General features: G+C 34.5%; 17 protein-coding genes and 1 long non-coding RNA gene across 31 annotated transcripts in view; 4 read left to right on the forward strand and 14 right to left on the reverse strand.

Moving 5' to 3' along the window:
• Nucleotides 1–316: 316 nt before the first annotated feature.
• On the reverse strand, nt 317–3,850 carry LOC133704644 (uncharacterized). The gene is made up of 5 exons (XM_062129533.1): nt 3,587–3,850; nt 3,337–3,495; nt 3,168–3,248; nt 754–877; nt 317–661 (listed from the first exon to the last, which is right to left on the reverse strand). Exons 1-5 carry the CDS (start codon nt 3,733–3,735, stop codon nt 614–616), a joined length of 561 nt encoding a protein of 186 aa, XP_061985517.1. The 5' UTR covers nt 3,736–3,850; the 3' UTR covers nt 317–613.
• Nucleotides 3,851–10,872: 7,022 nt separating this feature from the next.
• LOC133706018 (xyloglucan O-acetyltransferase 1) lies at nt 10,873–12,858 on the forward strand. Of its 2 annotated transcripts, none has more exons than XM_062131514.1 (2): nt 10,873–11,341; nt 11,440–12,858. In XM_062131514.1, exons 1-2 carry the CDS (start codon nt 11,119–11,121, stop codon nt 12,528–12,530), a joined length of 1,314 nt encoding a protein of 437 aa, XP_061987498.1. In that variant the 5' UTR covers nt 10,873–11,118; the 3' UTR covers nt 12,531–12,858. The 2 variants fall into 2 exon arrangements, with proteins under 2 accessions (XP_061987498.1, XP_061987499.1); XM_062131515.1 differs by having other exon boundaries at nt 10,877–11,314.
• Nucleotides 12,859–16,503: 3,645 nt separating this feature from the next.
• On the forward strand, nt 16,504–21,882 carry LOC133706080 (GCN5-related N-acetyltransferase 5, chloroplastic-like). Of its 5 annotated transcripts, none has more exons than XM_062131608.1 (4): nt 16,504–17,303; nt 18,175–18,302; nt 18,420–18,480; nt 18,688–18,935. In XM_062131608.1, the coding sequence occupies exons 1-3, from the start codon at nt 16,600–16,602 to the stop codon at nt 18,464–18,466; spliced, it is 879 nt and encodes a 292-aa protein (XP_061987592.1). In that variant the 5' UTR covers nt 16,504–16,599; the 3' UTR covers nt 18,467–18,480; nt 18,688–18,935. The 5 variants fall into 5 exon arrangements, 2 of the variants coding, with proteins under 2 accessions (XP_061987592.1, XP_061987591.1); XR_009844432.1 differs by adding an exon at nt 21,530–21,882 and having other exon boundaries at nt 16,507–17,303; nt 18,175–18,480; nt 18,688–18,819; XR_009844433.1 differs by adding an exon at nt 21,545–21,882 and having other exon boundaries at nt 16,507–17,303; nt 18,175–18,480; nt 18,688–18,819.
• Nucleotides 18,527–22,760, reverse strand: LOC133706079 (probable serine/threonine-protein kinase PBL28). 3 transcript variants are annotated; one of them, XM_062131605.1, is made up of 8 exons: nt 22,298–22,759; nt 21,997–22,184; nt 21,511–21,709; nt 21,272–21,432; nt 21,007–21,111; nt 19,714–19,836; nt 19,568–19,606; nt 18,527–18,824 (listed from the first exon to the last, which is right to left on the reverse strand). In XM_062131605.1, the coding sequence occupies exons 1-8, from the start codon at nt 22,365–22,367 to the stop codon at nt 18,723–18,725; spliced, it is 987 nt and encodes a 328-aa protein (XP_061987589.1). In that variant the 5' UTR covers nt 22,368–22,759; the 3' UTR covers nt 18,527–18,722. The 3 variants fall into 3 exon arrangements, with proteins under 3 accessions (XP_061987589.1, XP_061987590.1, XP_061987588.1); XM_062131604.1 differs by lacking the exon at nt 18,527–18,824 and having other exon boundaries at nt 19,301–19,606; XM_062131606.1 differs by lacking the exons at nt 19,568–19,606; nt 19,714–19,836 and having other exon boundaries at nt 22,298–22,760.
• A 2,469-nt stretch (nt 22,761–25,229) lies between these two features.
• LOC133704582 (WAT1-related protein At3g28050-like) lies at nt 25,230–29,947 on the reverse strand. The gene is made up of 8 exons (XM_062129458.1): nt 29,622–29,947; nt 29,464–29,526; nt 29,259–29,372; nt 27,491–27,722; nt 27,241–27,399; nt 26,870–27,021; nt 26,528–26,708; nt 25,230–25,541 (listed from the first exon to the last, which is right to left on the reverse strand). The coding sequence occupies exons 1-7, from the start codon at nt 29,798–29,800 to the stop codon at nt 26,552–26,554; spliced, it is 1,056 nt and encodes a 351-aa protein (XP_061985442.1). The 5' UTR covers nt 29,801–29,947; the 3' UTR covers nt 25,230–25,541; nt 26,528–26,551.
• Nucleotides 29,948–33,694: 3,747 nt separating this feature from the next.
• On the reverse strand, nt 33,695–35,023 carry LOC133704795 (probable long-chain-alcohol O-fatty-acyltransferase 5). Its single transcript, XM_062129789.1, has one exon. The coding sequence runs from the start codon at nt 34,845–34,847 to the stop codon at nt 33,801–33,803; it is 1,047 nt and encodes a 348-aa protein (XP_061985773.1). The 5' UTR covers nt 34,848–35,023; the 3' UTR covers nt 33,695–33,800.
• A 1,305-nt stretch (nt 35,024–36,328) lies between these two features.
• On the reverse strand, nt 36,329–46,776 carry LOC133705886 (threonine--tRNA ligase, mitochondrial 1-like). The gene is made up of 20 exons (XM_062131311.1): nt 46,505–46,776; nt 46,190–46,427; nt 46,044–46,103; nt 44,054–44,143; nt 43,233–43,307; nt 42,989–43,117; nt 42,803–42,892; nt 41,840–41,928; nt 41,658–41,754; nt 41,491–41,577; nt 41,028–41,112; nt 40,654–40,748; nt 40,296–40,328; nt 40,120–40,206; nt 39,609–39,701; nt 38,313–38,405; nt 37,994–38,215; nt 37,363–37,434; nt 37,102–37,173; nt 36,329–36,748 (listed from the first exon to the last, which is right to left on the reverse strand). Exons 1-20 carry the CDS (start codon nt 46,747–46,749, stop codon nt 36,653–36,655), a joined length of 2,148 nt encoding a protein of 715 aa, XP_061987295.1. The 5' UTR covers nt 46,750–46,776; the 3' UTR covers nt 36,329–36,652.
• An 853-nt stretch (nt 46,777–47,629) lies between these two features.
• LOC133705888 (ATP-dependent Clp protease adapter protein CLPS2, chloroplastic-like) lies at nt 47,630–50,516 on the reverse strand. The gene is made up of 4 exons (XM_062131312.1): nt 50,062–50,516; nt 49,581–49,679; nt 49,054–49,163; nt 47,630–48,039 (listed from the first exon to the last, which is right to left on the reverse strand). The coding sequence occupies exons 1-4, from the start codon at nt 50,306–50,308 to the stop codon at nt 47,959–47,961; spliced, it is 537 nt and encodes a 178-aa protein (XP_061987296.1). The 5' UTR covers nt 50,309–50,516; the 3' UTR covers nt 47,630–47,958.
• A 5,268-nt stretch (nt 50,517–55,784) lies between these two features.
• LOC133704058 (uncharacterized) lies at nt 55,785–59,401 on the forward strand. 5 transcript variants are annotated; one of them, XR_009843986.1, is made up of 4 exons: nt 55,785–55,960; nt 56,078–56,442; nt 56,839–58,725; nt 58,937–59,401. XR_009843986.1 is itself a non-coding variant. In XM_062128794.1 (3 exons), exons 2-3 carry the CDS (start codon nt 56,089–56,091, stop codon nt 57,268–57,270), a joined length of 786 nt encoding a protein of 261 aa, XP_061984778.1. In that variant the 5' UTR covers nt 55,785–55,960; nt 56,078–56,088; the 3' UTR covers nt 57,271–59,401. The 5 variants fall into 5 exon arrangements, 1 of the variants encoding a protein (XP_061984778.1); XR_009843987.1 differs by having other exon boundaries at nt 56,839–58,538; XR_009843988.1 differs by having other exon boundaries at nt 56,839–57,389; nt 58,979–59,401.
• A 259-nt stretch (nt 59,402–59,660) lies between these two features.
• LOC133704057 (gibberellin 2-beta-dioxygenase 6-like) lies at nt 59,661–62,155 on the reverse strand. Its single transcript, XM_062128793.1, has 3 exons — nt 61,361–62,155; nt 60,589–60,910; nt 59,661–60,239 (listed from the first exon to the last, which is right to left on the reverse strand). The coding sequence occupies exons 1-3, from the start codon at nt 61,852–61,854 to the stop codon at nt 60,006–60,008; spliced, it is 1,050 nt and encodes a 349-aa protein (XP_061984777.1). The 5' UTR covers nt 61,855–62,155; the 3' UTR covers nt 59,661–60,005.
• Nucleotides 62,156–70,334: 8,179 nt separating this feature from the next.
• LOC133705637 (uncharacterized) lies at nt 70,335–78,188 on the reverse strand. Of its 2 annotated transcripts, none has more exons than XM_062130953.1 (9): nt 77,583–78,188; nt 76,822–77,410; nt 76,399–76,498; nt 75,821–75,877; nt 75,152–75,269; nt 73,468–73,547; nt 71,829–71,890; nt 71,623–71,719; nt 70,335–70,884 (listed from the first exon to the last, which is right to left on the reverse strand). In XM_062130953.1, the coding sequence occupies exons 2-9, from the start codon at nt 77,202–77,204 to the stop codon at nt 70,828–70,830; spliced, it is 954 nt and encodes a 317-aa protein (XP_061986937.1). In that variant the 5' UTR covers nt 77,205–77,410; nt 77,583–78,188; the 3' UTR covers nt 70,335–70,827. The 2 variants fall into 2 exon arrangements, with proteins under 2 accessions (XP_061986937.1, XP_061986936.1); XM_062130952.1 differs by having other exon boundaries at nt 76,822–77,312; nt 77,583–78,187.
• A 3,352-nt stretch (nt 78,189–81,540) lies between these two features.
• Nucleotides 81,541–86,900, reverse strand: LOC133704529 (uncharacterized). Its single transcript, XM_062129377.1, has 5 exons — nt 86,612–86,900; nt 83,133–83,231; nt 82,932–83,028; nt 82,239–82,413; nt 81,541–82,002 (listed from the first exon to the last, which is right to left on the reverse strand). The coding sequence occupies exons 1-5, from the start codon at nt 86,630–86,632 to the stop codon at nt 81,942–81,944; spliced, it is 453 nt and encodes a 150-aa protein (XP_061985361.1). The 5' UTR covers nt 86,633–86,900; the 3' UTR covers nt 81,541–81,941.
• Nucleotides 86,901–88,706: 1,806 nt separating this feature from the next.
• On the reverse strand, nt 88,707–95,054 carry LOC133704233 (inactive leucine-rich repeat receptor-like serine/threonine-protein kinase At1g60630). Its single transcript, XM_062129011.1, has 2 exons — nt 92,219–95,054; nt 88,707–89,754 (listed from the first exon to the last, which is right to left on the reverse strand). The coding sequence occupies exons 1-2, from the start codon at nt 93,540–93,542 to the stop codon at nt 89,096–89,098; spliced, it is 1,983 nt and encodes a 660-aa protein (XP_061984995.1). The 5' UTR covers nt 93,543–95,054; the 3' UTR covers nt 88,707–89,095.
• A 1,407-nt stretch (nt 95,055–96,461) lies between these two features.
• On the reverse strand, nt 96,462–102,822 carry LOC133704441 (uncharacterized). The gene is made up of 6 exons (XM_062129264.1): nt 101,531–102,822; nt 98,865–98,920; nt 98,548–98,778; nt 97,492–97,783; nt 97,019–97,215; nt 96,462–96,859 (listed from the first exon to the last, which is right to left on the reverse strand). Exons 1-6 carry the CDS (start codon nt 102,602–102,604, stop codon nt 96,706–96,708), a joined length of 2,004 nt encoding a protein of 667 aa, XP_061985248.1. The 5' UTR covers nt 102,605–102,822; the 3' UTR covers nt 96,462–96,705.
• Nucleotides 102,823–110,323: 7,501 nt separating this feature from the next.
• LOC133704092 (uncharacterized) lies at nt 110,324–111,205 on the reverse strand. The gene is made up of 2 exons (XR_009843991.1): nt 110,787–111,205; nt 110,324–110,690 (listed from the first exon to the last, which is right to left on the reverse strand). It is a non-coding gene; the product is annotated as an uncharacterized LOC133704092 (long non-coding RNA).
• A 4,182-nt stretch (nt 111,206–115,387) lies between these two features.
• On the forward strand, nt 115,388–119,153 carry LOC133704585 (phytosulfokine receptor 1). The gene has a single exon (XM_062129460.1). It carries the CDS (start codon nt 115,770–115,772, stop codon nt 118,845–118,847), a length of 3,078 nt encoding a protein of 1,025 aa, XP_061985444.1. The 5' UTR covers nt 115,388–115,769; the 3' UTR covers nt 118,848–119,153.
• Nucleotides 119,154–124,487: 5,334 nt separating this feature from the next.
• LOC133705631 (aldo-keto reductase family 4 member C10-like) lies at nt 124,488–132,140 on the reverse strand. 2 transcript variants are annotated; one of them, XM_062130939.1, is made up of 3 exons: nt 131,014–132,134; nt 129,229–129,480; nt 124,488–124,909 (listed from the first exon to the last, which is right to left on the reverse strand). In XM_062130939.1, the coding sequence occupies exons 1-3, from the start codon at nt 131,578–131,580 to the stop codon at nt 124,649–124,651; spliced, it is 1,080 nt and encodes a 359-aa protein (XP_061986923.1). In that variant the 5' UTR covers nt 131,581–132,134; the 3' UTR covers nt 124,488–124,648. The 2 variants fall into 2 exon arrangements, with proteins under 2 accessions (XP_061986923.1, XP_061986924.1); XM_062130940.1 differs by lacking the exon at nt 124,488–124,909 and adding an exon at nt 125,825–125,983 and having other exon boundaries at nt 131,014–132,140.
• A 3,766-nt stretch (nt 132,141–135,906) lies between these two features.
• LOC133704043 (inositol oxygenase 1) overlaps nt 135,907–139,671 on the reverse strand; it is a 4,511-nt gene continuing 746 nt past the window's right edge. Inside the window, exons 3-10 of the mRNA XM_062128770.1 lie at nt 137,810–137,891; nt 137,440–137,644; nt 137,229–137,341; nt 136,982–137,104; nt 136,724–136,793; nt 136,555–136,633; nt 136,370–136,451; nt 135,907–136,169 (exon numbers count right to left, since the gene is read on the reverse strand). Coding sequence (XP_061984754.1) covers nt 136,143–136,169; nt 136,370–136,451; nt 136,555–136,633; nt 136,724–136,793; nt 136,982–137,104; nt 137,229–137,341; nt 137,440–137,644; nt 137,810–137,891 — 781 coding nt within the window. The 3' untranslated portion in view covers nt 135,907–136,142. The remainder of the gene's footprint in view (nt 136,170–136,369; nt 136,452–136,554; nt 136,634–136,723; nt 136,794–136,981; nt 137,105–137,228; nt 137,342–137,439; nt 137,645–137,809; nt 137,892–139,671) is intronic.

Here is a 139,671-nt window from a genome sequence, read left to right on the forward strand (position 1 = left end):
AATTAGCCTAGGTTTAACAAGAATGCTCTCTACCAATCACGTTCTACTTTCTTAACAGACAAGGAATCCCGTTAAATAACCTGATTGAGACAGGTCTCCACTCTACATAATTGTAGATAGAAACTACTACAAAGAAAGCACTGGGCCGTCTTTCTTTCAACCTAATAATAAAATATTAGACGCCCGATCACCACACCTTAAAAACAAATTTACAGGTAAAACTATATGGTAGTAGCTCGATAATGACGACTGTGAAGAAAATGACTGAGTATTCAGTGATAGTTGGCAGCAGACTTATTTCACACACAGCTGAGGATATTGCAGCATGCACTTAACTTTTATTGCTAAAGAAACCGGGATAACTTACCCATGCTTTACCGCAGAACACCTGATAATGATACAATTAAATTGCCAGTTGGAGCACAGTGAAAGAATTGCTACAAGTTAATTTCTAGGTGAAAACTAAAATTCCCTTATCAATAAAATTAGAATCGTCTTAGCTTATGGAATTATGCTTTTCCCAGAGATGGCTGTACCGCTGTCCGGTGGGTACCCGTAATAATCCATTCCACAAGGTGCTTCCCAGGCAGTCGTGGGATGAGAAGTAAAATCTTCACCGACTTGCACCGCGAGCTTGCAACCTCTTCCTCTCGAGCTCGAGCTGCAAAGGGGCATACATGAACAAATCATTTTCTTTTTCTACTCAAATATCTCAAAATAACACAAAATTTCGTGCCCTGTTCAGTGTCTTACCACTTTCTTCACCCGGTCATTAGCAGCAGGAGTTCCTCCACTGACACATTCAGCTAGGTATGGACTACCAACACGCACTTCATTCATAACAACTATGACTGTTTTGTCCCAGCGAACTGGAAGCCTGGTTATATATACATTGACACCACTCGCAAAATTAGTCACTTCATGTGATCTAATTACAATTTGCATAAAAATATATAATATTGCAACTTGACAATAATTCATAGCCAAAATTTAAATGACACAACAAGACAAAGGCAATGAAGAATCTCTCATAAGCTTATTCAATCAAGAATACGTGTCAATACACGCACAAGCAAAAACAAAAGAATCAGCATATTGTCCATGCACGCAAGAATGTGGAAGTCAAATGGTAGTTTACAGGTGCACAGCAAATGTTACTATATGCATGCTGTTGCTTACGTCCAAAAACCTGTGAAGTCACTGCAACAACAGCAATGCCTGAATCCCAAAACGTATAGATATGTTAACCAAGGAAATTTATAGTGAAAAGGAATATGCTGCCTGGCATGAGAAGTTACAGTTAATGTCAGCGGTAATTCATTATTGGCTCTCTAAAATGCTCACTCATAGATCCAGGAATAGTCCATGGCTGACATCACAGTCTCCAAATCTAGCACATCCATATTATTAAGTTCATATAATAAATAAGAGTCCACAGGTATAAACAAATAAATCACTCAAGAAAAACATGCAGCTGGTCCAAATCAGTAGTGAATCCAGTAGCGATCCACAGAGCAGGAGGGATAAAGTGAGAGGAATCAATCATCTTTCATAGCACAGACAACTCTGATTCATGGGCAACAGTAATCAGCTAAACAGGTGGGACAACGAGGCAAAAGTCTTTACATGGATTCCTTACCTCAGCTAAACATAAACAGCATATCATCTGAATGAATATAAGAATAAAAGACTAATTAAAACAAAAGTGTTATAATTTCTTAATTCCAGTCAAAATCCCTAATCTGTCACATCTTCTAGCAGTCAAATGCCCCTTTCTTCTTTCACAATTGCTTCCCCTTCAGTTTTCATATCAATTAATGACTTGTAACAATACAGGTTCATAATTCAAGCATGGTTCACCATTACTTAAACCAGTGGTTCCGTAGGATAGCTTATCCAACTTTTTAGCAGTCAATTTCATTTGATACAATCGAATTTTTTGGATAAAAGAAAAATTTGTGAGTGAAGAAAGGGAAGAATTATAACAAGGAGAAACATTTGATACCACAGAGCCAAACACTATAAACAAAACTAGCAATTAAGATGGACTGCATGTGAGGAGAACTCAAGCCAATATCATCCAGAGCTCTTTGATCTCTCTTATCACCATCTGAACTCCACATTGCACAAACAATGTCCCTAACTCGTACATAATTTTCAAATCTTTCTCTTCTAATTAACCAATCAAAGGAAATCCTAAATCCATTTTTAGCAGTTTTCCTAGAAATCCTGCAGTTTAATCTCTTTCAAAGCATCTATGCTTTGCTCCCGGACTTAGTTATCCTTCAACCATATTCAGACCCTAGGCAACTTACATATTTTGCATCAGTTCAAAGCCTCCACAATCCCAATATAGCAGATCCCAGCCATCTAAAAAATACATGAGTCAAATTTCTTTAGCCAGTCCCTATTCGAAAATCACTCAATTAATTCATAAGTGAGTAAAAACAACCATCCTCTGTCAATGCTGAATCAGTCCTATCACACCACTCCTTCAGTTCATTTGAGCTATCCAAGCACATCTCATCTTTTAGCATTTTCTGTTTCATATTATCGCCAGTAACCCTTGTTCAGCTCCAGCCTAGGTCATGCAGCATTGTGCCGTAGGCTACATCTCCCAATGCTCAACAATCAAATATCACTAACAATAATGCAAATTTCTAACCTTTCAGGCCCCTAAATATGCACTTTATTTCTCACCCTCAGATGTTTCCTTCTCTGTATCAAATAAAAGAATTCCGCTAAGAATAAACTATGTGCATCTATATAAACAACCTTGTCAAAGTCCAGTACATTAACGCTTCATCAATAACGAATCTATGGCAGCTTCAGAAAGCAAAAGCATACAAGGAGTCCAACAAAGAGCATTGCATGGAAAAACAATCTATAGCATAAATCAAGACTATCCGTGATAATTTCTACTAATATAACAATTAACAAGTAATAAGCTTTCTTACCAACTTACAAGTACGTATTCTATCATCATATTGCCAGAAGGACATCTACAATCTCTTACATATATGTTAAAACTCAAAAATCATTCCAGATTATAACGATTTGCGTGTGAGAAAAAACGTGAATTCAATGAAAAAGAAAAAAATTAGAAACAAAATACACTTGCTAGCAACAAGATATAACCCCAGAGGAATAAGAATAAGGGCACATACGTCTTAGACAAGGCATCAAAAATGCTCTGCGCCTCAGCAGTAACTCCCACTCCAATCCTCTCAGCATCTGCTTCTGCTTGCCTGCAAACCCAGTCCAATCAAGCGTTTCCCACAAAACTTGAAAGAGACAAGAACCACAAACCCCCAGATGGGTTACAATGAAAATCACCTTAAAGCCAGTTCCTCCCTGGCTTGAAGACTATGGAGATCAATATAACACTTCTTGATGTCAAGTGGGTCCTCAGCTTGAACCAGAAAAGAAAACTCCTTGATAAAATTTGCTTTCAAAAACCTTATGTTTCTCTTCGGCCCATGTTTCGGTCCCTCTTGTGAAACAAAAGAGTCAAGAAATCCCAAACAAAAAAACACAAAAGTACTGATATTTAAAAGAAATATAAAGAAAGATTAAGTTAAGGATATGAAGAACGAGAATGTTGGAGGGGCGGTCGAAAGTCATGACTTGTCCTTCGAATTCTTCGCCTAAGGTAGTTTTGATAGAGAGCAAGCAGCCCACCGCAAAGTCCTCGCTGCCGCTGCTGATGATGATGCTGCTACCTTCCGTGGCCATGCCTGCTGTCTATCGTTCCTGCTCTTGATTCAGCTTTGCTTGCTTTCGCCCGGCTTTTCTTTCTTTTTATTTTTTGGGGTTATGTTTGAGAGCTGGGATTCAGTGGGTTCGTATGGCCTGAAAGCCCCATTTATTGTGTGGGCTGGGTGTTCAATCCTGATTAATTAAATTAAGAGATGTTTTTGAAAAAACAATTTTATTTTTAATTTTATTTTTGATTTTTTGATATTTTTATATTGTTTTGATGTGTTGATGTTAAAAATAATATATATATATTAAAAAAAAAAACTTTAAAAAACAATTATTATTACAATACCAATTACACTCTTAATTTTAATTTTATCCCATTTTGTTTTCAGGCATCATAATTGGCAAGAAAAAATTGAAAATCCAGTCTCTTTCAACGTATTTTTTTAGTAAATATATAAAAAAAAATTAAAGAAAAAAATTAATATTCAAAATATTCGATTCAAAAACTAAAAAAATATATATCCAAATAAATCGGGGTTAATATATCAAATCCACGATTCAAACTATACCCTCTATTGAATTTATCATTTTTTTATTATTGTAACTATTTTTTGTTTAATTATACCTTGAATTTTTTATGTATAAATCAGGGTTAATATATCAAATCCACGATTCAAACTATACCCTCTATTGAATTTATCATTTTTTTATTATTGTAACTATTTTTTGTTTAATTATACCTTGAATTTTTTATGTATATCAAACAGCAATTTAAGAAAAAAAATATAGGAGTTGTTTGTGGGGCTAAAATAAAAAATAGCCTAATTTTTGAAACTTTTGAGAACAAAATAAGGGTTTTTTCATCGTGTTTAAAAACAAATCTTTTAAAAACAAAAAAATGATTGTGTGTTTTTTTAATTTCAAGAGGTTAAAAACACATTAAATTAAAAAAAAAACCAAGTGTTTGAGCCTTCCATTAGTTTGATTTATAAAAAAACATAGCTTGCGAGATAAGCTTATGAAAAAGGCTTGATTCATGAGACATGTCATTTCTCAAACAGTAGAGGGCTCACGACATATCATCGGCCTCTTTTTTAAAAATATTATTTTTAAAAAAATAAATTTGTAAACAACACATTATTCGTTGGTCTAGATTCGAGCAAGCCATAGTTGCTGAAAAATCAAACCCTATGTATTGTTTGCCCAAAAAGTTTGATTTTTCACTTATTTATTTTATCTAAAACACTTATAACACATCATAAATATCTTAAGAAAACTCATCAAGGCCTAAAAAAACCCAAAAAAATACAAAAACTGAAAATTAACCCTTAAAACAAAAATCTTGTCAGGTTTATATTTGTTTTCTTAAGAAATTTGAATGTAAAAAAAAACACATAAGTTAAACTTTTCTTGTTTAATGAAACATATTTATATAAAAATTAATTATTTTGATGGTTGAAATCAATGTTAACGGTGATTTTTATTATTATTATTATTACTAGAATTGAGTGACTTTCTTCTTCTTTTTTTAAAAAAATCATAAACTAAAAGGCAAGAAAAACAAAGTTTTGAAATGATTTAAAAGATAATTTTGACAGAAATCAAATAAAATATATATCAAATAAAAAATTATCTATACAAAACTAAAATTAAGAAATCTTGCCAGGCATGGGAGGATGAATTAGGCCGCAAATGTATTATATCCTTGGATTAGATATTGCACACGCGTAAAATTCCTAGTATCATATAAAATTTCAATCACCGAGAGAGTATTTAATTTTGATTAACTTGTAGACCGGTCTGTAAATATTTGTTTTCTTTAAATAAACAAAATATATGTAAAAGTCAAAATTACTGTGACAATCACATTGCCTATTCGCTAATTGTCTTTTCATAGTTCCTCTCCCCTTTTAGATTCGTATAAAATGAAATATTACTATAATTTGACATTAAAATTATCTATTATGATAGATTAGAGTTTCTTTTGACTCTTAATAAAAAAACACTTTTAAAACACATGCAAATTAGACATAATCTAAACAACGGATTAAAAAATGATATTGTTTAATATTTATTATTATACTTGAAATAAAAATAATTAAGTAGAAAATAAATAAAATTCAATTGATAATAAGAAAATACATCGAGGTCAAAATCAGTTGGGGCATGGAATTCGCGGTTCCCATGATCAAGCTCCCTTGTCTGAGGTCCCGTAGCTTTCACTGTACAATTTTTTAAGGATTTTTTTTTTAATTATCACAGTAATGAAAAATTTTACAGAATAATATTGTTTGAGATTTTTTAAATAAAATAATATATATTCATTTGATCACGTGTCATATTTTATAAAAAATAATATTTAGTAAATATCAACAATCAACTTAACAATAATTTTTTACAAGGACAGACTCATTCGTTTATTGTGTAAAGAAACCACAGTGAAATTTCTAGAATGTCATGTCGTTAGCCGTTATAACAATTCTTTTCTTTAATGATTACACGTGTTATCATTTTTTTTTTGTAATGTTCTAGACTTCTTGTACATGTTGTGGAGGCAGCATGTGACTCCATTAAAATAGCTTGATTTTTTGTTTTTTTAATTTACTGTAGGTGTTTGGACCAGTTTATACGCATCTCGATTAATCCTACGGGCTCTAAAGTTAACGACCATGTAAGTCTCCAGTGGCTATCATATGAGCAACCACAAGATTTGAACTTAAGACTACAGAAAAAATAAACTTTTTGGTCCTAAATTCTTATCATTGGACTACCACCTAGATAGTAGCTTGACTTTTAATCCATGCTGTTGATACAATAGATGCCTGCATTAGAACAGCTTCTACACCAAGCTTTGAAAAACCAGCAGCTGTTCAAATAAATGATAATTAATATTGAAATAGCAATTAAAAATCAAGATATCAACTAAAATTATATTTCTTAACCATGATATTAATTATTTATTACAATTTAGAAGTACAATATTTAATATACATCCCGATTTTGAACCATGACAGATAAAAAAAATATTATTTCATCATTTTTTTTTATTGCTGTGTCAATTCATTCATCTATTTTTAAAAAATTTAAAGCCAAACCGTCGTCTGGAAATGAACGACACCATCATTCACAGCCATTCACTTCATCTGACCATGAAAGGTGGGTGCAATATAATGGCCCCTTCAGCATCATTTCTCTTGCGACAGCTTAGCTGGCTTCCTTTTCTGTCTCGGCATGATGCATTGTTTGTCCAGTCCATTATTCAAGAACCAGCGCCTGGCTTGCTGCTATTCACAGCCTTGTAGGGGCATAACATTATAAAAACATTTATTCTTGTAGATTTCACTGTCTTGTAATCTCCCGCGTGATCTGTGTTCTGTGGAACAAATTATTAAAAGAAACTAAAAAGGCTCCTTTGTTCCTGCACACGTAGATTTATCCCACCTATAGAATGAAATAATTAAATGATGATTTTACTCCTAGAACCAAGCATAACTGGTCGTGGGAGCGGGCTACAATATTTTTTTTATTGTTTTTCACACAACACAACGACCAGCAGTATATTCTTAGAGTGGAAAATTAATCACCGACAGGCAGCGTTGTTTTTAACATTAAAATGATCACACTGTCCTTGAACTAAAATCATCTCTGCTTTGGGTTAAGGTTTTTCTTTTATTATTATTCTCCTATAGTTTTTTTTTTAATTATTAAGTTGATTAGAAATAATTTAGTTTTCACATATATATAAAATATTTATCAATTCAAAAAAGTCGTTAGTGCATGTCATTCACGCGAACGAATGTGGGTGCCCTCGCACTCTTTGGATGACGTGTACAACATCTTTCGGAAACTAAACTCAGGCTTTCACAGCAAGGTTTTAATCTTCACGGCGTCGCCTCCATTCCTGGGTAGCATGCATGGAAAAAAAATATCAAGTTTTGTTTTAACAACTGTTTCTTTTATTCTTTTTTTTTTATTTCTTCTCCTTGATTTCAGAGCCTTCCACTTCATATTTTTAAATCAATCATTCAAATATTTTTTTTTCATATTTGATCCATATTTTTTATTGTTTTTTTATATTTTAAATAATCCATAGATTTAGAATTTTCTTTCAACTTAACCCTCATTTGGTTTTTTTACCTTTCATGTTTGGTCTTTATTTTTTAATTAATTTTTCCAATCATTCTCCTAGTTGAATCTTTTTAATTGCATCCCCTAACATTTTATATCATTCTCTTAATTGAATTATTATTTTAATTCATTTTATTTTATATCAAATTTAATTCTTATTTGTTTTGTTTTTTATTCTTTTTTTATTGGAACTTTCTTTATCGGTTTCATCCATTAAAAAATTATTGATCGATTTTTTGTTAACCTTTTAGGTTATTGGTTTGAAAGATTAGACTAGTTTGGCTTAATTTTTTTCAGGTTATTTTTTATAATTGATTTTTTTTTTATGATTTTATCATTCTACGAGATTATCATGATCTTATTTGCCAAGTTACGAGTTTCGAGTGTTAATCCATATTAACCACGTCTAATATTTTTTTTAAAAAATATTTTGTTTTTGTTATTATCAAATTTTTTTATCGTAAAGTTTAACCCAATTATAGATTTTTTTTTTTAAAAAAACTGTAATGGCATAAACATTTTTTTTTCGCCAGTATAGTGAATTACTATTAATAATAGTGGGATTTGCTGCAATGCGAATATTGGCAAATATCGATAGTCACTAGCCATTTATCAACAATTTAATCTATACCGACATTTTATCCAACGTCAAAAATTCTAAAATCACTTGTAATTTAATGTTCATCACACACATAAGGGATTATTTTATCCATCATAGGTACAAAAGGACTCCACTGACCTAGCGATTTGAATTTTTTTGCTTGGCTAATTCAATCTATGATCAGGGATTGATTTTGAGTTGGGTTCCAATCAAATCAAAAGATGAAATTTTTTTGGGAAATAAACTTAACTGATTTGAAAACTAGTTCAAACCAAGTTGATTTGATTTTATCAGATTTAGATTTAGTTTTTGTTTTTGATTTTAACCGGAAGTTTTAATGTCTTAGTCATTTTTTACTATATTAGGCAGCAATAGGCATGCATTGCTAAAACAATAGGCATGCATTAAAGACCTTTTATTTTCTAAACAGCTAATAAAAATGAGAGTTTGAATAATCTAGAAATTTAGAAAAGAAAACGTCACATTTGAGATAAAAAAAAAAAAGCATTAACCAAGACTAATAACTAACAAATAAAGGCAACATAGTAAAATAGAAAAAAAAGGATCAAAACAGGGGAAATGGAGGTTATCGGGGTTTGGTGAAATTAGGTAAATTATTTTTTTATTTATATATTTTTTTAAGCGAGTATAACTTGCATTGAGTCTGGTTTGATTATCCAGTTTTAATTTCTAAAACTAAAACCAGACCAAACCAAGTTAATTTTATAGTTTTTAAATTAGTTTGATTGATTTTTTCTTTGTTTTTATTTTTTCAGTTAATTTATTTTAATTAATTTTCACTATTTTTTTTATTGGTTGTTTGGTGGTTAGGTTTTTTTAACACCCCTTCCTTGCTGCTACGTCAGTGAACCACGTGGACATTAGTTCAATCTCTGGAATATGTTGGCCTTTAAATCTTCTGTCCTTGCGCTGGATGCGACCAAACATAACATACAGGATGTCTAGATCGGATCTGATTCATGCATTCCCAGCCTAGCCAATGCAGCAATTGGCTGGAGAAAAATTGTTCTCTTTACTTTTGAATATTTCCCATGGCAAATTACTACTGGCAAGTGGCAACAGCACAGATAAATATTTACCAAAGAAGACCCACGACGAGAGGTCCACTCCCGTGAGCCACAGAAATAGATTCTCATCGTCTAGCTAGCGTTGTCTAATTAACAATACAGATCGTGAAAGCATCGTGGTATAGCAATACGCCTTAAAATTCATGGCAATTTGTCAAAGTGCGTGCGAGCTCCCTCCCTCCCTCCCATGCACAAAAGGTCAAAGAAGCAAAACACCAAATTATATTGCATTCTTTACTTGGCACTTGGCAGGCTCATAAAATTATTGAGGAAAAAACTAATATATGAGTGTGCAGAGAGCATTTGAAAAAAAGCTGGAGGGTGCATGCTTCAAGACATAATTGAAACCTAGCTCCCCCACTTGCCCTTCATAATCGTCTGACAGTCACACACACACACACATATATATCCCTGGAAAAATACGTGGAGAAGGTCATGTGGACATGGACGATTGGAGAGAAAACACAGTCACGTCAAATAAAGGTTTTTTTTTAACCTGTTTGTATTTCTTGCGATGCTGGATCTCGATATCACATGATGGCTATGATTTGCTTTAAAGTATAGGGGGTCAGGTCATATCACAATGCGGAGAAGCGATGCGATGCGATGCATTCTCTCCCGCGCATCATCGTTCTGCCCCTGAATATCAACTTAATATATACCATGCATAATTATAATTTGTTTTTATATTTTAAAATATTTTTGATAAGATTTATTTATTTTATTTTATTTAAATTAATATTTTTTCAAATAAAAAAATATTTAAAAAATCAACCATTACCTACCGTATTTTTAAACACCAATGCTCATGATTTTCGAGTAACGAATTGGTTCATTCATGCAATCTGTTTAGCATTTATGCTTTGGCTATTTCTTTTCTTGGGAAATAAAAATTGTTCTCTGGTCCAGCCAAAAAACGAGTTAAAAGAATAACTACTTTTAATTATTAAAATGTAACATTATTATAACACAAGTTAATGTTAATTTTATGTCATCTAATTAACTTATACTGTGCTTTTATTATTCTCTTACAATTTATGTGATTAAAAATATTAAAAAAAAACAGTTAGAAATTATTTTAGAATTAAACTAAATATTTCAACTCAAATTAAACTTGGAAATTTGAATCTAAAAGCTTTAAATAGACAAAATAAAAATAAACCCCATAAATTATACGAAGAATTGAAGAGGAGGGCACAGGGCATGTACCAATCGGCAAACAAATAGCCGTAAATACCCACAAGGTCCATAGATCAGGGAAAAAAAGGATAAAAATATATCATAATAACAAATACTATGACTACTAAAGAAAGGTAACAGGTAATATTCACAAGGAAAAAAAGAAAGAAAAAGAAAGGTGATACGGAGGAGTAACATATAGAGAGAGCACCACTTGTTCCAAGAGAGGATGAAGAAGAGAGATACAGCTTCGTAAAATTAGGTGGCCGAGCCATAATATAAATAGAAAAGGAGACGAGATTCTCGGCGTGACTTTGACTGCTCCATATCAGACCACCGCGGCATAATCTCTCTCTCTCTTCTTCTCCCTTGTCTCTCTACACTTGGCCAAACCATCTCTTCCCCCAGCATTTCAGAATGGGCAGCCCATTCAAAGACCACCACCACCACCACCACCCCTTCTCTCTCGCTAAGAAGGTTATTCCTTGGACCTTTTATGCTATGATCCCTTTAGTTCTCTTTCGCTTGTACTTTTACCCTTACCCCCTCCACAACATCACCACTCCCATTCCCACCTCCTCCTCCTCTGTTTCTTCTTCCACTCCTTTCGTAGGTACACTCATTTACTTGAAAATCAAAAGTAAACCACGAGTAATATTTCTTTAATTAAGAATTTATGAAAATCTTGCTTTACTCTTCTTCACTAACAATGGCTTTTCATTATGTTCTTTATTGCAGAAGAGGAAACTTCTTGTGACTACACCACTGGCAAATGGGTCCGTGATAAAAGAGGTCCTTTGTATAACGGCTCAGCCTGTGGTACAATCAAGGAAGGACAGAATTGCATCGCTCACGGCAGGCCCGACATGGGTTATCTCTACTGGAGATGGAAACCAAAGCATTGTAAGCTCCCAAGGTTTGAACCCAATACATTCCTCCAACTCCTTAGAAACAAACATTTAGCTTTTGTCGGTGACTCTATGGCTAGAAATCAATTGGAGTCACTTCTTTGCATGCTATCCTCTGCCTCTGCCCCTAATCTTGTTTATCGAGATGGTGAAGATAATAAGTTTCGTAGATGGTACTTTGAGTCTCATAATATCAACATCTCAGTTTACTGGTCACCATTTCTCGTGAAAGGTGTGCAAAAATCCAATACCGGTCCCAATCATAACCAGCTGTATTTGGACCACGTTGATGAGAGATGGGCTGCTGATATGAATGGAATTGACATGATTGTGTTATCAATTGGTCATTGGTTCTTACATCCTGCAGTGTATTATGAAGGCGATCAAGTACTGGGTTGTCATTACTGTCCTGGTCTTAATCACACTGAGATTGGATTTTATGATGTCTTGAGGAAGGCTATAAAAACCACACTTAAGGCTCTAATTGACAGGAAAGGGGCTAATAGCAATGGTATTAATGCATTCGTGACTACCTTTTCTCCTGCCCATTTCGAAGGTGACTGGGATAAGTTAGGTGCTTGTCCAAAAACCAAGCCTTATAAGGAGGGAGAGAAAGCACTTGAAGGAATGGATGCAGACATGAGACAGATTGAGGTTGAAGAAGTGGAAGCAGCAAAAATGAATTCTACACAGCTTGAAAAGTTCAGATTAGAGGCACTTGATGTTACCAGCTTGTCATTAATGAGGCCAGACGGTCACCCAGGTCCATATATGCATCCATTTCCTTTTGCCAATGGCGTTACTGAGCGCGTGCAAAATGATTGTGTGCACTGGTGCTTGCCTGGGCCTATAGATACTTGGAATGAGATATTGCTTGAGGTTATAAAGAAATGGGAGCATGAATCAAGAAGAGAAGAATGAGCCATGACAAGGTTACTGTGTAAGAATGTTAATTTCGATCTATCTGGGTGGTGGCTGGTTTCGACCGATCAAGAAGATGGGATAAACGGTGCCAACCATAATGATCTTTGTGGACTATACTTTGGTCTGGCTAAAATGTGTAGACGATGTCAACGTAAGAACATGGCCATGGTCCAAACAATTTGCAACCTTCCGCCGAGGAATTTGTTTGGGTGTGGGTTCGGATGCTGCCTAAACCCCTTTAATTTTAAATGTAAATTTCTTTTTATTTTATTTTTTCAAGAAACACTTCAATTATCTGCTTAATTAATTTTTTATATTTTACCCATTTCGTTGTAGAGTATGGAGATTTCTTAGAGTCAAAGAATTTACTTATTATTGGTATGGAATGGTTTCCATGATATAAAATTATGGTCTGTTTAGGTGAATTGAATTGATCAAAGCAAGAGGGAATGCTGGTTCAAGCAAGTTGCAGTACTGCAGATGCTGTTCAAAAACAGACTCCCTCGAACGTTTATTTGCTTACAACTGCGGCGGCATGCTCGCCGTCTCCCAAAAGTCAAATTGAAATATTATTATCCATAGCAATAAAATAAAATAAAATTGAAACTCTATTCTCTTTTGATCTTTGTGGGGTTCCATTTGTTTGAGCTCAAAAACCCTATGCAAGGGATCCGAAGTTTCTTCATGTGGCTTGTTCATGACGATGGAGACCTCATTATATCAATGAATTCTCAATCATATTCTTTATTTGCTTTGAGTCAACAAAACTATGAAGTGGTCACATGAAATCGCGTAGTTTTTATTTTTTATTCTCAATTGATTTTACAACAGAATGGGAAGTAATTGTACAGTAATCTCTAATATAATTTATATATAAATTGACTATTTATTTTTCTGAATTATTGATTTGACAACAAGTAATGTGATCTTATCATTTACCACGTCCTAGCATATTCTAAATCAAGAACGAATGACGTAGATTAGGTATATTTACAACTTATCAATCAAGAGGTCTTCTGCCCATGTTGATATGGTAGGTTCTACAAAACTGAAGATTCTTACTTATCCTCCGCAGTATATTCTATATTTAATTTAATACATGATGATATTATTATAAAGTTTATGTATTATAAATGAAAGTTTTAAATTTGTCGTCAAATTAGCTTCAAGTTCTTCGATGCAATAACTAATAAAAACCTCAAAGATCATTTGAATAATACAGGATCAACAATAAAAGATTATGGCCAAAAAAATTACCAGGAACCATGAAGACCGATCCTCGGCTACTAGCCCGGAGATCCTTAAATAAGCATGACAGACAGGAGTACGCGATGCTTAGACGATCCATTACACATTGATTGTTTTGTGCAGCACAGACAAAATCTGAGGACTAAAGCCCAAGATTACATCTTTGGTATGAACAATATGTCAACGAAGCCGCTGGTGAGCTTCCAGGATCAAAGAAATTGAGTGGAATCTGTAATAAAAGAACCAAAGGAACAGTATTGAAAACATTGTACCACCAAATTACTCTCCGTTCTCCTTTTCATTTAATAAAATTCATGAAACTGAAAATCAAAATATGAAACAACATGGTTATAAAATTGAAGAAAGCGAGCTTAATGTGAAGTCCACTGCTAACTGGACATCCATTGCAGGAGCTACAACTTATAACCCACAAAACATCACTTCCAGTGTCCATTCATACACAGAGATCTCTCGTGGAGAACCCAAGAGAGTGTTAGAGGAGATTGTGGAGGTTATAAAAAGAGAAGTGTGTGTGTGTGTGTGTATATAAAATAGGGTTTGTATTGTGAATGGTCTTTTTTAAATATTATTAGGAAATCATAAGGTTTCTTTTTCGGTAATTGAATTTTATTTGAAATTTAAATTAATAAAGCATAAAGATTCCAAACTCAAAAAATTAATTTACCCCTAAAATTAATAATACATCAACAAAATACAATAAAATAAATAGTAAAAGTGTCAAACTGAGTAATGGAGTAGCTATCCAGATAAATTGAATCTCTACTCAACTCAGTCTAACTCAATTAAATTCATAGTTTTCAAATCCGGTCCAGGAATTGACCTGGTCAAGGGATCGGGTCCCGAGTTTTATGGGTCAACCAGGAGAAATTAAAAAAAATTAAAAATTTCATATTTCATATGAAAAAATTAAAAAAAATTAATGTGAATATATGTTATATATATTGTAAATAATAAAGTTTAAAAGAATATTTTAAAAAGTTTTTTATCACACATTGAAAATATATTATGTTATACTTTTAAGTTGAAGTATTTAAACTAAAATTTTTTTTTATCCCATATTGAAAAAACATAATTTTTTCTTGTAAATATAAAGTATATTATGTAAGGGTTTCAAATAAAACAAATATTATGTTATTTTTTTAAGTTAAAATATTTAAACTAATTTTTTTTATTTTATATTAAAAAAATATAACTTTTTTACATTAAAAGTGAAAAAACTCTTCTATTTACTTTATTTCTTATTATTATAAACTGTAAAATAAACTTTATGTATTTATAATTTTTTTGAATAAAAAAACTAAAATAATTATTTTAATGGATTGAAATAAAAACGTAGTTTAGACTATTACTGTCTCTTCAATCTTGAATCTTCACTTCTTGTCTCTTCAAATCTCTTCAATCTTCTCGCCCCTCTCTCTTTCTATTTATCTGAAAAGAAAAAAAACCGCTCTCTTTATCAAATCTCACCTTCACTGGTGATTGCCATGTCCTCAGCAACCACTGCTCGATCACTTCCTCTCCTTGCCTTCATTTCCCTCCTTTTCCTCTCTCCCGCTCTTCCCCTGAGTCAGTAGTAACTTGCAGAGCTCATTATTTAAGTTTCACGTGTTTTGTTCCTGAGTTTAACTCACATCTGTTAATTTTTGTGGGATTTAAATGTTAGGTTGATTGGTGTTCATAGATTGAGTTTTGATTTCACAAATGGCAGTATATGTATTACAAATACTGGGTCTCGCCCGGGTTTCTCGGGTTTCTCCAGGTGGCCCGTGTTATGGGTCGACCTGCCGGGTAAATCAGGTCTTGCTAGTTTTTTGTATTTACCAGTTTTTCTCCAAACCCAAACCAATTTAGTTACCAAATTGATACACAAATCAAACCGGGTTTAATATTAAATTGATTAAAATCTCATCTAATTAAATTATTTATATTAGTAAAATATAATATGAATTATATGTAAATGCTACTTCTTTTTTTTAAATTACATATATTATTTTTTTGAATGCATAAAAAAGTGTGCACAATAATGACCACAAAGTCAACGATAGATTTTGTAAACAGAAACTCATGAGGGATATTACAAGTGGCAGGGACTTGAGTTAAAGATCAAAAGAAGCATTGGGCTCTAGGCTAATTTTAGTCGTTAAGTGAGCCACGTATTGTTTGAATTTTGTTGATAATTGTTTTTAAAATATACTAATTTTTTTAAAATTTATTTTTAGCAGAAAATAATTTTTTAAAACAAATTAAAATAAAAAAAATATTAAAAAAAACAGGATGCTATATATATATATATATATATATATATATATATATATATATATATAAAACACCACCTCAATCTCTTTCTTAAAAATTAATAACCGCAATTGATCTCGAACCTTTGTGCATTTGATCGATGGCAATGATGCTGCTTGCTTGCTGTAAGAAACCCACGGCTTATAATTTATGTGCATTTAGTAAAAAGTGTGACATGTTTTTTCTATAAATATTTTTAATTAAAAATATATAATTTTAGTTATTTTTTATATTTTTTATATTAATATATTAAAATCATGTAAAAGATACATAAAAAGATTAATTTAATATTTTTTATAAATAAAAAACAATTTAAAAAATAACTCATAACAAAAACAAATAATTTTTTAAATAAAGGAAATTAAAAAAATCTTCCTCGACTTTCTGGATTTGATCGAAGGCGATGATATTGCTTGTTGTTTATCTCATTAAAAAGAAAAAGAAAAAGAAATAAAGAACAGAACAGAACTGAACAAACTACCGTTCTTCTGTATATCTATCGATGGCTGCAGCAATCCCAGTCTCAGTTTCTCTCATTCTCTCCTCAGATTCACAACCATCCCAAAGACTGCCCGTAATTCTTTCACCTTCAAATATACAACACCCTTTCCTTTCTCTCCACAAATCTTTCAATTTCAGCTCTAGATTCCGTGTCTCCTCAAAATGTTCCTCTCCTTCTCCTTCATCCTCAGCGACGACATCAACAGAAACAGAAACATCAAGTGCTTCCACCACCTATTCATACCTTGAGGATACATATAAAACAGGGAGGTTCTTGAGCAATGAAGAGATTGAAAAGCTTAACGCACTTCAAAATTTCAGATATTATCAACAACTAGAAACTGGGTCTATGAGTGTTAGGCTTATGAAGCCAGAAGAAATGGATATAACTGTTAAATTGCTAGCAGAGTCATTTGTTGAGTCTATGTTGTTGCCTGTTGGTTATGTATCTTTGTTGAGGTACTTGGTGAAGCAGTACTTGATAGAAAGGAGAGCTGCAATGCCGCATGCCGTTACGCTTATTGGGTTTTATAAAGGGAAACAAGAGATGAATACTGGAGAAGAAAAGGAGGACCTCGAGGAGTTGGCAGGGACTGTGGAGGTTCGTTTTGACAAAAGGGGTGCTAATACTTCTCCTCCGACGCCCACCTCTCCAAAGAATGCTCCTTACATTTGCAACATGGCTGTTAAACAGTCACTTCGTAGGTAATTGATTTTTGCTTTTACTTTTTCTTTTTGTTTGGTGCTTAGAACTAGGAATTTGTAGTGAAAATATGGCAATTGTACTCTTACTTGGAAAATAGACATTTCTTGTTAATCTTTTGAATTTTGTCTCGTATTAATTTATGACTAATGGGAACCTTCCGTAAACATTAACTCTCAACCAACGACCGTTCTTTGTTCTGATTAGTTACAACTAAGTTTGAGAATGTGTGATTGTGAAACCACAGGATCACTGAAATCTTTCATGTACAAAAAATAACTTCAGGAAGGTTGATAACATGTCCATTCAAGTCTTCGTTATGGATTGGATTTTAAGCAGGCGAGGATTTATGAGGATAATTTAGAGATAGACATCTGGAATTCGAAAATCTTACTTGCATTCATGCCCGAATATGGTTTAGCTATTTCATCTTTTCTTTTTCTTGCGTTCTAGTTCTACCAGCACAAACACAACTTTTTAACGTGCTAACTAATTAAACAACACCAAAAGTTAGATCAAATTGATAGAGGATGATGCTTTAATATATTATAACATTACCCGTTGAGAGAATTAGAAGAGGATAACCTTTGTTACTTTAATATCACAAAGTGTAGTTTAAGATTTTTGGATTTATGTCTCCTTTGATAGGCGGTGCCTTGTTTTATGACTGCATGAATTTGCCGATGCCTTCATGACATTTCCATGATCCACACTTCTTCACAGTACAGTTTATTACAATTTTATATGTTTATTGGTAAATTAATTACCTGTGCATGATGACCCTAATCTACTAGACCAGTTTCAATACCTGCAGCTTCTAAGTACAGTGTGTGGAACTAGAGTGGTTTAATTTAATGCGCGTGGAACTTCCAGGAGGGGAATTGGTTGGAATCTTCTGAAAGCAAGTGAGGAACTTATTTCTCAGATGAGTAGTATGCGAGACGTGTACTTGCACTGCAGAATGATTGATTTGGCCCCCCTCAACATGTATACAAAAGCAGGTTACAATATTGTTAAAACCGATAGCATAAGGGTCCTATTGATGTTGCAGAGGCGCAAACATTTGATGTGCAAGAAACTTTCAGTCTTAAAAAATCCTTCCGAACTTGATATTTCAGGCTCTGATACGGAATTATCTTCACAATTGGATAGGTTGAAGTCATGACGTATGCTTCTGAGGTACATCAGACACTGTCTTGACTGGACACAATTTTTCACGCAGCTCCCCTGCATGTCAATTGCATTTGTTTATCATCTACTTCGTTTCTTTACTTTCTCATCAATCTCATGAACATCTTTGTTTTCAAGCCTTTTCTGCTTGTTGTTACTATATTTGAATTATTGTCCGCTGCACTATCCTTATTCAAGATTTGGATTCTGGTTCAGGTCCTTCAGGGTATAGTCTGGCCAGCTTGCGGTGATTATCCAATTTGGTTGATTTTGGCCAGGAATTCAATCCGATGGTCTGGCATCTCCTTGTAATTTATCATATTTACGGGGAAACCTATAGTGCTACAGGTAATCTGCATCAAACATATGAAAGGCAGAATGTTAATATGTTTAAGATTAAGCTGGGACATAAAGTTAAACAAGAAAAAAAAAGGAATCCAGTGCCTCTAAATTTGGTTATGAAATCTCATTGGAACCTGCCATATTACAACTTTTATCAGCTGAAGAATGTGTTCTCCATATTTCAACATGACATAATATACAAAAGTTGTCATTAAGTGGAAAAAATAATTAAAGCGAAATGTTGATGCTAAACACAACCAGATATACAAATAATGTTTCTTGCTGATTGAAGGTTCTCAGTTGTTTGCTCTCTACATTTTTATGGTTCAAGTTCTTTACCTTAAAACCATGTTTTTTGGTCCACCTTAAATTCTGCTGTAGTTGTTAAATTACCAGAATCCTTTCTCCAGAATGAATCATTTTCTTTGTTGTGCGCTTACACTTTTAAAATCATAGGTCTGTTACCTTCCAAGTTTTAGTAACCAAATGAAGCAAAAATAAAGGATCTTTATTGTTGATGTGACACTTTCAATGCTGACGAGCCATTGGGATTTTATTAGACCATTTTGAAAGCCATCATGCCCATGCCGATGGGTTTTGAATTTATATAAATAGTTGTCTGGAGTTCTTTCACACATTCGGCCATGGAGGGTCTCTCGCTGCTCTCAATGCGGATGCAGCGTGAAGCCAGGTTGGCAAACATGGCTATAGATTCCAATGTGTATGAACCCCGACTAAGCTCTGGATCAATTACCTTGCGTAGTTTCTTCCGATCATTCAAAATATGCCTAAGCTGAAACGTAAAGGATCATTTAATTAGTATTTCAGTTATGATCATGGCTAATCTTATCTTATCCTCGAAACTATAGCAGAAAATCTGTTGGGATGAATTTGTCGTACCTGTAGGACAAGGTTTTGATCACTCGGTCCCTGGTTTAAGTCCACTGCTCGACGTCCAGTTAAGAGCTCAAGAAGAACCACTCCAAATGCATAAACATCACTTTGTAAAGTGAGGTTCCCTGTCTGCCATTAAAAGAAACGGGCTAATCCTCAGATCCGACTTGCAAATCAAGCTAAGCAGCAAAAAGTACTATTCAGGACTGAAGATTGTTCTGCAATAGTTCTGACTTCATCTAAGGCGTAGACTCCAACTAATTAGGGATCGAGGATTTCAAGGCCTAGGTGCCTAACTAAGTTGAGTTAAGTTGATAATGAAGAAAGATGAGTTTTCATCGTACTTGGTTCAAAATCAAACTAGCTGTTGCTTGATGTTTGTCAGAGATTCTCAGATCCTTGCCCTGAAGGATAATTTGTTTTATCATGCTGCTTTTTATTGAAAATGTTCTGTTCAAGAGTAGAACTTGGGTGGTGATTAATGTGATTCTAGGCAGGCTGAGTTTAGAGAGTTTGTGGTGTAAACGTTCCTGAAAGAGAATCTGGAAAGAATCTTCAGCATTTGTGTATTTATTTGATAAACAAAATGTGAACATCAGAACATGCACTGTTTGGTCACAAACCCAAGAGTTTTATTATTGCAGGAAGCACTGTAATTGTCTTGGAGTTTGCACAACTGATAACTAGGTTTGTTTGACTTTGTAGTTTCAAATGAACCAGAAATAATGCCAAAGAAAGCTGTGAGGATAAATTTTAGTTTGTCTAAATGCATAGTTTAGCACAATATTTTTGGATAAAGATTACTTAGATCTGACAATTAATGCAAAGTTGTTGGAAATGCGGGTTCAAATTTCCTGCTTTCTTTATTAGTTGTAAGATATAAAGCGTATCTTCAACAGCTAACAAGTTCTGTAGAGTTGCTAATTTCGTTTGTTCCTTGCTTGTGTTTCTTGGGAGCTTTAGATTTTATTTGCAAGTAAGGCGGCACAACTCAAACTAGTCTATCCAAGAAGTGAGTAGTTAACTCTTAAGGCTAATTAGGTTCGTCTAGTTAGAACTCATAATTCCTTAGCTATCAAGAAACATTTCTTCCTAGTACATGCCTGTCTAATCACCATGCTTAAGTGAGGTTGCAAACTGGCCATGGCTAAATATGTTAAACAGGTATTATTGTGATGGCTAAACATGAGCCTTATATCTTTATTACGAGTTTATTCATGAAAATAAATAGAAATTGTTGTTAAACAACAGTAATCGCTGTTTAGACATGCAATCAAGAAATTAAATAAAAGTGCTTACTGATGTATACTCGGGATCAAAATACCCAAATGTTCCGAGAACTCTTGCAGTCACAAATGTCTCCTGGCCCTCCGGCATCAACTTCGCAAGACCAAAATCAGATATCTGTAAAGGATAGAGATACAAAGTTTAACTATATGCTTTCCATTGTGATATTTGTAAGTAATAATTTTTTTATCAGCAGTAATTATGAACCTCCCTGGTAATATGGGACATAAGCATTTGTGGGTTAGTTGAGATTATTAGAAAGACTCATAATTGTTACCTTTGCTTCAAAATTTTCATTTAGAAGAATGTTGGTGGACTTAAAATCTCTGTGGACAATTGGTATGCCAACAGAACTTGAATGTAGATAAGCAAGTCCCCTTGCTGCTCCGAGTGCCACTTTTAACCTCGAGGGCCAATCTACTTTTGCTTTTCCAAATCCTAGAATTCAGATGCAGATTACTAGATGTGCAATTAACAAGTGGGGAATGAGAATAGGATTTTGAGTGATAAACTGACCATTTAAATGATCCTGCAGATTCCCATTTTGCAGATATTCATACACCAGAAACCTGTGCTTCCCATCAGCACAATATCCAATCAAGGAAACCAGATTTGGGTGCTCGAGCCTGCTCAAGATGTCAACTTCTACACGGAACTCCCTTTCCCCTTCAGCTTCTTTGAATGCTGGCAGATCCATTTTCTTGATTGCTACAACCTTCAGATTACAGAAGAGAAGCAAGTTTGTATGTTTCTCTAAAACTGGATTTAACCCTTCTTTGTTTTGTTCTTTATATTATATAGGAACTAAATTTGCTGAAGGTTTCCAAGAGCTGGGAACTAAAACTGCATGCGTCAGCTATATATCTATTTGGGAAGTTCAGAATTTTAGCCCAAGTGTCATTACAGACTTTAATTTGAACGATCATGTTTGTGTTAAAAAACAACCACCATATCACAGGTTTTTTTTTCCGAGCATGATAAAATTCTGTTAGAAAGAAGTACCTCTCCTGACCGCAGGATGCCCCTATAAACTCGGCCAAATCCCCCTTTTCCAAGCAAATTTTTTTCACTCAAAGAGCACGTTGCCTCTTCCATCTCCTTGAGTGTGAAAACCGATGATCCATGGCTTCGCTTTATGGTTTGAGTTGCTTGATCTTCAAGTTGCCAAAACTCCACAGGTTTATAAACCCCTGGAAAGTGGGTGCACAAATTTTCAAAATATGAAACTGCTGTTTTTAAATTAGCAAAATTGGGTGAGAAATTTTGGAGGTTATCAAAAGAAGAAGAGAGTAGGAGGACGTACAAGGGTCCGAGTGATCTTGGGACTTGCTTCTCCGTCGCTTGTTCCATGCTGAGACTAATCCGAAAGGCATAATGGTCTTCCTTGGGTAAATTTAACCTCTGCTTAATTAAAGATTAATGCATCGAAGTGTATAATGGTAAACAGACAAGTAAATGGAGATGAAAATGCATGACAACCCAGGAAGTAGGACGTCACAGATGTACAATCCAGAGATTAATCCACTTCAGCTGACTTGAATTGAACTCTTATGTTTCTACAAAAAATTTACGACGAAAGTGGGGATAATTATAAAGTTTAGCTGCTAGAATGTGAGTCAATATTATTAGGAAAATCATCTGATGAGTGCGTATTGAGCAAGCGTAGGAAGAATAGGAGAATACTCAACCACAACATCCAACAACCTGGGTTTTTGGGGGAGAGATGTGCTCCAAGAAAAAGAAAAAAGTTGGGTATTGCCTACTTACCTTCTGATGATTTCGTGGACTTTAAAGTTGGGGTACAAGCAAAGAAGGGGTTGCTCATGTGGTGTTTTCGGCAAAATGTACCTTTGGATTAAGAAATAAGATTTAAAAATAACTTATTTTGGGAAAATACACATTATTACAGCAAGAGTAAGTTATGTATTTATCCTTACAGACTGATGAGGATTCCAACTCTGCCTTTACAGCTTAATAATTTTCAATGTTATCTCGTAGGAAAAATAAATTGAATATTATTTATTTTTGAGGGTTAAATACCTGATGCAATTTAATGACGAGCCCGCTTTTTCTATGATTTTTCTTCAGTGTGTGTGTGTGTGTGTGTGTGTTAAGAAAACGATGAAAAAAAAGTGATCTTTCAATTAGATTTCGTTAGCTCTTTAACCGTTATGGGGAATATTGAAACATATTAAAAAATTTTGGTATAAAATTGAAAAATATAACTATAGAGTAGAATTGGAATTTTGATGCATTTATATGAGCAAAATTGAAGTTTACCAAGACAAGCACATTGACCCATGCTACCAATTGTTTGTTTTTGCCATCGAAATGATTTTTTTATAAAATATTTTTATTTAAAATTAATTTTTTTATATTTTTTTATTCTTTTAAATGTTAAAAATTATTTTCATGCAAATGTGTAAGAACACTCTCTTACTTTTATTCTTTGATGTTTTTTTAAAATATTTTTAACTTGAAAAAATATTAGATTGATGTTTTGTTTTTTAATAATTTTGATATGCTAATATTAAAAATTAAATATTAAAAAAATTATTTTAATATATTTTTAAATAAAAAGTTATTTTGAAAAGCATCTTGCACCACAATTCTAAATATACATTAGAAAAATATCAATTTAATATTTTTTTAAGTAAAAAATTCTTTTGAAAAATATTAAAAAGCAGTAGCAAAACCTCTCCCAAACTTACAAAGTTGGATTTAGCAACATGACATTAAATATCATTTCTTTTTTTGGAAGCTTGGTGATCATATTGTTTTAGATTTTTAGATGGGGCTTCAATATATATTGGCCTCTGGAAGTAAAATCACACCAAATAGATTGCAGATATTAATGATCGCGGGAAGAGTTTAGGTAACCAAGATATTATTCACCAAAATAGTTTTTTTTTTTTTTTTATGAACCTAAAAGATTATTGCTCGTATATAAAATCTATCTGTTTTTACATCAGCCTTAAATCTCATTAATTATATTGTTTCTTGAAGCAACCTCGAGCCTATAGTTTTCTTTAGGGTAATCTATAGGGTTTTGGAAACTTTCAACATGACATCACATATTCTATGTGAGATTCTCGATTTGCTCGAGTCGTCGGGGATGAATAGGAAGGATTTATTTAATTGGGTTAAAATGTAAATATAAAACTATATGTTTTTGCGTTTTAAAAATATTTTTTTAAAAAAATAAAATTTTATTTATTTTAAATTAATTTTTATTTTTTTATGTTTTAAATCATTTTAATATGCTAATGTTAAAAATAATTTTTTAAAAATAATAAAAATATTTTTTAATACATTTCCAAGCAAAAAAACATTTTAAAAAACAACCACTACTATATTCTCAAACACCCCTATAATCGCTATCCGCTATACATCATATTAATAGACACACCCTCTTTCTTTTTTGAATCATAATATTTGAATGATGAACTTTTGACCAATAAATTAACTTAGAAGACTGCTAAAACACCTTGCAAACAAAGTTCCAAAAATCATTTCTTCGAATTTAAGTAAATTACAGAAATTTGTATTTTATCTTTTAGTTTTAAGCCTTGAAACTCTGAATTTTAGCGATGATTGGGGTTTAAAATTGATAATTTGGTATGAATGAATTCGTGGTAATAATTAATACATTTCATTTGTTTGTAGTCTCGCTACAAATAGTGTAAAAGATGAGGTCTGGATCTAAATAACCTATAGTTCACGTATAAGATTAATAGAAAAAAGAAAATATTAATAAAATCTCATTAGGAAATTAGTACGATTTTATCCATCAAAATCATTAATATACAGGGGAAAGGAGCACGGGCTGCGGTCATTTTGCAAAACATTGCTAATTTTGAGCGTGATAAATGGTTTAAAAACTCAGAATTTCAAGAAATCATGCTCATGTAGTAAAAAATAAAACGATCTCAAACATTACTACATTAGGTGAGAGCAACCTGTGGATCACGCGTGCAAATTCTGCCTTCGTGATATCTTACATATTTAATTATATTGGTGCTCATGGTATGGTCTCATACATTGTGGGTACTGGGGACGATGGTAGAAATTTTTTGTTTGGAAATGCATCAAAATAATATTTTTATTTTTTAAAATTTATCTTTGACAACAGTATATCAAAACGATTTAAAAACACAAAAAAACAAAACAAATTAAAAAAAATCAATTTTTTTTAAAAAGTATAATTGAACCGCGCTACCAAACACCCCAATAGGTGAGAGAACAATACATAATTGTTAATTAACAATCCAATAAATGTGGAGATTTTCAACAGATATTTCACGAGGATGAATTTCTTTCCCTTTTTAGGAAGTGAGCTTACCCTGTGCATTGCTGTTGGGTTCCGGCTCTACTCCTCCTCGACATTAATCATCCCACTGAAGGAGGGGCTGACCTTACTGAGCTCACGACCCAAGTGTCTAAATACATTGGTCATTCCACAAGCTGATATCTCTCATCTCTACATTATCAGAAACTGACGTGTTCATGCATTTAACATATTATTTTTTCTGGACTTCTTCCTCCTCCTGTTATAGACATATAAGAAACATGAGATGTTATCATGCGTAAATTCAAACACAGCTTTCACTCAATGACTTTGTACAGCTCATTATAAAAAGGAAGAAACAAAGAACAATACTAGAAAATGATACCGACACATTGACAGAAATGAAGAAAAATATTTTCTAATTATTTTATCAGTAAAAAATTGAATTTCTTCGAAACAGCGTTGTTTATAACATTGACTAATGATCAAACTTTAACAGTTAGTATCAAGGTCAAATTTGTCGACATGCCCTGATTTTCCCAAAAAATTATATTTTGAAAATACAATAGATCAAATTGAAAGATTTTGCGGTGCTTAGGGAATAACTAGCAGCATCCTGGTAATTATTTTTTGAGCTCATTTTAAAGAAAGAAACACACAAAGAAGAAAAAATATAAAATTCATGACCTACAGAAAATAATAAGAATATCTCCGCCTAGAATATCTCTATCCTAGTTGTATGTTTTTATTTTTTTAAAATAGACTCAAAGAATAACTAATACAATACAACTACTTACTCACTGATCACCCATAAAATTATCTATCAAATCGGTAGTCCAGGCCTTATTTTACCAAATCCATATTTTAGGGGTAAAATACGCCAATAAACCCCAGATCATATAAGGAATATTTTTGGCTGGTTCTACGCAAGCAGCTCCAATCCAAACCCAAACCTATTCCACATTAAGTAACCAGATGCTACTATACTGTGGTGCATGTGTTTTGGTACAATCCACAAACTCAGTTGAATAAGAAATAGGGTACGAATTAAGGATAAAAGAAGCCAGGTAATGAAATCCTGAACCACTCAATTTTCAAAATAATGCAAGGGCAGCTTTTAACATGGGTGCCTTCAATGTGCTTACAAGCAGGCTTGTGTCTCGATCAAATGTGGTGCGAGCGCTTGTTTTTTGTGTATGCATTCATGCATGGGTATGATTTGTAGGTAAAGAGAATTGAAATTACCTTTCTTTCATTTGCTGTACAAAACTACCATGTTTCTTCTGTATGGCTTTGCAGGAGCGGGACCTTTTGGCTGCTTGATTCAAAGCTCCTTACCCCATCATCCACTCCCACCTTTTCTTCTTTGGCTTTTCCCCACATCACCGAATAAAACCCGATGACAATCACAGTTGCACCGACCAAACTAAATATTTCAACTAGGATAGTAAATGATGTGTCCTTGTGTCTTCTCTTTATTATAGAGAGAGATAATATAACAAGGTAGGAATAGAACCAACTTGGCAGCATGATAAAATATCAAACCTATTACCACCTTCAAACAAAAATAGAAAAAAGAAAATATACCTTCCAAGATACAAAGTATCCCTTAAGCAGATGATACTAACAGCGGCTGCGATGACAATTCCCAAGGGCTTGAACATTGCAACAAAAACAGGTCCCGTCTTTTGCAGGCACCAAGTAGAAACGCCAACTTGGAATGCAGAGCCGAAAACTCCCTGCGTTACAACTTATTAAAGTTTTAAGTCACTATTTTCAAGTTAAAGAAAAACAGACATCATTCAGAGAAGCCAAGTAGGAATGAGAACCAAAATTGCTTACACAAATTCACAATATTAAAGCTTGCATTGGTAGGTGCAAAAGAGATTAAGCATGTAGATAGCAGATTATTATGTCTTTTTCTGCATGAAAAATATGAAGATTTTTCCACTGCTTACCGAATACACAACAGCAATCCATCTTACAGTAGGTTTTAAACTCCAAGCACCAGGGTCCCTCTCCATAAACAAACAAACTATTGTAGACAGAATGGTCACAGAGAAGCAGTAAAAAAAGACAACAATAAGCTCTGCTGGATATTTCTTAAGGATCAATGCCTGAAACATGAAGAACATTAGTTAGAAATTCTTTTTCTGTAACTGTTGAAACTAGTTTTCATTTTCCTTTGAGATTTTTAATAAACATTACCTGTATAATTAGCCATGCAGAAGCCATAACACAATCAACTGCAAGGAGCAGTCCTCCAAAAATCCAATTTTGCTGCTGCGAGAGAAGCTCATGAGGCAAGTTTGAAGTAGAGGGTGCCATCAGAAGTGGGGGGCCCTTATAGTAACAGACAATGAATGCCCCTGCAACCGATACTATTGTTCCCGTTGATTTAACTAAGGCACTGGAGCTCCTCCAGTCAAGTTTCTCCATCCTGAGACAACCAGTCAAATAGATTTACACCCATGTAATGTTTATGCTAATTTATTTCAATCCTATTTCCCAGTAGCATCTCCAGTCAGCAAAAATTTCGCTACTTGTCTTAATCAAGTATTTCAGCTCTATTAGAGAGCAGCACTTTTGTTTTGTTTTTATTTTCCTTTTGACAATAGAAATTCTGGACAAAATGGAAACAAATACAAAACAGCAAAAACATAAGGAAAGAAAAGAAAAGAAAATCAGATTCCAATGTCAAGGGAGAGCAATGGAGAGTTAAGCGACAACAGACAAGCTCCACCCTAATGGTTCTTTGCCAACATAAAAAGGAAATTAATTGTACAAGGATAAATTTCTGTCTAATTTTAATAACTTCATTCTTAGAGAATTTTTGTTGAGTGAAAGATGGAATAGAAGTTGTAAAATGGAAAACCCAACTGAAGTTGATATTTTCCATTGCCAACCTAAGAAAGCTGCTCTAACTTGTAGAAGCACTGGTTCCTCAAAAAAGGGCTTGCCATTATTTAGGAGAATACCCTAGAAAACAATGATTTTGCAAAAACCAATAAAAACCTTTGAAAAAACTCAGGCCATAATCTCATGCACAAAATGAAGTAAACTAGGTGAATCTCTCTGCTGAATCACTAATTAAAGTAAGATCCATAATAACCTGCAGGCTTCCTCCATGACACGATCTGAGTACCCTTCTTTACTAGCCCGACCATTAGTAAGTAGGTTGCAAGTTCCAACGATGTCTAAGAGAAAATCTCCCACTCCAGCTTTCTTGTGATGAAAAATCACAATGAATCTATAACCATCCAATATAAATAGGATCTGAGGGAAAACAATAAGGACCTGTCCTGGAAAGGGCCCCTCAGATGCAAGCTCCTAGTGTGTATTACTGGATCGAAAAAAGCTAGAACTGCTATTGTTGAGCCTAGAGCATATTTAAAGAAAAAGAGAAGAAAAAATCAGACGTAGTGATAATGATTCAAAAATTTCTTGTTCCAGCTTCCAAGCCCTACAACATGGCTATTGCTACTAATAGTATTCCTTCTACAGGTTTGTCAATAGCTCTTGAAAGACACGTTCTCCAAAAGTTCTCTAAGTGATTGAGGAATTTATCTTTCCCCAGCATTGTGTTCAAGGCTCAAAACAGGATTCTGATTACTCCAATATGACCTGGTCAGCCTTCTTGATAGGTTTTCCAAGTGACTGGAAATTAAATTTGAGCTGCTTTAACTTTTAACTAATCAGAAGTTGGATATCTTTGGATGCTGCCTGCCCCCAAAATCCGATAAGAATTTTTTTATCTACTAGCTATAAAAATCAACAGTATCAACATGCACGGACCTGACTTTTTTTCCATCTGAATTAAATATTTAAATGCCGTTAGTTTCATGAAATACCAGATAATATCATACTCACCGATAGAAAAGAAAGGAAATATGGACGTCAATTCTACTTTAAAAGTTCATCATAATTCATGGAAATCAAATTCAGTGAGTAAGCAAAATCAAGAGGAGAGGTTAACCTGAAAGCAACGGCAAGTATGAAAGTAAGACCAGGAATGAGGTTGAGCATGGCAGTGCCAAGTGTAGCAGAGCTCAAGTTAATCCCCGCATACCCAAATATCTGCGCCAACCAGCTGAACAAACATAGCAAATCATCCCAATCAAAACCAAATAAAGCAATAAAGATTCAATCAAACAAAATCAAAATAAATTAAAATCGCATACCCAAATAGACCAAGCAAGAAGAATCCACAGAGAATAGGGAAGGTGAGTGGAGGTCTCTCTGATCTGACAAATTATTTAATCAAGGAATTTGAAACCCAAGAAAGAGAAACAACTTTTATTTAATAATAGCGCATGGGATGCAATGAAAAGTAGAATACCTGTGAAGGAAGAAAGAACAAGGGAGAAGAATGAGGGAAGCGAGGGCATTGGAGTAAAGGACAAAGATGAAATTGGTCATGCCATCTGACATGGCTGCTTTGCTTAAAATCATTAGCCCAACTTGTGCACACTCTGCCATTACCATCCCCACGAATGGAACTGCTGCTTTCAAACCCATTTCCACTTAGCAGCAAGACAGCTGCAGCGATGTGCTCTTAATGAATGAAATCCATACTTTGAATCAATATTCAGACAAGTTTTTCGGACCTCATTGTCCCTATCACGAGGACCCCGTTTGGCATTTCGTTCCGTGTGGATAGATTTTGATTTTTTTATTTAAAATTAATTGTGTTGATATTAAAATAATTTTAAAAAATAAAAATATAATTTTTTAATATATTTATAAAAAACCACTTTATAAAACAATCATTGCAATATCCTCGTATCCTCAGACAACTTAGTTACTTAGTTCCAAAAGTTTTGATCCACTTCTCTAATTTGACATTGGTAGAGCAGGGAGGATCGAGACTAAACAGTTCTCGTGGCAACCCATTAGCTGATAGTACCAGGTGAGCTTGGCCTCACAGGTGGAGCCCCGAGTCAACTCGCTCTCTTAAGGTCTGTTCACCGATAACTTTTGTGCTTGTGGCCATTTTCTTCTCCTTTGGACCTTTTCTCTTAGTGGCCTGACACTGCATCAGCCATTCACGACGCCTCTTGAGGGAAAAAATAGAAAAGAAAATAAAAATCCCTAAGCGTGAGGTTTGAAGGATACGAAGAAGACCATAGTGAATGTTAGGGCAACACATTGCCCTTTAATGGCAATTATGAAGGGCTTTAATGGCATCAGCATATACCACTAAGATCCTTATCACCCTTTATACGATATAACTTTTTTTATATATATTCTCCCTAAAAACTATATATTACAGAGGCAAATAAAATAAACACGGGTAAAACTAAAAATAAATGCCTCTGAAATTTGATAAATCAAGGCATTTACAAATAGCATTAAATTTATGTTTATTGCGACTTTTCTAAATGCCACTTTACCTTGACTGTTAAAAAAAAAAACTGAAAGGATGGTGAATTCATTGTTTTCCTAGATATGTTTCATTGTAGACGAGAGGAAAGATTTTATTGTCTTGCCCTAAATATAAATAAAAAAGATTTATGTTAATAATCGTGTAATAAAGATATTTTGGTATTTTTAAATTAACCGAGGGCATAATAGGTATTTATCTTTTAGATTGCATAATAAATTGTCATATTGTTGGGTGTTATAAAGAAGTAGATTTGTATTTTTAATTATAAATGTACAGTAAAATAATCAATTTGCTTTTATATACCAAAAAATACTCTGATTGCAAAAGAAGGGTGTTCTTGTCTTATCCTTTTCACCTGCACAATCAAAATGCCTCCTTGCCCTAAGGGTTTAATTTCTTATGCCTTTGACTTTTGTTATTGCATATTTTTTTTGTTGTTGTTATGAGGTAAATTAAGGGTTAATTTTATCTTTTAATAAATTAAAAATATTTTAAAAAATTATTGGCGTGTGTTGGGATTGCTTTAATCGCTCTGTCATATTTAAACGACGCATGTGACTGATTTAAGCAACTAAAAATGCTATTATAAGGCGCATGTAGATTCGTTTTGGTGTCTTTTCATACAACCAAAAATACTATTCTAACCTCATTCATTTCTTCTTCTTTTTTAATGATTTTTTTTAATACCTTTTTTTATATGTTTTTTGTAAAGTAATTTCTATATATATGTTTTAGTTAGTTCCCCTTCTTTATGTTTTTTTTTTGCCTTATTTAACCTTTTTGAAATAGCAAATATTGTTGAGTTATATTGGGTGTTTTATTGTTTCTAAAGGTTAGTATTACTCATTTATAATGTTTTTCTGTTATATATTTTATATAGATTCAGTGTGTATTTTTTTATATTATTTTTAATATATTAAACCTTACATGGTGTTTTTTTCACTTACTTTATTTAATAAATTTTTGTATGTTAATTTCTATTATAAATTAATTTTAATTAATAAATTTATTAGATACAATCAGATAAGTTATCTGTACTGTAATATTAAATGTCTTAGTTTATATTAGTCTCTTAATTTTTTTTTAAATACATTTTATTTATCGTTCATGATTTTTGTTCCCGAAACAATTTTTCATAATATGTGTCAACATATTCTCCAATAAAAAATGACCATATTTGCCAATTCCACTCCCTGTTGAACAAATAGGCACCCGAAATAGAAGTGTGAGTGATCCTTGCATAGCATGTAAGAACAACCCAAAAACTGATTAACTTCAACAACTGGAACTGGAACTGGTATTTTTTTTATAAGAAAATAAATAGCATGCAGAAGCAAACGAATCACCTCTAAAATCAACAAAGACCCATTAAAATCAGTTTTCGTGTTAAAACCCACACATCAGATTTGCCTACAAAATAGTTAAAGGAACTAGAAAAACAACCCAAAAAAAAAAAACAATGTTTACCACCCAAATAAAACCCAAAACTCAAGTAAAAAAACAAGACTCCTACATTAATGTTCATGTGGGTAAGAAACGATCCCAGTTGCTCTTTTTTTTTTTTTTTTTTTTTGTTGTCTCAAGAGGCTCCGAACTTCTCTCTCCAAGCCCTCCTCTTGTCTTCCCTTTCTTTTTCCTTGTGTAAAAAAGAAAAAAAGAAAAAAAAACTATTATGGTGTCAGAAAGAAAGGAATGGAAAAGCCAAAGTAGGCTGAAGTAAGAACCCCAAAAAGGAGGCAAAAACCCTCCTGATGGCTACTAATACAATTGAGTCTTCTCATAATTAAATGGCAAAACAGTCACTACACTGTTAAAGTCCACACTAGACGGAGTCTATGCTCGCAGTACCGTGTCTACAGTAATTTCATCTCGGGTTTTTGATTTTTTTGTTAATTAGTCTATGATTCTCCAAGTTGAACATCAAATTTCACTGTATCTATAAATATTCGACATACTTTTGTTTTTTTGTGGCCGCCAACCTCCACGTGGACTTTAAAAATGCCTGTTCTCTGTGATCTAGAATATAAATAAAATAAGTCTGTGTATATATATCTATATATATATATATATCAACCGACCACCACGATAGTATTCCGTAATATTTTAATTTACAGTTGTGTTTAGTTTGATTTATTGAGGTCATTGGTAATGTTGTTGTCGGTGAAGTTCATCCATAATCATTACATATTATCATTTGATTAAAGAAAAAACATAGATGCTTCTCGTATAGGAGAAATCACTAAACAATGAAGCCATACCTCATCATCACATTATTCATTAAAATAAACAGTTTAATTCTCTCAAAAAACTAGTATAGTGATTTCACTCATACTGTTTACATAAATTAGTAAATACTTACACTGTTCACATGAATATGAATAATAAATTTTTTTTATTTTTTTAAAAATTTAGTTTAAGATAAATTAAATTTACTCGTACTGTCTCAATTTTATTCTTGATAATATTTTACCTAATTTTATTGTACGCTCAAAAAATCATGGAAACTGTAGTTCTTATCGAATGAATTTTGTACGTAATGAAATTGTAAATAATTTAATGGAACAATAAAAAATATTTTATATAAAGTATTATTTATTTCATGATATAATAGTAATAGTTAAATTTACAATATTTAAATTAAAAACCATCAATATATATATATATATATATATTATTTTATAACCTCAATTTTTTAACTAAACATATATTTTTTTAAATCAACCTTAATTAAAAGTATAAAACAATTTTTTTCAAATTATGATCACAACAGCGCTACCGTAATACCAAACACCCTGAAAATTAAGTGTTAGGGATGTAAGAAAACAGTTCCAATGTGAATGGTTTATTAGTAATTATCTTTTTAAATAATATAGATATTCAAAACTTGAGTATATTTCAATTAATTCTATAAAATTTAAAATTAGTAATTAATTAAATATAATGGTGGAGCTAAATAGGTAATAATAATAAAAAAAACAAAATATGATTTAAAAAAATAAATAACGAATGCTAGTGGAGCCCAATAATAGATGGAAGAAAAAATGAATGATCCTCTGCCACACTAATAAAGTTTCCCAGCACAAAAGTCGAAAGAGGTTAAATACAATTTTATGCAATGTAAGAAATACAGCATCAAATTAACTTTCCTATCCATTTTAGCCCCTCTTCTTTCACAAAGTGAAAAAACATCTTGCACTCCTCGATGGCATGTTCGTCGGCACCCGATCTAATTAGTGGCGGAAAGAATAGCCACATGGCTGTCATCATTACGAACCCCACCGTCAATGGCCCTGAAACCGCCCAATGCAGCTGCCATCTACCCCCAAACCACCTCTTCATAGCAAGCTCCACGACCAAGCACACCCCTTGCAGCACAAAGAACAGCGTGACTTCCCATGAAGGGCTTGCGCGTGTGACGCGGTAAAATAGGAGCTCGTGCATGAGACCGGAGACTAGGAAAGAAGCCGCCACTGCCGGGAGCGGGGCCCACTCACCTAGCAAGGATCCCAAAGAAGACCTCACGGGTTTGTATACGGTATGGCGCAGTAGGTTTGTTACCATGAGGTTCCACCTTCTGCCCCAGAAATCTTGCAAAGATGTTGACAAATAAGGCTCATTGGACGGTGGTTCTAGCTCCATGTGTAGTATGGCATGTACCGTAGCGTTGAATACACCAAAAATTATGTCCACCAACAAGTATACCATGCAACAGTATAGAGCAAGGACCAATTTTTGGTGAAACCTGCCCTTGTAATCATTCACGCCAACTGAGATGGTAAAAAGCAAGACTTTCGTCGCCAAATTCAGAGCTAATTTCGGTGGGTTTTGGGGTGTTTGAGAAGATGGGTACTTTTCATTTTGCTTTATTTTGATGGGAAGGAGAGCTTTAGAGATGAATTGAAGGAGGGAGTTGGATTGGTCACATGAAAGCGGACCGTGATCGAAGGCAAAGAGGGCAAGCTTGAAATTGGCTAACCAGGAGATGAACAAAGAGGCAATAGTATTTGGAAATAAGTAGGAGAAGAAGAGAGGAAGGGTTATGAAGAGGTAGAAAATGGGAAGGAGAGAGACAAGCCTAAGCTTACCTTTTGGGATCTTGGATGATATGAAATGACAGTAGATTAAAGATGCCAAAACTGAGAGAGATGCCTTGATCAAGTTCTTGATTTCCCCCTCCATTCTTGCCTGTTTGTGTGTTTTTCCGTTTTCAATAGCTTGTAATTTGTGTCTGCAAATGGCTTTTGATTTTGAGAATGTCACGATGACATATACCTCTTTGTTTTTTTATTGATCATTCACCTTGGACAGCCCCAGTCAATTTGGTGCGCTGCCGACGTTCTTTACCATCCTCACAAATCCTAAACTAGTATTATTTCCTTTCGGATACAAAGAATGTGATTCCCTTTTTCACTAAAAAATCAACGGTATTAGATTTTTTAACATATATATTATTATTAGCATATATTTAAAAGTACTTGACATTTCAATATAGCAATAATCTTTTGCATTTTGATATTCAAAATTTTAAAAATATTTTATTTTTTATAGATTTATCCTAACTTGATTTATAAGTTTTATGGGTTATTTAGATTGATTTATTTTTTTATATTTTTATTAATATTTTTTACTTGGATTTGACATGTTAGCTTGAGTTATTTTTTATTATTTTTTTTTAATTTAATTTTTTAATATTTAATTGATTAAAAATTTAAATTTATATCTTGTAGTTGGATTTTCTTAACTTTTATATCTTTTCTACTTTTTTTTTAAAATAAATAATTTAATTACTAAACAGTCATAATTGGTGTTCATAATATTTATTGGTAAGCCACCATTACTTTTATGAGCAAAGCAATAATGGATTTGAAAATATAAAGATCGCCTTTAGTTCTGGTGTGTGTTTATAACTGGTATGGTTTTTTGCTTATAAAATATTTATTAATTCTAAAGCCTCATTGGATGCATGACCAGGATAATTCTCAATATGTTATATTTATATTGTAATACTTGATACTTTTATTTTCATCATATAATAAGGCGACTCGGGATTTTTAAGATACAAAACTATCCCACCCGGATGTAATAAAAAATGAAAATTTTTTTTTTTTTTTGAAAATTTTCTACTTCTTTAATTTTTAAAAGAGCTATAATTTCTAGTATTAACATCATATGGAAAATGTTCTTTTAATAGCGCTATCCTTCTAAATAAATCAGTGCATTAGCTAATATCTGCTCTCATTGACCTAGACAACTACGTAGAATACCAATATATAGAGATCGGAGACGGGGTCCACAAGGCTTCAAGCTGGCTGTTCGAACTGCCATGCTTTTCACCATGGACGAGGTTGGTCTATCAACACCATAGAAGTACAGATAATGATTTCAATTTTCAAGCGCAAAACCAGTAATATGAAAGACCTGGGATGCAAATAAATCATGGCCCCTCTCACCATCACGAGGACCCATTAATGACGCAAAAAAGGAAAGCAAATTTCAAGCCAGCATCTCTGTCGCTTTTCCGTCTGCTGGTTGCTCGATGAGTACATCTGTAGAAAAAGACCAGCTTCCTACTTCTCAGTACTTGTCCAGTCTTCTCAATACTGAAAATATCTATGGATCCTAAAGATGCAACCATTGCCAGGTTGCTGGATAACTAGCTCTTACTAGAACACTGCTCATATGTTTTTATTCATTGAATAAAGACATGAAAGTTGGTGCGCATAGAAACAGACATGGAATTGAACATAAACCATCGTACGAGGAAAGCGAAAGCCTGGAGGAATTTTCCCTTTCTTCGACATCCACAATGTTTAAATTAGGGAACAATGGGGGTGGGGTGTACACACTCATACACACTAAAAGGATTCTCTATTCTTTTCCCTTTGATGGGAAATCAACCTAAGAAGCAGCTGTTGCTCAGAAGCAAAACGTATAGTCATAGTACAAGAACACTAGTAATAATCACTTTGAACATGTGTATCCACCTAACGGAAATCTGCAACTAATTCCTTGAAGAGTCCGAGTAGGCTCTCAATACTCATCACTGAATGGTCAGCGTTATCTCTCACCCGCACACTCACCTGGAAACAACACAGGACAACAACAATTATTTTTTTTATAGGAAAAGAGAAGAAAAAACAGTCCAAATATAGATCTTTTAGGAGAACACTGGGATATTTATTATAGTTTATGACAGTGGTTCCAAAATAAAAGAGGTTCCTAGAGCATAATCTCCAGATTCATGCTAGTATTTTGTGATTCCTGATTGAAAATAAGCTGATGATCTACATGGATTTGGAAATCCACAAAACTAATATTCACTTGTATCTAAGGCAAGTAAAATACTCAGCATCCCTATAAAAAGCAGCAGGTCACACTTGTTAAATCAAGCAATCATGTTTACTTAGTTCAATTAATAGAAAAACTGTATTACCTGTCCAGTTTTGGATTCCTCTTCGCCAACAACCAGAATATAATTGTACTGTGCCAACTGAGCTTCTCGTACCTGAACAAAAGGCTAAAAATTTACTAAAATCTAATCGTGTAGCATCCATAGTTGCAATAATAACAACTGAAAGACCACAATTGAGCCAATGCATGTCAACAGAATCCAGGAAGGGCATTCATAACAAAGAATATGTTATTGGTTTGGAGGATGCTAATTTGATGTCAAGGATGGAAGTTGCAAAAGCACCTTTTTCTGGATCTTTCTGTCGGTTGCGTCCACATCGACATAATAGCCAGCTTCATGAATCTGATCCCGCACCTATTAATTGTAACAAGAAAATGCATTGATTTGTGTTTGGTGCTATTAGGGTCCAAATATGATAAATAATACAATCAAAAAGCTATTTGCATTGCATCATTTCGCACCCAAAACTAGATCAATCCACAGCTAAAAAGGACTCTGTAATCCACTATCACTGCAAGGATGGAATTAGTGAGTCCCTTTCACAAACATTGCTCGATAATAAACTTGAAAACTATTGTGCCCTGACACGACTGGTTACACAACTGAAACTACCTCAACAAAAACATCCAAGCTGAGTTGCAATAGAAAAATATACAAGCAAAACTTAGATCATGTCATCATGTACAGAGTATATCTGATACAATAAAATAAATATTTGCCATCCATTTTGTGCATGAAACAAGGGGCTCAGGTGAGTATCATGTCAGTAAATGTAACAAGAAAACCCTGCATGCATTCCTATGCCAATCATAAGGTTAACGAAATTGTAAGGGAGAATTCAAGAGTGTTGACAAGCAAAATTTTATATGATACACTCCTCATCTAGGGGTTAAAAAGCATCCAGCAAACTAACCTGTAATGCATAAGACTGGGATTTCTCAGACACAGGGCAGACAATCGCTTGACGGGGACTAAGCCAGAAGGGCCACTTGCCTTTGTAATGCTCCAATAGTATAGCAAACATGCGCTCAACAGAACCTAGGATCGCTCTATGTATCATAACAGGTGCTTCACTTCTGGCTTCATCCTCAGCTGAATATTCCAACTTAAAACGATCTGGAAGCTGGAAGTCAAGCTGCAAACAGAGACGGACATTCATTTACTACATGAAAATTCTGCATTACTGTAAAAAAGCCAGAAAGCTAGAAAAAATAAATGTCAACAATCTGAACCTGCAACGTGGCACACTGAAATTTCCTCTTTAATGCATCAGATACACTGATATCTATCTTCGGTCCATAAAATGCACCATCGCCTTCATCAATCTGTAGAACATGAACCAAAATATCACATCAGAGTCAAAGCTAACAAAAGAAAAATGAAAATATGTAATAAGAAAAGAAACCAATTATTTTCTAGACACCTCAATTGGCTGAAATTTTCATAGGGATAGAAATGGAAATAGGAAATAAGAAAAACCAAAAGTCATCTATAAACCAAACCACTTTCTGTAGTTGACCACATTCTTTTAGACTTCAGAAAATTGGCATAACTTTCATATGATCCAAAGACTCACATCTAATCAACGAAGCCTAAGCACGGTTAAATATGCTGCACCTAACTTTCATATGATTCAAAGACTCAACCTAACTTTCATATGATTCAAAGACTCATCGAATTGACGAATTCTAGGCACAGTTAAATATGTTGCGATGGGTACAGCAACATACTCTAAACTCTACAAGGGAAACTAAAAGGCACTTTGAATATTAACAGCCTCTGGTGTGTTTTCATCAATTGGTAGATGAACTAAAGATACATTAAAAATTCTGAATAAAAAATTGGGAAAAGTACTAATACGTTGACTTTTGAAAGATAAATGATTATCAAGTTTTATGAAGCTTTTTGGACAAACAAGTTCACTTTTATAATTTATCTTAAAAGAAAATTCTTATTTGGTTATGATAGCTATATTACCCTCCATATTTAACAAAATTACAATTTGGAGTGCTTTTTTTTTCTTTTTCTTTGTTTTAGTTTGTTTAAACAAATTCTTATCACCATTTTTTAAATATTTTTTTCTCAATTGTAAAATAGTTTATTATTGTAACCAATTGTTATTATATTGATATAATTCTAAACCTCAGAAAAATTCAAATGTAATTATGATTATAAAAAAGAAATAATAAAATTCTTCATATTTGTAAATCTTAATTTTAAAAAGAAACAAGATCAATTATAATCTTATTTTTGAAATATATTGTCTGGATATTATGTGGAATATAACAAAATATGAACTTCTTTGAAAGAAAAACTTGATAAGTGAACTTGTTGGTCTTCAAAAAATATCATAGAACTTTTTGATATAAGTTTTCCAAGGAAATTAATTCTCTAGAAAATCTATAGTCGGCAGATTGCAGATGTCAGAGGCACGACAAACTGGCATGAAGAAGAATTTCAACTGCATATATGCAAATCTGCAACCAAGAATTCAAGCAAAGACCAGAAGTACCTAAGAATAACATTACCTTCCATGGCTTCCCAAACTCATCCAGTGCTTCTGTAAGAGCTTTCTCAGCTTCATCCCATGTTTCCAAGACTCCTAGGTATTTCTCTGGCCTCTATAATACAGACATCAGGAGGCACAAAATAAAAACCTTTTTTTTATTTTCTGGGAAGCAAGACACTGAAAATTCATCAATTTCTTCAAGAAAATGGGAAATGATAAACTTAATTTACAAAAATGTTTTCAAAAATAGCTGAAGAACAGAAAAATTGCATCAGTTCAAAATGGCTGAACCACAACTATCTAAACAAATTCAAAATATCTCCATCAATCTTAAATGCCTTGAACAAAGCTTGGCTTGGTCAAGGAATAAATCATGATATAAATCCACAAAGGTAAAGGCAAAATGATATTTTTTGAATATTAAGATTTTTTAAATTCAGGTTTCATTTAAGAACATACAAAATTTTATCTGAGTTGACAGGATCGTTTCCCTAAGCAATCAATTTGCAAAAAATTCAAGTTCATCATACCGTAGATAGCTTCAGCTCATAAGTGAATCCAAATTTTCCATAAGTATAGTCGATGAATTCTAAGACACCTCTGACTTCATCTTTTATCTGAAAAACAGAACACACCATTTCTATTAGGGTTAGGCAACAAAAAGACATTTAAGAGGTTAGTCAGGTGTCAATGTAACTTATATTACCTGGGATTTCCTGCAGAATATGTGAGCATCATCCTGTAGTAGAGAAATGCAAGACAAATGAGGGACAGAAGAGCAGATACAATGATAGCCATGTATTAAAAGCTACAGTGATGGATTGGAAAATAAATAAATAGATTACTAGTACATTGCCACAGCTAGCGATTGATCACATCAATATAGATGAGCTCTTGAACTTTGTGAAACTTCAACACCACATATGTGGTAAGAGTTCATTGCAGCTCTTAAAAGAATACGGATTAACTCAGAAACCTAAATTCATAACTTTTAAGTACAGAGCAGGCAGTGACGCCACCAGGGTTAAAAACCTAAAATAAGTTTTTTTTAACTAAATGCATACCTGCTGAAATCTTCGAACACGTGTTAGTCCAGTGAGCGCACCACTTGCTTCATTGCGATGCAAGGCCCCAAAATCAGCCAATCGAAGAGGAAGTTCTGGAAAACAAATCTAAACATTTAAGATAGGATGGCAGGAGTATGATGGACCCCACTCAAACATTCAAATCATTAGAGCTTTCCACAAACAGCAAGTGCATACTTATAATTAAATGCACATAATTTCCATACCCATGACACCAGAACACTCAAAAACACCTCAGCAATTCTGTTAAAAATAATTCAAGGGAAAAGAGTGCAAACAACCCCCACCTCAGCCCCCCTAAACAAACATAAAGATGATAAAAGTGGATAAAAATTCAAAGAAAATGAACTTACCTCTATATGAACGAACTCTATGTTGAAACATCAAACAGTGCCCAGGGCAATTCATTGGTTTCAGTCCAAATTCTTGATTTTCAATCTGCAGCACACAGAGTATCATCACGGCATTTTTTCTTAAATTCCAAGACGTAAAATAAGAATGCTCTCATCATTCAAAATGACATGCACTGCCTGTAGGTCCTTTGTAGTTCCGATCATTCAGAATTTTGCAAACATAACCCCTAGAAGAATTTTTTCACTTTACATAAATTTTTATGTGGTGCTTGTCAATCCATCAGCCTACCAAGCATGTTTTCACACCCCCCCCCCAAAAAAAAAAAAAATCAGTCACATGTATATCTGTGCTTATTTCCCATAATAACCCGTTATCCTCCAACTTCACACTGCAAATAACTTGCACCAATTGATCATCTAACTGTCCTGTTCATCAGAATTCAGAAAAATATATTTCACTCACCTCAAGCAGAAACATATTCTCCTTGTAATTGGCAGCATGACCAGATGTCTCCCAAAGTTTCATGTTATAAATATTTGGAGACTTAACCTGCCAAACTTGATAAATTTAGGTGCTCACTTTTAGACATTATATAATATAAGATCTAGACAAGCATTTATAACTTCAACCTCTTCATAACCTCTTTTTCTGTACTCATCTTTTATAAATTGCATTAGTTTGTTGTAAACCCGAGTTCCATGTGGAAGGAAAAACCAACTTCCTGGACTGAAACACACCAAAGAAGCAAAATCAGCATCATGGAAGGCAACAACCTATAGAGATGAGCAAAATACAAGAGCCCATATCACACCTCAGTGGATGACAAAAGAATAACTCCTGCTTAATACCCAGCAACCTGTGATCATACTTCTTTGCTTCTTCCAAGAACTGCTTATACTCCTGCACAAGAAATTAAAGTTTAGAAAAGAAATGGTGGCATCTTAAACCAAATAATATAATCACATTTCCCATTTTCATATCACTGGTTTAACCTCTCCAAATCAGAGAAAACTCATAGTTTTGCTAAAAGAGATTAAAGATTCTTATGGAAAATAAACTGTTTACATTGTCCAATCTGTGCCACGGAACCCGGTTACACGTTTCTTTTTACACAATGCTGTGGCGCCTTTTCCAGTTTAATAAGACAGTAAGCAGCCTCCCTCAACAGTACACCCTGAGCTATTGACTCAAGAACAACTTCTCTATGTCTTTGAATTTTTCTTGAGAGACACAAATCTAAGGCTTCAAAACAACAGTTCCCATTATGATTCGAAGTCCTTGTTGGTTTCATTGGTTTAACTAGATTAATGATAGTTTGTTTAAACCCAACATTCATAGGCAAATCTGCTGTAGCAATCACAATTTTTATTTTGCTTTTGCTTTTATGGCACACTGATAAGTGCACACCATATAATAATAAAGCAGCCTGTTTCGGTGTTTATGTGAAAAATTTAGTCAGGGTATACACAATAAAACATTTTTTCCAAGAGAAAAAAGTCAAGACAAAGATTTTTCTTTTCCCTTGTTTTTCTTTATTGGGACTTTTAACAACCAATATAGCAACCCTATGAATTAAAAATCTACCATGATATGAGTCATTATATGAGCCCATAACCCAGTTTGGACACCAAAACTGAAATCACACAAAATCATACACCATTTGAAAGCATTCAACACAACTAACTAAGGAACAGCACACAGTTGAATGTTGCAAAAGTCTCTGCAATTGAAAAGTAGAAATGCAGTTCAAAGGGCAGAGAGATGAAAAAGGGACCTGCAAACGTTTTTTATCCGGATAAGAAATTCCATACACTCTTTGTAAACTTTCACGATCTCTATTGCCTCTCCAATAAGCCGATGAAGCCTGCAATTACAAATTCAAAAGTAAAGCAGATTACATTTGATAAAGCAAATTGATTGTCTATGAAATAATGATTAAAAACACATGATAAAGTATCACCTTCAAACATGCAAGAGCTTTCACAAAGGAAGTATTAGGTATATGAGGCCCACGACACAAATCTACCAACGGGCCGCATCTGTATACAGTTATAGTTTTGTCTGCGGGCAGATCTTTGATTATTTCAACCTGATAATAACCAATTTTTGAAAAAAAAATGAGAAAGGTGGATTTCTTTTGTTTAGGAAGGGAAAAAAACCATTAAGACATTTTTGTTTCAGATAAAACTGATACTTAAACTTGCCTTAAAATTATTGTCTGAAAACATCTCGAGTGCCTGTTCCCGTGATACTTCAATGCGCTCAAAAGGTTGTTTCTCCTGAAATGCAAGAGTTATCAAATCAGTAAGCACAACTCAACTGCACCACTAAGAACATTGAGAACATGATGAAAAAGAGACATTGGTTAAAGTAACCATGCATCAAAAAGAATCCAACAAATTAGAAAATCATTATTAATCTTGTGTTTGTATGCATGTGATGCATTCCTAACAAATATACCAACTCAACCCATCCCCACTCGTTATAATTAGTTACATTCTATATATTTATTGCATGAATAGCAATTATCTGCATGCCCTTCCACATGTCAAATGTATCCAGCTCTCATATACAAATATTTAGAACAAGAAATGGTTATATACAGTACTCTCTATCATTACCAACTTGACATTTTAAATCATTTACCCTGTTAAGTCACTTCTTATATTCACAAAATTGCAAAACATACTAAAGATTGTCAACAAAAATAAGCAACACGTCAACCCCACCAGCCCTTGGTCATAATAATGAGCTATATTATATTTATTTATTGCATGAAAAGGAATTATCTGCATGCCCATCCACATGTCATACACAAACAGCTCTCATGGGAAGATGTTTAGAACAAGAAAAAAGAATCAGCTATATAACACTTTTATATAAACATATTTGCAAATCATACTCAAGATTATCTACAAAAATGAGCAATATAACTCTGCTAGACCAACAACAGTAAGCCTTCCTTTATATACTATAGAGCCAAAACAACAACACGGCGATGCTGACTTAAAGGATGAAACAATACCGCAACAGCTTTCAACGCAGCTGCATCAATCTTCTTGAAGTGATCATCATTCAATCCCAATTCACCATAGAATGCATCATAATAGAATCCCTGCAAGAAGAACATATGAATTTCAAATTGAAACTTAGATAGGGCTTCAAAAAGAAATGCAGCCATGGAAGCAAAGGGCATGATGAAAATGCAACATTTTTAAGCACTTAAAGCAGGAATTGAGTTGCTAATATTTTGTTGTTGGAGAGGGGGATTTATGTAACCATCCAGATAGTTTCCATTTAAAGGATAAAAATGACAGAAAATTCTGCTGAATGAACAGGAGCTCATACATTAAATGGTCAAAGAGATGACACAGTCCTGACAGAGCACCTAAAAGAAAAAGGGCCTCTGAAGAGCAATCATCAACAGGACAATATATGAAAAAAGTTCAGCTTCATTGAAAAAGAAACACAAATCTCTGTACCATAAAAATGGGGAATATCACAGAAATAAACTTTCAGATAATACTCGTCACACACGCGCGCACGTGTTGCTTACCCTGTTTGATAATTTAAACCAGGGTTAACACTAATTCTCTCCACCCCCTCCCCTTGGAATTTTGATCTGAATCATGTAATCCCGATCGTGGTACGTTAGCTTTCAGGAAAGTGAAAACTGGCAATTGCTTTCTTTATTATTAAACTTCATGATAGATTTACCAGTATTTTTGTTTAAATATAGCAGTAACATGTGAAACATATATAACCAAATAATCAGAGTTGAAGAAATAAATTATTAGTTGGAATCTAAAAAGTTGCATATTTAGGTTGGACTTTTCAATTGTTGCCCTTAAAAAAAGGAAAGAAGATGATTTTGTAAAGCTTCATGACTGAATAAAATCAAATTTTTTTGGGGGAAGAGATAATTTGTAAGCTATTTTCTAGAGCCAGGGATGGAAAATTTCTTTTTTGTAAGTTTTTGAGTACATGCACCAATATAAATACAATACTTCTATCTTTTGACTATACACGCATATATATGGAAGACCAGTATAAAAACAAATCACAGCCCAAAGTAGAGATCCCTCATACTGCCTTCCGGGGGATAGCAAACACAATACTGTACATCACATTCCAAGCAACATTTATTGAAACTCATATATTTTCTCTTGGAAGATTCTCAGCACACAAAACAACAATATAAAAAAAGTTTTCCTTACACTTACAACCATGAAATTCAGAATGAAAAAAATAAATAAAACCAAGACACACATTAATAGATATGAAAAATCTTTAAGGATAAAAGAAAATCCAAGAGAAACAATCTAACCTAACCAACCAGTACAAATTTTCATAACTCTTTGGTTGTTCCTTAATCTAGCAGGCTGAATAACTATCAGTGGAATTAGATGTACGTTAGTGGAAAATAAAGAGACGGTTCATAAACCAGTCTTAAGAGCAACAGTATTAAATCATACTATATAGGAATACAGGTTGAAAAACAAGAAGACGGTTGCAGAGACTTAAGCATGGGAACTAAGTCTTGTAAGTTAAATCATCTTTTGTCCACATCAAATAAAAGCCCTCGTCACTTTCTCATCTTAACTGACTGAGCAGGCTCCAAACTTGGATAAAACGTATGTTCCCACCAAAAGCCCTTGTATCTAGGAAAAAGATGCTTTCTTATGTTCATTTCAACACGATAAACAAGTAACAGTGGTACTTGGTTCCATAAACTGCACTGCTGGTATAGTGAGACTCATTATCAGATCTCTCGACAATTTTTGTGAGTTGTGATAGGAAATGATCTCACCAATAATTATTCACAACAGGTTACAAGAGGCAGACCTGATCAAGAAGAAGTCAACCAAGTTGGCAATCCCAGTAAAGTTTATTTTGATATTGCAAGAACAGACATTATGGAAATAAGTCACAATGAACCAGAAACCATAGCAAAAAGGTCAACAAATAGAGGAATATTTGAATTTCCACGTATGTAAAATATATAAACATCATACCTCTCCTCTAGTGGTACAGGGCCCTATGCAAAGCTTGCAACCATACTCCATCTCAAGAGCCTGAACCTCACAATGATTAAACCCGATATTAAAACTGAAGTAAAAAGATAGTAGTACATTGCCGCTAATCAAACCAGCACGAATACCTGGCCAAGAATGTGAGCACTGGAATGCCAAAAGGTGTCGCGTCCTTCGTCACTTTCAAAATTAAAAATCTTGAGCTCACAATCATCCTCTAAAGGCCTATTCATGTCCCACAACACTCCGTTGACTTGAGAGATCAACGCGTTCCCAGCCACACTCTTCCCAATCTCCTTTGCGATATCCATAGGAGACGATTCCCATCTTTTTCCTTCCTTCACTGTCCCGTCAGGCAAAGTAATCCTAAAACCAAAACGAAAATGAAAAAAAAATAGAATACAATTTTTTTTCAAGAGAATAGAGAAAAAATAGGGTTTTACTTGATGGAGTCGTGAGGGAGGGATTGGAGGCGGGAGAGTTGTTCAGATTGAATGGATTGGAAGAGCTGGATGCGTTTAGGGATTGCTATATTGAGATATTCTTCATCTCTTGCGTGAGACTTGGAGACAGCCATTGTCGTGGAAGAGGAGAAGGAGAGGAGACGGCGAGGAGGTATAGAAAGAAGGAGAGGAGAGGAGGATGAGAAACGGCGGAGAGGTGAGAGCAGCCGAGAACATATGCACATAGCACACAGAGACTGCGTGGGTTTTCCCCAAGAAAGTGGTTTTAAGGGCGTTTGGGCTATGGGTTTTCTGTACCTGGCGTCGGGATCGAAAAGTGGCCCATGAAATTACCCCCAAGAGAGTCCCGCTCTGGCCCGTTTTCTTTATAGGCTTTCTGTCGTTGTTGGGCTTAGCCTACAAGTCCCCTCAAATTGTCCTACATTAGACAAAACCCAGTCGTTAATCTACGCGTTTGGAGTTAGCTTTGTAAGGTCCTAGTTTTTTTGTTTTTCATTATCCAAAAAAATAGAGTCTGAGTCAGTGTTTTCTCATGGGGATTCTCCCGCCATCGATGAGGCAGTGTGAATGACTTGTCTTTTAAATTTGGATAATTCGGTCCTAGAGCCCGAGTCAACCTCGGCTGTGAAAGTTATTGCGTTAGGAATTCTAGAAATTGAATGCAGAGCTAGTCACTGAGTGAAAATGTTACTGGCAGTTTCTTTTTAGAGCATGATCAAGCTTACAAACACCAATAATAAAAAAAATCCCTTGTTATGAGATCTATGAAAACTAGCTATCAAGGACGGCTGGAGCATTTTCTTGGCCTCGCCCAGTAACGAGTCTTTGTTTCTTTAATCGATTGAAAATTGGTTAAAAAGATTAACCAAAATTTTACAGGATATCATGCAAAACATGTCAGGCAATTGCCATCACCAGCAGATAAAGTAGCAAGATTTAACGTGCTTGCCGATGCCCTAATAAATTTTAATCACGTACAGCTTGCTGCTAGTTGGGAGCACTATAATTGAAGGCACGAGTGACCTATTTTGAGTTTCAGCATACCAAACCTTAAAATTGCTAGCATACAAAGTGGTGGAGGGAAAAAAGGATGGCAAGAGGCCCTGGTGATGAATCGCACTGCAGAAGTCATCATACTAGTAATTTAACTACCAGTACATATTCTACAGCCAAAATGCATAATATTCTAAAGAACTATCGGTTCAAGTTTTGAAGACAGTGTATAATTAAGCTCTTCTAAAGAACTACCGGTACATATTCTGCAGCCACAAAGCATCTTCTATATTCAATATCAGCAACATAAAAATACTGATCCTGTGTCTGAAATGCCAAATCTCCTCTCCTTTCTTCTCAAAAAGAAAAAACTTCGTAAATTTCAAAATTGCCTTGACCTTAACTTTCATTTCGCATCCACTGCTTTATAACTGGCAGCTTTACACATTACTTGAATCTGGCTCAATCACTGATCGTAATCCACCACGTATCATCATCTGGGAATAAAACTCAGCATGTTCCTGCAAGCCAAATTCCAGATTTCAGATATTATTTGTCTTAGATAGCTTAACCTGGCAACTCATTCAATCATGGTTATCTAAATCCACCACCAACTTCAAGTAGGACAAAGGTGGTAAGGTGAGTGCTAAACATTTTATCCATTGTCATGTTAAAAGCAGCCATCAATATAACATTTCCACATCATAGCTGTACCAGCCAACTCTGTTGTCTTGTTAGGAAGCAATATGTGGCTTACTATAAAAGCAACAGTAATGATATTTCTTTCATCAAAATATTTTGTTAAAAGAAAAGGATATTACGTGCTGTGTGTGTGATTGTGTATGAGTGCTAATACATGGACGAACGTCTTTTAAATCACAATGCCATAACTTGGATGGTTACTTTCTCATTCCTTTGGGGGGTCATCTATGATTTTCTACAGCAGTTATCAAGTTATGGTAAGGTTTAAAGTGTGATTTGAGTAAAACAAAAACGCATATATGCTTTGTATCTCAACTAATGCACTTGGGGCCCATCATGTAACTCAACAATTGTGCTTAGCTACAAAAGCAATCACTCTGATACCAATTGTTGACTTGCATGATATGCTGCCAAATGAAAATAGCTCTTTATTCATAGTACAATAAACAAAGGACAGCTATGACAACCGTTCGGTGTGTGCTTCTGAATGACAATGGGGCCAGAGGCAATATTTTGCAACAATCTGCATGTTATAAAGGAGGTTATCATGCTGTTTATGCATATTTTGAAGTGAGATATTATCATGGCACCGCAATGACCCGCATTTTACAGCATGATACGATGCAGGGAGGTTTGGTTACTAAACGAGTTTTAAACATACTTACACTACATTAAGGTTTGATTGATTGGACAACACCTAGTCTTACCCTGACAATGCATATTTCTAGAATGACTATTATGCATCACCACGTAAACATTTAAGACATCATTCAAACAATTATGCAGAAGCAAGATCTTCATATAGCTTATATGATGCAGCGGAATAATTATACCTTAACTGTGACGATAACGACCGCTACACCATTTTCACGTGACTCGTGAAATAGTTTTCTAGCATCCTCAGGTGTGACTGATGGCACAGCTCGAGGTAATACCTTTGCAACTACACAGAAATGGCCACTCATAGCAGTAAGTACAGAAGTAAAAATGTGAAATACATATTTGACTTTTCCTATAATTTGCTCAGTTCGCAGAAAAAATGAAAGTAATCAGCAATGAATTGCCTTCTGATTTCTAGCTTGTTAACTTTCAAGAAGCTTTATATATGTTGCTTTACACTGATCAACGTTTGCAAATTTAGAACCCGAGAGCATGAAAATTTTATGCTTCCATCTACTTAAGTTGTTCAATTGAGTATTCAAATAGCCACTCGGCACACAGTAGAGTGGGATCCATTAAATTCCATAATGCTTGAGGCAACCAGAAGAAATCCATAAATTAGCCTTGATATACTTCTAGAGGGTATTCAATTCATCATTATTAGGATACATAAAAGGAGAAAGACGACTTAAACTCATACCTAAGCTTTCAGAATGGCGGCTATCATCAATTAGCAAGACTCTGTAACTATCTCCACTCCCAACACCTCTCTTATCCCTTAGTCGTCCGATATCCCCTCCTGTTTCGACAAAGAGGAATACAAGTAAGAAATCCAAAATCTAGCAATATAATCCACCGCAACTTTCACGGGTGCTAGCTATTAAAGGAATACTAGAAAAAACTGCTTCAAACCAAAAACGAAAAAAAGTACAAAGCAACAGTGTCAGCAAGAATGGAGAAGAAATCAAAACATTCTTATATAGACAAGAACAATAAAATCTAATGCTTCCTTTCCAATCAAACGAAGAGGGAGTAAACAACTGCTACTGGAAAATCCCGATAAAAGTGCATCATTCACAGGAGAGAGAAAAACCCGCCAAATCTTGTCAACAAATATTATCTCCTTTTATGCATTCCTTGTAATAAAACATGGGAACATAAAGAAAAGAAAAGATAGAGACCTTCGAGAACTTGAGAAGAAGGGTCGAACTGGGATTGATCAAAAGTGGGGCGTTCCAAGACGCCAGGACCTCCCTTGGTAAAGGAAGCCTTGACAGTGAGACCCGTAGACATGGTAATTGCTCTTTTTTGTGGGAAATTTGCCTTGAAGTTGCGAGTGAAAATTGAACCGTCAACGTTGTTGAACTGAACAGGCTGCTGGGTTTTAGAGGAAAACCATGTTGTTGATGCCGCTGTTAACACTGCCATTTTCTTTGTTCTGTTTGTTCTCCTATAAGGAAATCTTGTAGCTGTGCTAGAGAGTCTAAGGAAAGAAGACGAAGCAGATGGATCTGAATGGCTTTGGAGCTCTGTCTATGGCTATAATAAACCCTGGGTGGTTGTTTATCCACCGGCTACTATGGTAGAATTGTCTTTTACTGAGGAGATATTTGTCTGGCTGTGTATCTGTGGCTGGGCTCTTCCGCTATCGAATTATTACTCATCACTGTTGTTTGTTGTTCTTACTCTTATTATAATTATTATCTTTATTTTTTTAACTACTGCTACTACTATTTTTTCTTCCTCTTGTTTTAAATTTCTTATCCCTTAATCCCTTTTTTAAAATAAAAAAAAATTCAGCCACACACCGGGCGTTGAAAGGGAGTGGCTTGGATTCAAATTTCAATTTGGGCCGCATCTCCTGTGAGAATTTCTAGAGCCTTCCTTTTGTCGGTTCTTAGCAGATTTTAGACGGATAGATTCTTGTTGGCACCGAGATGGCCATCCCTTGTAACGGAGGTATTTGTGGTGTTAAAATGCTAGCAAAAATAATTTTAAATATTTTAATTCATCAGATTTTAAATTTATTTTTTAATAATTATAAGTTTGAATGCTTTTAAAGATACTGAGTTTTAAATTAATTTTAAAATTCATGAAATTAATTAACATACACATAAGCTGGTCTAGATATTCATATTAATAAAATAAAAAATACTAGTAAAAATCGGGTATTGTAGAGGCCTCCAAATAAATTGAGAAATTCAAGCTAGTTGACGTATAAAATTGAAAGAATGTTGAGCGATAATATACATAAAGTGAATGTCAACCATCTAGTAGGTGGTTCAGTGGTAAGAGCTTGAGATTTAAGAGTTTACTCCTCCTGTGATTTCATGTTCTAGCTTTGTAGTTGCTAATATAATGAATACTGGAGGCTTACATGGTCATTAACTTTATGGTCTGTGAAATTAGTCGAAGTGCGCACAAACAGACCCGACCACCTACATTAATAATTAAAAAAAAGTGATGTCGTACAGATATTGATGTCAAAAGGGATGTGCGAAGAAACAAAAACAGAGGGGGTTTTTACTAGGGGTGTTTACGGTTTGATTCGGTTCGGTTTAGACCCAAAAAACCAACCGAACCGAATTATAGTATTTTTCTAAAAAATTAACCGAACTGGACCGGAAACCGGTTCAAACCGAACTGGTCCGGTTCGGTTAAATCCGGTTTTTTTAGGAAAAAAGCGGGAAACCTAATCCCATCATATATGAGTTTTTTTTTTTTGTTAAATTGACTTAGCCTTTCATTAAATTAAGCTTTAAAATTTAAAGCAAACTGATGTTCAGCTTTTCCGCAGGGACTAGGAGATTGGATCTTAAAAATTTACAATGTTCAGCTGAAGAAACCAATCAAGCAGAGAGCAAACCACAGCTGAAGAACTCTCTCATAGATACCACAAAAACAAACCAAGAACCCCAGAAAAGCCTGCACAGTCAACACCAGTAACGGAAATAACAGAATCAAAGCCCATACCAGTAACATAATCAAAGCACATAGAAATGAGAAAACATTGAATTTATTACCAAGAATGGACAACCATAAAATCCCAAATTAACTTGAATGAAACAAGATTTTAACCAGATAACACAGAAATGAGAAAACAAGATTTTAACATAATCGAAGCATAAAAGTTTGAAACAGATGTTACAAGCACACAAAGGCCCGAATTAGCATGGGGATAAACTTTACCTTGCTGTTTTTTCTCTAATGAAGGAGCCCTCTTCTTCTGCTGCAAGTATAGAGGAGGAGGATCGCGACGCTTTGCGTAAAAGTAAAGAGAGAAGCCAACGAGATGGAGATGTGAGCTTTTGTTTGGCTAGAGAAGAGACAGATGCAAGAGGCAAAGTGGATGAAAGGGAAAGGAAGAAGAGAAAAATTGTCTCTGGTCTGGGTGGGGGCTTTGTGTTATGTTATTAGGGTTAGGTTAGAGAAGGAGATGCAGGAGGTAGAATGGATGAAAGGGAAAGGAAGAAGAGAAAAATTGTCTCTGGCAGCTTTGTGTTAAGTTATTAGGGTTAGGCTTTGTGCAGTATTTATACCTCCTTTATTTTATTGTTGTTTCGGTTCGGTTCACCGGTTTTGGTTTTAAAACCGAAACCGAACCGAACCGGAAAGATTTTTAGTTTTAATAATCGATTTTTTATCTCGGTTCGGTTTTTTTGATTAATTTTTCATCAATTTTTTTGGTTTTTTCGGTTACTCGATTTTTTTGAACACCTCTAGTTTTTCCTCACGGTGCTGGTAGCGTGGAAATTGTGAATGCATAGCTAGCTCTGTGCGCCACAGACTGAGACGAGGTAAAGGAAAAGGGGGGCCTTTTTTCCGTCGTTGTGGAAAGATGGCTTTTTAATTTTCTGATTTTGCTCCTTAAAAAAAAAAATTCATTTTCCAGCATAAAGCAAATACCGAGAATAAGTCAAAAAAATAGTTTTCAGTTAACTTTTAAATAGCATCGCCTCAAAGGAAAATAGTTCAGTCCCATGAAAAAAAGAGAGAATATTTCCCTTGGTTTTGTCGGTTCACATTGTTAGCCAAAACCATCATTTTCGCAATCACTGTCGTTGCTCTAGCTAGCATCATTGTTTCCATCATGACTAATCATCGTGTTGCTGCCATGGCATCACCGTTGCCCGCCTCTCACCAGTATCATTGCACTCCATCATCTTATTATCAATGCGACAGATCATCATTCCACCATAGTACCATACCTTCCGAGCACCACCATCACCCCAACGCCACTTCATCATGATATTTTTTTAAATTAATATAATCATTAAAAAAAATTGATAGAATAACAATATTTTAAAGAAATTTAGTGAAATAACACACTCTAACTTATCGCGCTACAGTTGTGATTAAATTTACACAGACTAAGCTTCTTCTTTACTTGTAATTCCAAAGAATTGAAGTACTCTCTGTTAGTGGAACTTTTTCTCTACTATCCATACCACTCATGAACAACTGTTTCCAGTCCGGCTCGTCAACTAGCGTAGTTTCTTGTTCCCGAGTTTGAACATTGAGATCATCCAACGAAGAAGGTGAATCTTTCTTAAAAACTTTTTCTTCGATTTCCAGGCCAGGAAGTTCCTCCATAGAATTGTCGAGGTTTGTAGTTTTATGGGGCTGGCTTGAATTTTGCCCATGTTCTTTTATTTCTTCCTCTTCTTACTGATTCTCAATGAAGTTCATATAACCATCAACAGCTAGCATTCATTTTTTCTTCTTATTCTTTTAGATTTGCTAACCAACTGACTTCTGCAGAAGTTTCCTTTCCTTTATGGGAAGAACATGAAGCCCGGAGCTCATGGCGTGGCTTCTGATTTTGTTGTTCCCTGAGACCATCATCTGGATTCAATGCACCTTCTGATCCCTTGAAATCTTCATGGGATTGACCTGAAACTTCGAGATGCTTTTCTATCTTCACATTATGCGGGTTATCGACGCTATCATTTAATCATCACGGTTGATAATTAATTTCAGAACCACAATAATAATTAAATATCATAATTAGTTTGTGACGGTTCAAATACACGATTTATACACACATACTAGTTACATAACTCGCGCGATGCCAAGTGTTAATTTATTTTACATAAAAAAATAAAAAAAATTAAGATCTAAAAATGTTAGGTATTTCTGTAAAGTTATATCCAAGAGTTTTGGGTTTGCCTGCAACGGCCTGACCCAGAAATAATATTTATAATATTAATAATAACATTAAATTTACATGGCCTAAGTTTAAGTGAGTTTGGCTGCAACATCAGACCCAAAAAAATATTTATAATATTAATAATAACATTAAACTTGCATGACCTAAGTTTAAGTGAGTTTGGATGCAACACTAAACCCAATAGTCTTGGATGTGGGTTTGGCTGTAAGATCATGTCATAAAAGTGTAATAATTAAATAGATTAATGAAAAAGAAAAAACAAAGAAAAAAAACCAGCAGGAAAAAAAAGCTAATGAAGAAGAAGAAAAAAATCTAAATTAATTGGGTTAACTCTTCAAACCAGGTTAACCCGTCAAATCTGAGATTCATATAATGAAAGTTTGATAACTAAATAGAAAAAAAAATTCGACGGGTTAACTGGGTTAAACCGTCAAATCAGGTTAACCCGTTAAGCCCGGGATACATGTCATAAAAGTCTGATAATTAAATAGAAAAAAATTTAACATCAACAAACTAAACTAAACGAAAAAAATTAATTAAAAAGAAAAAAAGCAAAGAAAAAAATTCAAGTTAACCCGTTAAATTCAGGATCTATGTCATGAAAATCTGATAACTAAATAAAAAAGAATTAACATTAACAAACTAAATTTAAAAAAATTATTAAAAAACACAAAAAAAAAAGCAAAAAAAACCATTAAGACATAGAAAACAGGAAAAAAATAAAAATAGAAAAAACCCAAAAAAAATTAAATAAAAAATAATTCAAAATATTTTAGTATATGCCATAGTGCTTTCCCGTATCTTTTAAAGTATTATATATATATATATATATAAGTTAAAAGCTTCTTACTACACCACATTTTTTGCTGCAGGGTTAATTCACTTTTTTTTTTAATTTATGTGAAAATTGCCAAATTCATCCTCCTCCATCATCATTTTCACAATCATTATCTTCACGGCAACATCATCATTGTCGTAACATCTTATCACCATCACTAGATATTAAAGTAACAACCATCATTTTATCAATATTGTCCTCATCTTCATCGCCATAGTAATCACCATCCTGCACCAACCACCGTTACACAACCACAAGACACCACCATAAATACCACTGACAGCTTCTTCAAGCAACTGTTCCCTGAAAATAAATGTTTTGGGTCTACCGTTGGAGAAAATTACACCACCAACAGGCAACAACCTCTCCTTCTCTTCGCCTACTTTTTTTTGCTTCTTTTTAATAATCCCATGTCTAGCTGCTAGATTTGATGTCTTTAAGAGTTTAAATAATCACGAATATGATTAAATATCATGATTTTGTTTGCTTTTCTCCTTGATCTTTGGGATTTGTTTTTTGATCTGTGTCGATGGCAGATTTGTCCAACGATCTATAGTGGAATATCGTAGAATAGCTCGACAATGATGTATGGGATTTCAAGTGATAAAGTTATCGGATAACGCATCGGAGATGGTTTCAGCCGCTGGCCGCAACATTGATTTCCATGTTAATGAGACCTGCCTTGTCGATTGATAAATGATAATAAAAGATTCCGAAGAATCAATATTTTAAATTATTTTGATGTAATAATATTAAAAATAAATTTTAAAAAATAAAATAATATTATTTTAATATATTTTTAAATAAAAAAAACTTAAAAAATAACCTGTAACACAATATTACGAGTTTAATTCCGAGGAATCAATTTCATTCACCCTTCGCTGGAGAATAGAGATAATCAAGTTACCCTTCATTTTAACTTTGCTTTGACCGAACCGAGGGCTTAAAGTGTAATTTCACTGTCCATTTGTAATAATCCAATTGAAAGAAGAGAGAACAGAAGGAAACGGGTGCAAAATTTCTCCAGTGGGGACATCATCTCTTATTTTCTGGGCAATCCATTAATCCACTGGTATGCGATTTTTCTGATCTGATCCCTTCGAATTATTATTTTTTGTGCGAATCAGAGATTATCAATCAAGCAATAGTTGGAAACTGGAATTTCTTTGTTTATTTTTTTTTTCTCTAGGGCTAAAGAATATGATAATGGTTGAGGAAAGTACACGGCGTCTACCTAATTGGATGCTAGGTGTAAGTGTAGCTGCTGATAATGATAATAATAATAAGAAGAACATTACCGACGAGCCTGAAGATGAAGAGGACGAGGCAAATTTGGCAAAGAATTCAAAATTCGAAGCCAAAAGGAGAAAGAGGAACCAAGTTAAAGACAATAAAGAGCTGGATGATGATACTGACAACGACGTAAACAAGAAAACAAGCAATCGGCCTGGGAGAAAGCGAAAAGCAAAAAGTAAGGCGGAGATCAAAGCTGAGTACGAGGAGGAGGAGGGGGAGGAGCTGACTGTTGAAGACTTAGTCAGCATTGCCGAGGAGGTGAGGTGATTTATTTAATTCTTAAGATGGATGTAATGCAATGTGGCGTATCATGTTTTACAAATAAAAGAAAGGTTGGAATTTTAGTTAAATGAAAGCCAACTCGGATGATAAACAGCACTGCGTGCATAGCACGATTTTCAATGCCAGCAGAGACTTGCGAATTGGAATTGCCTCACCATCATATTTATTCAAGAAACAAATTTGTTGTTGAGAGGTATATCATTTACGTTGCTGTACTTGAAAATTGAAATACACTCTTTTCACGGCTCAAGCAGTGCGTTTGGTGATTGATCCTAGGGTAGATTCGAAGTTTCTTACGAAATCATTTCTGTTTTGATTTATTTTCAACATTACTGTGTGGAAAAATCTCAAGATGGCGTGATCTATGTGCAGTATGTCAAAGCTGACGAGGATTCACGGAGAAAACAAACATCAGGCAGAGAATGTAAATTGCAAAGACAACTTCCAACAACAGCTTCTTCTAAGAATGATTTAGAAGAGTCTTTCATTGTTCTTGATGGCAAGCATTTATCAGCTAGTTGTGAAACCACTTCTTATGGTTCAACTATGAATTTAGTTAGCGAAGAAAGTCTCATTTCCTCAAGTAGGACAGGGGATCCTGCTCATGACATGTTGGATTTATTTTTGGGTCCCTTGCTTAAGAAGCCAATGGAGAAAGGGAAGAGGTCTGAATTTACTACAATGGATGTTGATTTTACCTTTGAGTTGAAAAAGAAAACTCGCAATGATTTTGGAGACGAAATGGTGCCCCCAATGAAGAAGAAGAGCAGTCTTAAAGACAAGGTATCCTTATTGCTTGACTGATTAAAGAGTCCAAAGCAGATATGTTGAGATGCTACTGTGATCCTCTCAATCTGGTTCCATCAAGCAAGCGATTTCCGGACACTTCCATCTCTTCTTCACTTCAGATGATATTTCCCTAGGTGTGTTTTTCTGATGACATTTTTTTTTTAAATTCAGTTATCAGAATGCTTTGACTGAAAATGGGAGAAACTACATAAGAATGACATATAACAGTTCCATCCGTGTTCTGTAAACTAACCTTTTACAAGGACTATACTTCCACTAGAGCTGGTACTTGGTCTTGTAGACTTGTTAAATAGTTGTCTTCAATACCATGCTTCAGCTGCAGAATTAGCTTTCTTTTTTCCTGTTAGAACACAACCCTTTTCAACATACTAATATGATTCGGCAGTAGTAACTTGCATTTATACCACCATCTTAGCAATCGAAGAGCTTTTTCATGCTCAATGAAGTTATTGTCTAATTTATATTGTTTTATGATCTGTAAGGATGCAATATGATTGTGATTAAATCTAGGGTTACCATGTTGTGATCCGAATATTTCTTCTCGGGCCTGTAAAAGAACACTGGATCAAAATTGTCTAGTAAAGTTCGTCATAAAACATTCCTGGGAATATGAGATTCCATGACAAACACAAGATTGCTTGCAATCTTAAATTCCAGGCTCCTGGGAACCCTACTTATATTGTACCAAATGCAACCTTTGATATATTGGTGTTGTTATCTTCTTTTGATTAATTATTAAATCCATGCTTAAACTTTATTGACTGAACATGGAAAGAAAATGCTGCTTTCATTCTGTGCATAAAAAGTAAGGTATCCTATGAAGTGCTTATTTGACAATGCTGGTATTGATACATTTATCTTTCTATGAATCTAGGCCCTGCTGATGCTTACAAACATGATCTTTACAAAAAAATTGACCATGTGCCGGTCTGAGTTTGTTGTGTTTAGTATACCAGTCATGTTTGTTTTGTGATTGTGGAACTCTTGGTTGTTAACTTGGCATGGCAAGATAGCTGAAAAATTACGCATGAATGTCAAGTTGACTGGTTACGATTAGCTTATAATCATTTACTTTGGTTGCACTTTTGGGATACCTATCTGAACCTGATTCATTTGTGCGCGTATCATTAGCACCTTGATATGTAGGTTACAGAACTATATATTTTATCTAATGTATTGTGTGCTTTGGGGAAACAATGAGAGATGGTGCATGCACAAGGGATCTCAATAGATAATAGATGGTGATTTGCCTGATTTTAGAGGTGAACAATTAATATATTGTTAATGTAACTGGCTATGATTTTTTCTTCTTTTGCTGATATTTTGTTGCTCGATTGACTTTCTATTGGATGCGAGGCCTAGTTCTTCATTTTCAGTTCAGTCTTGTTGTGGGTAGGCAGTTCTTTAGATGGTCTTTGTACTGATCTGATTTCTTCTTCCCTCTTTAAGGTTTGACTACAAAGCTTGCCCCTTATAAATTTGGAGTTCTTTTTGTGTGAGTGTGTGTGTGTGTGTGGGGGGGGGGGGGGGGGGTGTTAAGTGGTCGTTTGTAGATTAAGCTTAGAGACAAGGCTTTCTGAGGTTTATTCACCACAAAAGAAGTTAATGGCACCTAGTTGTAGCTTGATAATTTTCACCCAAAAGGCTATGTTTAATTCAGGTCTTCCTGATACATAAATAATAATGGGTGGCATGATTCAAGGAAAAGCATGGAGTTGGCCTGGAGCTAGGTTGGAGGAATTGATCTCTTACTTGTCATGCCTGCTGCTGAGAGAGAGAGAAAAAAAGGATGTCAGGAGTCAAGGACTTGCATGAAGTGGCCTTGCGCTGGGTAAGAATTTATCTTCTACACGTCATGACTGCTGAAGGTGTGGTGGCTTCCTGCTGAAGGTGCAACGCTGGCTGGTTTGTAAAGGCTATACGAAGATACTCCATTTTAGATTGGCAGAGCCTGAAACTCATTTTCTAGGTAAAAGTTTCCCACTGAAACAAATTGCTAGCTGAAGCATGTTCAAGACAATGCTATTACATGCGCAGCTCTTTCTGATTTCGGTCCTGTTTTGGTATTGCTGTGTGCAATCATGTGTTTTTTAAAAATTGAAATATATATTTTTTTAGCTTTAAATTTATTTATTTTTATGTTTTTGAATCGCTTTTACGTGTTAATGTTAAAAATAAATTTTAATAGAAAACAGGAAATATGAAAAAAGAAAAAAGGGCAACAGGACACATGATATCCATCTATTCTTCTTCGCATGTAGCCACATAATGCAGCAGTCTCTTCACATACAGGGTATAAATTCAACGACAAGATCATGCGTGTATATTTGGTGAAGAAATAGATTCAAAAGGTTAATAGAAATTGGTTCAGTCTGTAGGCGGGAGAGAGGACATCTCTAGGGAGGCTCTTTAATCCAATCAACAAAATTACTCATAGACCGGGCCGTTGATGGGCCATTTGGCTACATGATTTTGAACAATGGGCTATCGAACTATTTCTGAAACGGCAGACTTGAGTCTGTATGTCTCCCATAAACTGAAGGGTGGCAGATTTTCATTGGGCTTAACTACATCAATGCACATACTGGCGGAATCAGACTTGACTTCAACATGAATAATACATACATTTTATATATATATATATCATCTTCCTGCTTATCTATTCAGCTGCTTTGAATGCTGTGTTTTGATACCTAAAGGCTGAAGATTTTGTTAATGGATGGTATGTGTTAAAGTAGAAATCTTGGAAGGCCTATCTTACGGCCTGTTCTCTTGACGTCTTCTTGGACTTGGTTTCTGTACTCTCCGAAAGTGAATTTTCTGTATATAGAAGAAGGCTCTCTGCAACTGCCTATCAACGAGTCGTAAGAGGGGCATAGAAAGTAGGCGATTGAGTATCTCTCCTTCTCTCGATTTGCCGTGACTTTGTGCTCCACGCTCTTGTAGATATCATTGCTCCATGCCTGATATACACATTTACAGAGGACAAATCAACAATCAATTAAAAAAAAAATCAGATTCTTACTTTATAGTATTCTAGGAATTTAAATTCAATAACTAGGTTTGACTTGCCCAAGTCGGACAAAGATTAAATGCCAAAATACGATGTGCTGTCTGGTAGCTCAAGGATAGGGTTGATGCACAATTATAATAACAATATCAGAATATTATCGTTGTTCTGAGTCTTCGCGTCCACGTCCACGAACAAAAGCAGGCAATAAAGGATTTTTTAATTAGTTACTTGGGACACTTCGTCTAATTCTAGCTTGAAACGCAGGCTAATGAAAAATGAAAATAGAAATTTAATCTTACCTGGGAAAGATCTCCGATGTTGACTATAAGAGCATCTGGATTGGGTTTTACAGCCACCCATTTTGAATCTTTCAGGAGTTGTAGCCCTCCCACTTCATCTTGAGAGAGGATTGTTAGGTAATCGCTATCAGTGTGGGGCACTAAGCCAGAAATCTCTGATGATATTGGACAGGCTGGGTAACGATTCAACCTAAGAAAACAATTGCTTTCTTGACAAGTGCTCTCAAACACTCCTCTTGGGTGGCCTAAGTTTTCCGCTAGGACCCCAGCCAGTAACCTTGCTAGCTTTGACATTGCTGCTGCAAATTCCACCATCACTTCCCTGTTGATACAGATCATCAAATTGATTAGAGTCTAGCTACCATATAATAACACAGGCATCTTAGAAGAAAGGGTGACTTCAATGACTGTTTGGACGGCTTCTGAAGCTAATCAAGATATTTATATTTTTAGCGCCTGATCATGTTGTGGTTAGTTACAAAATATGTGGACTAGAACATGGTGCCTGGGGTTGTAACACTAAAGAGTATTATGAAGTTATTTTCCTGATCCCACGAGGAAAATAGTGCATGAAACTCCATTAGACTCAAGATTGAATTGAAATCTAGTGTTAAAGTTTTGGTGACTGTCTTTTGAAAAAAAAAAAAACGATGAAAGGAGCCAGTCAAGAACGTAGATTTTGCAAGTTAAGAGTTGTGCTGTTCAAGTTAATTTCTAGAGGCAAACTGGTGGAGAGAGACCAAATTGGAACATGGTGAAAACAGAGAAGCACCTTAAAGAGCTAAACTCCCCATAGCAAGCTTGCTCAAAAACTTTTGAGATAGGAATGTGGAAAGCTTCAGACCAGGAGAATTGCTTTGGACAAGTAGCTGTTGGAGTTCCCCATCTATAAGAGTTGTTCAAAACCCCACAGGTCACCTTTTTATCAAAAGGTGTTTGAAACAACTTCATTTGTTCCCTCCTCATATTCCGAACCAGCTCGGGGCTTATACCATGGTTCACTACTTGGAAGAATCCCCACTCCGACGAAGCTCTGCATATAGCGTCAGCACAAGCTAGCCGCACCTTTTCGTTGGTGCTACTTAGACAACTGAGGTCGATCAATGGGAGTTGGCAATATTCTTCCATGAGAACAATACCATCTGGGAGGTCACTGCGTTCGGGTGTAGGAATCTGAGGTGGGAGGCGTGAAATCTCTCCATAATGGTGAAGAAGAGGTGGGCTTGAATCAATCATACTTACTGGTTGGCTAGTAAGATCGTGCATGATAGGATTCAAAGATGGCAAGTGCTTTTATATAGATTTCAAGGGGGAGGGATTGATGAGGACAAGGAACACAAAGAGGAAATAACAAGAGGAGAGCTCCCGAATTGTGACAGTTGTCACAAGGGGAGGATTTTCACTCCGGAATTGTGAAAGACAGAGAGAGGGAGAGACCAAGTCTTAACAAAGATACAGTAAAAACAATGTTTGATGAACAGCCAGAAATGAGAAAGCTTAACAGCGGGAGTGGGAGATGACAATATGAACGGAAACCAAACCTACCTTGTCCCTCTCTCCCCCTCTCTCTCTCTCTTGACTTTGTGGAAAAATGTTTATTTAATTAATTTGCAGGGGCCTTTCCTGTTAGATTGCCGATGTTTTTCTTTTCCAATAGACCAAAAGGAGTGAAGGAAAACTATTCTTCATATACTTCGACCCTTTTGTTTTGTTTTGTTGTTTTTTTATGTACCTTTCCAAATTGTTCCTAAGTTTAAGTCCATTAGTAAAAGAAGAAACGCCAGAATTGTCTTAGAGTTGCATTCCCAACTCCTTTCCGATAAGGGGAGGAGAAAGGCTCATCAAATCTTTTTGCCCCAGCAAGTAGCTAGCAGAAGGAGCTAGCCTTGAATCCGCAGGTCTTGCATTGCACATGCCTCGCCTAGTTAGAAGCAATTGTCTGGCTCATCGAGCGTGTCGTCGTGTGTACAAGAAGTCGTCCATGACTCTCTCCCACACATGTTTGCATATAAGGGCGAGAGAGAGCTTCAAGTCTTACTTTACTGCCCAAAAGATTAAAAAAAAAAAAAAAAGGGACAAAATCTGTTTCCAGAGTCTTTACTTGGTTTCACATTTACTGGTTGAAACAGGATCATAGTTGTGAATAATGTATAATTTTATTTTATTTTTGTTCAAAAGTATTTTTTTTAAAAAAAAATTAAATTTTATTTATTTATTTTCTCTTTAAATTAATTTTATTTATTTTTATATTATTTTGATGGGTAAATGTTAAAAAAATATTATTTTAATATATTTTCTTAAAGAAAAACATTTTAAAAAATAAATCAAAACTGTACTTTCAAAAACCCCGCAGCTCGAGAATCAAAAAGATTCTCTAGTCTTGCCACTGTTTACGCTCTAACATGAGGCATGGCAATCGAAAAATCAAGGCAGGCAGAATTATTCAAAATACACCCACAAAAAAACAAAAAGCGGCAAAGCCAGCAGCCGAGAACTAAATTGGAATCAAGGACCATGTTGATTTGATTGTATGGCTGGCTGCTTCCCTCGCAAGTCTTTTTGTCAGCGCTATGTGTGTCTTTGTTAGTCGGCAATGCCAATAAAATTTTTATTATTACTCCGTCACTGTTTTTATCTAAAATTACCGACATATATATATATATATATATATATATATATTGCCATTGTTTTCGTTGCTAAACCATGAAATGTTTTTCATCAATATTTTTATTATTTTTCTTTAATTTGTTTTTAGTAGTGAATCTTATCATGCTATGAAAGGGACCCTAAATGTACCAAAACAACCTTGGAATTTAGGTCATTTATTTGAATATTTAAAAGTATTTTTTTTTATTTTAAAAAAATCTCTTCTGTCCTTGTTTCCGCCCCTCAATTAATTTCTTTTTCTTGTTCTATTTTTAACAAATTATATGCCTTAATGATACTTATCAGGTTTTTAAATTATCACTTATGAAAAGACTTCTTTATTAAAAAAAAATAGCTTGAAGTACTCAGATAAATAAAAATAAAGTTTTATGAGAGATTAAGTTCAATTAATCCAAAGCTCAAAGTGATCATTTTGGATAATTTAATCTTTTGCGAACACCCTAAACTTTTAAGGCAATATTAATTTACATATAATAGGTAATCCTCTCAAATCACTTTATATATATCGCAGCATAATTATATAAAATCTTTCTATGTTATCCTAGTGTAATACCTTTTGTTTATTGTCTCTTTACTTAATTAATCAATGAAATTTAAATTTTAAATCAGAGTGGATGAAGTGAGATTTTAAAAAATCTCATAATTTAATGATGAAATCTTTACCCATCCCTTAATTTTAATATTTAATATATATCTTAACTTTTAGATGTATAACTTAACTGATCAGTCCTTAAATTTATTTTTTAAAAATTACATATTCGAGTTTCATAAATCTCAGGATCACTGGAGGTTTACCTGTAATCAGATTAATCAAGGTGCGCGCAAGCTAGCTTGAATGCCCACGTTAATATATATATATATATATATATATATATATATATATATATATATATATATATATATATATCTTGATCAGATATGAAAGACGCAATTTAATATTAATAGTGGAAATTTTATAAGAAGATATTACTAAAAAATTAAAAAAAATTAAAAATAAAACTGTCATGCATCCTCACCATGTCACTATAGCTTAAATAAACTCCGAGGAGCAACAGAGGAGTGTTATGGTCTTAAAGAGGCGTGGCGTGATGGTAAAGAGCTTGAGATCTGCACAACAGATCTCGAGTTCAAGTCAGGGCATATATCTCTTGTAAGAGTCTGGAACAACCGGAGTTTTATTTGTTCACCTAAACCTACAAAATACGTTTTTCGAGGGAAAAAGTTTCCTCGAATCTAAAAAAAAAACAGAGACCTTCTCTTTTTCAACAAAATCAAAATGGTTGAAAAATGTAACAAATTAATGTTTCTTAATCTTCAAATTAATTAATGCCTTTAGATTTCTCTCTCACCGGGTCGACATGACCATGTCGAGCGATGTTTTTTTGATGAAATGTTTTTTTTATCTAATTATGCATCGAGTTTTCTTTTTCCGAGCTCTATGATGGATTTTAAATGATGAGTATTTTTTGAATATCAATAATTAAAATTGATTTTTTTTTAAAAAATCACTAGACTATATTTTCTCTAATAAGTGAAAGTACTCTATGCAAGAACAAAAATATGTCAGTATATTACTTTATCAAGAAAAGTATGCCAATATCTTTTTTAATTTATATATAAAAACGTCCCCAAATAAATAAATAAATACATAGACCGTAAGGTAGAAAGAGAATTCATCATCTTCAAAACCTGAACACTCATGAAAAAAAAAAAAGAGCAAGCATTCGAGACCCGGGGCCAGATTGAGAAAGAAAAGCTTTAATTATGAAATAATAATAATATTATATTTCCGAATTCAAAAAAGGAATAATAAAACATGAGAGCACACATGTGCTGTAATAAATAGGAGAGTCAGACATCGACAAGGGGAAACTATGCAATATGCATGAAAGAACAGGTTTCATATATAATGCTCGCAAAAGTAAAATTAAATAGCCATATGATGAGCAAGCATGCAACGTTGGCTACACGATTCTCTCCCAGGCTAAAAGAGGCATGTGATCGACATCGTGCCGCCCAGAAGAGCCCTGAATGTAACCATGTTTTTTTTTTCTTTGACGTGGTGTGCACTGTGCTGCTGCCGACCATATATACATGATGTTTTCATTTCTAAGCCATGTCTTAATCAAGCTTATTTCTTCATTTAATTGCAGGAATATTAACATGGTATTATTAACCTAACTAATATGATTATTCCATAAACTGATTAGGTAAATTACTTGGAGCATGTTTGATTTTTTTTAAAAAAAATAATTTGTTTCAAATTATTTTTAAATTGTTTTGATATTATGATATCATAAACAAATTTTAAAAAAATATTATCTTAATTAATGCATTTCTAAACGAAAAACACTTTGAAAAACAACATAGTAATACACACAACTTTATATGAAACAATATCATCAAATTAAGTTTCAAAATCCAACTAAAATGTTTCCACAGGGCCTCACATTAACTAAATGAAAATGGGTGGAGAATTGACCAAAAGGGCGAGAGACCGTCTTCCTATGGCATTCAAAAGAATTTGATAATTACAATAAATTAATTAAATGATATGATGTCCACGCTTGGATTGTTTGCATGTGCATATAATTCATATGGTAAAGCTACAAAAATAATACGTTGGATGTGAACCTTTTGTGCTCGGAAGAGCATGCATGTGACTGCCGTTTTGAACCACATTTTGTTGCCTCCTTATAACTAAAAAAGATATTCGTCGTTCGAGACAGACGACAAGATAAGCCTATAAGATTCACAGAACTCAAACTTTATTATACCCTCCCTTGCTCTATTGGACAAGTTGCCTTCTCATTAGGGGAATATATATATATATATATATAGAAATGGAACTTTCTTGCCTATTTTTCACGACAGGGATCAAAGTCAACCCGAGATGCTCTATTAAATTGACCGTCACCACAACTATAATTGATGTGACCAGGAAATTCCCTTTTTCCTTGGTGGCAAGCTGGTAAATCTGGAATCGTGTATATCTGTGTGTGAACTCAATTTGTATTTAAAATTAAATAATCTTTTTAATGGGCCAATATATTGTGAAGGGTTAGTGTTCATACGTTGTATATATTAGAAATGTATTAGGGAGATTGATTTAATGGATTTAGAACAATGTCCATTAAAAACAAATCATTTTTTTTCCCCTGTAAGCTGACCCAAAACGACTCGTATTCTTTTGTATTGTTCAAATTTATCCATTTAATTTAACATTATTGACAATATTGTAGTGCGACGGACATCCTCAGTCCACTACAAATATTAATTTATTGATAATGTAGTGCGACGGGCTTCCTCCGTCCACTATAAATATTAATTTGCTGACACTGTGAGGGGATCTAGGGTTTTTTTTATCTTCGATCTTCTGATCCTTGAATCTTTTGCTGACTTTCTAATATTTTGCTAATCAAAATGTTCATCTTGAAGCTCTAGTGATCTCGCACCGCATGCATAACTTTCTATTTAAAACTGAGATGATGTTTTTAAAAATGTTTTTTTTGCCTGGTAATAGATAAAAATAATATATTTTTTAAAAATTTATTTTTAATATTAATATATTAAACCGATATAAAAATATTTAAAAAAGTAATTTAAAGAAAAACATTTAAAAAGTTTTAAAATACAGTAGAACATCAACGAAAAACACTCCCCCTAGACTTTAACTACTCACCTGACATGCTCCTCATTGGCGCTTTACGAGCACTGCCTGCTCTTCCTTCCACGCTTCTTTTTACTTTCATCCGTTCTTTTTTATTCATGGATTGTTGCTTTTACAAGTTACAATGCTCGCTTTCAGCATCTCCTTCCTGACCAATTATTTGACATGTTTCCAAGAACATTAAAACACAATGTCAAGTTACTATTTCATAAAATATTTTATGAATTTTCCTATCCAATATAGAATTCCTTATTTAGTGAGATTTCCTGTGTAATATGAATTATTTTTGTGCAAAAAACATTTGTAAGAGTTTGTGAAACCTACATATCTATCTATATAGAGAACAGCAGAATATGAGAGGTTTGACTTTCGTCTCCAAGAAGAGAAGCCTCTTATTTTGAAGAGGTCGGCTTTTGGTTCAAGGAATATTAGCGAAGACTACTATAAAGAGAAGGCTAGAAGATTATTGCTGTTGAAATGAATATTCGAGATTTTTTTTTTGCTGAAGTAGCTATAGCCTTTGAAAAGCTTTAGGATGGAATGATATTGAGAGGAGTTTTATTGAGAGGTTTAATTTTCTTTGGGGTTTTTTTTTTTTTAAATTTAAGGTGTTATTGCTTATACTTTTTTTTGTATGGTTTTGTGTGGGTTTACAGCAGCAATTATCAGAAGAATTGTGGAAGAAAGGAGGGAGATCAAGGGAGTGGTTTGTGAGGTTACAGTGTTTTCCTCCATAACATTACACCATTTCTGGGGAGACAATGTTCGTGGTGGGAATATATACCTGACAATATATGTCTTGAAACCCTCTGATAGGAATGGCAGCACTCAGAGCCAGAGGACGAACAAAAATCTTGGGGCATTTCGCAGGGGCAAGTGCGGCCCAGCATGTGCATCAATTATTCTTGACATAACATGTGTGTTTCACAGAAAATTAAATAAAAATGATTGCAAATGATTTCCAAGTTGTATGTTTTTTCTGTCGCCAACTGATGCCTTCACCAATGTGCACCAGTTCCTTTCATCGTTTCTTTTATGCGGAAAAAGAAGCAAAATCTTGAAAATAATTATGGCTGTAATCTCTTGCATGCCTCCCCATGCAGAGTATGGGACCTTTTGGGGGTCGAAAGGGACACCGTTTATTTCTGATTGACATGATGATTCCAGTCATGTGAGCAAAAGAAAAGACTGACAATCATTTCCAATTTGTATTTTTTCGTGTATGTACGTTTAATAATGATTCGAATTTGTTCAACCATGTGCTCCAGGATGGAAAAAAAATAAAAACAATTCCAAGGAAATCCTTGGAAAACTTCGTTTTCCATGAAATATACCTAACAATATATGTGGTTATTGTTTATGCACATGTTTTTTATTTGATAAAGATTGATTTTTTAAATATTTTTATTTAAAAATATATTAAAATAATATTTTTATTATATTTTTTAAAAATTTATTTTTAAATCAATACACATCAAAACAATTCAAATTTGATTAAAAAAAAAACTAATTTTAAAAAATAAATAAATTTTTAATGAACAGTATTTTAGCTACAATGACAGACAGTCTATGGCTGCTCTGCTCGGTACGTGTAGAATTTTAGAAAAAAATTCTTATAATTTATAGCTCAAGTAAGGCTATACTTTAAATCATCAGGTTCATATCTCACATTTTGCACCTGCTGGCACGAGAGCCCATGCAGACCTGCGGACTCTGCTAACCAGAGACATGTTGGCAGTACAAAACAAAGAAAACAAGCTTTAGGCTTGTGGGCGTCCTTCAAAGCCGAAACTCCAACATCTATAGCGAAAATTATATTGGACAAAAGGGGAAAAAAGAGGAAACAGGGAGAGAGAAGTAGGGTATGCTTGTAGAAGAAGGGGCATTGTGATCATGATTACCCTCTCTAAACCGTCGAGGGGTTTAGCCAATCCGTCCGGTCCCAGGATGATATGTGGGACGACAGTAGAAATCTCAAGCTCGATGTGTGCTCACGATACACCTGCTAGCTATTCTTGGTTGTTCTCACTAGCTAGGTCCACAAGCCTAATTACTTACAACCTTGTATCATAGCCACTCGACCCTACCATCGAGCTCGGCAAGATAGATATTGAACTTATCCAGAGGAGTTGAGCAAATAACCCAACTTGAATTAGGAACAGTGAGCAAAGAACAAAAATCTCCACCGTTAGGCGTAATTCCTCCGCGGTAAGACTAAGATCAGAGAAAAAAATGATCCGAATACATACCTCACATCAGCTCTTCGAATCTCATACCCCATCTGTACACCTTTCAATGAATATAGAGCCTCAAGCCCGCACTTCTTTAAGTCGATCCTCTAGCTCCGCCTTAGACGTTCAGCAAATTCACCATCAAGTGTGTTTCTCACAAAAACTAAACATTGAGCTAGTATCAGAATATCTATGGTTGCTTTCAAGGTTCATGCCCTTTGAAAATTATGGAAACTGAAGTACAATCATATGGCTCATCTGGGAGTAATCTTTAAAACATGCATCCACCGTTCGAATTTTGGGGGAAAGTGGGAATTGATTGTAAAAGAACCAAACTTATTTTTTCTAAAGATAAACGGGTTTATATTTACAAAACCCTGACACGCATAAACAGTAATGTTAAGACAACATATTAAAAGGAGAATTTTCTGTGACCAAATAAAAAAAATGGTAATTCAAGAGATTAAAAAATGGAAGAAAAAATAAAATTCAAGACTAATTAAGCACAAAGTAAATTAAATAAAGTTTGTTAAATTTTTTTTTTATAATAAGCCCACATGCTGACATGTGGATAGTTTCGGTCACACTTGACAGTTTGACTTGGATGGAAGTGGATGAAAGGTCCACGTTACACGACATCAAGAAGTACAAATGTCATATTAACAAGTTAAGATGACGACAAGTATTACCAAAAACAAAATAGTAGAAGGAGCAACCAAGTCATTTAGTTGTTGAGTTATTTTTTAATTTTTTTTAAAAAATATATTAAAAAATATTTTTTATATATTTTTTTAAAATTTTGATATTAATAGATCAAAACTATCTAAAAATACTAAAAATATAATTTGAAATAAAAAAATTAATTTTTTTCAAAAACAATTTACCATCTATACTGCCGATCTTTCATATTATTAAAAGAAAAAGGAAAAGGAAAAAAAAAATGCAATATGCATAGTACATTAAAACCTAACACGCTTTTATTGGATGGAACTTGAAGGCTCATTGAACTTGCTGAGAATGGCTTCACCAGTGTACCTAACAAGAGGTGTATGCAAACCAAAAGTCAAACTTGCTGGGAGCTATCCTTCTTTGGAAAATGGTGTCCTGACCTTTTCAGCTTTACTAATGTTATCACTAGCAACGTCAGCAAAAGAACCGAAACACGATTAAACATAGCATTGAGAAGAACCACTTCAAATCTTGTTAAAGAAAAAGAAGAGCAACGTGATCAAGGATTATTTATCGGTCTAATTGGGTACATGATGGATCACAGCAGCATAACGTGCTCAAAAGTAGTCATAATTTAAGCACCAAATATTCCACTCCGAGGCTCTCTTGTCTCATGAATTTGTACACAAGAAACTTTTAACTCAAAATTCATCCAAATAACAGTGATCAGGTTAGAAATTCTCTCCCAGGCGCCAAGGAGCAACGGGCAGCTGGTGTGTTCTTATTATCAGGTTCTTGAGTTTGATATCTGGTGAGGTAAGCATTTCAGGTTCCAAAAATGGGATCTCTACAAATTTTTCCGCTATGGGACCCATAATTGTGATGAGTGTGTACACAAAAGGAAGAATGGCCTCCTACCATCTGCTTAGCATATACAGTAGTGAGATTTCTGTACTTACACAGACCAGATAAAATCCAAATCAGCCTCTCATGGATTCTCCATCAGCACCTTGGCTCCTGCTTCAGTTGTATTCCAGAAGGCGAGCCGAACATCATTGACTAGAGATACAAGGAAAAGAAAACAATATTAACAAAAACACTCGATCAAAGGCTTTGTTATCTAACAATGTTACTTCAGCAGCACCAGCACAGCCATAGGTCTAATGCCTGTTAAAAGTTCCAGATTTGACTGCATACCAGGAACAAATCAATTCTCTAGCGACCAAAATTCGAACTGTCTAGCAGAATGACTGGTGATTACATCAAAGTAATTGGACTTCAAAATATCACCCCAAGAAAGGGTGGAGGTAGTCGAAATAAATGAAAAAAAAAAGGACCGGAAAACACCAAGATCAACAGTTAATAAAACAACACATTACAACCAGAAAACATCATGAAATCTGCATCTAATGTTCAGGCCACAGGTTAAGAAAGATATTCCGTGGAGGGGACGCCTAGGCAGAAATAAAACACACATAGATGATCAGCTAAGAAACTTAATGAGGTACATGTATCAATGAAAAGAAGACAGACTAAATGATCTCCACACGGTCCTTGCATTAATTTTTATTAAGTAATGATCAATCTTCAATCTGAAACATATTTAAGTTTTAATATATTCTTGATCTGATACTGTATGTTAACTAAGGGAAGATATATATACCAACAAAATGATCTCGCAATTTTTTTCTTTTTTAATATTCATTGACATATACGAGTCTTAATGTGACAACACATAAAGAAACCCGTCACTCATCCATTGAAATGTGCAATCAAGTCAAGCTGTTTATAGATTACCTGAATTGTATTGGGCAATATACTATTTGCAAGATCCTCATCAATGGACACAGGCAGTGGTGGCATCCGACTCATCATTCCAGGCATCTCTCTCATACTGCAAAACACAAAGTAGGATTTTCCACAACTTAGCAATTCATAGACAACAAATAGTGTGGCATGTCACAGGACCAATACCAAAATGAAGATATTGAGAATCCACATACTCATTCAGGATGGCAGTGATATTGTTCCTTGTGTAACAAAAGAAGTCAATGTTATCCTGCAACTGTTTATGAAAATGTTAAACTAACTAACAACCCATCCTTGGAAACCACAACTAATCTTCTGCCACTCTAGACCTCTTAACTCAAATTCGAAAACAGTATCATAAACTGGCTTCTCAAACCTCTTAAATCAATGAAAATGACAATGAATGCGGAAATAATTAAATAAAGAAATAACAGAAAAAATGTTAAGAAATAATATTAAAATCCTCATAAAGTAGCGAACCTTAGCAGCAAGATCTTGATTTGGTGGAATTTAACACCGATGGTTTTAAATAGTGGAGCAGTTTTGCTAATCATCACAGGCATTAAGGGCATAGCCATTGTTACCATGAATTGTTGGCAACTGAGCAAATTGTCTCTAATGTACATGGTTTAAACAATTTCACTATAATTAACAATGCTAATATTATAAACGAATAAACATCACCAATTTTAATAAAACGCAGATGTCCTTTTCCAGCTAATGAGCCTAAAATTAACATTAACAAGAAAATTTTCACTAAAAAAAAATTATTCCTTTTTTTAAAAAAATAAAATAAATAGACATAATAGTAAATCTACACAAATCTAACAATCCCAGACTAAAAAATTGTATGACTGCCTGTAAACTGAGCAATTTAAAAAATCAAATGGCTGAATTTTCAAGTGCAGCAACCATGATAGTTGCAGGCTGTAAGGTGACATAATAGCACCATTATCCAAGTCCATGCTGACATCCCATGGGACCAGTTTCTCAAATATGCATGTAGAAAGGGAGATGATGCAAAGAAAAGATATGAAAATTGAACACAGAAGATGGAATTCCTTTCATAATGTTACATGGGTTTGGGCGCTAATGCTCAGGGTCGGCTCACAGCTAGGTGTCAACAAAGTCAATTTTCATGATAATTTTGATATTTTGTTGAGACTAGTACCCACACCATTAACCACATAACAGTGTTGGATATGGGCATGACAAGATAAGGTCAAGCTTCCAAGTAACATGATTGTAAACATGAAGCTTAAGTACCTATACTCAGAAGAGAATCCCTTTTCCACAAGCAGAACATTTGCATATGCCCATCAAATTGCACTGTGGCATTTTGCAGTTTCAACCATACTTGCTATTCATTCCCTTTTGTATTAGTCAAAGTAGGAAAAATGTGATTTAAAGTATCTACAGTGTGATTTGTAACAGGCCATGTATTTAATTTTTATGGCTATACAGTAAAAATGTGTTTTTTTCTTTTCACCAGTGGAACAAGGCAGGCACATAACCAGCCCAGAAATACACGATGTCATCTTCACAAATATCAGGTTATAATTATTATGTTTAGAACAAATTCTGTTGAAAGGGAAAAGGGCAAGCAATGTTCCTAGAATAGCAAAAGATGTTGTCTTTAATACATTACATCTGAGTTCAGCCCATCGATTATTGAAGTTCGGTCAAATTTCAAGAATTCTAAGAGAAATAGCAGCCACAACACGTCCTTTGCACACAGTGCTGAAAACTTTTGAATGTGCAACCACTTCTTGCTTTGAGCTAACATCTATGTTTTAAACCAACATTTAAAAAATAAAAATTAGTAGTATTCACCTTGAATGTAGAAAGGTTAGCTGATATCTGACTAAAAGCTTGAGCATTCTGGTCCAAGAGTCTAGTCGTCCCACTAATTCCTGAAAGCCACCAAAATAAATGGATATTAGAAGTATTATGAAGGCAAAGAGTAATTTGAACAATGAAATGAGGCATAATAGAAGATTTAAAGCAACAGGGAACAGTGGAGATAAGAGAAAGTATTTTCAACAAGGCAGAAAATGTTGAATAATATATGACAAATTACAAAGATATTGAATTGAAAGAAAACTACCATATTGAGAAAACTGTTCTTCTACAGCCAACTTTTGACAATGTAACTTTTTCCAAATACCTTCTTAAAGTTCCTTTTCCTACTAATAGGCCATTCAATCACATAACTGCCCAGTTACCATGCTTTCTCTGGAACAGGTTATTGTTGCTCAATTGTTCCACAAAAGATCGAAACATTGCATTTTGATCCAACCAAAACAAAACACCAACATAACACCATGTTGTGGTCTGCACCATAACCTAAAGCATCTCATAAATTCATCTGAGACTCAAGGCCCATTTCTATGCATGATCCCAATCCATACTCTCCAGATGTTTTTTCTTTTTATTTGAGCTTAGCTTAGATTGGCAAAGTGGTCAGCAGAAGATCTGCCACAACCAGGATGGATATTGGACAGCTAAATCTCAAAATGATGCAGCCATTATATGGCTACAGAAAAAGGTTCCAAAGGGAAAAACCAAGACCAGAAACATTCCCTAGTTGCAAAATCCAACTAGCTAGTCATTACCAGCTGTGTCCGTAAGAACTAACGGCTTTTTCATTGGGTTTTGGGACCCAAATTGGAAGGGCACATTTATTAAGAAAGAAATTCATTTCAACAACATAGGGTTCTTTAAATTGTTTAGTCACTAGTTCGACATCTGGTTTTCTTCATGCTTTATGTTCTCTTAGTGATGAGAGTCCTTTATGCAAAGTAATTTTAAACAGCTTAGAAACGCATAAATGGGCAGTGACTTTTAGTCATCAACAATCTCTTCACCACAAAGAAAGCTCTTTAACACAAAGCACTCTTTAAGATGCCCTGTTATGTTGAGCTTTTAAATGAAATGGAATTTTAGTTGCTTTTCCAGAATCTTAGCAGTTATCAAGTTGTTTTCCTTTCTGTTTTCTTTCTAGCATCTTGCCTGTAAAAAGCAATTTGTCTCTTTAGCTCTCATCCAAATCTCAGCTACAGCATTTTATTTCATCTCTGACAAAATTAGATGATTACTTTTCTTATCCTCCCAAAACTAAATTTATTCTAATCTCTCCCAATTTACCACACCCCTTGCAGGATTGCCCAATTCTCACATTATCAAGCTATGCTACATGAAAAAAAGTAGAACAAGAATAATCCGATCAAAGTGAAGAAATTGCAAGTCAGATTTTACTCAAGTTTTTGACAACTTCAACAAAACACAACGCTTGAATCAACTGTGAGGAAACTCATACATACATATTGCTAAGTCTAAATTGCATTTATACTATGCTGCTGATCTGCAATTTGAGTTCAAATCATATAGCAAACTCCACCACATGAAAAGAGAAAAAGAGATTTGCACAAATAGGAACCAGAAGTTACTTAATGCAGAAAACACAAACAAATGAGACATTAAACAAGGATGTTTTCCAAAAAATGTGAAAACTAACCTTCAAAAGGCATAGGTTCACTTTGGTCTGTATGGTGCATCATTAGAGGATATGAAGCCACGTTCTGCAGTAAACCTGCAGCCATGTTCATCTTCAAGGATGATTCCACCAGCTTATCCTGAAGAAGCATGATCTTTAGAATACTGGTTCTTCAATCAACATTACATCCTAAAGACATTAATCATTTCAATCCATTAAGATAGAATTTATATTGTTGGTTCTAAGCTATATGTAAATAAGTTGTAAACATGGAGGTTATGTAATGGGATTTTTTATCACTTGTCCAGCCATGACAATGTAATCAAAAGCTGAATTCCTGCTTCCATGAAAATTAACTATATATATCTGCCAGCAGCAACAGGGGGATGGCCGCTAAAGTTTTCAACTTGGAGAAGGTATTCCCAATATAGATAAATTTCACATTTTAGAAAGACAATCACACCCAAAATTGTTACCCAAACCCATGAAACTATTATCCAGAATGAGGGATGCAGCCAGTTTTAACAATATTAGGGCCAAGCATCACATTTCTGTTTAATGGACCGATATAATTATGGCAATTAAAGGTTCAATATTGAAGGCTGGTGCATCCTTTAACCTTAAACTTAGGCACAATTCTCTTTTTCGAAGCACTGAACCATATGATAAAACAAAACAAGCTAAGGTTACCTTCCTGCTGTTGATCTTCTTTCCCATGTTATAATCTTCTGCCTTCCTTCGCTTTCTCTGCAGAAGATTTTCATTACTTTTTTAAAGTCGCACAAGCAGATGTAAGGTTAATGTTTACAAATATTTAGCAAGCAGTACACATGATCCATGATATTGGCATCTAAAACAGGTTTTTCTCAGATAAGCATATAGATAACTGATCATCAGATAATACATGAAAGCATAAAGACCCATCTGCCTAAGAAGATACCTAACTACAGTTGCCCTTGTACTTTCTTCTGTTTATTTAACAAGCTTAAATTATTATCACTCCAAAGCTCCAAACCAAAGCCTACATGAGCAATAAACATCCGATGCAATCTTCTAATTGCAGCTTGATTTGGTTCAAGGAAATGAATACAATAAGAAATTCAACAAAAGAAGGTTGAATCTCACAACATTTATACTTTTTAATTGAAGAATGAACAAGAAGAGGGAAACCAAAAGGAGCAAAATCTATTTGATAATCAAAAAGTCCCAATATGATGAACTATGTCTTTCAAAAATTTCCAAAGAACTACGGGGAAAGAAAAGCCTACCGTCATCCATCTACACCTCAACGCAACATCACGAACAGTTTTATCACGGAGCATGGCTGCAATCTTTATGTATCTCAGGATACTTGGTTCATCAGCATATCTGTAAATTTAAATTGACACACCACTGCGTGAAAATTATCAACAAAACCAAAATTAAGTAAAATCCTCCCTAATAGGAACCATTCCATACCACATTAGAATAGACTGGTACAAATTTGGTTGCAACATAACCACATGAAACTAAACTTTAAAGCACAGAAAAAATGAGAAAGCTATTAAACCATCATCATCAATGCCAGGTGTAAGTACCCATACTACATATAAAATGAAGAAAACTCACACCCATGAGTTAAAACAAACAAAGTTTCAACTAAGATGAAAATGAGTGGAGAAAAATAATAACCCTAGGAGAAAACAACCTACTTTTGAAGGCCTTCCTCCAGTTTGTACTGCTCCTCGACGGACCACTCAACAGCCAAACCAGCATCATGCTTTAAGCCAGGAACGGAATCAAGAAGCAACGAAGAAGAGGCAGAAGAATTCCCAGCTTGAGTTTGAACAATTCCACCACTTCCACTACCACCAGGACTGGTGTTATTACTAATCAAGCTGGAACTCCCAGGCAACATCAAGCTACTACTAGTAGTACTAGTATTGATCCCAAAGTAAGACCCCATCCCCATGGGAATCATATCCGTTGTGCAGCCACTGTTTATAGCGCCAGATTGAAAAGAAATTGCGTGCCGATTAAGTGCAGAACCTAAGGTCCCCTCTAGGTGAAACCCTGTGTTAGACTCTGCAGCCATTTCCTCTTCCTCTTCTTCTTCTTTTTTGGGCTTCAAACAACCTTCATCGTCACGTCCAAACTAATTGAGCCCCAATCAAGAATCAAAACACCCCCGAATCGCAATTCACTGTCAAAACAATTGCTTCAGCTAACGTTTTCAGTTGAAGAACCAAACGAAACTGAAAATTGAGCCCGAGATATAAGAAGAATCTCGCAAATGGAACCCTAATAGACAAAAGGCCCCAACTAAGTATGGTTCCAAAGCTCAAAAGAGAAAAACAAAAACTAGTGTACAAAATAAGTGAAAGAAAGGTCTAAATAGAAGAGGAGGGGAATGTGGTAATATGAATGAGAAGAAGGAAAAAAAAAAGGAAAGGTGGGTGATTGAATGGTTTACCTTTTTGAGGGCTTACTTTTCCGACGAAGCCCTAATTGGTTCTTTGCCTTCTATTCTATTTTATTGCCTTCTCCCTTTTCTCCCTCCCTCCCTCCCTCCTCCCTCTCCTCATCCCCTTCCACTCCAACAACAACACGTACGTGTTATCCTTTATTTATTTTTTCTTTTATTATTTAAGATAATACTTGAATTCGAGAATTTTAAATAATATCAATTGAATTATAACTATCACACTTTACCCCATCGTGAAATCATTTCTTGAAAAATAAAATGGATTGATTGAAATAAGAAGTGACCAGCTTGTACAGCATCCGATATCAGAAATTATGAAACCAGAAAAAAGAGGAAAGGTTTTGCAGGGGAGTTTTTCCGGTGGTAAGAAAACGGAGGATAAATTAATGTTGCATTGCATGTAATACAATAATAATAAGGGATGGTGATGGATACAGATCTTGGAATTCAGGAACGGTGGCCGTATCTTGGAATTCAGCAACAGTGGGGATCCCCATAAGCATTTGATGCCCAATTATTGTGGTCTCTCCACCTTCCCTTTCCCTTTTCCTTCTCTTTTTTTTTTTAAAAAAAATTGTTTTTATCCTCTTGGTTTTATTAATTTCTCCCCTTTACAGCCATTCCTATTTCTCCTCTTGTGATTTTGTTTTGTTTCTATTTGTTTTGTATATTTTATCTTTTAGACCTTCAATGATTTTAACAACAAGGGTTTTGGATTCTTGCAGTTCCATTTTAATCCATAAGCTTTTGTCCAGACAAGGTATTAATTTCAATGATTTCCTCCCATGTCTACGAGAATAATTAATCAATGATGCAATTATATATACATCAAAGTAATTATTTCCCTTCAGCACCAGTAATTCTATCTGCAGTACGGTCTTTGGAAATGATAATCAAACTATCGAAGTAAAAAAAAAAAAATTATTATGTTTTGATTTGAACAAAATGTGTGATTAAGTATCTGGGAGGAAATCTAATCTGAAAATGACAGGTTTGATAAAGTAAGATAATGAAAGTACATGTTCTCGAACAGTATATTTCCTTCCAATCGCCTCTTGCCGATTTCCTCGACCAGTTTGCGGTCTGATAATTGAGTTATGGTGCTAGTTCATAGTATTGTGTTGAATATGCTTGGATTTCTATTAAGCTACTCTAATTATTAACCACTCCATTTGATGTCGGACTAAGTGTGTGTTTCTGATAAACATATATGGTTGGCTTTTTTTATTTTTTTATTTCAAGTACAATTATTTTAAAGTACAAACTATATTTTTCTAAAAACAAATAAATACATGTTTTTTATTTCTTTCTTTGTAGATTATATTAAAAAAAATTCAACCACACCTCACCATATTTATATTCCAAATACACCCTAACTTTGAATCTTTTTCTTATTGGAGAGATAAAACAACATAAAGATCACCTATTTGAAAAAAATTGAGATGAGAATTCTTTGCATTGAAAATGAGTTTAGAGTACTAATGAACCCATATTTAACAACTTCAAAATCCTAGTTTTTCAAAAAAAAAAAATCTAGGTGTTACCCGGGCCCAACGATCATGGATCCCATGCAGTGTGCCTGGACTTATTTTCTATCTTTAACAGTCTTAGAAAACTTACTTGAGCCTAACACTCTTTCGATAGTTTTCTGGAACTTCCACATAGATCCTTCAATATTTGTATATTAATCCAATACATATTATTTTGAGTGAAATACAACTCGAAAATATCACATGATTGAAATGACTCTTCAACCACTCGTCTCCATTAAAAAACAAGACTTATGAGTTATAAATACCTCATGAATCCTTCAAACTCTAAGTTTACAATCTCTTCATTCTTAATATTTTTAGCATACATATTTTTAAAGTCCATCTTTCTAAAATATCATGCAAGAGGTGGTGATCGTGGTGATGATTAAAGAGAAAATGATCATGAGATGACAGTGATAATAAAGGAGATGATCACGATAGTGACTGTGAAGGAAGTGATGGTGACATGGTTATGGTAATGGTGACAATGGAGATGATTGTGGTGGTGACATGGCAGTGACTGTAAATAAGATAGTCGTGTTGGAGAAGATGGTGATGATGGTAATGAAGGAGAAGGTAATGGTTACGGTAATGAGATGGATGTGGTAGTTGAAATAGTTGAATTATATTATAAATGAATTACTATTTATAAAATATTTTACGGAATTTCATGATTTGAAAATATTTTTGAGGAAATGAACTAATTTTGAATATTGATGTAAAATATTTTATATTGATTAATTTTCCTATAAAATATTTTATAGAACAAAGCATAAAAAACTATTTTTAAAAAAATATTTATGAGAAATAAATATAAAAAAAATCTAAAAAATATTTTTGTATAAATTATTTTCCACAAAATATACATGTTCTAAATTGATTTAGTTTACCATTGTGAGCAGTTGATAGTTGATTGTGAGGAGTTAAGAGGTGTTAGGTGTTTAGTGAGGGGTGAAGATAGAAAATATATCATTAATTAATTATCAGTTTATAGCCCATTTAATATTATAATAATAGTTATTTTTTAAGTTTTTTATTTAGAAATATATTAAAATAATATTTTTTATTTTTTTAGATATAAGTACATCAAAATTATCTGAAAACACAAGAAAATAAAATAATTTGAAACAAAAAATATAAAAAAATTAATTTTTTTAAAAAATAATTTTAAAATACAAAAACAAACAAACTGTTGAAAAAAATAAATTCTATTACTCCATCAGTGTTTTACTGAAAATCAAACCTTAGTTGCATCAACTGAAATAAGGGCACAAAGATAATAAAATTATAATATATAAAATTGTTATCAAGATAAAAAAAAAAAATGAATAACTACAAAGTTTAATTGGGTTTTTATTTTTCAGTTGTAGTTCACCTGGAAGTTTTTTTATATTATCATCCATAAAAAATAATTGAAAGAGCTTTTAAACTAACAAAAAAAAAATGCAAAGATGTTGGAAACGTAAAATCTTTAATGACTGTTTGATAATGCGGTGTAAGATATTTTATAAAAATATTTTTCAGTTAAAAAATAAATAATTTTTTTTTAATTTTTGATATTATTATATCAAAATTATTAAAAAAAACACTTAAAAATATATTATTATTATATTTTTTCAAGTAAAAAAACATGTGAAAAACGGGTTGAACCGCATAAAATAAATACACCCTTCATCTCGTTACAAGACTTTTATTTAATATATTACAGGCTCAGAGGCACATGGAAAGTGAATGTCATCTATTTTGTCAAGGTACAATCATAAATCCTCCTTTTCACAGAATTTGCATCTCACGTTTCAACTTATTGAATTGCATCCCGAGTTGCTTAAAATTGGATAATTTGTCAAAACAAAAACAGAGGAAGCAAGCTGGCTTTTCGATGTTAACCCACGGCAAAAGGGAGTTTCCTCGCATGAAAACCATATACAATTCGATGGCTAATCTTCCCATTTCTTCCGCCAAGACTCGGGTGCGAGCATTCATGTGAGAAATTCTCGTCTTAAAATGGACTGTAGTTTTATTTCATTTTCCTGTTAATTTCGTGATAATCAACCATCCAGGGTTATCAGTTATAATTATGACACCCGTGTGAAAATATAGACAATAATTACGACGAACAGGATTAATCACATAGCAATGCTTTGATGCATCCTAATTTAGCATACCAATAGTGTTACTGTCTCAACCATAATAATTAACCATAAATTTAGATAAAATCAAGCAGTAGCCAAATTTTCTTGTTCTTGCAAGACAGCTACAACATGTATGCTTGATGGAAACTTCGTGATTATAAGTGGACTGAAATTCGTTGTTTGTTTCAAAGTTTGCACAATTTCATGGTATGCATCAAATTGGTCCTTGCAGAAATGGCAACCATCTAGTCGTATATGTAAGCGACATTAAGAAATCCAAGCTTTAAAATGAAAAAAGAAAAGATATGCTCTCTGAATCGAGAAAAAAAAAGATTTTTATTTACAGGCCTTGCTGATTAAAAAGAAAAGAAAGAAAGAAATCATCCATCTTCTGAGAATCTATCTGCAGCAAATACTTTGCAAACATGTGTAACCTGGAACTAATTAAAGAGGGACTAAATTAAGGTTGGATCATTGAGGACGTACAGCTCAAAAATTGGATCTTTAACCATCAGCAGGTAGAGAGAAGCGTTTTACCGTCCAGTCTAGCTGGAAGCAGTAGGCCAGCCCTACTACCAACACCGAAACAGCAGACGGAAATTAAAAAGAGGATACAGTTGATCCACGCTGACCATGCCTTTGTCTCCTTGGCTTCTCATGACGGACGATCCTCAGTCCGTGCATTAAGTGCTTCTATTAATGGCGAGGGTAAAGTATATGAGTATCAGTGTGCCCATGCTGGACCTGAAACAACAATTATGAGTCTCAATAATCACGTACAAGGAAAACGTATGAGATTCAAGGAGGAGCATGCATGTGTTTCAGCATTGAGTCCAATATAGATCTCTAGTCATTCCTAATGCCAGATCAACGATCATTGCCAGATAAAGGAGAGCAGAGATAATAACTAACGACATTTTTTTATGATGATAAATCCAAATTGTGAGAACTGAAAATTTAATCATGGGATGAATACTCACATGGTTGCAAACATGAAAAGGATCTTTCGTGGGTTGATTGCCATTAACCGGTTAAACCTCTTATTCCATCCATCAACTGGATCTACGAGATTAGGGCCACTGGGGATCGTCAGGGAGGGACCGAGTGCTTTGTTGATAACTAGTGGCTGCTTCAAAGGCTCCAGCTGAGAGCTCCCTGCCACAAAATATGCAGGAAACATGAGTCGTATGCTAGCACCAAATACTTACCTGCCATAACATATATTTGAAAGTAACACAATAAGGCTAAATAGAATATTTGGGAATTTTCATGTTTGCTTCTCAACTAAGAACAAAATTAATCCCAAGTTCATACCCACAGATCCATGCAAGAGTATGCAGCATAATTAGCCTATTACTAAAGCTGTCACCCACCAAATTTCTTAGGGTTATGGGTTTCATGGAATTGGAGAATGATTAATTGGTGTAGCTTCTCAAGTTTAACTAATTCATAGGAAGAAGTTGCATCTTCCACATGATCAATAGAATATGAATTGATTGAAGCTGCTTAATTTACTGGAAGCCTTGGTTTACATTTGAGTATCTTATAAGCACTATTAAAATGATAGACATGAATAATTCTGTAAAAAAATGCCATAGCTTTACAATTGTTTAAACTGAATCTACCGAAGGGCATAAAAAAACCAAATTGCCTTGGCAATCACATTCGCGTACCTTTTATTGGAAGTTTCTTTGCTGGTTCATCAACGTCTTCGTCTTCAGTACCAGTCCACCGTTCTGCTCGGTAAGACCATTTCCGAGATAGTGCTCTCTAAATGCAAGCCAAGAAAAAAGTAAATAATTTGTCATGTATGCATGAAATACCACAGATATGAAATGAAATATTTTGGAATTGAAAAGGGGCATGCTGCTCACTGTCATTTTTGGACTCCCAGAGCTCCTATCCAATGGTTGTGCAAGACTTGCGATGTCCAACACAACAGCAGCAGCTTTATCCATAGTTGCAGTATCATTCTGTTAGCAGTGACATCTCTTCATTACTCAAATACCATTTAAACTTTATGATTGAAGACATGCAAATTACTAGTACGTTCATTCTTCTATGTTGTTGGCCGATCAAATTATCTTTGAAATGACAAATGCAGCAGTCGGAGAAAGAGAACAAATTCTCCAAGGAGCATTCACATGCTTTGCCTAATCTGTATTTGTTTCTATCATTTCATGGAGTCCACATCCATTATCAAGGATGCTAAAGACCAAAAACTCCATATTTCTTTAAACTACACAAACTTCACAAGTAACTTCTTCAAATATAGCAAAATCTCAGAACAATTTACTGACATGATTTTATCATAGAATAGCAATGCTGATAAGAAAAATTTGAAGTCCTTGTCTAAGAAGCTTTGTATACATTGATGTGCTGGTATATTGGTCTGCCAATAGTAATGTAAAATACAGAACTATCAAAAGAAGGAAAAAAGAAAAACAGAGAAGAAAGCAATAACCAGCACACTCTGGACATGGTATTACTGCTGTTTTTTTCCATTAATATTCATTGCCGGTTCTTTAAGACACGCTAGAATAATACTGTTAAGAGAAGCTAGCAAGCTTAAAGATCAATTCAGTTGGAAATCTTTTAAAAGAAAAGAAGAGGAGGAGGTTACCTCCAAAATTGCTCACCATCAATAAGGTTGTTAACAACGTTACCCTCCTCCAATTGATTCACTAATTTTCTCCTCAACATCATCTAAAGTTTTCAATGTTACCCTTTTGTTCATAGAGCCTGTTCCATCCATAATCTCCCAAGTCCTAACTTGATAGTTGAAAACACTAACTAGGTGTTTAGCAAAAAAAATTATATTTTTTATTGCTAAAGAAGAACTTGGTTCCACTTGTGTTGAATTCCACTTCAAAATATCTACTATAATATTCTCAATAGTAATCATTTACGTTCTCAATAGTATTTTATATTTGAAGTAACATGTATTTTTTTTCTTCTTGTCACAGATACGTAGCTAATTATGGACATTTATCTTATAAGAAATCAAAATAAATACAGGTGCAAAGATTAGATCAAGTAATTATATTTTTTTTTTAAAGAAAAAGATTAAGTTAACTAACAATGAGAATGACAAATTTATCACATAATAGTGAAATCTCAGATGCGACTGCCTGAGTGGCTGTGCAAGTGTATATTGATAGCTTAGTAGTAGTGTGGTGCCCAATAGTATCCCATATCAAGGTCTGAATATTAGCAGAAAAGAAGGGATTTTGGTTGAAATTAATTTCCTTATGCATAGACTCCGGATTATGTAGCGTGGAAAACAGGAAAAATATTACTCATGCCTAAAGTAATTCGAGACAGGATGAGTTTATTATTAACCCATATAAAACACAGGAATGAAACTAGCCCAGATCGACAAAACCTGAGATTCTAATAATACAGGATGAATTGGTGGATCCTCAGCAAATTGAGAACAGAATTGAAAATGTCCCTTTTGGGAAGGTCTCGTGCTTGAGAAAGGGAAAACAACCTTAAACCAATGCAATTTTCATATAGCAGTAGCTAGCATGTTGTCACCCCAGAAGATCAGGATCAAACATCTTGAAGAGGAGAAGTTTCAAAGAATAAACAAAATGCCATTAGAGGCCTGATCCAACTAGGTACGTAAGCTTTCCGATCAATATTTCAATTAGCTATGAGAAGCGTGCATCTAGACACCTGCTTCTTCTAGGACCACCCTCCATGCAATGTGAGAAATCCGAGGCACCAAAGATTAATTCAAGTATAGAAGCAGTATCCCATTTGTTTCTATCTATTCTTTCCGATTTTCTGAAAAGATTTTATTTTAGTGGGCACCAAGCTACCCCATCATGATTAAGACAGGCATGCTCAGGGGGCAATCACCAAGCACACATGCATGAATGCAATGCAAGCTGGCTCAGAAGATTTCTTTTGAAGAAGCTGAATAATTAAATCTCTCATCCGAAAATCATCTAAATCAAAACATCCAGGGATATGAACAACGTGGTTGTGACAATGCCTATGCTTTAGCATCGGTATAACATCGATGGCTTCAGGCCTTAGGAATCACTCACTTTGCCGTTTTATTAAATCCAAAGGCTTGAAGATCTTCTGCACTACACGATGCTTAAAACACAGGCATTCTAGTCTTTCTCGTGAATAATACTATCCGACAAGCTGACAAAATTAAAAGTGAATTTATCGGCTAAAAAGTTTTTAGGAAAAAAGAAATCAAGAAAGAGGATGGTGAGGTAGAAGGCAGAAGTAGCCGTTGGTGGGCTCGGCAAGAGATGGGTCAGCCAGAGCACTACCACACGCAAAAGTGATGGCATAACCAAAAGCTGTCTAATATTTGTCTTTTTTAAAGGCTGTTCCTGTTTTGGCGTTTCATGGGATATCTGCTGTATCTCCACAAAGAAAAAAGATTCCCCTGCCCCTGCCCCTGCCCCCCTGCTCGTATGTTTCTCCCTCACTCGTGGCCTTGGACGCAAGAACTAGATTCCAAATTGCATAAATATAATATATAAAAAAGTTCCCAAAACAGACTCGCACTGTTACGGCTAGCATTCCGCTGTAGCAAATGCCAGCACCCGCCGGAAAACATCTTTTCTGGCTGAAGATCTCGAACCCATATCTTTCGCAAACCTTTTATGAGTTCGTGGCTGGTTTGTTAACTTTGTTTCACGTACCAAGGTTGCACTCCTTGTTTATATTTTTGGTTTCAGTGTCAAAGGCCCTACTCAAGAGATTCCCATGGATTCGGCCTTTAAGAACCATCCCCCAATTCCCATCCCATATATCTTCTTGAATTAGGAACGTCTTCTTCCTTATTAGTGTATAGGGTCAGGTAATCATCCTTACCAACAAAAAGTTTTTTTTTTTCCTAAAATAAAGAATTGGCTTTTCAAAAATTAAAAAAAATTAAAAAAACAAGGACAAAAACAATCGATTACCCAAGCTTTTCCTGTATAGTGTGTGCAGCCCCCACTAAGCCTGGCCATAATTACGCCAGCTGGCATATTAATTGTCAGGGTCGCAAGGGATTCAACAAAAAACGATGATATCCATCGTGTGATAATTTAAGATAAATACAAACTGAAAAACAAGGAGCCATTGCAAACAGACCAGAAAGAAAATAAAAAAACAGATGATGCTTTGGTCGGAGAGGAGGCCAGGGACGATTAGAAGCAAAGCAAAGAGGCAGCATTAATCGTAGAACTAATCAGCTTTGCCCATGACAAAAAAGGATATTGCAATATAATTAACATCGAATTAGTGGGAGTGAATTTATTGAGCTAGAATGCATATATAAATGAATTACTGTATCTAAATTTAAGAGTCGGAGAACTATGAGAAGCTGCATCAGTACCTGTACGGACAACTCCTCCATTGTAGAGATAGAAGCTGAGCTGAGAGGCCAAGAAATTAAAGATCCCCGGCCCCCTGTTCAGTACCGATCAGGCAAACGGATATAGATAATATACAATATATATATATATATAGCAGTCTCTTGAATCTTGGAAGAAGCAAGCTCTTGTCTCTCTCTCTCACTGTACACTCTTTCAGGAAGGAGGAGGAGAGTAGGAACAGCAGGTGGAGAAAAGGAACATCAATCTTTTTTTCTTGCATCTTCCATTATAAGCTGCTAAAGAGTATTATATAATATTTAGATATATATATATATATATATATATATATATATATATATATATATATATATATATATATATATATTAAAAAGAAGAAGAAGAAGTGATAGATATGTAGTTGGAGCTCTTTCTTGGAAATGAGGTCATATGGGGAACGGGAAGATTTGCTGTATCTTACTTGTTTACTGGTTATTTTAAATGTGTCAGTCATTGTGTTTTTACGGTGTTTCTGCTTTCTATTTTAAAATATATTAAAAATAATATTTTTTTTATTTTTTAAAATATAAAAAAATTCAAACTCTTTTAATTACACACCCATAATTTCATGAAGCATAATTTCACGAAGCAAAAATTTTTTTAATTTTTTTTAGATTTGATCTAGCAGTTGATTGGAGATTCGGTTGACTCAAGGCTAAAATCAGGATTGGTTAAAAAAAAAAATTTAGTGTGATCCGGCTGATCGGCTGATCTGATAAGACCTGATCAAAAATTCAGTTACAACTTATTAATTTTTATTTTTTTATTATTAAAATAATATTATTTTAATTTAAAAAAATAACCCGAAAAACATAATAAACCGGTAAAAACTTGAAATCCAAACCAGCCACTGGATGCTGTCTAAAAACCATGCTAAGAAGTTTCTTGGTAGTGTGTTTCTCTCTAACTCTGTCTGATCCGTGACATTATTTCTGTCGCGGCCCTGTATTTTTTAATTTCCCCCGCGTGAGGTCTCTGAGGTTGCTCAAAACTTTATTTAACTTTAACCCCTCTGTTTATGAATTAAATTGAATGTCAACACATCAAGTGTATATGGCAATTTTGCATTAATTCTAATTGATTGCATGTACTTTATTTTTTTTCATATTTGAGAGTATATATTTTAATTTTAATTTTATTTTTTATCATTGAGTATCTTTACTATTAAAAACTTATCAATTAAATAGTTCTAAGATTAAAAACTAATGAGTAGTTATCTTGTATTCTTATGAATGCCTATATTCCATGAATTTAAATGAAATTGAAAATTAAAATAGCAAAACAGTAACAACAATTCATTAAAAATTAAAATTAAAATAAACATTCATAGTCACATAACCCCATACAAAAGCTAATAATGTCAAAGCCCTCGGGGATATAAACATCGATCTAGATGCGTCAAGAATCCCATTACCAGTCAAAGCCATTTAACCAAACACTCTCTTCTTATAGGTTGTGTTGTTATACTAAAAAAATCAGACTTGTATATTCTTTTAGCTCATTTTAGAATTTGGTAGTAATTATTTTTTAATTTTTTAAAATATATATATTAAAATAAAATTACTTTTTTATTTTTATTTTTTAAAATCAATATATTAAAATAAATTTTAAAAAATATATATAATTTTAAACGCATTTCCAGATATGCTTTTAGAATGGATGTTTCTTTCCTTAGCAGATCCTCCTCCCATTCAAGTTGTAATTTATCTTTATATATATATATAAAATAAACAGTGTCTTGTTATCGTGTTGTTTGTTTTTTATTTTAAAAGTGTTTTTGAAAAAAATTAAATTTATTTATTTATTTTAAAATTAATTTTTTTTGTTTTCAAGGGTGTTGATATTAAAAGTAATTTTAAAAAATAAAAAAAATATTATTTTAATATATTTTCAAATAAAAAAATATTTTAAAAAATAAATATGATTATATTCTAAAACAGTACTGTATATCCCTCTTCAAATCCTTTGAAGTTTGAATGTGCCAACGGCATATTTAATAGGAAGTAATGTAATGTAATGAACAGCACAAATAATATTGTAATAGAAAAGAAAAGGGGATGTAACAGAATGTAACTGTGATTCCATTCCATATACCAATATTACCTCAGTAATGCACTCGCAATTACTAGAAAAAAAGAAAGAGATGTTCTTCTTTTACGACCACGGGAATAACACCCAGAAAACAATAATCTCAGCTGAACAGGACAAGCAGTGCCCTGTGACAGCAGCAATATATCCCTTCAACAAATTTCAAATTGCGAAATATGTAACTCAAAACTGCTATGGTTGCAAGCTAACTAAACCAAAAGAAATACGACTGGAAGTGGGAAACTTTACATGATTGGACTCTACCAACGCCTAGTTGAAGAATCAATCAATTTATGGTTTGAGGTGGGGAATCAGAAGACATTGTTTTCCAAATTAAAGCCGCCAAGTTTACTAACCACTCAAATGGTCAAATGTTCTTCTCTGGGCAAGCTCTGAACCGTATCTGACCATCTTCCAGGTGAATAGTCACTGCTATTAGATGAAACTTGAGCTTCCGCCCTTGCGTCTCTGATCATCTTCAAAACATCCCTCATTGACGGCCGGTTCTCTGGTGTGAGTGAGACACAAGCCATTGCAATGTTTACAAGAGCCTGAAGTTTCTCCTCCGCTGCCTCATAACCGGATGCAGGGTCATCTCCAGACTCAGTCTCTTCCTCGCGTACTGACCGAACCCACCTGGGAATATCTGGACCATGCTCCTGAACAAGATCCTGGAAGGGAGTCTTTCCAGTCAGAAGTTCCAATAGGAGTACGCCGAAGCTGTAGACGTCAGCTGGTTGGGTGGGTGGTTTTCGCACGTCTCGGATTTCAGGGGCTCTGTAGAAGAGAGAAGTGGCACTGGGTTCCTCCAGCGAGTCTGGATTTCGGAACGTGGTCAGACCATAGTCAGTAAGGCAGGACTCAAATTCAGGGCCTAAAAGGACATTCGAGGATTTCAAATTCCCATGGGTTGAACCAGGGTTCTGGTGGATATAAAGGAGTCCAGTTGCCAAGTCCTCTGCTATTTTGAGGCACGAAGTCCAGTGAAGAGGCTTTCCACCGCCTGAAGTTCTAGTTCCTGTACAAGAATTCAGAAACTGTTAATGCTATACCAAGAGAAATCTCCAAATACGAATTTAAACGCAGATGATAATTTTGCATTAGAGTTTCTATGGGCCGAGACCAAAATTAATGGATCCAACTTAACAGGAAAGAAAATCCTAAGGTTATTTATGCAGAAGTGTACTGTATGGCACCAAAAAAGGCCATTGATGAGTCTTCCAAGTTGAGCTGAAGTCGGAATCGCAGTTCCTTCCACCCCAATAATAATATACTAAAAAAACCTCTGAACATTTTGTTGTGCCTCATCTTCTAGCATATAAATATTCAGTTCTCAAATCCAGTCAGTACTCGTGACGTCAACCTTCCAAGAACAAACGTGCATTCAGGCAGAAAATTTCAATACATCCAAGTTTGCGAGTCAACAATTACTGGGTTAGCAAGAAGGGTAAGGAAGCAAACATGTATGTTACGTGATGAGACAATAACAAACACAACTTCAAGCAAAGACTATTTGAGCTCGAATCTTTAAAAAATCAATTCCAGCACAAGATAAGAGGTTATAGTAACTAGTTTAGAGCTCTGCTCGATCGCTAAGATGATGTTTAAATCAATAACCCTCAACCAGAGAACTCATACTTGCTCATTCTTATTAGGCTCCTGATCAGCAAAGATACAAGACCGTTTCAAAGAACCGGATTGAAGGGAAAACTCTCTAGGGTTCGACATAATGCACCTCGTGAAACAATAATAATATTCTTCTTGGTAAGGAAAATTAGCCCTTCCTCTAATTTCTACAGAACAAATGTTGGGCATTAATGTCACAGTCTATTAAGGAAGCATAAGCTAATAACGTAACCTGTTCAGTGGGTATATTTAGCTCAGCGGTACTCTCTTAAAGGAGAGGGAGTAAGATTTTCTTCGATTCCTACTCGTCATAAGAAGAAAAAAAACTGAAAATGTAACGTGCATGGAAGCCCTATAACCATGCAAGAGACACAATGCCAGTCAATTCAGACGGGAAAAAATGTGGAAGTAAGGAAGCCCAGAACAGCAGTTATCTTATCAACAAAAAAAACAATCCCTTTTAAGTTTCGTTGCTAATTGGATGATGAAAAAAGGAATTATTGTATCACGAAAGTAATCACACACGTGCAAACCGGAGAATGATGACCCGACATCTACGGCACGTGTGAGGGGGACAAGTCTAACATGCGGGGATGAGACTAGGACACGCTATCTGTTTATTAGCTGTCGATTAAAGGCATGAGCTTTTTCGAGATTGAGTTCTAATTCTTGAAAAAAGAAAAGGTTGTCCTTGTCTTCCTATTGCTCTAGGAGGAGGAGGATCGCCAAGTGATATATATATAAAAAAAAAGAGGTTTTTACACATTATTATTATTATTATTATTATTATTATGGTGAGAACCCTAGACCCATCACCATTAGATCCTCGTATAAAATCTAAGGGTATGCTCTAACCACAGGTACAATGTCTATAACTATTTCAGTCAAAACCCTAGACCCATCACCATTTTACCGCATGTTCACCTCAAAGCCAATAACGATGGATATGATCATCTCCAAAGAGTTTGCATTAGCAGTCCTAGAAAAGCGTAGTAGCATTGTCTCTTCTCTTCTTTTCTTCTCTCTCTCTCTCTCTCTTTAATGGTGTTGTCTCCCCTTTTTTTGTGTTCAATTTCTAATGGATGGCCCTGAGCTCTACCGACTCCTTTTCCTGGGAGTGGGGACACAGGGAGTACACAATAGAGGGTCCTGCACGGCCTAGTAGTACTAGATCCAACGGTCGACATGTTCACGTGTGCCAGTCCATTGTTTTTTACTTCGTCGAACTCCTCCTACAGAGTTTCTCACTCTTTATAAAATAGAATAGCCCTATGAACGTCATACTTCTCCTCCTATCCAATGTGTCTGTGTCCATATAAACACAGTCTATCTAACGTGGCAGGTGGCCATGATTTTAATGGAGGGAAGGGAGCATGACTTCAAAACCATATAATATTGCAAAATGTCTGCCTAAAGCTGAGCACATTCATTCAAGTTCTACAGACTAGCGTGGGTACTCATTCCTTCGTGCTCACTAGAGCACGGAGCACTCCCTTAATGCTTTAATTCACATTGAACATTGTGCTTAAGAGTGAGGAGTTTGACCTAATGCATGGCATGCTCTCTCGTTAGTTTTTAGCAGTCAAGACATGGACTTGGCTTCAATGGTCAATGAAAACCGGTCCAGATCTGGTACCCTAGAATTGAGGGGTTGAAGTTGTTTAATGTTCCACAGATGGGACCGTCAATATTCACATTAGGGTTTGCCATGGAGACCAGGGGACTAGAGGTAAAAAACAAAAGAAAAGCCAAAGGAAAGCAGAACAAAATGATTGATCAAATCAGAGAAATAAAGCAGTACTAATTTAAACTTACTAATTATTAGTAGAAAACATGTAATGATTTCTCCGACATACCGTGGAGGAGAGAAAAGAGACTGCCGTTGGGGAAATAATCATATACAAGTAGCCTTTCCTCCTTAGCCTGAAAATAAGCCCTGAGTGGGACCAGGATGGGATGCCTTAGCCTACCAAGCAGTTCCATGTGTCTCCTAAAATCCTCAAGCCTAGGATATCTTGAATCTTTTAACCTTTTAACGGTCACGATGAACCCAGACTCCATCACAGCTTTGTATGTACTCCCTATAGTACCCCTCCCCAAAGTCTCAGCTGACGCCTTCAATAAATCCTCTAAGCTGTAACACATCTTCTGATCCCCTGCACCCAAGAACACCAGACTCCCTAACCCCTCACCCTCCCATGAAAACCCCCTCTGTCTCCCACCACCATTACCATCCATGCCGCCGCCTCCTCTGCCGCCGCCTCCTAATGCTTCTCCTCCTCTTTCAGCACCAACCACCCCTTCAACCGATGACCCCTCTTTCTTGGGGCCATTCTCGAAACAAAAACAGCGTGCCAAAAGTAGACAAATTATAACAAACATAAACCCGCCAACACTTCCTGCTACAATCTTGATTATCTTGCTATGGTTGGAGGATGGTTTTGAAGTTGGAGAAGTTGGACTTGGAGATGGTCCTAAATTTAGATTGTTGCAAGGATTTTGAATTTGTACCCCACAAAGATTGAGATTACCAATGAATGAGGATGTGTTGAACCTAATCAATGACGAGGTTACAGGAATTTGACCAGAGAGTTGATTGTTGGACACATTGAAGAATCTTAGACTGGTTTGGTTCAAAGGAGGGATTGCCCCAGTGAACTTATTATCTTCCAAGTAGAGAACATACAAACGACTGAGTTTGAGGAGGGACGCTGGGATTGGACCAGAGATTTGGTTTTGCGCTAAAACTATGACTTTTAAACGGTGTAGGCCTGTAATGGAATCTGGGAAATCACTGGAGAAGTTGTTGGTTTGAAGGAAGAGAGATTTGAGATTGACGAGGCCAGAAAGACTTGGGATTTGGCCTGAAAGTGAGTTCCCTTTGAAGCTCAAGACTCGAAGTTGATCTAATTGGTTTAGGATTTTGGCATCTAGAGTACCACTCAGGTTTTGGTACTCTACAACAAGCTTTGTGACCCTTCCATTCTTGCATTCTTTGACACCTTGCCATTTGCACACATTGATTCCTTGTTGCCATGAGAGGGAGTTTAGAGGATCAATGGCTGATTTGAGGGTTAAAAGAGCCTCAGCATCGCCTGATCTAACTGGGGAAAGAAGTGAAACAACACACAAGTATAACAATGAGAGGAGAAATGGATACCTCGAAACGAGAGGTTCCATCTTAATCTTTGAATTGAATGTTTTTTGAAAAGTTGACTCTAGAAAAGAATGGAGGATTAGTAATTAAAACAGAATCTCTGAGATCATGGTCTTAACTCTTAATCGAGACTCTTGACAGGAAATATTGGACTTTGATTAAATTTTGGTTCTTTGTTTCCAAAAAGAGCTGAAGAACACCAAAACCTATAAATACAGGGTATCTTTGATGTGCTTACCTTGTTCTAGTAGTAAAATCTTTCCGAGGAACTAAAAGGCCAAAAACACTTTCAGGTCCTTTTTTGGCGCTTTTAATTAAAATTTGCCCAGTCACTTTCAAAACACCGAATCTTCAAGAACTACCATTAACATAACATACCGTCATAAGACTTGAGAGCTGGAAGAACCATCTCCATCAAAGAAGACGCGCCAAAATTTTAGTCATTTTTAGTTGACTGAATAAAAACAGCTGGGCAGCTTGGAAGTAAAATTTTGAAGCAGAAACATGCGGGCAGTAATGGAAGCTCGCCTGCTAACTCAGGTCATTGGATGGGGATTTAAGGCCAACGAAAGACTCGTTGTTGAAGTGAAGTCTGAGATTCAATCAAGGAAGACACTGGGACTGGCCATTTGGCATCGTTTCTCCATCTCTTTGCTTTGAGCTGCTTGCAAAAACTCACGGACATCACAGTACTGAAAAGCCCTCACGTGAACTGAGCTCAGAACTTGCAGACTAGTAGAAAAGAGTAAATCTTTCTTTTTTCCTCTCTATGATTTCTGGTACTTGATAATAATATAATTCTCGAAAGGCATTATTGAACAGAGGCAAATTACAATACTGCATCTATTTTTATCCTTTTCTGTTCAATTTCTTGGGCTGCGCAAAACCCACACCGCCTTTCTTCTTCTTTCCCCCCCTTTTTTTCCAAGTAAATGTTGAATCTTTGAGTGAGGAGATCCAATGTGAACTCCCTCAGCTCCTCCTCCACTTCTGCAGATCAGCATGGAAATGCAAAACCCAACTCAGAAAAACCACCCCATTTCCCTGCTTTGCTTCACGAATCAAAGCAAGTAGCAACTCTAGCTGCCAGAGCAGTTTGTTTTAACTGGGAGAAGAAAGAATAAGATAGTAGTTTCTTTGTGGTAGTTGATGAATATGAAGCAGCAAGAAATGCAATAAGATTCGAAATTCTGAACGAATGAATGCTACAGCTAAGCTAAGAGAGCCCGACCCTCTCCCTCCCAAATGCAATATAGTTTATTAATCACGAATCCACTTCAAGGGTAAATGAAATGTTGTGGTAGTAATAACTCGAGAGAGAGAGAGAGGTCGTGTATATATGCATGTAAGAAGTAGTGGGTAAAGTAACTTGATCAGTAGACGAGAGAGGAACATCCGTAGCTTTTGCTTACAGTTAGAGTCTCAGGAAATGGGTGAAGGAGTTGAAGGCAGGCAAAAGGAGGCTTTGTTTGTTCATCAGTAACCAATTTGGAGTTAGCATGAAACGTGTCGGCATTAAATGGGATCAAGGTAGGTGGGAGTAGGATCACTTAGTAGTTGAGTTCACGTTAAGATTCTTTTGGTGGTGAAATGCAGTCCTGATACAGTACAGGAGAGTGCTAGCAACCAGCGACTGCTCTTCTTTTTCTCTGTGTTTTTTTTTTAAAAAAAAAGAAATTGTTTGGATGAATGGTCGAACAACTAGTATAGTTAATTGCAAGCTGTCACGTTGAATTTTGGTCGAGAGCCAAGGTGATACAAAAGAATATGATTTGCCGGACAATCCCGACGTTGTTGCCTGAAATATAGCCCCAAGATTTTGATCGCACGACCATCTTGAATGGGTCCATTGATTTCCTTCTTCCTCGTTCATTGCTCCTTTACAATGGGAAAACAATGCACCGAGAGATTTTAGCTTCAAACTAGTTTTTATACACGCCAAAATGGTTGTAAAATTAGTCGCGGGTCATAAAAAAAAAAATTAAGAGCAAAAAATATTTATGAATCCGTAATGTGTATTCTAAAACAAAATAGATTTTAATAATAAATCGAAATACAAAGTTCATCTCTAAAATTCACGGTGATAATTTTAAGAAAAATAATTAATTTTAAATTAATTTAATGTTGAGTGATGAAATCGGCACAAACAATATTTAATTAAAAAAATAAAGTGAATTCGAATCAACTGATAAACTTGAAAAAAAAAATTATATACATCACATGTTCAATAAATTTTTTACCTAAAAAATTATTTTTCATTAAATTACAAAGTCCATGATAACTTTTTATATGAAACTTATCATGTTATATAGCATGTAGATTAGGCTTTTATTTTTGTTGTGGAAAACCGAAAAAGAATAAGTCTATTTTTTAGTTATGTGATGTTTGAAATTGTGTTGTAACCTGTTTTTTATTAAAATTAAATTTTTTAGTATTTTTAGATTATTTTAATGCGTTGATGTCAGAAATAATTTTTTTAAAATAAATATTATCTTAATACATTTCTAAATAAAAAAATATTTTGAAAAACAATTTATATCATACTCACAAACACCACTTTTCATGTCAATCTTTTTATATTTTTTAAAAGAAAAAAAATATTAGTAATAAATCATTAAAATAACTCTTCTTCTTTAATACACTTTAGCCCTGAATTTTCTTGATCAATCGGAAAAGGTACTTGTACGAAGTTGTATAATGCGCATTAGAAAACATTCTCTTGTTGCCAAAATGTACGGGCTATATGAATTGATATCAAGGAGGTAACGGTGATGAACCTTGCCTTGCAAGAAGAAGAATATGATGATTCCTTGGCTCCTTGATAATTGCAGAGCAGTGAAGGCCTGAAGGGGATCGCTGTCGTGAATCTTTCCTGGTGCAATCACCATGAAAGAAAAGGAAAAGGAAAAACACTAGAAAACATGAAAGCTGACGGCAAAAAGTTTGCGGCAACATTGCTTTCCTTTCTACATATATCAAGAAAGTTCGCATTTAGAAATAAACACAAGCACCAGCAGTGGCTTATGCCTTCTTGTGAATCAATAATTTCCCTGTATTCTTCTGATTTCAAACCTCTGATCATAGCTAGGTGATGGGTTTCAAATTTCATGGTATTATATACAGATATCTCTGGCCAGTGCAGTTCCTCTCTGCCTAAATCTCCGCGACGACAGCGCTGTGGGATGTTTAGGAATTGATGGACCAATCATAATCTTGGTACACAATGTTAACAGGGCCTCCATCTCCCAGAAGATGTGTTAGCAGACCTGCTTTAGTTGCATCCGAGTAGTTGATAATGCACCTCAGGATTTCTTTCTCTTGGCCAAAATCACCACTGAACCTGCAGACCAAAAGTTTGCAGATCATATATGTGATATTTTTCACTTGAGATGCAGCGAAATGCAAATGATTACCATGCAACATGCAATGGACACTTCTAAGTTTTAACCTTTAATGAAAATGTAAAGCACAGACATGAAGTAGGCACTCCGTAGCTCACCACTTGATGATCCGTGTAAGGTAAACTGTCCTCTTTTCCAAGTCCACCTCCATTCCACTCCTTTGGAAGAATTCTCTTGCAGCACATCTTAATTCAGCTTCGATTCCTTGGGATGTGAAAAACCTCACTGTGGGGCTTGATCTTGTACCAATGCAGAGTCCAAAATGAATTAATGGATTCACTTTAGGAAGAGCAACCTGCCATTTCATTGCAGACAGTTCAAGTTCTAACCCACCATCTCATTTAAATATATGCAAGTTAACTTAAAAGGTCAATTCACTTTTCTCGTACTTTTAAACTCAACAAGAATTAGAGTTTGAGGCAAGCTCATCTTTCAAAAGGAAAATAATGCACAGCGTTGAAAGTTACTAATGCATTGCTAGAAATCAGGTTTAACAGAATAAAGTTTTAAAATACCCGCCGCCAAAAATAAACAACGTTTCGCAGATATAAACATCATTAGCGGAAATTACCTCTAAGCGTTTGTCTCCAGTGCCAAAAGGCTTGACTAATGAATAGGGAGATCTTCTATTGCTTCTGAGGATTCCATTTGTAATTGTATTTAGAGAGTAGGAAGACCCCCCTACAATGTATTGAAAGTTGGAAGAGAAGGATCTCCTTTCGATTGCCCCTTCAGGACATCCTACTCTAATTATAGCATGGATGACCATAGCATTGTGCAAGTTCAAGAAGAATGCCAGTTTCTCATCTTGTGAGAGCTTTAAGAGATCCACCCTGTGAAGATCTTGAACCAAATTGACATATCTGCATTCATAGATGGAGAGAAATGAACTTGGAGAAGCTAAAGTGACTTGTAACATTAACTGCCAAAATAAGAACAAGTGGGTATGGTATATCTTAGTGTCCATTGTAGCAGAACCTAACACTCAGATTAGAACCTTGTTAATGAATTTAAATATGATGTTTCTTCATTATAAATATGGCATAATGCCTCTTATGTTGAATATAACAGGACATGGGTGGTTATGGAAGTTTTACACAAGGATATAGGGATTTAAATCCTCGTGTAGTAAAGAATCATTTCAGCCTGGGCTATAATATTGACTTTTTTCACCTATAAGTATACCGTCTATATTCCCAATCCCTGTGAATGATTATGCCAAAACAGCCCTCTTCCCTATCATTCTGTCATTCAATTGACCACTTATATTCAACCTGCCCTCTTTCCGATGTTCTTCGTGGGCGACCTTTGCCCGAATGCTTTATACACGGGAAGCACTCCCCTGGTAAATTCTACTTGATCAACTTCACTACATTAACGATGAGACTAAACCTCCAGCCACCTTGTGTGAGCTATTCCAAAAATTAAACTCAGTGATTTAGCTTAATTAGGTACTTAAGAATGACAATTGGAGCTCTTTTGCAGAAAGTGGAAAGGTGATAGACTCTGATAAAAGCGATGTTTTCAGCAATAAAGTGGCGAATGCCTTTCCAGCAGATGTGTGAGATTGGAAGCACAATAATAAATGGCATAAAAGTAAAACTAGTGAGAAAAGAGAACAGCGTACCTTCTGAATTCCTCGCTTTTGCTGATGCCAGCATAATCAACATGGCGCCTATCATCTGAGGCGTATGACTCTAGTATCGCAGACATTATCTTGTTGAGTCTTTGTCCAACCACAACTGCGGGCTTAGGCTCACTGTCAATCGTAGACCCTCTGAAATTGTAGCATTTTGGAATAAATGGTTCATGCTCAAGGAAACGATAATAATGGTTTCCATCTTCAAAATCATTTTCCCTACATACACATTGAATATAAAGCAAACTGTTAAAAATTATGCTGATCAATACATATTGCATTCAGACAGGAGAAAAACTTCTTACCCGAAAACATGATGAATGAAGTGCTTCCTGGTCAGCTGCTTACCAATCTCAACAGCCTGCACATATTTTCATATGAAAATCAATTAGCATCAATAAACTCACTTGTAAATTCAAAGTGGTGGGCACAACCATGTCCATCTAGTTGCTTTCACTTTTTATTTGATTATGCACCATCAGTAATGATCACGAAATTGAGCATGAAAACCAGAAATACGAACTAATTTCTTTTCATTGCCATTTTCATTCCCAAATCTTTTCTTGTTCTGAGCGTTCTATGGTCAGTAAAAAAAACACAAGAATCCCACCTCTTTTTCTTTTGTTTTTTTAGGGCAATACGTCCTGTTTTTGATCCACTGTCATATATATTAATTTTCAAAAGTCCTTTTTATGATTTTGTTTTCTCGGTATAACTGGTAGGACCTCGTTACATCTTCGACTGTCCACAACATGCATCTACGTATTGATATTTTTGTGTTCCCACTTCCAATTTTTGACCCAGTAGTTGATCGGTCTCCAATGCCCTGTGACTATGAGAAGCACACGCAAGCTAGGGAAAGTGCATTATATAGAAAAACAACGAAATTGAAGAATAGCAATCGTTTTTCACAGAACATATGTCTATCATCTGTGTGGGATGCCTAGGAATTACACATAACTAATTCATTGTGGGTCAAACCTCCAAAACAGTTTAATTGGTTGCTACAAGTATTATAAATGGCTAGTGCAATAGATCAAGATAGTGCAATTAGTTTGGTTTCACGAAAGATTGTAGGAGTTTTTTACTACAAATAAAAATTTTCGTGGTTGTCGGTACAGAATATCATCTCTCTCATTCTTGCTGTTTCATTATTTCTACCTACATAATACAAGAATTAAGGCCGGTGGATTTATAAATGTTGTTAAATCATCAAAAAGAAAAAAAGAATCAGTTATCAAAATGTAGATTGCATGCAGAGAGTATTCACTTAAAAAAAATATAAACATGATAAGAGAATGCATAGCTTCCCCGATACATGAAACGTTTGTTTACCTTAATTAGAAAATAAATTTTTAAAAAAAAAAGAAAAAAAAACAAGAACCTGCAAATGTTGGGAAAAGGCGGAATTTGGGGATGCAAAAGTAAAGGCCAAAAAATGTGCCCAACATCATCAAAGCAACTTCGCCGTTGCTTTTTCGCGGGATGGTGCGGATCCAACGTTTGGGAGGGTCTGCATCATGATAACACAAGGGAGTGGGAACACTCAAACAGCTCCTTGGTTCTGCAGCCTTTTATGGCTTTTTACTAACTTTTTATGAATCAATCTAACACGTTGGGTTGGTCCACGAACCAAAAAGATCCATAAAAGCATTATTGGGTCCATGAGGTCAACAACTTCATATACAAAAAACGCAATAGAGGCGAAGGTATGAATTAGTTTCTGCTCTCCAAACAATTAGCTCTTTTTTTTAACTATAAGAAAATTAGCTAATAGTATGTCCACTTTTTGCATTTACAAGTACTGGTCATTTTGGCAACCACGACAATGTCATTAAAAATATTTCATGACTAGCTTATATGAAAAAATATAAAAATATCAGATTTTTCCCTTCTTAGGGTTTGTAAAAACACCACATTGCAAATATTTCATGTGATACGAAAAGACACCTTTTATGCTAATTTGTTGAATGACAAACTAAATATAGTTTTCGTCATAGTTGGCCTCTCTATAAAAAAAAGGACAATTAATCACCTTTTCACCCAAACTTTCAATGTGGGGAGGCATTTTTATCGGTCCTTTAATAGTTAAACCCGAACAACATTTCTAAATACAACTTATTTCAAGAGAGTTTTTAAAAATAAATGGTATGATAATATCAATCCAATTGTCCAGCTTTATAGTAATTCAATTAATTTTATTCAAAGTAGAATTTAGTTGGTCAATCACTTGTTATTTCATCTTGATTTTAACTGTAAGAATATCTAAACATTAAGTTACACATATCCTTCAGAATACCACCATGAATAAAAAAAAATTAATAATATTAATCCTATCGGTAAGGAAAAGGAGAGAAAAAACTAGAAAAATCATGTACGCTTAGATTATATTGACAGGAGGAAGAGTGCTAATTTTGTTTGCGTGGTGACACTTCTAAATTCTGAGATTATTTTATTGCTTGAAGAATAATAATGAGCAGGTTTCGACAGGCAACCTCTATGATTGCATTTGCGTGCAAATGCACTGCCTTAATCATATCGCTTACCAGAATCAGTTAACCCTGCTGTAATAAGCTGCCAGTTAATTTTACTTTAAGTGATTTATTAAATCATTTATTTTCCTTGCAACTAACGAGGTGGTTAATCCTCCTTCCGTAATCATGCCGTCTGCGTGTTCGCCATCATTGATGTTTTGTTCTCCTTCATTGCAATCACCACCACCTCTTGGTTCCCTTCTCTTCTCATTCATCAAAAACAGTATGTCTATTGTGGTCATTTCAATCTCCTATTTTAAGATTTTCGACTAAAATTAATTATCTTCCAAATATTTCCTATCCTCTCCCCTAATGTATTAGTCGTTATATCGAACCAGTCAAGGATTAATCAAGAGAAAAGGTCAAACTAAAATCTAGAAGCGCCACGAAACTTAAAAAAACTTAGATATGTTAAACGACAACGTTTTTAGACGTACCTTCTTCCTGCCGCAATCGAAGTGGTGAATGAGCACCTCGACCATCTCTCTCCCAGCAAAACAATTCTTAACTATCTTCATCTTCATCAGACGGTCCTGAATTGGCAATCTCTGCCTCAAAACCTTCACAATCCCAACCATCTCGTCCGTTGACTCCTCCTCATGATCATCAAATCCATACACTGGCGGTGCAGGCGCATCACCTGAACATTTCTTCCCTAGCATCTCCTTCAACCTCTCCTCAAAACCTCCACTGTTCCTCAACGAATTCAACGCCACCAGGCCGCCAAATAATTTGTCGTTGAAGAATATCTGCGGTACTTGAGAACTTCCGGTTCTCTCAATCAATTCTTTCTCCCTCTGCCGATATACGTCGATGTTGATTTCAACAAATTTTAATCCTCTCTCTCTGAAAAACGAGCGGACTGCGGTGCAATCTCTGCAATTTGACCTTGAAAAGAAACTAACCCGTCCTTTAATTTGTTCCTCTTTGTCGTTGTTCTTGAGCATCACTACAACTTTGAGTCCCGATATTTTGAACTCTGTCACGCCTGAGTCGAATGATTTCACCTTATTATTCATGTAATCGTCATCACCGTCGTCGAATTTGAGAGAGGAAAATCTTTTCGAAATCGTTTCCGATAAGCTGTTGCTTCGGTCCTTGATGAATTTTCCGATAGACGGCATGTCGACCGCCGTGAAACTCTCAGACAAGGATTTGGATCGGACTACAGCGTTGCCGTTTTCGTATGGTTGAGATGGAGGTGAAGGCGAGAGACCTGGAGGCGCCTCTGGCTTTGGGAGATGAAAATCAGGCTGGATTGTTTGCTTATAGCCGTTGATTTTGGGTGTAACGGCTATAATATCTTCTGGCTTGGTGGTATCTCCAGCTGGATCATCCTGGTTAACATTTGAATTCAAACTTGGAGAGAAATGGACAGAACTGGAGAGATTCTCGTTTCCGTATCTTGTTTTAATAATCTCTTTATCCACAACCCCGTCTGTCTCTGTTACCTTGATTCCTAATTTCTCTTCGCCAGCAGGCTTGAGGAGTTCTCCGTTTATCACCTCCATTTTATTCTGGTAACAATAAGAAGAAGAAGAAGAAGAAGAAGAAGAAGAAGTTTAACTCTATGAAGACAAAGACATGAGATTATTTTAGAGAGACGGGGGCTTTTGATGAGGGTTAAAGAGAGCGTTGTAATCGGAGGAGGGGTTTAATGGGTACAGAGAACATATAAATACATGTGTGTGTGTGTGGGAGGGAAGGAAGGGAGGAGGTTTAACAAATCAAACAAGCTACGAAGTATTATTTTAAAATTAAATCAAAATAAAACAATAGGAGGAGGTCAAACACATGGTGACACTGGTTCTCTTTTCCTCTTTTCTTTTTTTTAATCAGTCCTCGAGCATTAAAGTAAGCCTTGTTCGATTGGATACGGAGGATGCCACGTATGATATTCAAACTGATATATTTATAAAAAATATTTATTTGACATGGCATGAAAAATACACCCCGGGTTCTTGAGTTGTGCCCTGCCCAAACCAATGCAATCAGTTTAGAAACTGAGAATAAAAATAAGATAAAAACAAATTTTTTTCTTGTTACGACTGCGATCACAAAGTTGCCTCGTCGTCGCCGGCTGATGACCACATGGAGCGGCCCCACAAAAACCGCATTCAACGGAGAAACTGGGTGTTCGTGTTGCACTGACGAAGATACCCTTCCATGCTACGTTTTCGATGGGGATGGGATCTGTCTGCTTGAACTATTATAAAAGAAAGCTGTAGATTATAGTTTAGTCCCTTTAGTCTCATCAGATAAATCGATTAGTCCCTTTTAGTTTTGAGAATAATTAATTGATATATCGACCACCTTTGACCGTTAGATTATTAACAATCTATCGACTCTTACTCTTTGAACGTCTTTGAAACTGTTTTTTGTTTAATTGATTTATTTTGTTTAAAATTAATTTTTATATCTATTTTTAATTTTTTTTGATATATTATTATTAAAAATAATTATTTAAAAATAATAATATTATTATTTTAATATATTTCTAAATAAAAATTATTTTAAAAAGTAATTATTATCAAACTCTCCTACAGCTCTACCCCCTTAACCCTTCTCCTACTTGTCTTCTCCGTGATTTTTTATCGTTGTTTTCAATTTTTTTCTCGAAAGCCAGAAAAGCCCTCAATTTCTCTCCCTGACCTATGTAGTTGTCTTCCACATGAAGAACAGTTCCCTTCCTGTAATTGCATTTACATGTTAGAACTCAAAATCCCATTCTCGTTCCCAGTAAACCTAGATGCGAGAGCTTAATGAGCTCGTCGATGATCGTGTTCCAGAAAAAATCCAAATAAACTCCTGTAGACCTAAGCATTGTTAGCAAGATAAAAGGGAAAAGCATAAAGGACCATTCGATGTCAATCTGAAGCTTTAATTTGGTTCTCAGGAATACACAGAAACATCGATAAATTAAAGTTCCGGTGTCAAATTTGAGATCTTGTATTGTGCCCAAAAGTACATGATATACAGAGACAAATCCTGTGTGGTCACGGATTTTGTGGTTATAATTTTAGGCGACACCAAACAACTTCTGGATTAAGGATGTTTTTCTACTTGTCTGGGTGGACTTTGACAGAAAGTGATATGGAGGATTCTAGACCAAGTACTCCTGAATTTCCTTTTACAATCCGAGCCTTCTGTTTTGAAGTTTGTGCCCCACAGATTCCATTAAGCTGATCTTTTAGCAGAAGGTTTTATTTGAAAACGAGGAGAGAGGGAAAGCACAAGCTACTTTCCATGCGGGCGAGAGTAGACAAAAATGAGCTATTTTTCAATAAAAACATTAGAGTGTGCAGGTATAGAATGGTAGTTTTATGGCTCCGAGTCCTGTTGATATTAGATATTGCCTGTTTGATTGGATTTCGGTGGATTTTTTTTGTCATTAGCCCGTTTGTTTTGTGAGAAAATATTTTCCTTCGTTTTCGAACATGAAGGATATATTGAAAACTAAATCTATATAAAATATTTTTCAATCAATCCTTTATAGCTTTAATTTAAAGAAAAATATTTTAACTCAGTTAAAGATAATATAATGAATATTCTCCACTCATTCCAATGATGCTCATGTTACCTAGTCAACTTATTTTTTAAAATAAAATATAAAATAATATTATTTTAAATGTTTTTTTATAAATAAAAATTAATTCAATTACATTTAAATTGGACCAGGTCATGTGTATTGATTTAACCAGGCTGGTGGGATCAACTTCTTTAATTTAGTTGCAAACCTGGTTTATATTAAATCTTGAGTTACTAAGTTTTCAGGTCAATATAATATCACTAATTTATTATTTTTAATACCACCACCAACCATAATCACAAGTTCACAACCCCGTCATCATGTCATCAGTGTAATTGTTATTTTACCATCATCTTATAGTAATCTAATACCACCAACATCACACCCCATCGATGCCCCCATCATCACAACTATTGTTTTATTATCACTACAACAATCAATTTATCTCTATTAGAACATTTAACACCTTCAACACAACAATAACAACCATCACTATCTCATAGCTATCATTTTAATATTAAATCATTATTTTATCACTATTATTGCTATCGTTGTTAACATAATAACAATTATCATGTAAACATCATTAATATTATTGTTATTGTTGTCATCGTTGTTGTCACAACACCATCATCACAATTATTATCAATTTCATCACCATTACCATCACTACTTTTACGGTACATATTTCAACTTTTTCCCTTACCATTTATGATAAAAAGTATTTTGTTTTATAGAGAAATATTTTTCTTGATTAATCCAAACAAATGAAAATAACTTGCTTCACAGGAGAACATATTTTTAGCGAGGCAAGCGTGCCCTTAATTTGTTAGTATTTGATATTTTATCCTACAAGATGGAAAATCTGATTAGTGAACGAGGGCATTTTGGAAATGAAAACATACCAGAAAAACTCGCACGGTGATTAAGTTATAAAAAATTTCAGAAACAGGTGGACTAAATAAATAGTTTTGAAACTAAAGGGAATGATTAATTTGATTTGTGAAATTACAAGGACTGAGCTATAACTAACTGAAAGGAAAGGGCTTCCATGTAATTTGGCTTTATCGCCCGCGATCGCCGTTGAATTGATCAACGTCCAAGGTTTCGTTGACAATGATCCGGTCCACGCCGAGATGCAAACGGTTTTGGAAGGCTGTGACGTGGTAAATCACTAAATTGTTAATGGTATGGTAATGGTATCCACTATCCACTTGTGATTTGGGATCCAAATGGCTCCATCAAAGGTGGATTGTTTGATTTTTTTCACAGGAATATCACCTACCCAGTTTGATTATAATGATTTTATGTAAGAGGGTTTCTGTCCTCGAGTTTTTTAAATTTTTTTTTTAATATTTTTAGACTGTTTCAATGTATTAATATTAAAAATAAATCTTAAAAAATAAAAAAATATATCTTAATATATTTTTAAATTAACAATATTTTAAAAAATAAAATCTATCATTATCCCAAAAATCACTAAATCTCCTTGCCTACCAAAGGTTTGACGCAGTCCGGAGTGCATCCAGACTCGAGACTGGTTCTTGATGGAAAAACTAGAGGGAGGACTGACCGCCTTGCACGACAACTTGCTAAGGGAAAAATCTACCATTTCTTTCTTTATTTTCTTGGAAAATCAGGCTTCTTTTTTTCAGTTTACAACTCACTCGGATTACTAGTCCCAGGAAGTCATGATATTTTTGGGACACGTTTTGAGTCTGGAAAACCTTCTATTTACGTCAGTGACTTAATTTTTTTAAAATTAAATGGTTTTTTTAATAATAAATATGTAAATATACACATATATAATATATAAGATTATAAATATAAATCAGTTTATATGAATAAATTGTAGCTATTAACAAGAGCGGAATTAGGGGGGCTGGCAGGACAGGCCCTGCAATGAAAATTTTTTTTCCTCAATAAATTAGGTATTTAGCCGTAAAAATAGAAAATTTTAGATTTTGACATCTCTAATTTTTTATCTCTCTAATTTGGCTATTGAATTTTTGTAATAAAAAAACATGTAAATATGCACACACATAGAGCATATAAGGTTATAAGTTATATATCATTTGATATAAATGAAATGCAGCTGTTAGAATATTTTGAATGTATTATGGTCCTTAATACTAATCCAATGTGTTAAAAATACATCTAGTAACCAAACATTTTTTACTTAATATTTTATAAATACGATAATAGGTTATTAAAAACTGCTTTTATTTCACAATAAAATATTAAACATTAAAATACAACACACAACAACCACAATACATCCGCAACTCAACAAATTATAACAAAAATTAGATGGTGTGAGAAAATTATTGTAGATCAAGATAACTTTTACTGTTGATTGAATAAATAAATAAAAATAAATTGATTTTTACGCATGCACATATTTTTTATTTTTCTAGCTAAATAAAATAAAATACACCGAATAAAAATAATATAAATTTAAATCGGTATTTTTATTCCTAACTCTAGTGTCAGTGAATAAACCAATAAATTTACATTATTTTTATTCATGCATACACATTTTTTATTTTTTTTTCTACTTTTTTACTTTTCTGTTTCTTTTTATTTTTTGGGCTGGGCCCAACTCAACCCACATGGGCTGGGCTAGACCCAGCCAGCCCAGCCCGGTCACTGGCCCAAGCCAGTGACCCGGCTGGGCAAAAATCAAAGAAAGCACGCGTGAAGTGATTTTCACGCGTGCATGAGCAGAATAGAGGAAATGAGTTAGAATGTGTGAATTAAAATTCAAAGTAAACAGTAGCCGGTGAATTAAAATGAAAAGCGGGGAAGAGGAAGAACTTACCTGGTCTGCTGGAGGCGAAGCTTTCTTGTTCTCTGGCTCTTCTTTGTTTTTTGTTCGCCTGGCTTGCTCTCTGATTCGGGAGACGGAGGCGTGATGGATGACCGGCCAAAGCTCTGCTTCGGTTGCCTTGTATGCTCCTGCGTTGTCCTCTTGTTCTCGGTCCCCGTCTCTCCTTTGTTTTCTTCTTTCGTGTTTTTTCAGTCTCTCGGTTCTGTTTTTCTCTCCGTCTCTCTCTGCCTAGTGCGCTCTCCCCTTTTCAGTCCCTTTTTCTCCCTTCTTCCCTTTCTCTGTGGCCTTCTCTTGCTTATAAAGCCAGAGGATGGCTTTTTTTTTTCATGCGTTCGTGCCTCACGATCGTGAGGCACGAACGCCTCTGTTTCTTTGAGAAGAAACAAGGGCAGAAAACTTGCTCCCCTCTGTATAGTTTCTGTTCTTGCGTCTTGTTGTGATCGGGGGGAAGGGGGTGCAACCGTGGTCGCGGCTAACACTGGTCTGGAAGAAGGTGACGATGAAGGTGCAGTAGCTGGCCAAAAGTTGCTCTCTCCTCTGTATAATCTCCCTCCCTCTGTTCGTTGCTTTTTTTCTTTAATCTCCTCTGTTTCCTTGAGAAGAAACAGAGGAACGAAAAGTCTGTTTATTTCTCCTCTTCCCCCTCTCGGTTATGCCCTTTTTTTTTTCGTCCCTGGCTTTCTTTTTGTCTGTGTTTTGCTGGGTTTCTTCCCTCTGTCTTGCCCCTGGTCCCCCCTTTCGCGAGGTCGCCTTTGCTCCGCTTTTATAGAACCAGCGGCAGCCTTGGTGGTAACTGCTGCCCCCCTCCTAAATGATCCGTAACCGACGCATTTGAATGAAGAAAACGTCTGCCATCATTGCCAACGGACGAAGCGCCTCTGCTTTTAATGGCAGAGCCGTTGCAGAGTAGAGAGACGGTGAACATTCGTTGCAAAACAACCCCGTTTTGCTGGCTACGAATTTGGTCCTTGTGATTCTTCTAATTTTGCAATCAAACCCCTGCTTAAAATATAATTGGATCCTTACATTTCTGGATATTTTCAAGTTGGTCCTTGGAATTTAATTTTTGCAATTTGGACCCCTATTAAACCCCAAACTTTGCTATTTCTTCAATTAAGTCCCTGATTTCATTAATTTAATTAAATCCAAGTCCAATTAAGTCTCAAAACTTATCAATTCTCCAATTAAACCCTTAATTGGATTAATTAAATTAATTCCAAGCTTAATTAAGTCTCAAAACTTATCAATTCTCCAATTAAACCCTCGATTGGATTAATTAGATTACTTCCAAAGTTTAATTAAACCCCAAAACTTCCAATTATGTTGCCTTTAACCCAAATTTTAATTCATTCTTCATTTATTTCATTTTACTTGTTTTTTCATCATTATTATTTTTTTATTATTTTCAATAAATAAAATAATAATTATTATTAAAATAAAATGGTCAAAAATTTAGTTATGACAATTCTTTTGACTATCTTAATCTGTGTAATTTTATAAATGACTTATTAACTAAAATTAGAGATCAATAAAAAAAATTAAATGAATTTTAGGGACGTGTGTGGTTAATGTCCTAAAATAAAAGAAAGAAATATAGAAAAGATAAAAATATATTTGATTAAAAAACAATGATGAAAATACAAAATAAATATGTTTTCATAACAATTATAAATGTATTTCTATATTTTTTAAAAAAAGAGGTAGATTTGACATGATTGTCAAACTTCTGGGCCTAACATGACTAGCAGACCCACGTTACTTGGATCTAAAAAAATTTGAGGAGAGGTGTAAAAATTAATTCACGTGATCAGGTTTAATAATATTATTAAAATATTTTTTATATTATTAATATTTTTTTATATTTTTAAAAAAATTAATACTAACATGCTGTGAATCACTACCGAATATGCTAGTGTTATTGTAAAATATGTCTGGACACGGAAGGTTGGTGCCGAAAATGGAGGAAATCGAGCAAACTTCGAATTTAGAACCAGATGGACGACGTGTCATTTAAATTCTATGGCTTATGAAGACTGGGCTTTTAATCAGAGGACTGGGCTTTTACTTTGGGCTCTATGATTTATTTTTAGGTTTGTTTTTTAGGACCCAGATATCGGCATCAAGGGCATTGGTTTTGGACTTGTACTTGGACTTGGGGTTTTTTACAAAGAGAATGTGCTAATTTTAATTTTAACGCCATCTATTCCATGTTCGAACCAATTTCCACTATATTTTTAATCACTTCTACCATGTTCTTATAAAGTACTATCAAGTTATTTGATACATTTTTCTGTAATTTTTTTAATCTAGATTGATATAATTATATCATATATTTAAGAAATTTTCTTAGGTTATATTTACATTTAAAAATATTTTTATATTTTTAATCACGTTTGGCATGTTCTTATAAAATATTATCAGATTCTTTAATGTATTATTTTATTAATTTTTTTCTTCCAAGTTAGTAAAATTATATTTTACATCTCAGAAATTTCTTCGAGTTATGTAAAAATGTAATAGAAACATTACTCAAGATTGCTCAAATTATCTTAAAAATAGGAAGTCTCAAAATTATTCAACTATTAAAATTTTAATAAATAAAGAATTTATTTAAAAATAAAATAAAATTATATTTCTATATATCTGGAGAAAATTCTCATAATGAAATATATAATTATATCAACTTGTATAAAAAAATAGAACGGCATGTTAAATAATTGAATTTTATACAAAAACATAAACTACATAAAATATATGTCAATCTGTCAAATGCCCACTAGGAGTTCTTCCCCGTGCATTTATATTTTTTTATAATTTATTTTGAATATTAACGTATCAAAATTATTTAAAATTATATATAAAAAATTAAAATAAAAAAAAATCAAAATTTAAAAAATACACCCGACCGCACTTCCAAGTTCCAAACACCATAAGTTTTATCATTCATGTTTGTTATGCGACAACATAAAATTAAATTTTGCTCTGACAAACAAAACTGAAAGAAAGGAAAAAGAAAGAACTAGAAACCGAAACTTTGAATCTTATCCAAGTCAACCATGAACCCACCCAAAAAACACAACTTCTTTCCAATTTCACAAACCCTAAAATCACCAATTTGATTCTTCAATGGCTTTTGCATCACACCATATTCTTGTTGCAGCTGACGCCACCATCTTTCAAACACCAATTTCTACCACACCCGCACATGGAACCTCACCAAGACACCAACCAACCTTTCCTAATCCCAGATAACAAGGCAAAAACAGATTTCACAATCGTGAAGTCAAAACAAATTTCAAAAGAGAAATCAATTTCTGGATCCCACGACACAAACCTTCTTTCTTGTCTTGAAAGTATTCCTGGTAGTGATGATGGATCTTGGGGTGGGATGTCAGTTGGAAACTTTTCCTTGATTTGGTTTGACCAAGAGTCTTTTGTGTTTGTGCACTTGATTTTGCCTGGAGAACTCATAAAGGAGTCAATGCCATGATTTTCAACGCTACTGGTTCACGTCAAAGATTTTTGTTGATGTGGCTTGAGAGAGGCAACAACTGCTATTCTTGGTGTTTGTTTCCTTTGTCACTCTTTGTTTTCTAGGTTTTCGAATAGCTAATAGTTTGATTGGAACAGTTGTTAGTTATTTTGCGGGTGGTGATGGCGGGGAAGAGAGGAGGAAGAAGATGCTATGCTTTGGTGATTTTATTTTTCCTTGTTTTTGTACTTATTTTTTAGTTTTTTTATTTTTATTTTACATTATCCATCAATCAAATCAGACATGATTTTTTTTACATGGATCATGATATATCACGACAGATTACGAGACAACGGACATCCAAGATTTTGAAGTAGCGCATTTGACGGTCTTGAATAGAACTAATCGCATGGATCCAGAGACAGTGTCGAAATTCAAACATGAAATCTTCATGAGTTTTCACCCGTTGATTGAACACGGGCTCCACACGTCATCCATCACAATCATATTCCTTCGACCATCTCCTCAGCATTGCTTGTTTTATGTTTTTTAAAGTGTTTCCCTGATAGTGAGGCGGAAGATATTAAAATTATATATTCTTTATTTATTTAATTTTTTTTATAAAAAAGATTTAAAGCAAAAACAATTATTATTTTTTAAATAACGACACCGCAAAATAAACACTACCTTCATCAAATGTTTGAGCACGCAAATCCAGCTCCAAATTTTTTTTTTAATTTTTGAAGACCGTTTGAACAGCTGTGGTCTTACCCGATCCAACTCCAACTACACTAACAGAGCAAATTTCTAGAATGGTCATATGCAGGAGAGTCCCATCTAGACGTGCATCTATTTTCGCAGTATTATTTGTTATTGAAGGACCTGGAATTTACCAGGTTTTGACCACAGGCAAAGTTATAAAGCCTTGATGGGTTAACCCACTGATGTATCAATCCAAGATCTTACTGGACTCGAGTCTTATATCAAACCAGTTTTTTTACCAAAATCACATCGGTTTTTATATTTTTTTTTGCCGTGAGTTGAGCCCTAGCCCACCGCCCGAACATTAAACCAAATACACATCGTGATTACTCTGGACAAGTTCAGCAAATCCAGTCTCCCGGCATTCGTTGCCCACAAGATCCGCGGGCAAGCTTGTATTCGAAGCTCGTACAGGATATTCTGATGCTCATGGGCTTACGGTCTCCAGTTGACTGCTAGACGTCATTACCGAACTTCACTCAACTTTTCTGCGTATTGCTAAATTATTCGATACAATTATATATATATATATATATTAAGCTCAGACCTGCTTGTTTAATACGACCGAGACTTTAATTTGTAGAGGGAATCGGGACTGCCTTCCTAGATCAACCACAATCGGGACTGACTTTAAGAAGAAGAAGATGCTTCCTAGATCTTCATAATAAAAAAAACCAGAAAGACTTTACGTTCATCTCAGATTGATTTTTCTTCTTATTATATCCATTCTCACACTGTATTCGGCCCGTGGTGGAAGATAGACCATGAATTACAAGGCCACGAGGAAGCGATAAGATTTCTCGGAAAATCAAATCGTTTTTTTGTTCTTTTTAAATATATGACTAATGTCTGTCAGAGGTATACCTACCACGAAAGGTTAATGGTACTAGTTTAAATATTGTTAGAAAACAATCACAAATCTTAAGTGGCTGAAGTTTTAATCGAGGAACTTCCCCCGTCGGGTATTATTATGTCCGTAAATTTTAATTTTAATTTTTTTATTTAAAATTATTTTTTAATGTTTTTATATTGTTTTAATATACTAATATAAAAAATAATTTTTTAAAAATAAAAAATATTATTTTGATGCATTTCTGGATAAAAAATTATTTTAAAAAATATCAACTATTATACTTTCAAATACTTCTAATAAATTATTTCAGTGATTTGATAATTTTAATCTAATGATTTTTTTAAGATATATCATAAAAAGTTAATGTTACTGGTTTAAATAAGGTTAAGGGGACTTATTATTTTTTAAATTTAAAAATCTACACAAACAAACAATTGTTAATTTTAAAACTATTGATTCGTCAAGGAGATTTGTTGTTTTTATTGACTTTTCAAGTTTAAATCTTAGAATTAATACAGAGAAAAATTATCATTTGTATAGTATATTAAAGTGTTGAGTCTAAGACTAAAGCGTTTACTCTTTTTATGATTTTAAATTCGAGCCTTATGATTCTTAATATGATAGTCACTACGGTTTACATGGTTATTAACTTCAGGTCTCGTGAAATTAGTTGACATATGCACAAACTAGTCTCTACACCTAATAATAATAATAATAATAATAAAAAAGAGTAGTGTACACTCGTTTAAAAATGTTCAATACCAACTAGTATAAAAAATGGGCCGAAGAGTACATCCAGTATAAAGAAAGGGAATTTAAACATTCGTTGCATCAGCTAAATGCTAGAAGGTAAAATTTCCATGGATAAATTATATTTTCGGTCCTATAAATTCATGAATTTCTATTTCTATCCCCGTAGTTTAGGTTTCCTGCCATTACCCTTATATTCTCTTAAGTCTCAATTTAGTCCTTTACTCCTAAATAACTAGCAAAAAATGTCTTTTTCGCTCATATCTCATTTCTCTGTCACTCCTCTCATTCCTTCGTAGATCGATGTCATCGTATTCTCACAAACACATTTAAAATTCTCAAAAATATATATATATATATAAAAAAAGATGAATGTTTGGTTTGTTTTTATATTTTAAAAGTATTTTTAAATTTTTTTTTTTTATTTGTTTCAAATTAATATTTTTTTAATGTTTTTATATTATTTAATAAGTTGATATTAAAAATAAAAAAAATATTATTTTAATATATTTTTAAATAAAAAATATTTTACAAGACAATTACAAATAAACCCTCAGGCAGACTAGAAAAAGAGAAGGCTAATTCCCTAGCTGCATTGTTTGTTGAATAACAATAACAATAATGTCCACCCTGGCGTCGTGTGGAAGACTTTCGTGCGCATGTTGCCACCTACCCTTTGACTTCCACCTCGATCTATCCACGTATTCAATCTCATCGTCCACAGCCAGTCGTCCGAGCATTAAATAAGATTTATACTACGACAACCATTATCTTATATAATTTAAAGTATTATCAAGACATTATTCCAATTTGATATGTAAATAAATGTATTATCAAGAGGGTAATCTATACAAGACTTGATTTAAAAAAATACAGTGTAAATAAAAAATTATCCAAAGATATTTTTAAACTTGTCAAGAAATTGCCACGTCATTTAAAACACAATGATGTAATGTGTATGGAGAGTGTCATCATTTTTTTTAATATTTTTTTGTTTGACAATAAAAAATATTCTCGAAACGAATCCTAAATGTTGCTATCAAGATCTAAACTCATAAAAAATCAAGAAACAAGCAACAAACTCCTTGAAATCTATTATTGGTATTAAAGAATTCAAAATGCATGAAGCTTTTATTCTGATACGGCCACTTGCACCTGCAATTTTTCTTTGACCGGGGAACACTTCAAGGAGGTTTATTTGTAATTGCATTCCAGTAATATTTTATAAAAAATTTAATTTAATTTTTCATGTTTAAAAATATTTTTTTATATCGTTTTCATGTATTAATATAAAAAATTATTTTTAATAAATAAATAAAATATTATTTTAATTTATTTTTAAATAAAAAATACTTAAAATAAATACTCGTTGACTTTAGTTAAGATGGGCAGTCTCGTGGGCAAATTGTGATCTTCATAGGAAAGATATAGTCGCATACAATTAGTTAATTAATTAATAGATTATAGTAGTACATATACACCGTCTTGACTTCACCATAAAATACAATAGAATTAGAATATTTTGCAATACGCATGACTGTGATTTAAGATCGATCACCTTCAGCGTCGTTGAATATACGAAATCCTCCAAAAACCTCCTCCTACTTATAATCATAATTTAATTCATGAGGTTTTAGATTTTTTTTTTTTGAAAGTTAACAGCTCGAGTATCATAAATTTTAAATATACTTAAGCTTATCTGATAATTAATTTTAAAATTTTTTAAAATTAATTAAAATGAATATAAATTAGTTCGGATACCCACAATTAAAATAAAAAATAATACCCTTTTTTCTCTTTTCATAATAATAATAATAATAATAATAATAATAATAATAAATCTGAAACATCAAATCATGTACTGATCCAGAAGGTCGCTCTCTCCCTCCCATGTCCCCTGTCCCAACCCAACGGCTCAATACACACACAGTGATATTTCGGGTCATGCGTGAATCTTCATGAATTAAATTTTTATACGCTAAATAAAGCTTATAAAACAAAGACTTGCAACCCGAGAGAAAATTGAACATAAAAAAGAGCATTCTTCTTAACCCATCCACCTAGGTTTCTCTCTCCACTAGCAAAAGAGAGACTTGTAATAAATCTCCCTCCCTCCCTCTCTATACATAAAATAAATGCAAGTGTGCAGCAACTGGACAAGACAAGGAGAGAGACGCCCGCATTTGTGTTTGTATGATGAAGTCAAAAGCCCACCATCCCTCATTTCTCCATCTGACAGCGCTACCTTTCCTTTCTTTCTCTTGAAGGTTTCCTCAATAGATATACCAAACAAACAAACCCATCTTCGCCTCCCTTCTCTCTATCTGCTCCTTTCTTCTTCATAAAAAAATGGGTGCTTCACCCATCTTCATTTCTTTCAATGGCTACACTGGCTCTTAGTATCATCATTCACACCTTATCTCGCTCTCTTCAATCTGTCTTCCATCTCTGTGCAACTTTCTTCTCTCTCCTTAACTGCTATGGGGGTCCAAGATTTATGGGTTCTCTTTCTTGTTCTTGGATTCTTAATGTTTCGAGCTCAGGTCCTGCAATCACAGAACCTAACATGCAACCAGGATGACTTGAAGGCATTGCAGGATTTCATGAGAGGCTTGCAGTTACCCATTCAAGGTTGGGGTGCTACCAATTCATCATCTCCTGATTGCTGCAACTGGTTCGGCATCACTTGCAACTCTTCCTCTTCTCTTGGTCTAGTAAATGATCCTGTCGATTCTGGTAGAGTGACAAAGTTAGAGCTCCCAAAGCGAAGACTGACTGGCGAGCTTGTGGAATCAATAGGCAGCTTGGATCAGCTTAGAACCCTCAATCTCTCCCACAATTTCCTCAAAGATTCACTTCCTTTCTCGCTGTTCCATTTGCCAAAACTAGAGGTTCTAGACTTGAGTTCCAATGACTTCACTGGCTCAATCCCACAAAGTATCAATCTTCCCTCGATCATTTTCCTTGACATTTCCTCAAATTTTCTAAATGGCTCGCTTCCTACCCATATCTGCCAAAACTCTTCTGGAATCCAGGCTCTTGTTTTGGCAGTCAACTACTTCTCTGGTATTCTTTCACCTGGATTAGGGAATTGCGCTAACTTGGAGCACCTTTGTCTTGGCATGAATAACCTCACTGGTGGTATAAGTGAGGATATCTTTCAGCTTCAGAAATTGAAGCTTTTGGGTCTCCAAGATAACAAGCTTTCTGGGAATTTGAGTACTGGTATTGGTAAACTCCGTAGCCTTGAACGTTTAGACATTTCCTCCAATAGTTTTTCAGGTACAATTCCAGATGTTTTTCATAGCTTGTCAAAGTTCAATTTTTTCCTAGGCCATTCTAATGATTTTGTTGGCACCATACCCCACTCCTTGGCAAATTCTCCATCTCTCAATTTGCTTAATTTGAGGAACAATTCATTTGGAGGCATTATTGATCTGAATTGTTCTGCCTTGACTAATTTGTCATCTCTTGATTTAGCTACTAATAATTTTAGTGGGCCCGTGCCTGTTAATCTTCCTTCTTGTAAGAATTTGAAGAATATTAATCTTGCCCGGAACAAGTTTACTGGACAAATCCCAGAAAGCTTCCAGCATTTTGAAGGCCTTTCCTTCCTTTCCTTCTCAAATTGCAGCATTGCCAATCTTTCATCTGCCCTTCAAATCCTTCAGCAATGCAAGAATTTAACGACCTTGGTCCTCACCTTGAACTTCCATGGTGAAGAATTGCCCGATAATCCTGTGCTTCACTTTGAGAACTTGAAGGTTCTTGTTATGGCTAATTGTAAACTCACAGGGTCAATACCCCAATGGTTGATCGGCAGCTCCAAATTGCAGTTGGTGGATTTGTCATGGAACCGCTTGACTGGGTCTATTCCTTCCTGGTTTGGTGGTTTTGTAAATCTCTTTTACTTGGACTTATCAAACAATTCATTCACTGGCGAGATTCCAAAGAACTTGACTGAATTGCCAAGTCTCATCAACAGGAGTATCTCAATCGAGGAGCCTTCACCGGATTTCCCATTTTTCCTGACAAGGAATGAAAGTGGGAGGGGGTTGCAGTATAATCAGGTCTGGAGCTTTCCATCTACTTTGGCGCTCAGTGACAACTTCCTCACTGGACGAATTTGGCCAGAATTCGGAAATTTGAAAAAACTCCATATTTTTGAGTTGCGTTCTAACAATTTGTCCGGACCTATACCAAGTGAGTTATCAGGGATGACCAGCTTGGAGACTTTGGATTTGTCCCATAACAATCTTTCTGGGACCATACCCTGGTCCTTGGTAAATCTCAGTTTTCTGTCCAAGTTTAGTGTTGCATACAATCAGCTCCATGGGAAGATCCCTACTGGAAATCAGTTTATGACCTTCCCAAACTCAAGCTTTGAAGGGAATCATCTTTGTGGCGACCATGGTACTCCTCCTTGCCCAAGATCCGATCAGGTTCCACCTGAAGCATCCGGAAAATCAGGAAGAAACAAAGTTGCTATCACTGGAATGGCTGTTGGGATTGTTTTTGGTACAGCTTTCCTTCTTACCCTCATGATCATGATTGTGCTACGAGCACATAGCCGAGGCGAGGTTGATCCTGAAAAGGTGGATGCTGACACAAATGACAAAGAATTAGAAGAATTCGGATCAAGGTTAGTGGTTCTGCTTCAAAATAAGGAGAGCTATAAAGATCTCTCGTTGGAGGACCTTTTGAAGTTCACCAACAATTTTGACCAGGCGAATATCATTGGCTGTGGGGGTTTTGGTCTAGTTTACAGAGCTACCCTCCCTGATGGTAGGAAGCTTGCGATTAAACGTCTCTCTGGTGACTCTGGTCAAATGGACAGGGAATTCCATGCTGAAGTTGAAGCCCTGTCAAGAGCTCAGCATCCAAATCTTGTGCATCTCCAAGGCTTTTGCATGTTAAAAAATGACAAACTCTTAATATACTCTTACATGGAAAACAGCAGTTTGGATTATTGGTTGCATGAAAAACTCGACGGGCCATCCTCCCTTGATTGGGATACAAGGCTCCAAATTGCTCAAGGGGCTGCAAGGGGGCTTGCATATTTGCATCAAGCATGCGAGCCACATATCGTTCACCGGGATATAAAGTCCAGTAACATCCTTTTAGACGAGAATTTTGTAGCTCATTTAGCTGATTTTGGTCTTGCTAGGCTCATATTACCTTATGAAACCCATGTCACAACTGATCTTGTGGGGACATTAGGCTACATTCCTCCTGAATATGGCCAGGCTGCAGTGGCTACTTACATGGGGGATGTGTATAGTTTTGGAGTTGTTCTTTTGGAGCTTCTTACCGGGAAAAGGCCCATGGATATGTGCAAACCAAAAGGATCACGGGATTTGATCTCTTGGGTGATTCAGATGAAGAAGGAAAATAGAGAAAGCGAGGTGTTTGATCCATTCATTTATGACAAGCAGAATGATAAGGAGTTACAACGAGTTCTCGAGATTGCATGCCTTTGCTTGAGCGAATACCCAAAGCAAAGGCCTTCAACAGAGCAGTTAGTTTCTTGGCTTGACAACATCGACACCAACACCTAGCTTTCCTATCTGTTTGATCGAGACTCTGGCTTGTACAGCTAGATATATTCCTTGTACACAAAATAGAAAATCCATCACAACCCATTGGTGTTTTTTGTATGAGTTGATGATCCTACTGTAAATATTAACCACATACTTGGGTTCTCACAGTTTGCTGCTATTCAGGGTGGAGGAGAGGTAGGGATCTAACCAAGGCAAGGAAAAATAGCTATATTGGAAGTCTTTGCGTTGGAATTCAGTTCTTTGTAGAGAAAATTGTTAATTCTCAGACGTGCACAAATAAAGTTTCTGCCACATTTTCTTTGCGATGGTGGTTCATCACTGATGTAGAATGAGTTTGTTCACTTATCATGTCTATCTATGCAAATCATCATGGTTAACCATGTTTATCAGTTGCACGATGAAATTCGGGGCCTTTTTGGTTAAAATTATTCTGTGTTAGATGACGTTATTTAGCTCCCCCTTTTGTTTAGAGACCACCCTAGAAGGACACTAATAAGCTAGTTTTAGCTGGAAAGAGGACTGGTCTATTCCCTTGAAAAGGCCAGAACCTTGCTATGAAATCCAGGAAGAAAACTGTGTATAAAAAAAACGCGAGTGTTGTAGTTCTTTGAAAAGCGTGAAGTCAAAAAACTTAAAGAACATATACTGATTGCAAATTCCAAGAGTTAGGTGAACTTCATTAGCTTCCATGTGAACGCTAAAGAATCATTCTGTTCATCTCTGATCCATACAATGCTTTCTGTTTTATGCTTCAGTACCGTGCAGCCTCATTTGGATGTCACCGCGTTTTTGCCTTTCAATGCTATTGACCTTCTGGCTTGGGGTTTTTACATTGAAAGGTTGGCTGCTTGATAAGGATTTCTTGACTTGAAAATTCGGCCAGAGAACTGCCATAGTTTAATGGAAATAAAGGTTGACAAGTAGTCATTATTGCCTTCCTATTTCACAAATCACGTTGCCGTTTGCCCTTCTAGTATATCAAATAAACTGTGAATATATATATATATATATATATATATATATATATATATATATATATATATATCATGATGTTAGGGTTTATATACTGAAAACATGTATTTTCAGTAATTAAATACTTGTTTCTTGCATAAAAAACTAAGGTGTTGTAATTCATTAGTGGTTTAACAGTAGAGTTCATTTTAGAGCTTGGTTGCAAAGTCAGAGTCAATGGTTTCATCATTTTTTTCCAAAGAAAACAATCAAATCTCCTTTTCGAATCTTGTTTTTAAAAAGGGGACTTCGTAGGAATAGCAAATAATTTGGATCATCACTAGTTTACATAGTTATACGGGTAGGAATTTTTTTTTTTGAACGTATTTAAAAAAAATATAGCCATATATAACTATTTTATTTTCCATTGCTATTAAACTCGGTCTATTGGATTCACTTTAAAATTTTTCAATATGATTCTTTACTTAACTTGAGTTTAAACTTAAATCTCATTGAAGTTAGCCCAACGTTATTTATTTAACTTGGTTGGTTTAAAGATAATTTTGTTGGCCGGTAAAAAAAATATAAGGATAAAATTGAATTATTTTTTTGAAATGGATAGAAAAAACCCTTATGAACCAACTTCTTACCTCGTCCTAGTTTAAAATTAAACCATATTGGAATTGTCTCGACATGATCCGTTCAATTTGACCAGCCAAAAACAACTCGGTTGACCGATGAAAAAAGTTTAAGGATAAAATTGAGAAAAAAAGAGGTAAAATTGACAGGAAAAAAACATCTCAACCCGATTCCTTGCCTAACTCAAGTTTAAAATTAAATCATATGAGAATTGTTCCGATATGATCCATTCGATTTAGCCGGTATAAAGGCAACCTAAATGGTTATAAGAAAAAGTTAGAGGATGAAATTAAAAAGAAAAAAAAGATGAGATTGAGTAAAAAGAGAGAGGAGGGAAATGGAAAAAAGAAGGGGACTGAATTGTAAAACAAGAAAGCATCACTGTTAATGTATGTAAATAGTAAAATAAAGGTAATCAAACCGAATTTTATACTGGAATATCCCCCTTTGAACTGTGGATATCCACTGATTTTGGGGGTGGGTCAGTCGTTTAGATTACATAAGGTATTTGCAGCGTGTCCACCAAAAATTACTTAAATCCATAAAGTCAAAACAATGGAACAATCAACACACCATATAAATTCTCGGTCCACAGGTATGATTATAGAATAAATATTTTAGCTTTGTTCATTTAAGGCAAGACCAAGGACCAACTTGTGTGCTATTTTTATGCCCTTTCTAAAGTTTGACTGTTTCCTCTCTCTCTCTTTTTTTACCAAACATTTGATCTCGAGCTTCGTCTGAACATGCATGTGTCATGCAAGTTGCTGGTCAACTCCGGCGAATGGGAGGACAAGTTATTCTTTTCTTTCCCCTCACTATTTTTTTCCCCATTTCTTTTTTCTGTCAAACAGTGGGAACTCAGCATTAAATATATATGGAGTTGGAATGTCAAAAATAGAAAATTGAAATTATTTCTCCAAGATTTTTTCTGGAAATTAGAGGCATGAAAAATGGCACCTTGCGTAGGAATCTCTACATAAATGCTAAAGAAGGGCCATTTGGCGATTCACTCAACATGGAGACCAAAGAATGCTCCCACTGCTCTGCAAGACTGCAAGGTACCTTTACAAGTCACGGCGGCCAAAAAAAAGACGCCAATTGGCGATTGCCATGCTATCCTTTCTTCTCTCGTTTCCTTCGGCCATCCCAAGTGAGTGCAGATAACTTTTGGTTTGTTTAGGCCATAAAGAATTCTGCTAGATAAGCACAAACCCTGCAATCAATCTCATTGCTATCTGCGCACCAATTAATATTATGACAGTGACCAGTAGAGAATGCAAAACATGTAAGAAAACGAGCCACCATGACATGGGATCCACATTCATCATGTTCAACAAGAACATCTGATGCACCGCAAGCCTTTTTGCAGCAAATGGATCCAGACAAGAAATGGGTGCCTTTTACTTCCACTACTGGAGGTAGGGGTGCCAGATCCATTCACAAAGAAAGCAAAACATGTTGCTCTAAGTCTTTTCAGGTGGCGAAAGCACCATCACAAAGTATCTTTGATCACTACCCAATACGTGATGAATTATTTCACCCAGGACTTTCTCAAACCAGCATTTTGTTTAGCCTCTTTATGCATCCTCGTCTCATTCCCATGTTTTAGCATCGGTACAACACCAATGGTTGGATTTGCTGTTTTATTTAAATCCATGGCTCTTGGTGGCTACAAGCACTGTACTGATACGAAAAATTAACAGAGGGATTATGGGCTTCTCCCTGAGCGGAGACATATACCCGCGCAGAAAAAACTAAAAAACGAAAAGAAAAAGCTCCATTAGCTGGTTTAGAGAGGTAGGAGCATCGGGCATGTTCTCACTTGATGCTTTTGTTGACAAAAGGCAGCACTGAAATCAATGCCAAAATCTCCAAAAGCTTTTGGAGACCACGACGCATGGATGATTTGACCATTGACAAGAAAATGCTCTAAAAATTAGCAGGAGCCTCATCGTACAAACCCTTGAATCTGCTCTCTTTAGTAAGTTTCCTAATTAGGAAGACTAGATGAAAGGGTTTTCGAGACAAAATCTTGAGCCTTGTCAGGGAATTTTTCAGTGGAGTCACTCAATCTTACATAAGCTAAGATAGAGTGCCTGCCTGACTGACAGCTTTATTGCCCACCAGATGATCTGGTCAATTTATCGTGTGACAGCCGGGGATTTGCGTTCAGCACTTGTTTTCGTCACAATATCATCATAAGAAACTTGAAAGTTTTCACCTCCTTCCTGTGTCTCTCTGACAAAATATTGCTCATTTCATCTTATGATGTTCTTCCAATAGTAATGACGAAATTCAAACATTTAGGGTTTAATGTGAAATTGATGTGAAACATCAAAGTCATTGAACGTGTACCTTAATCTAAAGTATCCAATTATTTAAACCAATAATTTCAATTCATTAAAAGTAAATGCTTAGGATCACGAACGCGGATGTATGTGTGAAAATGTGATGTCTGGGCATCTGCAGTATTCATGAGGCGAAAATTTCAACAAGAAAGAAAATTTGAACATGGATGATGACAAAACTTCCAAGAATAAACTGACAGTTGTAGCATTGACTCGCGTCCTCGAAGGAATAAAGAGGATTTTCATTGTGATTTGTGAGTGTGTTTCAGAATATATTTTTTATTTTTTAATATTAATACATCCAAAAATAACTAAAACAACTTTTTTTTTCAAATTTTAATACAAAACAAGTGCAACCTCAATTCTAAACTTTCTGCTGTACAAGAGTAGTAGATTGCAAACGGAATGCAGTGAATCACTGGTTTCAAGTTTCAACTTCTTGTCAGAAATTCAAAGATCACAAGCCCCATTGAATATTATTGCATTATTTGCTAAAAATTATGTCAAGAACTCATATCTATGGTGCAGGAAGGCCCATTCTTTTTGGTGCAAATTATGGGTGATGAAGTTAAATGGGAAATCTTCACCCCTTTGGGCATTTCTTTTTTTTCTTTTTAGGTGTGGGTGCAGTGATTAGATTGTATTTGAAAATATAGTAATAATTATTTTTTAAAATATTTTTTATTTTAAAATATATTAATATAATATTTTTTATTTTTTAAAATTATTTTTGATATCAACATCAAAATGTTATGAAAACATCAAAAAAAATTAATTTAAAATAAAAAAAAATAAAAAAATAATATTTTTTAAAAAACATTATCAAAACGCAATGCAAACACAAAAAAAACAGACGAGAGACAGAAACTGTAACAACCCCGATTTTCTACTTCTGTTTTTTTCGCGATACATTGAAAGGTTTCACAGAAACAGACAAACAAAGAGGATGGAGGAGGAGAATAAATAAACAATCCATTTCCACAGTGGACTCCAGAAACTGAAAGACCCGATACGAAGATGGAAAATATACATGGACCTTCAACGCAAGATCAATAAACCAAGTTCCAAGTAGATTCCAGACTGCGAAGCAAACCAATCCAACCAACTAAATCTAATTGGAAATAGAAAAAATATGCTGAGATTAATGAATAGTGCAGCATGGAACAGAAAAGGTTTTGCTCCGAATCCTACAAAAGTAGTAGTAGTTTATTGACATCCCACAAAGTAAACTTTAAAAGAAAAGATCACTTCCTGTTGAAAAGTGCGAAATACACATCTCAATTCTGAATAAAAAAGTATGTATCTTAACAAAAAATTGATGAGGAATATTCAAATGAAAAATTTAGTCCAAGAATTGACAAGTAAATAGAAAAAAGTGATGCTGAAAGGCCATAACCAAGTTTTATAAGCATTTCCATAACCAGGATTTCTTTTCTTTTTTCTTTTAAATAATAGCAATCACAAAACATAAGGACAACACAATTACCTGATCATCTTACGCAACTTTCAGAAATAAATCATGTGGTAGATTCTCTATATTTCAGCGTATTATGTAACAGCCATCATTTGCTGGGTTTACTTTGCAGTTTAAATTAGAACTTTACAGAGTGACTTGTTCTTGGAGATTCATTGAGTAACACTTCTTGATGATTGCATTCAAGCATACAACCTTATGGAAAGATATGAAACACCCATATTTACAAAGGAAAAGAATTTGATTTCAATCAATAAGAATGTCACTTTAGATTTCCTATTCGGCATCCACGAAATTAAAATCTCACAAACAGTGAGCACTCATAAAATGATGGCATCTTTTAACATAAATGGCACACTATCTCAAGAAAATAATATCAAATATCAGGCATTGGACTCCATATCGTCTTCTATCTCACGCACAGCTTGAAGGGGACCACTACCAAACATGTAGCCAGTGTCTGATAGATTATTTAGAGGGCCATTTCCAAATAAACATACCTGTGGCTCAATCTTATTCAAGCGGTTCCACTCGTCATCAGACAGAGACCAACTAAAAATGTCTATGTTTTTCATTATGCGATCTGGCTTAAGGCTACAGGGTAGGACACTGGTACCTCTCTGCATTCCCCACCGTAGAATAACCTACAACAGATAAGACAATCAACCTTTCAAGCTACAAGTAGGAATGCGATATTTTTCGTTTAACTCTTTGATGAAACGTAAAATCATATTTAAAAGTTTTAAAAGCATGTTGATATTATTTGAGCTCTAGGTTCAGAGTCTGCTTTCTCATCAGGCAGGCCCATTTTCTTGGTTTAGCAAAAATCTGGTAGGAGATTCCCATTTTGCAGTGGCCAGTTGATGTTTTAGGGTCAGATTCCATATGTCACCAGGGGCATTAGTGTGTGTTTTTGTGAACACATCGCCTAAAGTTATAAAATCAGAGGGTGAGAAGGAAAAAAAAACATTAATTTAAAAATCCTCCCGTGGCCTTGGGAATAAATCTGTCAAGCAAGTTGGATTTGCAACAAAATACAGCTTTCTGTACCAGAGAAGAAATTAGAAAATACAAAAGAAAGTCTGCAAATGCAAAGGAGAAGGCAGTAAACGAAATAACAGGATGACATTAGCAGAAAAATGCTGACTAATTGGGAGTGAGTTTCAACCTGTTTTTCGTTAAATTTGAATTTTTTTTGCTTCAATTTTATTTTTTTTGATTTTTTTGATCATTTTGATATCAAAAGTGAATTTTAAAAAGGAGAAAAACATTATTTTAATGTTTTTCCAGCGAAAAACACTTCAAAAAACAACTACTACCACACTCTCAAATACCCTCTAAAACAGGCCATAACATGAGTCATTACTGTGGGGAGAAAAAAAACACTGCCAGGCAAGGTTGTCCAAGGAGCATAATATTTTAATTGTTTCTGAAACCAAAAAAAAAAAGGAGAAGAAATTTCAACATATCAACGGTATCAGAAAAGAGCCACCATGCTAAAAAGCAAAAAGCCTAATGCATGCACAAATTAGTTATTGAAAGAAAATCATGATCTAATAAAAACAAATAAAATAGCCCAAACTAAGATTATAAAAGAAGAATCTTTCAGTCGTTAGCTTATCTTCAGCAGCAAATAACTCTCAATTTGTTTTTTCTATGAACTTCTCCAAAAAGCAGACCATTATAGCGACAGCTTTAAAGTTTCCATATCCTGCCAACTGAAAAGAACTAAATGCTTATATTAACTTTCAAAACTGAACTTCAACTAGTTTAGATGGTCACTAGTGAGATTTATAACAACTTGCTGTTACTACCCTCTTCAAAACATGAAACAGATGTCAATTAGAAATGACACAGAAAATAAAACCGAAATGAATACTTGAGATCATCAGCAGGCACCCAAATTACACTTTTGAGCTCCATGAATCAAACGATAGTTGCTTTAACCACCCTTGACTTACAGATGACCAAGACAGAAATAAAGTGACTTAGTATTGCAAAAAGGTTCCAAATAATATCCATGTCAAACAAAAATAATAGAACCATATAATAGATCAAAATATAGGGTTTGCTATTCTGTTTTGCTCTTTCGTGTTTTTCGTGTTCCCTTGATTCTCTTCTATTCTTTCTTCTCCCATTTTATCTTCTTGTTTTCTATATTGATAAGCATAATTTCTAGGAACATCAAATAGTTTGCAGAGATATAACTTCAATGATCCAAATGATTGTAAAATTTTCTTGAACACACTACAACAACAGGAACCATTGACCCTGGTGATGCTAGGGTGACAAAAAAAAAACATAGATAGCTTTTAGAGAATTTTCAATTTCTAATTTTCTATTCAAGCACATTAGATTGATTGTGACATAAATATGTTTGATTGCAGTCCATAATGATTTTCACTATGTTTCCATCAGTGGGTTCAACATGAAAGGAACAAATAGAGAGAAATGAACCTTTCAAGCTTGTTTGGTAGACTTTTAATGAGGGAAAAGGAAGGATACTGAAAGAGATTGGAGGGTTTTCCTTAACTGTAACTGTCAGTTCCCTCCAATCAATGAAAGAAGCCAAAATCCCAAGTTGACTGTTAAGGAGGGGAGGAAATTGGAAACACAACTTGGTTTTTTTTTTTAATTACAATCAACCTTAGAAACTAGAATACAACTTGGCTTCTTTTTTTTTCAATTACAATCAACCTTAGAATTCCATGCATCCTCCTATAGTGCAGAACATATTTAGATATTTGTGCTTAAACTTTCCAACCAAACAAGGGTAAATGACTTCCTTTTTGCTCCCATCAATTCACACAAGGCACAAATAATTCCTGACTTTACTTACCCTTTTTTCTTCCTTAGGATAAAGCAATATTGAGACCAAAAACCAAACCACCATAAATTGGACTAATAGTATGCATTTTTCAGCAGTGAAGACACTGGCTTCAACTACAAGTTTCCAACAAATGCACTTCACTTTGTGCTTCAGAATTGTTCTCAAGCACATTGATGTCGAAAAGGGTAATAAAATAATAGTGGAAATGCCAAACCCTAACATAATCCCAAACAAAATAGGAAACTTAAAAGAATAGAAAGGACTGATAAGTCCCTGAAAAACAATAAATTAAATAACTAATGGAATCTAATTGGTCCTTGATTGCATTTCACTTACCGATTTAGGTTTTCTTGCTTCTTTCTCTTTGTATTTCTTGTCCTACACAACATTTTTTCTTCAATTGCTAAGGCAGAAATATCTGCAGTTGCAGTTTCAAGGTTACTGGAAAGCAAATTTTAACATTTCATGGCTTTATTAAGATAGTAAGATCAAGTTTAATTTCTCATATCTAATCCCGCTGCTCTTCAGAAATTAAACCAGATTTTTAGAGCTTCTGTTCAGCTGGTTCAGGTCCTCTATAATCAGGTTCCACAAATGAAGGACTCGTTGACTAATCCTGTATATTCTTGTTTTGTGAAATCACTAATCAGACCAAACAAGGGGATATTTCAAATAATAGGTCAAATCTCTAATCTAAAGCCTACATCAACTATCAAATGAATTCAATCATTAATCCTAGTAACCTTTAATGCCATGACAGATACCAAGTTTGTTTGACAAATGACAAATTAACCTTGCCATAAAGCATTCACGCTGTTTTGAGATTATGATGGAATATCATGGATGACTACTGTTTTGAGATTATGATGGAATATCATGGATGACTCTAAATGGTAGCTTTTCCTATGCATGCCCGATGACCACAATGACATTTGAGAACTTTGATCCATATACTAGAGGATGAGAATAAGTCCATACTCCTGAACAGAAAAGAACCATGTGAAGCTTATCCATGTACTGGGGATCTCCAGAATATTAGTTACCACTGCTTGTATGAGAATCATTATATTTCCGAATCCACCTTTTTATTTGTCAATATGACTTCAGCCTAGTTTGGCATTCAAACCTATGTGGATGTTAAAGGACCATTCGCTCTATCTATGAATAATGCTTCATATTTAGGTTGTTTTGATCCATTCAAGTTCAGGCAACTTCCAGAACAAACTAAAATGAGATGTGACCTTCAAATGACCATGTGTGATATACTTTCCATTTCATACAACCTTGATGGATACGGAAAAAAAAACTAGGTAGCTTTAAATTTTATCACAGCAAATGGAACATCCGGGAAGTTTTAGAAGCATCTAAATAGAATGGAATAAAAATGCATGTACAAGGACAAGACCCACTGACCCTTGAAGCTTTTGTGACTGGTAAAGGTACTGGACAAGCCACATGTCTGCTAGACATATACAGAAAAATGAATGCAAGCACCATTATTAACTGTATGGTAGTTTGTTAGTTGGTCTTAAGTAATGATCCTTTAGTCATGTTGCCATATTGCGTGGTGCACAAATTTTCCTCTAGGACTTATTTTGTGAGGAAGTGATCGCATACTCACTTTTAAGATCCATGCAATTCATGCTATATAGTTGGAGAGTGGATTCATATTTCGCACAATTAAGTTGGTCTTGAGTGTATCCTCTTAACAATCCAAAGCAAATGAAGTCCTCGCTATTATGCAGCTATGACAAATTTCTGTCACCATGTTTTTCTCTAGTTTCAGGAACCGATTATAAGTATGGTGTTTGCGCTAGTTTTTAAATCAATGCCCTTAACATTGACATTCAGATAAGCGCACACGTATTCTTCGTCAATATATCCAGGTGTTCTACCAGTAATAAAAATATTAGCACTGCAGATGAGCTGATATCCAGAAACAAGAAAATTGCAACTGTATACAAGTGACTGGCTATTTGAGGCAACCAAGGTAACAAGAAAAAAAATTCAACATAACATGCAGGGTCAAGGCAAGCATGGCAACAGCAAAAAATATTCAACATAACATGTAGGGGAAAAGGAAGTAGCACGGCAGATATAAGAAAAGGAGATGCATAACAGAGCAAAAGTTACCTGTTCGGGAGTCTTTTTGTGGCTTTCTGCTATCTCTGAAACGACACACAATTTCAGCATGGGTCCGTGTACTGATCTTGACCTCCTAAATGATATGCGAGGAGTGCCAGGTTCATCTTCCCCTGATCCACTATCAGATGGTCCAGGGCTCCAAGTGGGAACCCCTAAAGGTGTGTGAGCAGACACATGAATACCCTTTGATTGACAGAACTTTACCACTTCTTCTTGCCTCCAAAAAGGATGCAACTCAACCTAATATAACGAATAAATCAATCAAGAAACTCACATTCATGAAAAATCTATATTTCAATGACAATGTCATTATATCACACTGGTTTGAAAACATGCAAGTGTTAAATAAAATAGTTTGGAAATAATGAAGAAATTTTTTAGGAATAAGAACAAAGAGAAAAAAAGAACCTGTTTAATCCTTTTGATGGCAATCATAATTATAAATGTGTATACGTACATGTAAAAGTTATTTTGTTGAAAACATTCACTGTTTTCATCTCATAACATGCAACAAATTGAGTCAATTAGATATCTGTGGCAGGATACTAGAATGAAATTTCATATAATGAGGATCGGATGTCTTGGGGAAAACCATCATGGCAGGCTCAAAGCACGCCCTTCTTGACCTTAAGAATGTTCAAATCTTGACCATGTGTCATTCATGAAACATGTTACTTTTTTATTTGTCTCTAAACTAGAGCTACTTTTCACCATATAATATGCCAACCTTAAAGCTTTCTTGTATGTTGAAGCCACCTCCATTCCATCATGAATCCCCTCATTTTCAGTAAGTGACCTTTTGGGCTCGTTCTATATGACTAGATTCTCTGAATTGTCTTATTGTAATATTATATGCAAAGTAACTGATACATCAACAGCTAAATCATTCATCCTAATTAATTATCATTCTACCACGTAAAATCACTCAAGAATTTCTCTATACTCTTCATACACTAACTGCCATTCTCACTTGTTATGAAGTTTGGGCTCCTAGACAAATCCTTTCCTCCACTCTTTCTATCTCCTTGTATATTTATTGTAAACAGCATTGCCTCTTCTAACTTCTCATAAATTAATATTTCACTTACAAGGAGAAGATGCGCTGAATCTAAGTATTAACTCTTGTATTCACGCATTTTAACCAGAAAATTTTTAAGGAACAGCATGCATATAACAAGTCAAAATTAGATGTGCAGATATGAAATTAGATTTGCAACAGAGATCTACCAATTACATCCCGCACAAACTGTAATGGGAATAAAAAACAGATTAAATGGCTTCCTTTGATTTGTTACCAGCGTATAGTCACAGATAAGCCATGAAAGCGTATATACTTGCCAGCAGCCACAGAACTAGATGAATAAAATTTCTTATTCATGCATCTTCAACTAGTTTCTCCTTTCTTCTGCTTGCTTAAAACAAATTCAATGCCTCGAGACAATGAACTATGTTATATTGATGGTTCAAAGAAGTCCAGAAGAGGAAACAGACTGTTTCAAGTTTTAAGTGTAAGGTCAGCCTCAAAAGAAAGAAGCATCGGATGGTTGTGCTGGTTTTGGAAAGTCACATTTCCGGCCATCTTTAGATCTAAGAAAATGATTCTCTGTGGTGGAAGGAGTAATACACGAATCTGCTATTTGAAAATAGAGGTCGGACCTTATACCTTGTACATTTAATTTAACAGCACACTTTTGTCTAAATCAATAAAGGAACAACCTGAAATGTAAATCTGTTCAAATGGATAACAGAAGTCAATAAGGATGATGGCCCAACCTGATTGACCGCAGGCACAACTTTTGCAAATTTCAGCAACTCTTTGATCTGCTGGACACTGAAATTGCTGACACCAATAGCTCTGACAAGACCCAAGTCAACAAGACCTTCCATGGCTTTCCATGCTTGCTTCAATCGATTCAAAAACTGCCTGTATTCACTCCCCGACTTCGAAGGAGGATCGGTTGCGTCACCAAAAGCCGAGCTATCAGGCCAATGCATCAAATAAAGATCCAAATAGGAGACTCCAAGATTCTTTAGCGAAACCCTCACATAGTTCTCAATCTTATTAAGGGAATTCATAGTGCAGTAGAGCTTAGAAGTCAAGAAAACATCCTCCCTCATCAGCGAAGCATTAAATGCTTCGCTCAGGGCTTCCCCAACTTCAATCTCATTCCCATAAAGATGTGCACAGTCTATATGACGGTAACCAACAGACAAGGCAGTTTTCACGGCTTCGACACAGAGGTCTCCACCACTCTGCCAAGTTCCAAGTCCAATGGCAGGGATTTTGGCTCCTGTGTTCAACACAAAGTGACTTCCTGGTGCCCCAGTTTTCCCTTTCATTTCTTAAATCTTATTTCAGTCAGCAAAGTGTTCACGACGGATTCCTAAAACCCAGAAACCATAATTTGCAAAGATGCAATAACTCAATCCAAAACCAAGAGTACAGCAAATAGCAACTAGAGAAAGTGTTAAATCCAAAATCCTAACGGAAATGAAATACAAGAGTCAAGCAGGAACCCATCAATCAACTAGTACAAGAAAGAAAACCCAATTGAAATGGGATCCGAATCATTAAAAGAAGAAGAACAACAAACCATTCTCGATCCAAGAAAAGAGAAGAGAAGTAGACTAAAATAAAGCCCACCTCGTGTTTGTCAATTTATCCAAGTGAGAGTTTTCGTCCGTTTACCGGTTAAAACTTAAAAGAAAAGGAAATTCAATTCAGAACACGCTAATTCCGACACGAAATTGCAAAGACTGGAACAATATTAATAAATAAAGACTAGGTGGATGGATAGATGCCTTTGTAAAATAGTTAGCAAAACTAGATCATTGTTCGCAATGTGTTGCGGGTTAGATCACTTTTCTTGAGGTGAAAAAATATTTAGAAGTTATTAATGTATTTTCAGTGGTAAAACAAATTTGTGGTAGAGTGAACCAGACGAGTTTAAAGATGATTTGAAAACTGTTAAAAATGTTGCTTGAGTAAAAAAAAAATGCACTATGACATGTTTTAAAAAGATTAAGATGAATCGAAGTTTTAAAAAGATTAAGATGAATCGAAGTGCGTTCAAATTAGTTTGGATATCCACGTTAAACTAAAAAAAAATTAAAATAAAAATATATTGCATCCTGCAAGTAAAATTAAATTAACTTGTTAAATTTATGATTTGAATTATAAAATAAAATAAGTATATAAAAAATAAATTAAAGTTAAATATGAAAATTAATTTTTAATTAAATTAATATTGAAATAAAAAACAAAAAAATAAATTAAAAAAAAAACAAAAAAAACTTAAGTAAGCTTGGGTTAATTTGTCAAAGCTACAAACTGGATCATCTGATTGAGATAACTCCACATAAAACAAAACAAATTGAAATAGATCAAAAATGTCAATCACTAATCAATAAAATATTTAATGATAAAATTAAAAAAATATATATATCAATTAAAAAAATAATAGAAAAAATCCAAGTCAACCCAAGCAATAAAATTAAAATAACCTTATAAAAAAAATATATTAAGCATGATTCCAAATCAATTAAATGTTAAAATGATAAAATTGAGAAAAAAATATAAAAAAAATAGAAAACAGGAGCTAACCTGCGACTCGGGATAAACAATTCTAATATTACAAGATGGAATAAAAAAAAGAATAAAAAAATGACTAAAATTAACTCGAGCTAGCTCGTCAATCTCACGATTTAGAAGATGAGATTGTGATAAATTTATAGAAAGCAAAATGAAAAAAAAATATGAATTTCAATCTCAAATCAACTAAATAATTAAGGGTGAAGTTGAAAAAAAAATATAAGTTATCTTGTCAAAATCATAACTCGGGTCATGAGATTGAAATAACTTTATAGAAAATTAACAAAAAAATAATCCGAGTTAACTCAGCTTAACTTGCTGAACCCGTGATCAAGATTGTGAGATTGTAATGACCTTATAAAAAGTAAATAAAAACAAATTATGAAGTTTAAATTTTCAATAAATCCATTATTAAAGATTGAGATTGAAAAAATTTCAATCTAAAGACAAGACACAATAAAATGATCTCAATCTACATAGGTTAACTCGTAAAACATGTGACCCGATACATAAGATCGGGATAACTTTATAAAAAGTAAACAAAAATAAATCATGAAGTTTGATTTATAATCAATTCAATACTGAATGATGAAATTAAAAAATATCAATTAAAATAAAATAAAAACTTGAATCAATTGGATTAACTCGCCAAATCTATAACTCGAGCTATAAGACAAAGATAACTTTATAGAAAATAAACTAAAATAAATCATTAAATTTAATTATTAATCAAATTAATGTTAAAGGATATTTTCTGTTTTTAAAATGTTAATTAAAAAAGAATAAAAAAAACTTGAGTTAATCCATGAAACTCATGACAAGAATTACAAAACCGAGCTAACCATATATAAAGCAAACATAATAAATCATGAAACTTAATTTTTAATAAACTAAATATTAAAATATAAAAATAGAATAAAAATACAGATTTTAAAAGGAAAAAAAATACTATTAAAAAACACTATTTTATAAAACGGTGAATTGGTCGTGGTGGTCAAAGACGGCACCGGGAAAGAGCACCAGAGCAAACCAACTGCGCCAAAACACGCCTAATAAGAAATAAGAAGGCAAAACTCTACAACATGCTGAGCTGTGATGAGAAATCAATGTGCATTGGCAAGAATGCAGGAGACAGAAATGGTCAATAAATAAACAGCTCAAGCCATGACCGAGGAGTATTTATATATATACATTCAAATTCCTTTTATTCCACTTAGGTGTTTATTTTCAATTTAACCATGTTTAAAATGAAAATAAATAAATAAAAATAAAAAAATAACGATAAATCTTGAATTGGAAATGTTTTACTTGAACATATAATTTATATAATATAGTCTTGTATAAGGGTGATTTGATTTCAGTTCAGAAAAACAAATAAATTAAACCAAAAACTAAATCGAATGATCTATTCACTCGTCTCTAAGTATATGCCAAAAAAAGAGAGTTAATCATAACTTATTTCCCATGGCCAAAAAATAATAATTAATTTGCCCTCATGATTTAAAATATTAAATATTTAATTCCTGTGCTTTAATTTTTTTTATAGCTTAGTCTTTTCATTATTTTATGTTTTTTTTCCTTCTACTTTATTATTTTTTTATTTAGAGAGAGAGGGAGAGGGAGAGAGAAGGGACAATAAAAGTAGGCATTTAAAAAAAAAAAAAAACAAAACAGAAGATGGTGAACGCTTGCCCATGACTGTCTAATTATTTTTAGCACCACATGACGTAATAAATTGGTTTAAATAACAGTTATTATTAACTCATAAATACTGGTGGCATCCAATTAAAACGTAAAAGTGAAGAGAAATAACAAACCTTTTTTTTTTTAAAAAAAAAAAAAAACCTTCACATCAAATCAACTGAAGGGTCATAGACACATAAATACACCTAACAAGAGAGTTAGAGTGGTGGGCTTAAGATTAAAATCTACCGACGACCTACCCAGCTTGCAAATTGCAAATTGCAAGTTGCAACTTCAACCACAACTGCATTCCTTGACCGGAGAACACAATGGACATTGAATTGGATTCCACGGTTATTATTTAAAAAATATTAAAATAATATATATTTTTAATTTTTTATAATTTATTTTTTATATCAGCACATCAAATAAAAAAATTAATTTAAACTAATTTCTTTTTAAATTTCAATAAAAAACATATTGAAAATCACTATCGAACACCCTATTATTCTTTCTGTTCCACCTTATTCTAATTTCAAGTAAAATTTTCAAAGGGCGGCGTGCTATTTTATGTTTAGTCGGTATAAGGTGTCCATTTTGGCGTTCTTCTCTTGACGAATTCTCTATCCAATTTCCTCAAGCTAACATACAAAATTATTCCTTTTGCCCACGACGAGAGGAAACCAAATTATGAAATGTTAATCTTGGAAGAAGAACACTTCAATCATGTACTGTATCTTCTCGAGTCGCGTCTGTTTTTTTTCGGGAGCTACTACAGCACGTTGCTCGATATCCCCTCCGATCAAAAAACTTGTTCCTTCCACCCTAACAAAGCATGTTTGTAAAGAGACAGGACTTCGAGGACGGGAATGATGTCGAGGAAACGAGTAGAGGCCGTGCGTTAGCTAAGAGTGAGGGTCACGCCAAGGACTGGCAATTAGTCGTATCGGTCTAGGTGAAGGGTCTTTTTCACTTGTTAGGTAGCCCTATTAATTAACCTGATTTTTTCGATATTTCTTTTTATTTTTTATAGCCCTTTATAAAATCATATCCTAATAAATTCATGTAGAAAATCTTACTTATCCAACCAATAATCTTATTCTCTCTAAACCATGTTTAAAAATTAATACATGTAATTTAAAAATATAAATTTATATAGTAAATCATCAATTATATATTAGCATGATTGAATATATATCTTTTGTATTTATAGATATTATTTTCCTTTTTAATTTGTATCCTTTTGCTCCGACTCCAATCCAGCCAAGTTAAGTGATATTGAATACGTGATTAACCCATTGAAATTGCCACGCCAATGCTCAATTCTCATGGTTAATTGAGCTTATGCATCGATGCCAAAGCATGTATAGAATTACCCTCAAGCATAGATATTTTAGAAAACGAGATTGAAATCTCGAAGGAGATGCCATTACTAAACTGTAGGGTTCCATTTCTCCAGGAAGCCAATCACATATGGATGACCTGCTTCGGATTATTACAAAGAACTAAAAGCCAAGGAGCGGTAACCTAGTCTCCAACCACGCAGACCAGCCCCGTAACAGGAAAAAAACACAAAACAAAACTACTGCCAGGACGATTACTGCCCTGTATCCAGCTCCTGACCGATTCACCACCTTAGCTTTGCAGGAAAGTACTGCAATGAATTATAGGAGAGGATTAGACAAGGACAAGAAAGTTGGCATTTAAGAAAGACTTCATGATAATCAGGTTCCCCGTTTGGCCGTGAAGAAATGTTATCCTAAATAATTCAAGGGATAGTTTTTCCAACGTTTACTAGTTAATTTCCCATATAAATCTCATAGAAAATTATTCTGACCGACAACTGTTGTTTACCTTTTCAATGAGTGAGAGATAGTATGGCTTCACTTTATCAACATCAATCCGCACCTTGCTTTTACTGTAAAGGTCATATTTACTGCATATTACAGCACAAAACAGATTATTTATCCCTTGAATAGCCGAATAGAATCCTATACATCACAAAATCCAATAACAGGATCCATCTCGAAGATTCTTACTTGAATATTTTGAGCCATTTCAGATTCTCAACATCTTCTTCATTCATCAAGTGTCTATATGCGCCAGTCCTGTGTAAAGCTGCAAAAAAGACAATATTCGATGGTTAAATATTGTACTAAAATTAGAGTATTAACACATTTAAAAGCAATTCATCTTTTTTCTACTTACTATAGAAAGAGTGGTATCTTATAATGAAAAGACCTGCAGATGGTAGAGTGGTCTTGTTCTCTTTGGCTACCTGTAATGATCAATACCCGAATGAAATTTAGATTCCTGTAACTTCAATGAGATTTTTGTCTGAATTTTTAATCTTCGATGCATCACAATTAGAAAGAACAGGATCGTTCCCTTCTTTTTTATTTTCTTTATAAGCAGGTAGAAAAGGAATTTTATTGTTACAAGAAAAACCAAGTCAGAAATTAGTACCAGATACATGTAGTCATCATGGCCCCATGACATGAGCACTCTGTCAAGCCCGCAACCTTCTGAATATACTCCATATTTAGAGTTGTAAGCAGAGTTGTTGCAGTCTGGATTCTCCGTGAAGTACTGATACCAATATGCCCAGATTATATTAGAAACTTGCACGGGGAGGAGGAGAAAAAAAATTAACGAAGCATGTTGGACCAACAAGAAAATGTCATTTCTATCGATCGGATGATCAAGAGCAGACCTTGTGATGAACAATCGACTCGTCGAAGGCACATCCTACAGGAAATGTGTCACCTACAACAGCCCATTGAGGAAGCTCCCCGAAAGCAGGATGGAGAAGAACCTTTCCAAGATCTAAAATACATCAAGAAGCAAGTTAATCAGATGTGACTATTATTAATCGAAGTCAGCATTCAAATTTTTATAGCTTATGCTGCCATGATTTCTTGTACCATGGATAAGGCCAGTCAAGTGCAGCCAGTCCTCATCGGGATAGTCTTTTCTAATGGCTTCAGCAGTCTGCAGTAAATGTTCAATTTGAGGTTCATCCAAATCAGGATCACTCTCATCTATAAATTCGTTAAGGAGTTCACAGCATTCCCATATGCTCATCTCCACCCTATTCAATTTCCCATACTCCTCTCTCATCCTTTTTACCTGCATTTTGATTATCACGAGAAACCAAAAAAAACATATGAGAAAAGGAACGTCCATGAATATCATCAATTAATTTTGCTCAAATGGAGAATTTGATGCTCGCAAATTGTTAATTATAATATATCTAGCATCCGCTGGAAAAATATACAAGGCAGAGTAGCATACAAAGCCGTAAGTCTGGTTAATGTGATTTGTTCGATAAAATTCCTCCACTCCCTTTTGACGTTCACTTTCTATATCATAATCCCTGTTTCATATTTCACAAGTTATTAGACATTATAAATAATAACGGAAGAGACACTACAATTAATACTACGAATACAACAACAAAAAAAAGAGTTAAGACTTGTAAAAAACAAAGCGACGTTGTTTTCTAAAACCAAAAGATAAAAAGAAGCGACGTCGTTTTTGTTTTTCTTCTTCTTCTCGTTACCAGGAGGCAAACCTCTTATATGAGTAGCTGCAATGAATATTTGAAATTTAAATGAATAGTTGATTAAATAAAAGTTTTATTGTTTGATGGGTTGTACGGAGCCTGATCATGGGAAGAGAGGAAGGCTTGTCGGCTTGGGCCTGTCTGGTTGGATCAACTAGACTTTAATTTGGACTCAGGATACATGCGGATCGGCCCATCAACTCATCGTATCTTCATGGTATGTTATTTATTACAACGGTACATTAATAGTGAAGCAAGATTTTTTTATTTCTTTTAGAAAAATTAAATTATCGCATAAATGATTTTATCTAGATTTTATTTTGAGAATTTTTTCACTAAAATTAATTATTTACCGTACTAGCCTTGAGGGAATTATCATTGCCTTGTTTAAAAAATACAATAACATCAACGATTTACAATAACAATTTAATTTAATAAAAATATTATTGTTATGATTATTATTTGTTAGGGAACAATAAAACTTGGCCTACCCATAATTTTTAAATCTTAAATACTAGAATAAAGAAAGTGCGTGCATGTGTATCAAATAAAGAAAATTAATTTACTTTAAAAACCTTCTATTCCTTTTAAAACATCTTTTATAATATAAATCATGCTGAATATAACTTCTTTTTTTTTTTTTTCTCGTGTATACATAGGAGCACTGTTGTTATTAAACCCAACTCGGGACATAATACAAGTTATGGAATTCTTTTTTTTTTAAAAAAAAAAAACAACATTATTTTAAATAAAAAATAATAATTTTTTAATTTCAATCAGATCCACCACCGAATTGATTACCTTAAATCAACTCTCCTTATTTATTTTTCTTCAATACAACCCAAACCAAACCAAAGTCTACCGGCCTACAGGGTGGGATTTAAATGTAAATGATTTTGTATTAGGAATTGATCTAATTTATAAAACATTTAAATTGCTGTTTATTACTGATTAACTTCATATACAGACTGGTTGTCACACTCAGCTTGTTGATGGATTGATATAAAATTCATTAAGTCGATCTGGGTCAGGTTTGGATCTGGATAGAATAAGAAATTAATTGACTTGAACTTATCTATTAACTAGCTAGGTCAAGAATTGACTTTGAAAAAAAAGAGAGAAAGAAAAAATAAAATCGCCTTGGCGTTTTTTCTTGACTAAGTTTTTTTTGTCATCATACATAAAAGAATTTAGTTATAATATAATAATCGACATATTACAAGCTAACATGTTGATCCGACACATTGATCTATAATTAGGTAATTTGATCGGGGACTGTGAATCGAATCTGGTAGCCATGTCTCGAGCTGGCACTAACCTATGATCTAACCAGTCACCTGGTTGGCTCGATGATTAGTTCGGTCTCTTGAATAACAAATTTTCCTATCAGAATTTATTAAATAATAGAAAATCTAGTTTTAATTCACATTACCAGAATAATTTACCATAAAAAAACTACAAAGCTAAGTACGTCCATGTACTTTACTCCTTCGAAGGTCCTCAAGTGACAGCTCACAGGAAACATTCGAAAATTCTATTTAGATGAATCAAGTTTTTGTCGTCAAGAGGAATAAAAACCATTTTATTGTCT

Source organism: Populus nigra, chromosome 10, assembly GCF_951802175.1.
Source record: "Populus nigra chromosome 10, ddPopNigr1.1, whole genome shotgun sequence".
Classification (NCBI taxonomy): domain Eukaryota; kingdom Viridiplantae; phylum Streptophyta; class Magnoliopsida; order Malpighiales; family Salicaceae; genus Populus; species Populus nigra.

Excerpts from the sequence above, each read along its gene's own strand:
- LOC133704644 (XM_062129533.1), bottom strand. The coding sequence starts at position 3,735 with ATGGCCACGGAAGGTAGCAGCATCATCATCAGCAGCGGCAGCGAGGAC. Across the intron at positions 878-3,167 it reads TTTGATGCCTTGTCTAAGAC|GCTTCCAGTTCGCTGGGACA; the intron begins GTATGTGCCCTT and ends ATATATAACCAG. Across the intron at positions 662-753 it reads ATGACCGGGTGAAGAAAGTG|CTCGAGCTCGAGAGGAAGAG; the intron begins GTAAGACACTGA and ends GCCCCTTTGCAG.
- LOC133706018 (XM_062131514.1), top strand. The coding sequence starts at position 11,119 with ATGGGCAGCCCATTCAAAGACCACCACCACCACCACCACCCCTTCTCT. Across the intron at positions 11,342-11,439 it reads CATTTACTTGAAAATCAAAA|AAGAGGAAACTTCTTGTGAC; the intron begins GTAAACCACGAG and ends TCTTTATTGCAG.
- LOC133706080 (XM_062131607.1), top strand. The coding sequence starts at position 16,600 with ATGGCTGCAGCAATCCCAGTCTCAGTTTCTCTCATTCTCTCCTCAGAT. Across the intron at positions 17,304-18,174 it reads GTTAAACAGTCACTTCGTAG|GAGGGGAATTGGTTGGAATC; the intron begins GTAATTGATTTT and ends TGGAACTTCCAG.
- LOC133706079 (XM_062131604.1), bottom strand. The coding sequence starts at position 22,367 with ATGCCTTTCGGATTAGTCTCAGCATGGAACAAGCGACGGAGAAGCAAG. Across the intron at positions 21,433-21,510 it reads TCTGCAGGATCATTTAAATG|GATTTGGAAAAGCAAAAGTA; the intron begins GTCAGTTTATCA and ends TCTGAATTCTAG. Across the intron at positions 19,837-21,006 it reads TTGATCCCGAGTATACATCA|ACAGGGAACCTCACTTTACA; the intron begins GTAAGCACTTTT and ends TTTTAATGGCAG.
- LOC133704582 (XM_062129458.1), bottom strand. The coding sequence starts at position 29,800 with ATGGGTTTGAAAGCAGCAGTTCCATTCGTGGGGATGGTAATGGCAGAG. Across the intron at positions 29,527-29,621 it reads TGTTCTTTCTTCCTTCACAG|ATCAGAGAGACCTCCACTCA; the intron begins GTATTCTACTTT and ends ATAATTTGTCAG. Across the intron at positions 26,709-26,869 it reads GATACTTTGTATCTTGGAAG|TTTGGTCGGTGCAACTGTGA; the intron begins GTATATTTTCTT and ends TGAAATATTTAG.
- LOC133704795 (XM_062129789.1), bottom strand. The coding sequence starts at position 34,847 with ATGGAGGGGGAAATCAAGAACTTGATCAAGGCATCTCTCTCAGTTTTG.
- LOC133705886 (XM_062131311.1), bottom strand. The coding sequence starts at position 46,749 with ATGTGCATATGTTCTCGGCTGCTCTCACCTCTCCGCCGTTTCTCATCC. Across the intron at positions 41,578-41,657 it reads GAAAAAGAGGTTATGAAGAG|GTTAAGTCTCCAAATATTTA; the intron begins GTTGAAGTTATA and ends CAAGTTTGGCAG. Across the intron at positions 40,329-40,653 it reads GTGTTCGAAGATTTCAGCAG|GATGATGCTCACATATTCTG; the intron begins GTATGCATTTAG and ends TCTCTACTACAG.
- LOC133705888 (XM_062131312.1), bottom strand. The coding sequence starts at position 50,308 with ATGGCAGTGTTAACAGCGGCATCAACAACATGGTTTTCCTCTAAAACC. Across the intron at positions 49,164-49,580 it reads CCGCCATTCTGAAAGCTTAG|TTGCAAAGGTATTACCTCGA; the intron begins GTATGAGTTTAA and ends ATTTCTGTGTAG. Across the intron at positions 48,040-49,053 it reads TCGTTATCGTCACAGTTAAG|GAACATGCTGAGTTTTATTC; the intron begins GTATAATTATTC and ends TTTGGCTTGCAG.
- LOC133704058 (XM_062128794.1), top strand. The coding sequence starts at position 56,089 with ATGATAATGGTTGAGGAAAGTACACGGCGTCTACCTAATTGGATGCTA. Across the intron at positions 56,443-56,838 it reads TAGTCAGCATTGCCGAGGAG|TATGTCAAAGCTGACGAGGA; the intron begins GTGAGGTGATTT and ends ATCTATGTGCAG.
- LOC133704057 (XM_062128793.1), bottom strand. The coding sequence starts at position 61,854 with ATGCACGATCTTACTAGCCAACCAGTAAGTATGATTGATTCAAGCCCA. Across the intron at positions 60,911-61,360 it reads GGGGAGTTTAGCTCTTTAAG|GGAAGTGATGGTGGAATTTG; the intron begins GTGCTTCTCTGT and ends CTGTATCAACAG. Across the intron at positions 60,240-60,588 it reads ACATCGGAGATCTTTCCCAG|GCATGGAGCAATGATATCTA; the intron begins GTAAGATTAAAT and ends TGTGTATATCAG.
- LOC133705637 (XM_062130953.1), bottom strand. The coding sequence starts at position 77,204 with ATGGCTGCAGAGTCTAACACAGGGTTTCACCTAGAGGGGACCTTAGGT. Across the intron at positions 73,548-75,151 it reads TGAACCTATGCCTTTTGAAG|GAATTAGTGGGACGACTAGA; the intron begins GTTAGTTTTCAC and ends GGTGGCTTTCAG. Across the intron at positions 71,891-73,467 it reads CTAACCTTTCTACATTCAAG|TTGCAGGATAACATTGACTT; the intron begins GTGAATACTACT and ends TTTCATAAACAG.
- LOC133704529 (XM_062129377.1), bottom strand. The coding sequence starts at position 86,632 with ATGGAGGAGTTGTCCGTACAG. Across the intron at positions 83,232-86,611 it reads TGGAGGAGTTGTCCGTACAG|AATGATACTGCAACTATGGA; the intron begins GTACTGATGCAG and ends CACTGCTAACAG. Across the intron at positions 83,029-83,132 it reads CTGGGAGTCCAAAAATGACA|AGAGCACTATCTCGGAAATG; the intron begins GTGAGCAGCATG and ends GCTTGCATTTAG.
- LOC133704233 (XM_062129011.1), bottom strand. The coding sequence starts at position 93,542 with ATGGAACCTCTCGTTTCGAGGTATCCATTTCTCCTCTCATTGTTATAC. Across the intron at positions 89,755-92,218 it reads TCTCTTTTCTCTCCTCCACG|GAACTAGAACTTCAGGCGGT; the intron begins GTATGTCGGAGA and ends ATTCTTGTACAG.
- LOC133704441 (XM_062129264.1), bottom strand. The coding sequence starts at position 102,604 with ATGGAGGTGATAAACGGAGAACTCCTCAAGCCTGCTGGCGAAGAGAAA. Across the intron at positions 97,784-98,547 it reads AAAAGCGAGGAATTCAGAAG|ATATGTCAATTTGGTTCAAG; the intron begins GTACGCTGTTCT and ends CTATGAATGCAG. Across the intron at positions 96,860-97,018 it reads CTTACACGGATCATCAAGTG|GTTCAGTGGTGATTTTGGCC; the intron begins GTGAGCTACGGA and ends TTTGGTCTGCAG.
- LOC133704585 (XM_062129460.1), top strand. The coding sequence starts at position 115,770 with ATGGGGGTCCAAGATTTATGGGTTCTCTTTCTTGTTCTTGGATTCTTA.
- LOC133705631 (XM_062130939.1), bottom strand. The coding sequence starts at position 131,580 with ATGAAAGGGAAAACTGGGGCACCAGGAAGTCACTTTGTGTTGAACACA. Across the intron at positions 129,481-131,013 it reads TTGTGCCTGCGGTCAATCAG|GTTGAGTTGCATCCTTTTTG; the intron begins GTTGGGCCATCA and ends TCGTTATATTAG. Across the intron at positions 124,910-129,228 it reads ACAAAAAGACTCCCGAACAG|GTTATTCTACGGTGGGGAAT; the intron begins GTAACTTTTGCT and ends TATCTGTTGTAG.